This window comes from Oncorhynchus nerka, linkage group LG25 (assembly GCF_034236695.1).
Source record: "Oncorhynchus nerka isolate Pitt River linkage group LG25, Oner_Uvic_2.0, whole genome shotgun sequence".
Lineage (NCBI taxonomy): Eukaryota > Metazoa > Chordata > Actinopteri > Salmoniformes > Salmonidae > Oncorhynchus > Oncorhynchus nerka.
This window is the reverse complement of record NC_088420.1, coordinates 51,484,215-51,619,934: the sequence shown is the minus strand read 5'-3', so window position 1 is coordinate 51,619,934 and position 135,720 is coordinate 51,484,215. Positions and strand designations below refer to the sequence as shown.

Genomic DNA, 135,720 nt, shown 5'->3' with positions numbered 1-135,720 from the left:
TTGTTGAATTTCTTTTTGGGTCTGTGTGATATGTGGGAAATATGTTTCTCTAATGTGATCATACATTTGGCAGCAAGTTAGGAAGTGTAGCTCAGTTTCCATCTAATTTTCTGGGCAGTGGGCACATAGCCTGTCTTTCCTTGAGAGCCAGGCCTGCCTCTCAATAGCCAGGTCTGCCTCTCAATAGCAAGGCTATGCTCAGAGTCTCTACATAGTCAAGGATTTGGGGCCTGTCACAGTGGTCAGTTATTCTGCCAATGTGTACTCTCTGTTGAGGGCCAAATAGCATTCCAATGTGCTCTGTTCTTTTGGGTTGATTCTTTCCAGTGTGTCAAATAGTTATCCTTTTGCTTTATCATCATTTGGTTGGGTCTAAATGTGTTTGTGTCCTGTGGCGTCTGTTTGTGCTTGTGAACAGATCCCCAGAACCAGCTGGCTGAGGGGACACTTCTCGAGGTTCATCTTTCTGTAGGTGAGGGCTTTGTGGTGGAATGTGTGGGCATCGCATCCTTTTAGGTGGTTGTAGAATTTAACAGATCTTTTCGGGATATTGATAACTAGCAGGTATAGTCCCAATTCTGCTCTGCATGCATTGTTTGGGTTTTGCATTATACACCAAGCATATTTTTGCAGAATTCTGAATGCAGAGTCTCGATTGGGTGTTAATTCCATGTTGTGAATTCTTGGTTGGTGGGTAGATCCCAGACCTCACAACCATAGAGGGCAATTGGTTCGATAACTGATTTAAGTATTTTTAGCCAAATCCTATTTGGGATGTTGAGCTTTAGAAGGCCCTTCTTGCCTTGTCTCTTTGATCGTTCACAGCCTTGTCGAAGTTACCTGTGGTGTTGATGTTTAGGCCAAGGTAGGTATAATTCTTTGTTTGCTCGAGGAAAACAGTGTCTAGATAGAATTTGTATTTGTTTTCTTGGACCTTTTTTGGAACACCATTATTTCTGTCTTACTGAGATTCACTGTCAGGGCCCAAATCTGACAGAATCTGTGCAGAAGATCTAGGTGCTGCTGTAGGCCCTCCCCGGTTGGGGACAGAAGCACCAGATCATCTGCCAACAGTAGACATTTGATTTGACATTTGAGTCCAACAGAGTGAGGCAGTGTGCTGCAGACTGTTCTAGTGCCCTCGCCAGTTCATTGACGTATACACCACATGACCAAAAGTATGTGGACATGTGTTCGTGGAACATTTCATTCCAACATCATGGGGATTACAATGGAGTTGGTCCCCCCTTTGCTGCCACAACAGCCTCCACTCTTCTGGGAAGGCTTTCCAGTAGATGTTGGAACATTGCTGTGGGGACCTGCTTCTATTCAGCCACAAGAGCATTAGTGAGGTTGGGCACTGATGCCCCAGACCATTATTCCTCTTCCACCAAACTTTACAATTGGCACCATACATTCAGGCAGGTAGCGTGTGTGGCTGAAATAGCCGAATACACTAATTTGAAGGGGTGTCCACATACTTTTGTATATATAGTGTACACTACCGGTCAAACGTTTTAGAACACCTACTCATTCAAGGGTTTTTCTTTATTTTTTACTATTTCCTACATTGTAGAATAATAGTGAAGACATCAAAACTATGAAATAACACATATGGAATCATGTAGTAACCAAATCTAAATATATTTTGTATTTGAGATTCCTCAAATAGCCAGCCTTTGCCTTGATGACAGCTTTGCACACGCTTGGTATTCTCTCAACCAGCTTCACTTGCTTTTCCAACACTCTTAAAGGAGTTCCCACATATGCTGAGCACTTGTTGGTTGCCTTTCCTTCACTCTGCGGTCCAACTAATCCCAAACCATCTCAATTTGGTTGAGGTCGGGGGATAGTGGAGGCCAGGTCATCTGATGCAGCACTCCATCACTCTCCTTCTTGGTAAAATAGCCCTTACAAAGCCTGGAGGTGTGTTTTGGGTCATTGTCCTGTTGAAAAACAAATGATAGTCCCACTATGCCCAAACCAGATGGGATGGCGTATCGCTGCAGAATGCTGTGGTAGCCATGCTGGTTAAGTGTGCCTTGAATTACAAATATATCACAGACAGTGTCACCAGCAAACCACGCCCACACCATAACACCTCCTCCTCCCCCATGCTTTACGGTGGGAAATGCAGAGATCATCCATTCACCCCCACCGTGTCTCACAAAGACATGGTGGTTGGAACCAAAAATCGCAAATTTGGACTCATCAAATCAAAGAACAAATTTCCACAGGTCTAATGTCCGTTACTCGTGTTTCTTGGCCCAAGCAAGTCTCTTCTTATTATTGGTGTCCTTTAGTAGTTGTTTCTTTGAAGCAATTCAACCATGAAGGCCTGATTCACGCAGTCTCCTCTGAACAGTTGATGTTGAGATTTGTCTGTTACTTGAACTCTGAAGCATTTATTTGGACTGCAATTTCTGAGGCTGGTAAACTCTAATGAACTTATCCCCTGCAGCAGAGGTAACTCTGGGTCTTCCATTCCTGTCGCAGTCCTCATGAGAGCCAGATTCATCATAGCGCTTGATGGTTTTTGCGACTGCACTTGAAGAAACTTTCAAAGTTCTTGAAATGTTCCGTATTGACTGATCTTCATGTTTTAAAGTAATGATGGACTGTCATTTCTCTTTGCTTATTTGAGCTGTTCTTGTCATAATATGGACTTGGTCTTTTACCAAATAGGACTGACTATCTTCTGTATACCAACCCTACCTCGTCACAACATAACTGATTGGCTCAAACGAATTAAAAGGGAAAGAAATTCCACAAATGAACTTTTAAGAAGGCACACGTGTTAATAGAAATGCATTCCAGGTGACTACCTCATGAAGCAGGTTGAGAGAATGCAAGAGTGTGCAAAGCTGTGATCAAGGCAAAAGGTGGCTATTTGAACAATCTCAAATATAAATAATATTTTGATTTGTTTAACACTTTTTTTGGTTACTACATGATTCCATATGTGTTATTTCATAGTGTTGATGTCTTCACTATTATTTTACAATGTAGAAAATAAAAATAAAGAAAAACCCTTGAATGAGTAGGTATTCTAAAACTTTTGACCGGTAGTGTATGTTGAAAAGGGTGCGGCTCAAGCTGCATCCCTGTTTATTGCCAATTTTAACTGCACACTTGTTGTGTGCAGTTTGACATTTGCTCAGGACATTGTTTTCACTGAGGAAATTATGGAGTCTGCTGTTGATGACAATGCAGAGTATTTTCCAGAGATTGCTGCTGACGCAAATTCCACTGTAATTATTGGGGTCAAATTTGTCTCCACTGTTGTGGATTGGGGGTGATTAGACCTTAGTTCCAAATATTAGGGAAGATGCCAGAGCTGATGATAATGTTGAAGAGTTTAAGAATAGCCTATTTGAATGTGTGGTCTGTATATTTTAACATGTTGTTTAGTACACCATCAACACCAGAGGCCTTTTTGGGTTGCAGGATTTGTATTTTGTCCTGTAGCTCATCCAACGTAATTTGAGAATCCAGTCTGTTCTGGTAGTCTTTAATAGCTGATTATAAGTTTAGTAAATTATCCTCTATATGTTTTTGCCCTTGGTTCTTTGTTATATGGCCGAAAATGTTGGAGAAGTGGTTTATCCATACATCTCCATTTTGAATAGATAGTTCTTCATGTTGTTGTTTGTTTAGTGTGTTCCAATTATCCCAGAAGGGACGTGATTCTTCAATCACAATGAGTTGTTTTCGGTCACGCTGTTCCTTCTTTTTTCTTAGTGTATTTCTTTATTGTATTAGTGTTTCACGCTAGTGAAGGTATAGGCTCAGGTTTTCTGGTTCTCTGTGTTTTTGGTTGGATAGGATTCTCAATTTCTTTCTTAGGTTTTTGCTTTCTTCATCAAACCATTTCTCATTGTTGTTAGTTATCCTAGGTTGATATGTTAGCTGATAGATCAAATACATTGTTCAGGCTTCCTACTGCTAAGTTTACACCGTCACTATTGCAGGAAAACATTTTGTCCAGGAAGTTGTCTAGGAGGGATTGGATTTGTGAGAGAAAGAGCTGCAGGAGTTGTGAACAGTTTTTGTTGGTTATGTTGTTCTAGTTGTGTCTAGGTGGGCATATGACGTAGGGAATGCTAACTCCAGGTAGGTGTTTGTCCCCCCCCTGTGTGCTGAGGGTGTCAGGTTCTTGTCCAGTTCTGGCATTTAGGTCACCACATAATAGTACATGTCCTGGGAATGATTGATCTCCCCCTCGAGGATGGAGAAGCGGTCTTCATTAAAGTATGTGGATTCTAGTGGGGGGGATATTGGTAGCACACAGGAGGACATTTTTATCTGCTGATATCATTTAATTAATAATTTTAGCCAAATGTAAAAATGTTCCTGTTTTAATTAATTTAATAGAGTTAAGGTCTGCTCTACACCGTATTAGCATACCCCCTGAGTCCCTTCCATGTTTCACACCCGGTAGTTTGATGGATGGGACTACCAACTCTCTGTAAGCTCTGTAACCTATGAGGGCAACCACTGAGTCCATCTCCTCTAAACCATGTTTCTGGAGGATGACAATGTCTGTATTTTTGTATAATTTCTTTGGTGAAGTCCAGGTTCCTGCTCTTTAGGCCAAATGCAGATTACCTCAGGCCTGGGATAATTCCAGGATGAGATGGTGAAGGTTCTGTGTTCCATAAAGTGTCCAATGTTGTTAGTCGTGTGGTTTGGCCTCAGACCAGTAAGTGTGAGCTGACCCTGACCCTACCCACTCGTGAGCTGGGGAAAGTGGAAGATGTGTTTTCAATCTCTCTCGCTCTCTGAGTTGAAAGACCTACAGACTAACCTCTTGCTGAGCCAGGTCATATACTTGACATTGTTCCAAATATAAGAACATTCACCACATACTTTTGGTTGTTGGTGTGTGTGTGCATTTACTTGTAAAGACAAACGCTGTTCTGTACGTGCTGCTGCATAAGTACTTGTCCATAATAAAGTGATCTCTAAGATGAAAAAGGACAGATGGGGGGGGGGAAAGGCAGGAACTAAGGGATTTTCATAGGAAATGCTATGGATTCCTGACATGCATACAATGTAGCAAAATGAATGGTTAACTGAAGGTTGAAGGCAAAGGGGGTCTTTGCTAGGGACCGGAGGGACCATGACTGCCCCATGCCTCTCTGTCAACGCTACAAGCCTGCAAGCAGAATGATTTTATCAGTCAGTCCTAAGGCCTGCTTCTCACATTTCACCCTCAGCAGCACCAATGCGATGTTCCTCCAGCGCACATTAAATCCTTTTTTGGATGTACAGGAGTTTACCTGACGCAAACATTACGCCATGAAGTTTAAGATTGAAGAATGACGTTCTTTCAGTTCAGACCTGTATTCTTGGTATAGCCTATGACGTACAATGTTTGGTCTCCTAACGTTGCACATTCCAACTTTACATGTAAGGCGGTGCATGAAGCAGACAGCCTGTCACAGATAGTGATTCTTTATCTAAAGGAACTGAACGAGGTACAAACAAGAGGCACTCCAGGCTCCGTCCCTCTAAGTCAGATTGTATCCCTGTACTGTACTGGCTCATTGCGTTGGCTTTTGTTTTTTTTGTGTGCGTGATATTACAATTAAAGAATGTTCTGGGTTTATGTGTTTTAGACCTGAGACTATTTGAAAGACAGCGTGAAAGGAGATTAACGGAAGTTTGAGAAGTTCTGAAGTTCCCTTTTGAAGATTTGAGAAGTGTGTAAGGTCATAACTGTTCAGGGAGGAAGGAGTTAACGCTGACACGGTTGTACTGTTGTAGCATGCCGTGCATCATGACACCCTTGCTAATGTCAGAGGGGCTTCTTCCACATTTTTTTTTAAGCTGCGAAATGTTAAGGACTACACTCAGACACTGTGCACATTGTCAGGTCAGGTCAGGGATCACATCTGGGCTTGCAAAGTCACAATGCTGCATGGTTTATCCAATAACCTATGGATAAAAAAATATTTAAAAATTCCACATTTCATGAACAGTGTTGAATTTCAGATCACAAATCCTCAATCAAGACTGGTTTTAGGTTGTTAGCACATGGTGTGGTACCCCAATGTTCACCTAATGTTCCCTTCAGCCCTACTGTATCAAATCAGGAAGTATGATGACTTTTACAATGTGTGGAATGGACTGCTAAAGAGCCCAGTTGCATGGCCGTACTACCACATCTAGGGCCTATGGCATCTACCTCCAGGGCCTATGGCATCTACCTCCAGGGCCTATGGCATCTACCTCCAGGGCCTATGGCATCTACCTCCAGGGCCTATGGCATCTACCTCCAGGGCCTATGGCATCTACCTCCAGGGCCTATGGCATCTACCTCCAGGGCCTATGGCATCTACATCTAGGGCCTATGGCATCTACCTCCAGGGCCTATGGCATCTACCTCCAGGGCCTATGGCATCTACCTCCAGGGCCTATGGCATCTACCTCCAGGGCCTATGGCATCTACCTCCAGGGCCTATGGCATCTACCTCCAGGGCCCCACACTGAAATGTTATTATTATTATTTTGTGGGAAACTTTTTTTGTGTGGGAAAACTTCCGGCAATTCTACACATTTTGCGATGGCGCAGGGAGATAACTGTTCGGTTTTATAGCTCATTTCCTGCAGTTCTACATATTTTGCGATGGCGCAGGGAGGTAACTGTTCGGTTTTATAGCTCATTTCCTGCAATTCTACATATTTTGCCATGGCATTTCCAGTTTTATTGCTAATTTCATGCAATTCTATACATTTTGACATTGCATATGAGCATGTCATAAGCCATCCGGGGGGGCCCCAACCGTATGTTCATATCAAATCCAATCAAATGTTTGGTAATCCGGCCCTGCCCAGTTGTGATGTGGGGCTATCCCAAATGTCATACGAACACACTGCCACTGTAACACACCGCCTCTGTTCTGCTTTCTCCTCCCAACAGAGATCTGAGCATTAACAACCTCACCCTGCTGCCCAACGGGGCCTTCTCCAACCTATACGTCCTCCAAGAGCTGTGAGTAATGGTTTAGTACGGCACCCTTCTTCAAACAATGAGACTGATTATACCTGCGGTTGCTCTTACATTCGTTTTGATACCGAATTGACCCCAACCCTGGTGGTTAGCAATCAGTTTGACTGAGGTCCATAAACAGTCTGCAATGAAGCCCGAAGTAAAAACCCCAGGGATAGCATCTGATCAGTGCTGACTGTTCAAAAAACCCTCAAGTCTACATGTACTATTAGCCAGCCATTAAAATACGTATTAAGGAAAACTCCAAGCCAGGAGAGGCAAACACAAAACAGAAAGATCATTGTGGCTTAATAGATGAAGTAACAGAATGGGCCGGGAGCACTAAGCATGTTAAAAGTAGACCCTTCTCTTTACTTTCCCCTCACTGAAACAGACAGTGTAGCCTTTTGTGTGAGCTGTTAAAAGGGAGTAAGGATATTGATATTCAGTAACAACAGGCTCAGGTTTCAGTTTATGAGGCAGAGTTGCAAAGAAAAAGCCATATCTCAGACTGGCCAATAAAAATAAAAGATTAAGACGGGCAAAAGAACACAAACGCTGGACAGAGGAACTCTGCCTAGAGGGCCAGCATCCCGGAGTCGCCTCTTCACTGTTGACGTTGAGACTGGTGTTTTGCGGGTACTCTTTTGCGGGTAGGTTTCTTCTATTTAATGAAGCTGACAGTTGAGGACTTGTGAGGCGTCTCTTTCTCAAACTAGACACTAATTCACTTGTCCTCTTGCTCAGTTATGCACCGAGGCCTCCCACTCTTAATCAAATCAAATGTATTTATATAGCCCTTCGTACATCAGCTGATATCTCAAAGTGCTGTACAGAAACCCAGCCTAAAACCCAAAAACAGCAAGCAATGCAGGTGTTGAAGCACGTTGGCTAGGAAAAACTCCCTAGAAAGGCCAAAACAGGAAGAAACCTAGAGAGGAACCAGGCTATGAGGGGTGGCCAGTCCTCTTCTGGCTGTGCCGGGTGGAGATTATAACAGAACATGGCCAAGATGATCAAATGTTCATAAAAGACCAGCATGGTCAAATAATAGGTCTGGGACAGGTAGCACGTCCGGTGAACAGGTCAGGATTCCATAGCCGCAGGCAGAACAGTTGAAACTGGAGCAGCAGCACGGCCAGGTGGACTGGGGACAGCAAGGAGTCATCATGCCAGGTAGTCCTGAGGCCTGGTCCTAGGGCTCAGGTCCTCCAAGAGAGAGAAAGAAAGAGAGAATTAGAGAGAGCATACTTACATTCACACAGGACACCGGACAAGACAGGAGAAGTACTCCAGATATAACAAACTGAACCTAGCCCCCCGACACATAAACTACTGCAGCATAAATACTGGAGTTTGAGAGAGGAGGGGTCAGGAGACACTGTGGCCCCATCCGAGGATACCCCCGGACAGGGCCAAACAGGAAGGATACAACCTCACCCACTTTGCCAAAGCACAGCCCCCACACCACTAGAGGGATATCTTCAACCACCAACTTACCATCCTAAGACAAGGCCGAGTATAGCCCACAAAGATCTCCGCCACGGCACAACCCAAGGGGGGGACGCCAACCCAGACAGGAAGATCACATCAGTGACTCAACCCACTCAAGTGACGCAGCCCTCCTAGGGACGGCATGAAAGACACCAGTACTCTTCTGGTTAGAGCCAGTTTGCGCTGTTCTGTGAAGGGAGTAGTACACAGCATTGTACGAGATCTTCAGTTTCTTGGCAATTTCTCGCATGGAATAGCCTTCATTTCTCAGAACAACAATAGACTGATGAGTTTCAGAAGAAAGGTCTTTGTTCCTGGCCATTTTGAGCCTGTAATTGAACCCAAAAATGCTGATGCTCCAGATACTCAACTAGTCTAAAGAAGGACCGTTTTATTGCTTCTTTATTCAGAACAACAGTTTTCAGCTGTGCTAACATAATTGCAAAAGGCTTTCTAACTAGCCTTTCAAAATGATAAACTTGGATTAGCTAACACAACGTGCTATTGGAACACAGGAGTGAGGGTTGTTGATAATGGGCCTCTGTACGTAGGTGGCTAGACGTCCCGCTAGCGGAACTACTTCCGGTGAAACTGGAGGGCGCGCAATTCAAATAAATAATCATCAAAATTGTGGATATTAAACATCTAGGTACATACAAGTGTCTTATAATGGTTGAAAGCTTAAATTCTTGTTAATCCACCTGCACTGTCTGATATACAGTAGCTATTACAGTGAAAGCATACCATGAAATTGTTTGAGGACGGTGCCCCACATCAAAATATTTTTCCACCGGCACAGGTTTCATAAATTCATAAATAGCGATTAAATATTCACTTTTTGAAAATGTCTCTAATATGTCATGGTCTCAATGGTCTCAAATGGTCTCAGCTATACCATATAGTGTCGTTTTGTTAAGATTAAATGCTTCTTTAAATCCCAAAAAGTCTGTTTAGTTGGCGCCATCGATTTGAGTAATCCACTCGTTCAACATGCAGAAAAAGGAATCCGAATATCTTCCCCTAAACTTTGTTTCAACAAGTCAAAATACATTTCTATTTACTCCTCAGATACCCTCAAATGTAATCAAACTATAATATTTATTACAGAAAGAAGTATGTTCAATAGGAAACTGATTTTAGCAGGTGTGTCTTGTCTTCCTGGTGTGCACAAACACAAATTTCCAAGACGGTGTCCCTGTACTAAAACTGATATTTATTATTTGAAGTTACAAGCCTGAAACCCTTGAACAGACTGCTGATAACTTGTGGAAGAATTGCATTCTGGGAGTTGTAATTGAGTATGCCCTTATACTTGACATTGTAAGAGCATGGTCTCTATAAAAAAAAATCTGGTTGGTTTATCCTTGGATTTTCTCCTACCATATCTATTGTGTTACATTCTCCTACATTATTTTAACATTTCTACAAACTTCAAAGTGTTTTCTTGTGTTATTTACAATATTTATTTTCATTTACAACATTAACAATGTCTACACTGTACTTCTGATCAATTTGATGTAATTTTAAATGGACAAAAATGTGCTTTTCTTTCAAAAACGAGGACATTTCTAGGTGACACCAAACTTTTGAACGGTAGTGCCACAGTGTGTTATATGTGCAAAAGTGTTATCTCACAACTCAATGAAACCTTCACTCTTGCGTGGACATTTTAAAAAACGTAACATCCCAATTTGAAAAATAAGCCACAGGAGAATTAAGACAATGAGCGAGAATTAAGACAACGTTCGAGTAGTGAGACATGTATAAAAGCAACAGATACCATTAATAAGAAGGGGCTAGAAGTGTCGTATATGGTGAACTACCGAGTGGCTAGGAGAGGCAAGCCCCATACTATTGTGGAGGACTTAATTATTCCTGCTGCCGCGGATATGGCTGGGACAATGCTGGGTGAAAAGCACAAAAAAATGATGCAGACAATGCCTTCATCAAACCACACTGTTTGTGTGTTATTAGTTTAAGCAGACTGTTTGTCTGTTGTTGTGACTTAAATGAAGGTCCAATCTAATTTTATGAGCAATTTATGCAGAAATCCAGATAATTCCAAAGGGTTAACATACTTTTTCTTGCCACTGTATGTGAGAGGGGATTCTCGCACCTCACTAACATGACAACTAAATACAGGCACAGATTGTGTGTGGAAAATGATTTAAGACTGAGACTCTCCAATACAACCCAACATTGCAGAGATATGTGCATCCTTTCAAACACACCATTCTCATTAACCTGTGTGGTGGTTCATTTCTTTACTATCAAATGAGGAGAGACAAACTTATCACACAAGTCAGAGTTATACTTAAACTTAATCTTTAATCACTTATTAATGAGGGAGCAGTTCAATACAACACACACACAAAGTGAATCGATTTGAGTGCTCTACGATAATGATGGCTGGTCGACAATTCACCCTCAGATGATTTGTTGAGAGCCCCGAGACAAAAGGTACAAAGGTCTTTTATTGCCAAGATACAACCCCTTCATTCTGCATGACAAACAACAGATGTATAGAATGGGTCACAAGGTTAAGATTTGTATGAAAGACACTTCTGGGTCCGCGGTAAAATGACCTCATCACTGTCAAACGCTCACTAAAACACTTCAGCGAGCAGGCCTTTCTAATCGACCTGGCCCGGGTATCCTGGAAGGGTATTGACCTCATTCCATCAGTCGAGGATGCTGGTTGCTCTTTAAAAGTGATTTCCTCACCATCTTAAATAAGCTTGCGTCATTCAAAATGTTGAACTAAGCACAGATATAGCCCTTGGTTCACCCCAGACTTGACTGCCTTTGACCAGCACAAAAACATCCTGTGGCATTCTGCATTAGCGTTGAATAGCCCCCGCGATATGCACATTTTCAGGGAAGTCAGGAACCAATTTACTCATTCAGTTAAGAAAGCTAAGGCTAGCTTTTTCAAACAGAAATTTGCATCCTGTAGCACAAATTACAAAAAGTTTTGGGACACTGTAAAGTCCATGGAGAATAAGAGCACCTCCTCCCAGCTGCCCACTGCACTGAGGAAAGGAATCACTGTCACCACTGATAAATCTACAATCACTTCTATAAGCATTTTTCTAAGGCTGGCCATGCATTCCACCTGGTTACCCATACCCCGGCCAACATCTCAGCACCCCTGCAGCAACTTGCCCAAGCCCCCCCCCCTGCTTCTCCTTCACCCTGCTTCTCCTTCACCCAAAGCTGATGTTCTGAAAGAGCTGCAAAATCTGGACCCCTACAAATCAGCAATCTGGACCCTCTCTTTCTAAAATTATCCGCTGAAATTTTTGCAAACCCATTACTAGCCTATTCAACCTCTCTTTCGTATCGTCTCAGATCCCCCCAACGATTGGAAAGCTTCCGTGGTCATCCCCCTCTTCAAAGTGGGAGACCCAAACTGCTACAGTATATCCATCCTGCCCTGCCTTTCTAAAATCTTCAAAAGCCAAGTTAACAAACAGATCACCGACCATTTTGAATCCCACCGTACCTTCTCCACTATGCAATCTGGTTTCCGAGCTGGTCATGGGTGCACCTCAGCCACGCTCAAGGTCCTAAACGATATCATAACCGCCATCGATAAAAGACAGTACTGTGCAGCCGTCTTCATCAACCTGGCCAAGGCTTTTGACTCTGTCAATCACCGCATTCTTATCGGCAGATTCAATAGCCTTGGCTTCTCAAATGATTGCCTCGCCTGGTTCACCAACTACTTCTCAGATAGAGTTCAGTGTGTCGAATCGGAGGGCCTGTTGTCTGGACCTCTGGCAATCTCTATGGGGGTGCCACTGGGTTCAAAACTCGGGGCGACTCTTTTCTCTGTATATATCAATGATGTCGCTCTTGCTGCTGGTGATTCTGTGATCCGCCTCTATGCAGACGACACCATTCTGTATACATCTGGACCTTCTTTGGACACTGTGCTAACAAACCTCCAAACGAGCTTCAATGCCATACAACACTCCTTCCGTGGCCTCCAACTGCTCTTAAATGTAAGTAAAAACTAAGTGCATGCTCTTCAACCGATTGCTGCCCGCACCCTCCCGCCTGACTAGTATCACTACTCTGAACGGTTCTGACTTAGAATATGTGGACAACTACAAATACCTAGGTGTCTGGCTAGACTGTAAACTCTCCTTCCAGACTCACATTAAGCATCTCCAATCCAAAATTAAATCTAGAATCGGCTTCCTATTTCGCAGCAAAGCATCCATCACTCATGCTGCCAAACGTACCCTAGTAAAACTGACTATCCTACAGATCCTTGACTTTGGCGATGTCATTTACAAAATAGCCTCCAACACTCTACTCAGCAAACTGGATGTAATCTATCACAGTGCCATCTGTTTTGTCACCAAAGCCCCATATACTACCCACCACTGCGACCTGTTTGCTCTCGTTGGCTGGCCCTCACTACATATTCGTCGCCAAACCCACTGGCTCCAGGTCATCTATAAGTCTTTGCTAGATAAAGCCCTGCCTTATCTCAGATCACTGGTCACCATAGCAACACCCACCCGTAGCACGCGCTCTAGAAGGTATATTTCACTGGTCATTCCCAAAGCCTCTCTGCTGACAATGACTGGAACGAATTGCAAAAATCACAGAAGCTGGAGTCTTATATCTCCCTCTCTAACTTTAAGCATCAGCTGTCAGAGCAGCTTACTGATCACTGTACACAGCCCATCTGTAAATAGAACACCCAACTACCGCATCCCCACATTGTTACTTATCCTCTTGCTCTTCTGCACCACAGTATCTCTACTTGCACATCATCATCTGCACATCTATCACTCCAGTGTTAATTCTAAATTGTAATTATTTCGCCTCTATGGCCTATTTTCTATTGTGCGCTGACCCTGGTGACAGAGGGGGTACACGCAGCTGGAGGTTGAATGTTTTAAGGGGTACGGGACTCATCAACATCTGGGAGACCGAGAACATCAGTAAAGTCCTCGTCACTGGAAAGGAAATACACATCGTAGTCAACCAAGGTGGAAACATTACTTGAAAAAAACATCCCTAAAATATGATTCTGTTTGGGTTTGTGTATTAAGTGAAAATAATGATTACTTACCATTTGCTTATATAGGACGATAGAGACCAGGAGAACTTCCTTGTGGAGAGTGAGGCAGATGCCAGACCCCAGCACTCTGTCCCGTGTTCCCCAGCTACAGGTAAACAAATAAATACAATTAAATGGGAAGATTGATTGGTTGAATAAGCCGGGAACAAAAGCCTGCAAACTCTGTACCTCTATAGGATCAAGGTAGATGCCTTGCCAATACAGAACTCATTTGACACGGTTTAAATCTAATACTCTGGTTGTTGACCAACATTTCTGTTTGTCCCCAGGTCCCTTCCCGCCATGTCAAAGCCTTTTTTGGGAGCTGCCCGGTACGACTAGGTGTGTGTATCATCGTCATCCTCTCCTTTGCCTGTAACTCATTGGTCTTAGTCTCCCATCCTCAGCGACCCACTACTCCTCTACCCAGCACTTACTGGCTGTCCTGGCATGGGTCGACCTCACTGGCCTCTCTAGCACCGCCCAGGCTGTACTGGACGCCATTACTTTTGACCACCTTTCTGATTATGGTGCGTGGTGTGAGGGTGGACCAGGTTGCAGGGTCTTTGACTTCCTGTCTGTCTTCTTCTCGGAGTCCAGTGTCTTCCTGTTGACGGCAGTTGTCGTAGAGCATGGATGTACTCTCCGTGGTGCAGAATGATCCCCTGCTCGACATTCTCCATTTGTTTTTTGTATGCTATTTTAATGAGATTTAACCAATGATATCAGGCCACACCTGGCCATGATTACAGACACCGGTCTTTTCACTATATAAATGAGTCATCCCACAGTGTTTGTCATTGTACCCTGATGAAGACAGCTTCTGTCGAAACATTGGACATAAATATTTTTGCATCTGAGCTCCTTTATTTTAAGTGTTCTGCTCCACTAGCCAGCACATCGCCTAAATAGCTGTGCTTTTCTTTCGCCTTGAAATACATCCACAGGTACACCTCCAATTCACTCAAATGATGTCAATTAGCATATCAGAAGCTTCTAAAGCCATGACATCATATTCTGGAATTTTCCAAGCTGTTTAAAGGCACAGTCAACTTAGTGTATGTAAACTTCTGACCCACTTGAACTGTGATTCAGTGAATTATAAGTGAAATAATCTTGTTGGAAAAATTACTTGTGTCATGCACAAAGTAGATGTCTTAACCGACTTGCCAAAACTATAGTTTCTTAACAAAAAATGTGTAGAGTGGTTGAAAAACGAGTTTTAATGACTCCAAACTAAGTGTATGTAAACATCAACTGTTTTCACCCCACTTGACAAGCTACCTCTGACCAAACCCAATAAAAGTTGACATAGTAAATAAAAGACAGGACATAATTTCATTAGATAATAATTTAATATAAACATTCAAATTCAACATACAAAAACGGTTGAAACACTCATCCTTGGCTCCTCTCAAATAGTCTAATCATTGTAATATATTTTTGACAAAAACAAAATTGCACATGAGAACATTTAAACTAGATGTTTGACTATCCTCGCCTGGTGATGTGTTTAAAGGGTCTTCCCCGCTGATCGACTGTCTGGCAGAGAGGATATCACAGCATTCAGCAGTCTCAAAAATACATGGGACAATGATGAGGGGCCAAATAAATACTTTTGCAGGCAGCCATTTTGACGTCACCATGGCCAGCCCTTTAATTTTCATGCGATTGTTAATGTGTTTTTTTTTATCACTTCTTAAAACAAATAGTGAAATAAACAGGTAATTTGATCTCTTCCCTTGGGAGACACTGGAACAAAAAGTTACATACTGTAGAAGGCAGCAGCGAGCGTCACTATTTGGGGAAAACCTCCTTTAAAAACACTCAAGACAGACGCACATCAACATCCCAGTTAGGATGCCATAGTCAGTCAAAAGTCTTCAACCCCGTACGTAAAGGTAAAAGGTCAAAAATTAAATTAAGTGACATGAGAAAAAAAAGGAACATGTAAATTAAAAAGGGAAAAACAAAGACGTGTCACTTAATTAGCAGGTCTATACTTACGTACATGATGTAAGGTGATATAACCCTGAGTGCGTGGCCCAGAGTTTGGACAGGGAGGGAGGGAGTTCATTGGCTTCGGTGATGAGCGAGCAACCGTCCTGCCCACAGACGTCTCCCGGCTGGAGACAGTCCTACTGCGGGAGTGTCTGCCTCTAGAGTCTGCCCCCTCTCTCTGGCTAACCTAGGCAGTGGTCTGGTCTGATTGGACTTAGACTTAACTTTTTTTTTTTTTTTTTTTGAGGGGGTGGGGGTGGTTATCCTCAGTGATCCTCTCCCTCCATTTTGCTCCAGACTAAATTTAGGGGCTCACTTAGACTCACTCCCACCTCTTGACATTTGTCAACAAGTTTCCTCAGTTTATCAGTTTTACCTCCCTCCGCAGCTTCAAACAGCAGGCGCTGGAAAGGGAGAGAGGAGGGGGTAGGGGGGGGGGGGGTAGGTGAACATGCGTGCATTATCTCCCAGGTGGAACAAAAAACTAACTTTTTTTGTTGAGAAGTGTGTGTGTGTTTCAGAGAGATAGTAACTGAGAGGGAAATTACATCTTTCCATAGGGTGGCACACAGTGGAAGCTTTTGCAGGGCTTGCTGATAAAGAAGCCGGACCTACAAAAAAACAAAACAAAATACCAAACGCAGGATCCACATGTCAGTTTAGCGGAGGACAAGGACAAAACAGGAGAAGGGGCGCGGAATGAGGTCAGTGGTTTTAGCAACTAGTTTAGTTTGTCTCTAATAGACCAAACTGTTACCGAGCAACAAAATCCAAACATTCCATTTTGTCCCCAACGTCAGTTGTAAGCCTTTTAACTGTCATACATTACATTGTGGCGAACACTGACAATAGCCTGTAGGGAAGAAATAGATTACAACAAAATGAAGGGAAGATTATGGGACAGCTGGGTCAAGGTAAATATGCAAAGCGAAACACTGACAAGAGGTTGGGACAGCAGCAGAGTCATCAACATGTTAACAGAGCAACATACATGATATACTGTACATCCAAACCACCCCCTGCTAACTTACTGTCTCATCTCCCTCCGTGTCTTATCCCTCTCCCTAAACTTTAACCTTCACCCATCCACTCCTTTACCGCAGGGCTCTACAGTGAATCCATTTTACTCGCGTATGCACCAAAATATTTTGCTGTGCGACGAGCACCAGTTGTTGCAATGATTATTTCACTGTACCGCAGCCCATGGAAAATACACTGAGTGCAGATTCATGACCATCATGCCTTGCACCATTACTACAAAGAAAACAGCTTGTAACATCAAATGTTTTTCATTGTGGTCCTACATTTGTGTGCTCCTAAATTTCTCAACTTTAGTGCTCCTTTAAAAAAAGGTCAGCATAGAGCCTTGACCAATCTTTCGCGCTTCTATTTTTGCCCAACTAGTCTTTTCCTTGTTTCACTGCCCCTACCCACTTCGCTCATTGCACCCTGCCCACCCAACCCTACCCCCCCCCCCCCTAACTCACCTCGGAGCGCTCCTTGAGTTCCCTCTCCACAGCGATCGCTCTGCCGAGAAACACAGCACAAGAGCCTGTCAGCTATTCCCGCAATTCAAGTGCAGCGGCTTTTCAAAGCTGCGATTGAAGCAGGACAGAAGCGGCATTTTGTATGTGAAAAAGGGCATTTGAAAAGGGCATCAGAACAGTGAGAAACCATCTAGAAAGAGAGTCACCTTATAATAAATAATTTGCAGCGCAGGAGAAAGTTTGGACTTACATTTTCCAGTTGGCCAGATAGTTTGGAATGCTACTGCTCAACATTCTGGCCTGGAATTTCAGATGTTCTATATTTCCATCCTGCCACTCTTGATGCAGCAACCTATACAACAACAACAGCAACAAAAATCTAACCTAATCGTCTGGAGAGTACAGCCTAGACAACAAAATAAGACCGGAGCCGCAGTTATAACACTAACCTAGATAATAATAGATTCCACAACCAGTAACTAACAGAGATTAAACAACAATAACAAGGCTCTAAAACAGTTCCAACTTCTATCACCCTCTGTCCATGTCAAAATGACTAGTTTTACAACAGGTTTAGGCCGGTAGTGTCGTGAGGTGGTGTCGGGTGCTTTGGGTACCTCAGGGCCAGTTCAGCGTTGGTGGGCATGGTGTACTTTAGTCTCTCCAGGATATGGGGGTGCTGGGACTGGGGCAGACAGCGCAAGTAGTGGAACATAACCTGAGTGTGGAGAAGTTTGCAATTGCACATTTCAAATACCACAAATGCTAACAAAAGGATTCAACTTCATAGACCCTTTCTGATCAACACTGGCTCTTTGGATGTTTTTGTTGTCACTGGGGCTCATCTGATCACTCGTCAGAGTAAAGACAAGTCCAGTCGCGGTTCCATTACCTTGTTGTGAAATCTGAAGCAGCTCCAGTACTGGGCCGAGCTGAACGGAACCTCCAGCCTGGAAGGGACAGTTACTAGGCAACGCTGGACCAGGTCTGATAACATCCGGAGCTCTCTGCCGTTGGAGGGGCTCCCAGCTACCTTACTGCTGGTAAAAAGGAGATAACTGGAGAGAACAGTAAAAAGGTTAGTTAGGTTAGGTCTCTGGGCCCACCCCCACCTGGACGTTTGCTAATGCTAAGGCAGCCCCTGTCAGAAGCTGAGTGGAGGAAAGCCGCCAACCACGCTGTGGTTGGTTAGTTGGTAAGGCCTTCTGATTGGATGCAAAGTCATCCCGATGAAAGCCTGTGCTCCCAATTGAGAACCCTTTTATTGTATGTGTCTGTTTATCATCGCTATAAAAGGAGCATTAGATCTGGCTCGACTCTCATCAGATGTGGCCCCTTCATCCCATGGGAGGAGTTGCTGTAAGACATTGTAAGACTTGACTCACTCCATCCATAGCTTTTGAAGGACATTTAGCTGCATTACGGCTCCCAGGGCTCTTTCGAAAGCATCCATCGCCTCCCCAACACTACCGTGCACCCACTGCCACAGACTGCAAGACAAGACACCAGAAAACACCGTCTCGGACTGTATGAAATGACTTATCAGGAAGTCCAACTGTCATGTTTTATTGTATTGATGAATGAATGAATAACCCAATTCTAAAAACCTTTATGAAAAGGTAACCTTATTATAAACTGTTACCGGTAAAAGTTAACGATGGTGCATTGAACTGCCATATATGACTAAGAACTGGGCTTATGTGTCAGCCCGGCTTATCACAGCACAATACTTACCAGTGGACGAGGTTCAGGTAAGGCTTTTGGTGACTAAGCTGCTCTTGAAGTTGCTTTTTGATAACTGGGCCTCTTAGGATGTCCTCTGTTGGAATACCAAGGATGGACCTTGAAAAGAAATTGAGATTGTTCAATGAATTAATGCATTTAACCATATACCCCCTATACAAAAAAGGAAGCAACTTGCGTTTAAAAATGTAAAAAAGACTTTGTAAGTTAAGACACTCATTCCTGCTTAAGTTCTGGGAGGAAATTTCCTACCGTAGCACATCCACAGGTTTCTGTTCACTTCTCTCCCCATCACAGAAAGACAGGACAAACTCCCGGAACAGAGGAGTGATGCAACTTGACTTCTCCTGTTCAGAGACACATACAGGGCCTTCAGAAAGTATTCACACCCTTGACTGTTTCCACATTTTATTGTGTAACAGCCTGGATTTAAAATGGATTCAATTGAGATTTTGCCACTAGCCTACACACAATACCCATAATGTCAAAGTGGAATTATGTTTAGACATTTTTACAAATGAATTCAAAATGAAAAGCTGAAATGTCTTGATTCAAGTATTCAACCCCTTCATTGACAAGGCTAAACAAATTCAGGAGAAGAAGAAAATGCTTAACCAGCCACATAATAAGTTGCATGGACTCACTGTGTGCAATAATAATAATAATAATAATAATAATAATAAAGGCCGAAAATATACTTGAGTTGCTTACCAAGACGCAATTGAATGTTCCTGAATGGCCTTGTTAATTTTGACTTAAACTGTCTGGAAAATCTATGGCAAGACTTGAAATTGGCTGTCTAGAAATGTTCAACCAACTTGACAGAGCTTGAAGAATTTTAAAAAGAACAAAAATGTGCAAATATTGTACAATCCAGGTGTGAAAAGCTTTTAGAGACTTACCCAGAAAGACTCTGTAATTGCTGCCAAAGTTGATTCTAACATGTATTGACTCGGGGGTGTGAAAATGTATGTAAATGAGATATTTCTGTATTGAAATTTAAATACATTTGCAAGATTTCCTAAAAACATGTTTTCACTTTGTCAATATGGGCTACTGTGTATAGATGGGTAAGAATGCGTTATATTTAATCCATTTTGAATTCGGGCTGTAACAAAATATGGAATAAGTCAAGGGGTATGAATACTTTCTGAAGGCACTGTAGGTTAGCTAGGTCATGAAGAATCTTAGTGCAAAAAAACACAAAAATGATGTCACTACATGTAAATTGATAATGCCCTTCTTAATTGACTCTAAAGGGATATATAACATTTGAAATGACCAGGAGTGCCACCCAACCCACAAAACAGACAGACTGACCTGTGCCATAAAGAACTTGCAGGTGTGGTAGAAGACCTCTGCATTGCGTGGACACTGGGACAGAGCCCGTAGCCACACGCAGACACCCTGCTCACAGTCCCCCTTCCCCACGTAGAGCCCTGACAGTGCATCTAACAGGACACATGACTGCGGGCACAGCGCCAACAGGGACTCACACAGCTCCAGGCCCGCATCGTACCTACGGGGGTGCAAGTCAGTTTTAAGTTAAGACTAGCAAGTAGATATTAGTAGAACGTTTAATGACACACACACAGCCACCAAACCACATACGCACGCACACACATTAAGACCTTTCTTGTCCAAACACAAAAGTAAGGCTGGGCGATAAGACCAAAATGTCATGATATTTTAATAACTTATTTGACAATATTTTATGTTTTTTTAATAAAAGTTAAATATTTATGAGTAGTTAATGAACCTAGGGTGGCAAACACTATCTACAGTACCAGTCGAAGGTTTGGAGACCTAGTCATTCAAGTGTTTTTCTTTATTTTTACTATTTTCTACATTGTAGAATAATAGTGAAGACATTAAAACTATGAAATAACACATATGGAATCATGTAGTAACCAACAAACAAAAAAAAGTGCTCAACAAATCAAAATATATTTTATATATTTGGGATTCTTCAAAGTAGCCACCCATTTGCCTTGACAGCTTTGCACACTCTTGGCATTCTCTCAACCAGCTTTATGACGTAGTCACCTGGAATGCATTTCAAATAAACAGGTGTGCCTTGGTAAAAGTTAATCTGTGGAATTTTTTGCTCTTATGCGTTTGAGCCAATCAGTTGTTGTGACAAGGTATGGGTGGTATACAGAAGATGGTGTTTTACCAAATAGGACTAAGTTTATATTATGGCAAGAACAGCTCAAATAAGCAAAGAAAAAACAACAGTCCATCATTACATTAAGACATGAAGGTCAGTCATTCAGGAAAATTAAGAACTTTGAAAGTTTCTTCAAGTGCAGTTGCAAAAACCATCAAGTGCTATGAAACTGGCTCTCATGAGGACCACCACAGGAAAGGAAGACCTAGAATGACCTATGCTGCAGAGGTTAAGTTCATTAGAGTTACCAGGCTCAGAAATTGCAGCCCAAATAAATGCTTCAGAGTTAGACACATCAACATCAACTGTTCATAGTATACTGCATGAAATCAGGCCTTCATGGTCAAATTGCTGAAAAGAAACCACTACTAAAGGACACCAATAAAAAGAAGAGACTTGCTTAGGCCAAGAAACACAAGCAATGGACATTAGATCGGTGGCAATCTGTCCTTTTGGTCTGTTGAGTCCAAATTTGGGATTTTTGGATCCAACCGCCGTGTCTTTGTGAGACGCAGAATAGGTGAACAGATTATTTCTGCATGTGGTGTGATGGTGTGGGGGTACTTTGCTGGTGACACTGTTGCCTATGTATTTAGAATTCAAGGCACACGTAACCAGTATGGCTACCACAGCATTCTGCAGCGACACGCCACCCCATCTGGTTTGCGCTTAGTGGGACTATCATTTGTGTTTCAACAGGACAATGATCCAACACACCTCCAGGTGGTGTGAGGGCTATTTGACCAAGGAGAGTGATGGCGTAGAAAATAGTAAAATTAAAAGAAAAACCCTACTGAAAGTCAGGCTTAAATCGACTAACATCAGTGCCTGACCTCACTAATTCTCGTGACTGAATGGAATTAAGTCCCCACAGCAATGTTCCAACATCTAGTGGAAAGCCTTCCCAGAAGAGTAGAGGTTGTTATAGCAGCAAAGTGGGGACCAACTCCATATTAATTCCCATGGTTTTGGAATAAGATGTTCGATGAGCAGGTGTCCACATATAATGTACACTAGATGACAAAGTAAGTGATTTCAAAATGGGGCTCTCTCCATTCTGATCGTTTTCTACTTTTCAACTTAAACCAAGTGCTCGAGCAATTCTACTCTTCTTGACTGACACGGGGAAGTGGCATGCAGAAGGAGAGAGACAACCCAAGTAGCAAACGCATACACTACACTGAACAAAAATATAACGACACATGTGAAGTGTTGGTCCCATGTTTCATGAGCTGGAATAAAAAGGTCCCAGAAATGTTCAATACGCACAAAAAGCTTATTCCTCTCCTTTTGTGCACAAATGTATATAAATCCCTTTTAGTAAGCATTTCTCCTTTGCCAAGATAATCCACCTGACAGGTGTGGCATATCAAGAAGCCCGATTAAACGGCACAATCATTACACAGGTGCACCTTGTGCTGGGGACAAAAGGCCACTCTAAAATGTGCAGTTTTGTCACAATGCAACAGATGTCGGAAGTTTCGAGGGAGCGTGCAATTGGCATGCTGATGGCAGGAATGTCTACCAGACAATTTAACGTTCATTTCGCTACCATAAAGGCAGCCCAGGACCTAGCCAAACAGATAGCTGATGAAACGGACGAGTAACTCATTCTGATTGGCTGGGCCTGGATCCCCAGTGGGTGGGCCTGTGCCCTCCCAGACACACCCATCGCTGCGTCCCTGCCCAGTCATGTGGAATCCATAGATTAGGGGCTAGTTCCTTTATTTCAATTGACTGATATAACTGACATCCTTATATGAACTGTAACTCGTTGAAATTGTCGCGTTTATATTTTTGCTCAGTATGTAAAAACAAAACCATTACACGTGTCGGAAGTTGCGTATCACATTTATCATACCAAACACTGAAATACCATTATAGAAGGTAAGGTATAAACCCAAACCGGTCTGTGCATCAATACCTGTATATAGTAAAATATGGTATACCGCCCAGCACTACACACAAGACAGATTTTATTGGGGGCCACCCCCCCCCCCCAGCTAGCAAAATGTTAATGTTGAGCTTACTTTCCCAGCAGGCTGTAGCAGGCGATGAGGTTTGTGTATAGAGGCAGACAGGCCAGAGTTCTCTCACTAGGAGGCAGAGTCTGGTCTGTGCACTGACGTACTGCATCTAGCGTTGAAAAAACAAGAATGAAATCAATGCCCCTCTCAGCTGTAAACAACATTTTACATCAATGTGGCAGTAATTGTAGAAAAATGTAATAAGTAACTGAGTGGGAAATAGTCGAACTGGAAGCGTAACATTTTTATGCTTGCGAGCAAACTACATTTACCATGAGTAACGGTGGACAAAGTAACCATTTATAGACTGGGTGAAAAAGCTAAGTAGGAGACAGTTTCCATGCGAGTCGTTGAACCGTGACTCACCTTCGAACACAGCGATAAGTGTGTCAGGCTCGGTGCGGACGTCGAGCGGCTTTCTCCAGGGGAGGGCGAAGGACTCTGTGCTTACCACCCGGGAAGGGTTGGAGTTGGCCGGGTCATACAAGCTGGCCGGCAGGCGGTCAAACTCTGTCAGGTGGATGAAGGACAGCCAGACTAGGCAGCGGTCACTCGCGGTCAGGTGGTCAGCAATGCACTGCTCAGTGACCGACTTCAAGGCATTCTGGAATGAACAGGGACGCCAGAGAGGTGATTGTTTGTCCTTGAGCATCTTGTGCATTTTGAGCATTTTGTGCAGCAGTAGCTAATCCAAGAGGTATTAAATAGGTTTGGCCTGATGGTGGGAAAAAAAGATGCCATACAACTTGGAATTGATGTGTGCAGCTAGATTGTTGGGGCTCTCGGGTTATTTCTTCGCAGCTGCTTACCTGTAGGATGGCCAGGGCATTCTGTAGCCGGCCGGTGAACACGCTGAGTTGGACCCTGTAGAGTAGAGACTCCAGCAACTGGAAGGAGAGCCTCTCAGAGAAACCACTAGTCCAAGAACAGTCTAGTAGGTACTGCAGCAGACGACCACACACATAGTCCTTCCCCTCAAACGAGCTCTCCATGGTTAGGTACTGTGGAGGGGGGGGGGGGTAGTTTAGGCCTAATCCACTATAACAGCATATTGGCTACATGCCTGGCCTGCCAATATTATTAATCTCAGACCAGTTTATATTTCACAACTCAAGCTTTGATAACTAAATAGATCAGTTGGTGTAGCACTTGCGAAGCACAGCGGAGCGTAAATTGACATTTTTATTTTACTGGATATGATGGTCATGGTGCTTTCAAGACAACTGGGAACTCTGGGAAAAAAAACAAGGTCAAATCCTGACATCAGTGATCTTCAGGTTGGAAAGTTCTAAGCTCTAGAAACATGCCCGAGTTGGATGACCATTCAAAACCATTTTTCCCCAGTCGGAATCTCATTATTTTCAGAGTTCCCAGTTGTTTGGAACGCACAGACATCAGAGATGTTCCAAGTTCTCCAGTTGTTTTGAACACGGCATTAGTCTCAGCGGAGGGAGGGACAACGGCAGAGGGTCCCGCTCTGTCACGGTCCCTGCTCTTTCCTCCGGTGAAACCGACCAAAGAGGGGACCCGTCTTCCACCTGATGGCGAAACTCGAGTCGCACTGCATCTGTCTCGTGCACAAATTCATGTTGTTCCTATGACCAGAGAAAGTGAAATAGGCCTACTCCTCAATATTAAAATAGATGACGAGCTGCTAAGAATGATTTTTAAAAATGTAAATGCTGGACTATCGATACACTTGGCTACTCATTCATTGCAGCTGCAGTGGAAGTCGTTAGAAGCACGTTATGTAATAGTGTTGACTAAAAACAGTGCTGACGACTGAAAAAATGTACACATGAACTCGCTCATTGCTCCAGAGTGGTGCAGTGGTCTAAAGCGCTGCATCTCAGTGCTAGAGGGTTCATTACAGAACCTGGTTTGATCCCCGGCTGTATCACAACTGGGCCGTGATCGGGAGTCCCACAGGGCGGCTCAGAATTGGCCCAGCACTGTCCGGGTTAGGTCGTCATTGTAAAATAAGAACTTGTTCTTAACGGACTTGCCTAATTAAATAAAGAAAAAGGTACATCTTGTTTTTAAACAGCAGCCCTTTGTTGTATTCTTTGACCGTCTCTGGTCATGGTTCTAAAAGTAATGAAATCTCACGTAGACTAGTGTTAAACTTTGCTGTGGCCGGGGTTGTGGAAGCTGTAGGTAGGTGCATCGATTTGAACCATCTGATTGGCCAGCGCAGTAGGCGCACTCGATTGAGCCACAGACCTCCAGGTCTGCCGGGTAGTCGGAGTTGGACTTTTCAGACAAATTAGATGGTTCAAAATGCCAACACTTTGCCTACCCGGTGCGCAGAGCTTCTGAATCAAGTGCACCTACCGCCTTCATGCTTTTATCGTTGGCTTTTCTACAGAAATGCTTAGTGATCGACAAGGAATGCCTTGAAGATCGACTGAGGACTTACACTCCACCAGACTTGGTAGTCGGGGGCGTGCTCAACAGCCATCTCACACATCTCCTGCACCTCGTCCCTCGTCCCCCGGCGGGAGAACAGAGACAGGTAGTGGCACCAAATCTCGGGGTTGTCCCGGTTGTCCTCCAGGGCACGAGACAGCGTGTTCAACGCAGCATCCAGGCACTCCGCCACGGAGCTACAGGGAAGCAACATAATACAATACTTATATCATATCACGTTACATTACAAAACATACAGTACCAGCCAAAAGTTCGGACACACCTACTCATTCAAGGGTTTCTTTACTGAAAACTAGGAAATAACACACATGGAATCATGTAGTAACCAAAAAAAAGTGTTAAAAGAAATCTAAATATATTTGACATTTGAGATAGTTTAAAAGTAGCCACCCTTTGCCTCGATTACAGCTTTTCACACGCTTGGCATTCTCTCAACCAGCGTCACCTGGAATGCTTTTCCAACAGTCTTGAAGGAGTTCCCACATATGCTGAGCACTTGTTGGCTGCTTTTCCTTCACCGGGGGATCCAAATAATCCACAACCATCTCAATTGGGTTGAGGTCGGGTGATTGTGGAGGCCAGGTCATCTGATGCAGCACTCCATCACTCTCCTCCTTGGTCAAATAGCCCTTACACAGCTTGAAGTTGTGTTGGGTCATTGTCCTGTTAAAAACAAATTATAGTCCCACTAAGTGCAAACCAGATGGGATGGAGTATCGCTGAAGAATGTTGTGGTAGCCATGCTGGTTAAGTGTGCCTTGATTTCCAAATAAACTCACTGACAGTGTCACCAGCAAAGCACCCCCACACCACCTCCTCCATGCTTCACGGTGGGAACCACACATGTTGAAAACGTCGGTTCACCTACTCTGCGTTTCACAAAAAGACAGCGGTTGGAACCAAAAATCTCAAGTTTGGACTCTGACCAAAGCACAGATTTCCATCAGTCTAATGTCCATTGCTTCGGTTTCTTGGCCCAAGCAAGTCTCTTCTTATTAGTGTCCTTTAGTAGTGTTTTTTTTGCAGCAATTTAAACATGAAGGCCTGGTTCATGCAGTATCCTATGAACAGTTGATGTTGAGATGTGTCTGTTTATTTGGGCTGCAATTTCTGAGGCTGATATGATAACTAATGAACTTATCCTCTGCAGCAGAAGTGACTCCGGATCTTCCTTTCCTGTGGCGGTCCTCATGAACCAGTTTCATCATAGCGCTTGATGGTTTTTGCAACTGCACTTGAAGAAACTTACAAAGTACTTGAAATGTTCCGGATTGACTGACCTTCATGTCTTAAAGTAATGGTGGACTGCCGTTTCTCTTTGCTTATTTGAGCTGTTCTTGCCATAATATGGACTTGGTCTTTTACCAAATAGGGGTATTTTCTGTATACCAACCCTCCCTTGTCACAACACAATTTATTGGGTCAAATGCATTAAGTAAAGAAATTCCACAAATTAACTTTTAACAAGGCAGACCTGTTAATTGAAATCCATTGCAGGTGACTACCTCATGAAGCTGGTTGAGAGAATGCCAAGCGTGTGAAAAGCTGTCAAGGCTAATATGAAGAATCTTAAATATAAAATATATTTTGATACGTTTAACACTTTTTGGTTACTACATGATTACATGTGTTATTTCATCGTTTTTATTTTACATCTTCACTATTATTCTACAATGTAGAACACAGTAAAAAATAAAGAAAAACACTTGAATGAGTAGGTGCGTCCAAACATTTGGACTGGTACTGTATAATACATATCTAATCCGATACACATTCATCACCCAAGAAAACAACAACTATTTAACACACCAGATCCAGATTTGAGTATGACTTGAGTCGAGGGTACATACATACACAGACACACGAGAGGGTTCACTTACGTCTCTTTCTGGCTGAGGTATTTGAAGGCCAGTTTGATCCACAGCTGTGCATCGCGGGGGCTCTCCAGGACACTGGTCTCCAGGTTAGATATGTCGTCAGTCTCACTAATGAAGTAACGCTTGTCGTCTGGGGTCACACACACATCCATGGCAGCAGACAAACTCCTCTTGGAAAAACCGTCTATGACAAGGATAAAATGTTTTAAAAAATAAAACGACAAACAGCAAAAGGATAAAGGTTAAAACTCTCCGGGAGAAAAACTGAAACGGTTGTGTTCTGCGCAATTGAAGCGGAGCAATTGCTGTGTTCGTGCCGCCTCCACCATTTACACTGCGCTTCAGATCAGTTGTAATTCTGCTCGTCTGTTGTGGTTTGTTGTTGGGAGATGAACCTAATGACCGAGACTCACCGTATTTGACCGGACCAGGGTTGGCGTCTGCACACTCGTCCCCGCTGTCGTCCCCAGCGCTTGGGCTGGCCTGGCGGGCGGGCTGAGGCCTCCACCTCCGGAGATCCTTACACGTGGTGAAGGGAGGGACTAGACACAACACGAGTTAGACTAGAGTCAGAATGCTTCTATGGTGGAGAAGGTTCCTTAAACTCACAAGATATTGTTGAGTGAAGAGGAGATGAAACAAAAGGAAGGATAACTCACCATGTCTTTTGCTTTCATTTACTTTGCTCAATAGTAGGACGGCCTTCTGGTCCATTCCCATGCGATCCTTGTTTGTCCCAAAGAGCTTTTTTAAATACTTTTCTGAAAATAGGGACACAAGCAACATTGGCACAACTACCCTTGTCAGTGAAAGCCTCAAACATGTATTTATCACAGAGTAAGAGCTTCAAGATTTTTTTATTTTTATAACTTTCATTATTTATAATCGCCAAATCCTTAAATTCTAAACACAATGGCATTTTAATATTGCCAGATGCAGTGTGGTTCGGTTACCTGTGGCAACACTGATGTCATCAGTAGTACTGCTCTCCGAGCAGCCAATCAAGGCCAGGTTGTACGACAGGATATCATGGAAAAGCTGGTTTCCACCGAAAGTGCAATTTCTCATATGCTGCCTAGAAACAGACCAAGAAAAACCCCCAACATCAGATCACCCAAATGAGGCGGGGTGATTACAATGAAACAGAAATGAATACACTCACATGCATGTTTACACACACACTCAGAAGACCGACTTACCACTTGCAGTCATCGTCATTGCATGTGCCTGTGAGGTCGAAGCGACAGAAACACTTTTTGGGCACTACAACGTTGCTGTAAGACACAGAGCTGAGTGATAACTTCTCCTTGGTCCGAAAGTACGGACTGAACCTGAAGAAAGGCGAAAAAAACAAGAAGAGGAAAAGGCGAGAGGTTCTTATTGAAAGCAGGATGCGGTCATTCTTAGCACTACCACTAGTAATGTGTAATTAATTGGAAGACAACCTAGCAGTGAAGTAGCCACCTACCTGTATGACTTGAAGACCAGGAGAGGGCTGCGATATTGTCCGAACGGGACAGGCTTCAGCTCAGCACGGCTTGACTGGGCAGCCATTATGTCCACATCCACCTCTATCACCTGAACATTAAAACATGTCAGTCTTACCACGGAGAATGAATGGAACACAGTTCTGGACAGGACGTGTGTGTTGTATGCAAGTCCAGAAACTGTACAGTAAAAAACTAAGTAGCATTTAAAATCACAACAAAAGGTCATTTGAATTCAGTGCGAGTAGGTTCCTGTGATATTATGCTTTACCTTCCCAGCTGGAGGTTTCTCTACAGTGCCACCTAGCGCCTGTAGTTCCCCGAGCAGCAGCTCTCCTAGGTTGGCCTGCTGCTTGTCCATCGTCTGCAGGGCCTCCACCTCCAGCCCTAAGAACAGCTCCCCAGGCCCAGGGGCCTTCACCTTGGCTGACTTGGCTGGACAATCCTTGACCAGTCCAGTCCCACCGGGCTCCAGTTTAGGCTTGGTGAAGGCGCCCGTCTCTCTGAAAGAGCGCCTGCGAACACTCTGGATGGAGGCGGAGGGCACCGCTGCAGTGGCGGGTTCCATGTCACCGTCTTCAGTCTCAGTGATATCCTCACTGCTGACCAGGGTGAGTTTATCCTGCGTGAGGTCATGTAGGGATGGCTGGGGCAAAGGGAAGGGGCTGGTGGGAGGGGCACTGGGCTGGCGAGCCCTGGGGATTGGGGTGGAGGTGGCCTGGGGTGGCGGGGGTTCGGGACGGCTCCTCGGTTGTGGAGGGCCTGGGCCTCCTTCAGCTTCTGGATCTTTAGGGCGTACTCCGACTCGAGCAGCTGCAGACGCTGCTTCTGGGCCAGGAGGTCGGCGAAGTGTCGCTCAGTCCCGCGGGGGGCGACAGAGACTTCCACCCGCAGACGCTTCACAGGCTGTAGAATGGAGTCAGGGCAGAGAGACCGTTTAGAGAACACGGGCTTAAACTTATGGATGGGTCGTGTGCAGTTGAAAGGAAAAATGGGAGAAGACTTTTGAAACAGAGATGGTGTTACAAGTCCAACAACACACATTTTCCACTTCAAAGCAATTCACGATGTTGTGCCCCACTGGACAAGGCCTTGAACACATTTCTATGATTTATTAAACAACCAGTAAGGGCTCCGGTGTGGGTGGGTACGTTGTGATGCTCACCGAGGGGTGGCTGACGTCCGTGTGTCGTTTCTGAACCCCTGGCTCTCTGCCTGCGGCGGCCTGGGCTTGGACCATCTCTTTCTGCAGCTTCAAGCTGTGGCTCTTCTTCACTGACACGCGGAGCTGAACACGATGAACCTATAGGGCGGGAACATACGCGACAGACGTTAAAGGGTGGAAACAAAACATTAAGAGCACCTGCTCATTCCGTGACAGACTGACCAGTTGAATCCAGGTGAAAGCTATGATCCCTTATTGACGTCACTTGTTAAAATCCACTTCAAATCAGTGTAGATGAGAAGGATTTTGAAAGCCTTGACACAATTGAGACACGGATTGTGTGTGTGTGTGCCATTCAGAGGGTGAATGGGCAAGATATTTAAGTGCCTTTGAACGGGGTACGGTAGGTGAGACACACCGGTTCTTGACACGCACCGGTTCAAGTGCGTCAAGAACTGCAACGCTGCTGGGTTTTTCCACACTCAACAGTTTCCCGTGTGTATCAAGAATGGTCCACCACCCCAAAGGACATCCTGCCAACTTGACACAACTGTTGGAAGCATTGGAGTCAACATGGGCCAGCATCCCTGTGGAACGCTTTAGACACCTTGTAGAGTCCACGCCACAACGAATTAAGACTGTTCTGAGGGCAAAATGGGGGGTGCAACTCAATATTAGGAAGGTGTTCCCAATGTTTGGTCAACTCCGTGTAAATGACAGATGAGAGCTAAAACATAACACAACCAGTATGATAACGCATCAGAACCTTAATCAGGTGTTGAGAGTGAAAGACAGCACACCCAGTAGCCCGCCAAGGAGAAGGCATGACCACACCTGCTATATACACGCAAAGGAGAATTGAATGAAATGCGCCGTATCCTTCAGAGACATTCCTTTGTAGCTTGGCATCTTCCCAACATTCCCAGTAGAAACCATTCCTACTCCACTGTTCACCTTCCACTGACTAAAACCTTCAGCCATCCGACTCATTGCTCTCAGCTAGGAGTTTACTTCAAACTTCATTCCCTTTCAGTTTCACTTCCCCTGGGTTTCTCCCTGACACACCTGTTCCTGGAGCCTGTTGAGGAGGGTCTTGTTGGCGCTGACGATCTTCTCCGAGGCCAGGAGCTGTTCTTTGAGCTTGGCCACCTTGGCCTCAGCTGCCTTCAACGCCTCCTTCTTCTTCTGCTCCTGCTGCAAGAGCTGCCTCAGGACGCCGTCGTCCTTCAGGAGCAGGTTTCTGGGAGGAGGGAGAAGCCATAAGTCAGAGTAATTTCCTAATGTGAGACAACTACTGAAAATACCAATGTGTTTTGGGGGGCCTCACCTGTGTTTGGTCAGATTGGTCTCTGCCTCGGTCAGCTGTAGCTTGGCCGCTGCCTTGGCAGCAAAGTCCACATCGGGATCGGAGCCTGCAGGAGAGGACACAGCTCGGGGACTGTGGTCCATCAGAACCTTCTGTTTCTCCCTACTGCAGTCAGAAAACAAATAAAACAGTGAGACAATTTTTGTCAGTGTTTTTCATTTTAACCTCGATTTGAACCAGGCTAGTCAATTAAGAACAAATTCTTATTCACAATGACGGCCTGGCAAAAGGCCTCCTGTGAAGACGAGGGCCAGGATAAATAAATAAATACATACTAAGATAAAAAAAAACAGACAACACAGACAGAAGACGCTGGCAACAGCACAAATACAACAGCAAACAAACAGCGGGTGTGTGTGTGTGTGTGCAGGAATGTGTGTGAAGTAAAACATGCTTCCTTACGTAAGGCAACGCAAACTAGTGGCAACGACACGTCGCAACAACCTGTTCATCTATTTGTCCTTTGAACTCCTCCAGAGACACCAGGTCGTGTTTTAGGTTGGCTCGGGAAGGAATTCCAAGACCACGGGTATAATGAATGAAAGGACCATTTGTAGTCCATAGCGTGCCACCATTCGCATTCTAAAGGAATATCCTTCCTCACCTCGGTGCCTTTAATATAGCTAGGCGTGTTAATGAATGGTTGTATCCATCGATAGTTTTTCAACCCAGGCGCAATGTCACTATGTAAGGCCATCTTCTGGGAAAACCATACCTGGCTATTTCTCCTTTCAGCAGACGATACTCAGCCTTCTTGGCATCGGATAGAGCCTCCGGAGTTCTGACTGGTTCGTTCTCCTCAGACCCTGACGTCGGTTTGGCTTTTGCTGCCTAGACGTTCAGAGAGAGAGAGCGAGAGAAGAAAAAAAAAAAGCATCAACTTCCCGTCCCTCTCAGATCATATACAATTAGCACTTATCAAGCATCTCAAATTAGAATTCTGCCATTCACATATACATTGGGCGGAGGTCACGGAGGCTAAACTGTTGGGCCACACACACGTACCTCTGCAGACCTGCGGGCCTCCTTAATCATGAACTCCAGGCCTCCAAAGACAAACTGTGTCCGTGTAGAGCTGCCGCAGGTCTCCATGTCCGAGTCACTGTCGTCTGAACCGTTGAGCTGGACTACCACCGCCTTGTGCCGCGGGAGCTGGGGGGGGGGAACAATAACAAGTATGAATTTAAAAAATGGGTCATCGTGAGGAACGGGCGCGGACTTCACGGCTCCAAATCGATTCATCGCAAAGCGGGAGTGTCAATTTCCGATCAGATCCCCCTCGTCTTATTCATTGCGATCTGAAATGCAAAACTGATCCTATGTCAGCCGTCCTACTCTTGACGCTCAGTGAATACGAGCCCTGGGATGCAGTCGAAGATGAGCTTACTGTTCAGCTTATTGTTCAACTTATTGTTCACAGGCTCTGGGAACACAAGTGAGGACGGGCGTCATTGGGAAGACATGTCCTGCTGAAGGGACCCAAGAGTGTTTCCTATAGCAGTCAACAGCGCGAGTTCTAAGCCATTAGTCTTAGAAAACATCACATGGCGTTACTGAGGACAAAGATACCTGTGGCTTCCAAAGTCCTGTTTTACACAACTTAGCTGCAAAAAAAAAAAAGCAGAATATGTAGTTCTTGAACAAAAATATGGCACATGAACAAAAATATGAATATTTTCAGCACGTGCAAGATGATCAGAGAAGAAACTCATTTGCGAATCTACTGACTTGTTGCTTCAACATACTTCCATGGCTGTGTTTATAAATGTAGGTGAACTGGATGAATGCCATCCGGAATATTGTGGTTGAAAGTGTCACCGTTCAGGGCATTGTGGGTTTTAAGAAATGTACATTTTAGTCATTCAGCAGACGCTATTATTCAGAGAGACTTACAGGAGCGATTAGGGTTAAGTGCCTTGCTCAAAGGCACATCAACAGAATTTTCACCTAGTCACCTCGGGGAGTCGAACCGGCGACCTTTCTGTTACTGACCCAACGCTGGATTTCCTTCAAATGTTTAGGTTTGGTTGGAAAGCCAACAGGAACTAAAAATGACTATAAAGTTGAGATGAACATGTTAACTGGTTAATTTAGTAACAACTATGTTTTAGCCTGTAGTATATTATCTCCATTGTGTTATTATCCTTACCACCAGTGGGAGCCTGGGGTGGTGATGCCCCCGGCTGAACTTCTTGTTTCGTGGTTGGGGTGCTGTGTTGAGGCTGACCACACTCCGGTTGCTCATGGGCACCGGCTGAACCAGACTGACCAGGGGGGAGGGAGAGGGGGGGCCGCTGTCAAGTGTAATCTCCTAAGGGGGAGGAAGACATTGTTAAAGCCACTCACCAAGCCCACTGTTCAAAGACAATTATTTGCTGTAGTATTGGAAAATATAATGATTGAGTTGCCCATCTCATATAGCAGGGTAACGAGATAAATTAGCATTGTTCAACACCTGTCAATTAACAAGAGAGAAAAATATGCATCCTTCTGTTGAACTGAATTCTCTTTGTAGAGTATGACCTACTCCTAAAACAACACAGATAACACGGGCATGTCACTTTACGCTCCTGTGGCGCCATCTAGTGTTGTACCGCAGGAAGTACCACCTTCTTGTTGGCCATGGACATGAGGCAGGTCTCTCTGAGCAGCATCTCCTCCTCCTCTTCCTCGTCAGCGAACGGCGGCTTGGGGGGCGGCTCTAGCTCATCCGGGGGTGGGGGCATTGGGGGTAAGGGTGGAGGGGGCGCGGACGGAATGACGGACAGGAAACGCGGCTGACCCAAATCCTGGAAAGAAAGAGGAAGCTGTTGAGTTTCACTTGTAAGAGCAGCATGGTTTAGAGTTTAGAGTGGAACGTACAATTCTGTATTGAGGGGAGTCCATGGGGAAAGGCATGGGCATGTGAGTGAAACATCCTTGGACCTCGAATGGATCATGTACTGGAGAAGACGCTGGAAAGAGACAAGAACAGAATTTTAGCCAATCAGTTTCTGACAGAAATAAGACTGTCAAACATCACAAAAGCGGCATGGATTGATGACCATGTCCCAACATACAATCTATCCACGATGTAGGATGGGTTCTATATAACACCTTCAGAAAGGTTGAAACGTGCTGTGAGTGCATTCGCAGGTGAGCTGATTGCTCACCCGGAGAATTGGTCTCACTGTCAGTATCCATGGCAACCTCGTCGTAGTTGTCATACTGGTAAAGGTTCCCTGAGGTGTCCAATCCCTGTTTACCAGAAGACTTCCTAGTGTGGTCGCTGTCTCTGGACTGAGAGGGACAAATAGACATTTTAACTTCAACATTTTCTCAGTCTCTCTCTTATCTGGGAAAGTGAACATTTCTGACACAGATCCCCATCTCTGGCCCCTGCCTCATAACCACTTTTTGTAGATCTGTAACGATTGGATAGCTATAAGCAATATGGTGATGGCAAGGTAGAGCCACCTCCATATTACATACTCATATCCAATCCTTTCGAAGCTACTTGATGTGCCTAGGGAGTAGGGGCGAGGGCATTCTGGACTGCAAGTGGTTTGAGTAAAAAATAAAATAAACATTTTTAAACATTAAAATGACTAAAAACCAAATCGAAACGGTAAAAATGATAATGAACCAACATTTAGTCTCTTTACTCTGTCCTGATTGCTAACAGTCATCAAAACCAAAGCTAGATAGCCAGGAAACATAAAACAATTCAAAGCGATGGATAGAGGATTTATATTTTGACAGCAAGGAAATATAATACACTTTAAGTGCGGCCCTCCGGACCTCGTTGAAGACCGAATGCAGCCCGTGGGTCAAAGTGAGTTCGACGCCCCTGGGCTAGGGTCTAGGATGGGTTTCTGGACAGGAACTCTCGCTCTCTCCCTCTTACCTTGCTCGGATTGCGCGCCAGTGGTGGCTTGGAGCCCCCGACCAGCTTCATGAAGCGGTTGTACTGCTCGTCCTGATTGGACAGATCCCGGATCTTGCGGATCTCTTCCTCTCTCCTGCGGCGTTCCTCCTCTTCCTGTCTCCGCAGCTCGTCCTGGTCTCTCTGCTGTTGGAGCTTCCAGGTCCTCAACTGCTGCTTCCGGAACGCCTGCTTGGCCACCGAGCCTGGGGTACAGGAATCAAAAGGGGGGACATTTTTGGGGGAAAAGCCTAAGCAATACATAAGCAGTTTTGTAAACTCAAGTTTGAGCTTTAGAAATCTAATGAACTCCATGTTGGTACCAAATGTTCCAAGACTAGAATGTCAGTTTCATGGAACGTTTGGTGCCAACATTGAGGACAGTTTGTATCTGACTAAGCAGAAAGGCCCTACTCACCTGGGCTGACCATCTTCCTCCCTGGATAGCCCTTGACCGGAGCTTTGCTCTTCTCCACTGGAGACTTAGCCCCAGCCTTGGCCTTCTCCTGGGGCTTGTTGGCCAGAGCTTTGGCCTTCTCCGAGGCAGCAGAGGAGGCAGACCTGGTGGTGACTCTGCCTCTTTCAGCTGGGTTGGGTGCACTGGATGTAAAGCTGGATGTCTTCTCCTGGGAAGGCTTGGCGTTGGGGATCTTCTCCTGGGAAGGCTTGGCGTTGGGGATCTTCTCCTGGGAAGGCTTGGCGTTGGTGATCTTCTCCTTGCTCGCATTCATTACCTGCTGTTCTTTCTGGTGCCACTTCCTGCTGGCTGACTGCAAGGCCAAGAGACGCAGCTGCAGCTCAGACAGCTCCTCGTCTTCATTGCTCCCCTTCACTTTAGGCTGCAGGGGGGAGGTAATTATAATGGGATTTTAAATTGGAATGGCCTAAGGGCCAGATGACCTGGATCCTAACTAGACAACAATACAACTCAACGTTCGCAAGTGTGCATTGTGTCAATGGACATTTCCACATCTCAAGTCAACATTTGTGACTAAACCACTTTAAACTAGATGCCTAATGCCTTGACATAAACCATTTTAACTAGGGCTGCCAAACCATTAAAATAGTGAATTGAGTTAATGACAACAACAAAAAAATCACAACTTTAGAATTTGCTCAGTTTGCCCTAAAGAAAGATCTTTCCATTTAAGAATCAGCATGTTGAGTTAGACATACTATGTTTTGATTGTAAGGGATGGAAACACAAAATGAGCTACATCAGAATGTTTGAATAGCACTTTCACCATAAACACAAAACTCACCGTAATATGCAGCTAGCTGCTAATGCTCACAACGTTTATGTAGTCCTACTCCCTCTTATCAATGTTAAAGTTTAACACTTGCTCACAACACACACAGTCCCCAAATCCAGAACAAATTCAAGAAAGCGTACCGTATTACATAGAGACAGTATTGCATGGCACACCGTTCCAGCTCATATTGCTCAAATAAAGAGCAAACCTGTTTTTTGTTTTTTTTAAACCCATAAAGCAACACCTCACGGCCCAACCCTTCTCCCCTGTTCGACCTAGATATGTAGCTCTGTCCTTGAGGTGTTCTTGTCTATTAATGTTCTGTATTATGTCATTTGTAATTTGTTGTGTGTTGACCCCAGGAAGAGCAGCTGCTGCTTTTCAACAGCGAATAGGGATCCTAATAAAATACCACGTACAAAAGCTTCAGGCATACTAAATGAGTGGGACTATAGGGAGAAAAACTGTCTCTACAGATACAAAGAGCTTAAAATCTTGTCCAACAATGTTATGAAAACACTGTAACCATCTGTAGTGTTCAGATAGCTTTACACACATAGGCCTACACTCTCCCACCCTCCCACACACTCTCTCACATACTCCCACACACCCCACTCTTGAAGAATCTCTGAGTAGCCTATTCCTTTTCAATTTTTCCTGTGCCATCCAAATGTGTGCATAGACTAACCAGTGGTCAAAGTTATCAGGTCGCTAGCTAGGTAACATGACTAACTAGCTAAACAATGTTCACAGGTAGTTTAAAAAAACGGCCTGCGACATTCGCAAACAAACAGAGGCAGAAAAAACAACAACATAGCTCTGGTAATACTGGGCATAACTTTACGTGATTTGGGCTAGAGGCACATGGTCTTCAGCGGCGTAAAGGCCCAAGCATCGCCTGTAGATGTGTTTCGTGTGGTGTTCGGGCCTAAAAAAAAAGGCCCGTGCGGAAACACGCACGCTTAAAATGGTTATGTGAGGTGTAGAAATGTGCGCCGATAGCATGCTAATAACGCGTGACACGTTTAACTTTGACGGCCCTAATTTTAACAGATGCCAACCTTGACAGGGGATGGAGTGGAGTCCTCTGATGATTCGCTGCAGCACACACAACCGACTTTCGAATACTTCGTCTCCCCCTCTTCCTCCGGGTCCTCAGATTTGCTGCGGCAGCACACACAGGCTGTCGTGTCCTTCTCCCCTGTCTTGTTCGCCTCTTTCTTCAACCCATCTTTCGCCTCTTCTCCTAAATAGTCAGTAGACAAGACAAACAGGGTCTTAACATTGTGGCTGAGAAAAATAATACATCATTAATTATGGTCAAGTCTGTTTCACAATGTTTCCTTAGTTTGTTACCACCACTGTCGCCATCGCTGCAGACTTGTGTTGCAGCGTGGCTTTGGTACACACCTTTGGGAATAGGAAAAGGGGTAGCAACTGGTTCAACTGGACCTCTTTTGCTCTCCGTGTCACCGTCCTCTTTCTCTGGATCTTTCTTTTCCGTTTTCGCTTTGAGCGCATCAATTTCTGCCGGAGTGAGGAGTTTCTGTCGTAGAGGTTTGAGGTTGAACGCCTGAAATACCTTCTTCTCCTCCGCAGCGCTGTCATTGGGAATACTGTTAGTGTCGGGTAACGGCTCGGTCTGGGGATTACTGGCAGAAACCTCAGGCTCGTTCAGAGCCGGGAGGTCTTCTTCGGGCTTCAGAACCATGTTCTCTTCTTTTCTAATACATTCCAGCTCCAGCTGAATCTGTTTGTACTTGGTGAGCAGATCCTCAAAGCTCTCGTTGACACCATTCTCGGTTTTGGCAGCGTTGTGGTGCATCATCTGCTTGTTTCTTACCTGATTCCTCCCCATCATTACCTTCTCTGAATTCATGAAGTGAAGGAAATGCACAACTCATGAGTTTGATTACGACACACAAAGACTGACACTAATAGCAACATGTATTTAGATCCAAAATCCATTTCCAGGTTAACAACACAAAATGTTTTTTTTTTAACTCAAAATGCTACCAATCAATTGAGCTTTGATGGCAGGGAGGAGAATATTGTGTAAAATCAACTGTTACAAAATGGCAGATATATTGTTAGCTAGAGGCGATATGGTAACTACAATCAAGGCTATTACAACAGCCAAACAGAGAATATGTTATGTGTGGTTACATTTGTTAGGCTTTTACCTTCAGCAACATGGCATCACACACTTTACAATCATACAGATGCCATGAGATGAATGCCAAAGGATACGTTTGTTTCTCGAGGGAGATTCTTTCTTGTTACTGTGATTCTCTCCGGGCCCATAACGGCCGGGGGGAACCCAACCAGTCTCTCTCCCTCCACCACATCCGTCTCCCCAGCCTCCTCGTCCCCAATCCCCGCGAACGTCATCTTCTGGTTTCCACCGGTGCCTAAATCGACCCAGGGCTGTGTGACTTCGTTCCCAGAAGCTGGAACGTGGGCTCTGGTCACAGTGAGGCCCCAGTGGCGGCGGCCGATCGGGTCCGCTTTGCGGTCTGTGGTTCGGGGGGAAGGGACTGTGCGAATGAGGTCCGCGGTTGTATGGCATTAAGAGTCGAAAATCTGTAGGCTGGTTACCCATAAGAGGTGGTAAACTTCGCGCCGATGGTTTCGATTTCCGTGTATTTCGTGATGAGTTGTTGTTCGTACTACTAGGCCTCATTGTATCCTGCTGTATAAGCACCTTTTCGTCAGTGTCATCATCGCAGATCTCCCCGTCTTCCAGCTCCCCTTCGTCCGTCCGATTGCTTGACTTTGAATCCATTTTGTAGAGTAATGAGGTATTACCTTAGTTAGACTAGTACTTAAACGTACAACATATGTTGGATGTATTATTGTGTTGTTACGCCAACGTTAAAGAATATAACGCTAACTACGCTATTTCGCTCCCTTCTTCTGCTTGAAGCCTGGGGAAGTTCCACCGCAGAAGTTGAGGGGGGGGCCGATGTTAATTTGTGACGCTATGCAACACGTCAAATGCCTCGCTTGGGTGGAGCTCCAAAGGCACGTATGCGGACTTCTTCTTCTTCGATGAGGTTTAACCGCGGTTGGCATCCAATAAATGTTGCATTACCGCCACCTACCGCCACCTACTACTATGCTTGAAAGAGTAAATAAATCAAACAAATACCCTACCATCTAGCAAAACACTCACTTTTTTGTTTTGTTTTAATAACAATATTAGTAATAATATATATACAATACTCCAGTATTTAAATCTATTTAGTCCTACTTCAGGATGGGACACCACCACTCATGCCATGGCCCCATGGCATTTCTCTTATATATATTTCACTGTGAACTGCTGCTGCTTACTATCAGGCAGTGAGGCAGGCTGTTGCTGAGGGAGTGGTTGGCCTTGGGAGGGGGTGTGTGTGTGTTGAGAGAGCCCTGCAGCAGGCAGTATGTATGCTTCCCTGAAGAAACAGTTTGGACGAGTTTGTGCATATATTATGACAACATTTTGTGATGTTTTTGTTCGTTTTGGACCTCCGTTAGGGTTTCTTTGGCTGTTCAAGCACGCTATATCTTTTCTGGAGGCAAGCCGAAATATGCCCCTTCTTCGGTGATTGGTCAACAGTATGGATTCTTCAATAAAGTCTTTGTTGTCATTCAACGAGAGACGACTGATTTTACTGAACCAAACATCTTACTGTACTTAGATGTGAAATTAATAAAAGATTTCTTGAGGTATCTTAGATTAATTCAGCCTAGTTTGAGGAGGTGTATACTGTCTACTGTGTCTCAAAATTGACTTCAGCTTGCCTTGAGAAAAAATGGTGTGCCCGAACAGCCGCAAAAACGTCACAATGTCGTCATAACATATTTACGAACTGTTCGGCTGGGGAGACAGGCATGACAGTACCCCTCCCCTCTAGGGGTGTCACCCGGCATCCCACCTGGGCGAGCCTGACGCGCCGGCCGAGGCATGGGCGCTGGACAAGCCGGCTGGGGCATAGAAGCCAGACAAACCGGCAGAGGCGTGTGAACCTGGCGAGTCGGCTGAGGCATGACAGCCTGACGATCCTGCTGAGGCATGGGAGCCCGACGAACCGGCTGAGGCATGGCAGCCTGATGGCCGTCTGAAGCATGATGTGGGGTGGGCTCCTGCCGAGCCCACCGAGGCAAGAAGACCTGACGAGCCAGCTAAAGTCGGGCGACGGACCCAAAGGCACCAACCAAAACAAAAACAAAAAAAACCTCCCTGATGCTTCTTTAATGGTATCAGCATTTATTTATTTATTTTTTTATTTCACCTTTATTTAACCAGGTAGGCTAGTTGAGAACAAGTTCTCATTTGCAACTGCGACCTGGCCAAGATAAAGCATAGCATTGTGAGCAGACAACACAGAGTTACACATGGAGTAAACAATTAACAAGTCAATAACACAATAGGAAGAAAAAAAAGGGGAGTCTATATACATTGTGTGCAAAAGGCATGAGGAGGTAGGCGAATAATTACAATTTTGCAGATTAACACTGGAGTGATAAATGATCAGATGGTCATGTACAGGCAGATATTGGTGTGCAAAAGAGCAGAAAAGTAAATAAATAAAAACAGTATGGGGATGAGGTAGGTAAAAATGGGTGGGCTATTTGCCGTAGACTATGTACAGCTGCAGCGATCGGTTAGCTGCTCAGATAGCAGATGTTTGAAGTTGGTGAGGGAGATAAAAGTCTCCAACTTCAGCAATTTTTGCAATTCGTTCCAGTCACAGGCAGCAGAGAACTGGAACGAAAGGCGGCCAAATGAGGTGTTGGCTTTAGGGATGATCAGTCTGTAAAGATCGATGCGGGGGATGAGAAGCAGGTACAGGGAGTGAATATTTAATGAATAACGGACATGAAACATAATACGGACAGCGTCTGGACAGGGGAAACGACAACAATGCTGATACAGGGAACACATGGGGAAGCAGACAGAAATAGGGAAGGCAATACACAAATTAAAGCAGTCCAGGTGAGTCCAATGATGTGCTGCTGCGCGTGATGGTGACTGGTGATGAAGCGCAGGTGCACGTAACATGGTGACAGGTGTGCGTAATGAAGGCAATCTGTCGCCCTGGAGCACCAGAGAGGGAGAGCGGCAGCATGCGTGACAACTAGTGTGCTTTTATTTCCCCTTGCTTTAGCTACTGTCATGGAGTTCGCTAAATATTTTCATAAAGAAACTGATAAAACACACCGGTGCTAAATCAAGGTGACTTACAAAGATGAGGACCAAGAGAGGGAGTGTGGTGATGTGGTGTCTGTCCACAACTAAAAGAATCAATGTGGAATCTGACATGTATCCCGAAAGCATGATGGTGTACTTACTATGTGCACATGCTAAAAGAAAGAAACAAGGTGGGTAGATAACTAAGTGTGTCATTGAAGCAAAGTATTTATGAACTATGTGGAATAAATTAATATTTATTACATACTATACTGTTTAATTAGACATACTTTACTGTTTTTTACTTAAATAATTGTCCATTGTTATATGCTAGTATTTTTTACTGATACAAACTTGTCTTGTGTGACTTAGTCATAAATCTGAGCTAAAAGATTTATGAGGCGCTTGGGTGCGACTGCAGTATGTGACCTCCTGTGTTTACGATCGGCAGGAATTTAGCTATGTGGGAATTGCAGGGAGGAACAGAGAATGGTGGCGATACAACTGTTCACAGGGCCTGTTCTGCACATCTGATAACTGTCATACAGATTAGAGGATGTACTTCCTATAAAAGGAGAGAGACAGCTCTGTTCGTTGGCCTTTCAACATTGAACTATTTGAGTGACTGTTGTCTGCATCATTTTTGCAAATCTTATAATAAAGTTGCTGTTTGAAAGAATCTGCAGTCTCTCTTCCTATAGAATTTATACCACAATTTGGTGATGAGGATGGGATGGCTAACTCCGCTTACTGATTGTTCCCGGGGAGACCGAGGTTAACTGTATATCTTTAATAAAAGGGGAAATTCTAGGGCAAATTCTCTGTTGGAGCAGGGTGACCCTGTTGAAGCAGGGACATCTCTGATTGGGATCTTTTTGTTGAAGCAGAATTATCCTGGTCAGAGACAGGGGCTGTGGTTCTCTGTTGAAGCAGAGAAGTGGCCATGGGATGACATGACATGGTTATGAGTTATGTGATCCCAGGGCGCAATCCTGAGATAGTAAGAAAATATTCCTGCAAGTTAGAAAAAATTGTACTTTTATTTTTTTAATTAGTGGACTGGTAAAACAGTTGATTACGATTGGGAAACAGGCTATAAATGTAAACCCTACACGTACATTTGCATAGGAGGAACAACCCTGTGGGTAGAACATTTAAAAAATACAATGTTAGTGTTCTATCAAGAGAACCAAAAATGATCAAATCAAAATTAGTAGATGTACTCAGCTTAACAAACCGTATGGGCCAGAGCTCAGAATAATAGTTGAATTTACAAATGCTGAACACCCGTTGAATATGGCCGACGTCAGTAACCGTAGAAAATAAAATGTTATAAAATTGTTGCCTGCAGCGCAGTTAGTCACCAACCCTCTGGATAACATGAAAAAAGTCTAACCAAGTGACTTGTTCACTCATTTATGTCTTGAAGTAGCTAACAAGCTAGCCAACTTTAGCCAGTTAGCTTGGGTGCTTGACTGCCGTTGTGAGGTCAGAACACTCGGATCAACCCTGCTCCTCCGCCAGAGCAGGCAGTGTGCTCTCTGAACAGTCTGGCTTTACGAACACACCCGAAGTCATAAGATGTCTAACGTAGACTCACCCCATTCCGTACAAATGTGCGCAACCGCAACATTCAAACGAGGCTACAAAGAAAACGAATGGATGACGTCAAAGTCGGGGGTGTGAACAAGGTTTCTATTCAAGCGTTGATCAACATGGTAATGGCTCTATAGTATTGGAGAAAAGTTGAAAAAACTGACCCTCCGTTACATCTTGACGTGTCATGTCGTAATGTACAGCATGCATAAAGCAACTATTTCTGTCTTACAATCTCTCTCCACCAGGTGTAGCACTTCTATCATCCTTTAAAAACAATAAATGGACAGTGACAGGGGTAAGGGGGATACCTAGTCATTTTTTTCATCATCATTGCATGCGATCATCATTCTCAAAGCCGATGTTTACTTCTAAGATCACTTTAGCACCGCCTTAAAAACCCGATTCAAATTCGACACAAACCTTCAAATAGATATGTAATGACACATTATATAAACTCTTTATAGTGTTTTATTTACATTTTAGAGGCGATAAGTTGGATAGATCGAGTTGAAAAAAAGCAATTTTCCCACACATCTCTCCTTCTCACTATCACGCATTAGTTTCGCTTCCCCACCCGCCATTTTTTAAAAGACCCGACGGGGCTCATTGCCTGCTTGAATTATGCAGAAACTGGCAGCGTTTAGGTCATGTAATTGATGGTATTGACATTACAGTTGATCTGGAAGTATTACGTTTTTGGGGTGCTAAAATAAGGGCAATTGTACAGACCAAAGCGATGTACGAGTTTACGTGAGTTTACGTTAGCTAGTAATTTGTTATGCTAACAAGCTAGCAAGAGGCTGCATTGCAACAACATCAACTTGCAGTAGACAGGCGAAGCTCAACTGAAAGGTTACTGTTCGTTTACAGTATACTAAAATTAACTAATAGTATGTAGTATATACTCATTAAGTATTGTAATGAAACAGCAGGGAGCAGGTCTCGAACCCTCGACCTTTGAACCCAAGGTCCTGCGCACTATTGACTGTGCCGCAAAAGCATGCTCGAACGGCAGAGTCGATTTCCACGCTTATAAACCCAGGGTCGTTACAGGTATGTAGTATACAGTATGTTAGTATGGGTATTCAAACACAGCTTGGGTATGTGAGTATGTTGATAAAATGTGTACATATGCTTTAGGGTGATGGTGCCGGAGGGGATAGCTGCCGTTTTACGGGCTCCTAACCAACTGTGCTATTTTTTTATTTAATTTTCTTTGGTAACTAATTTTGTACATAATGTTGCTGCTTCCGTCTCTTTTTGGTCTTATGACCGAAAAGACCATCTGTACACCAGGACAGCTATTACTCACCTCAAACTGGACAATTACTTTTTCTTTAATGAGTCCGACGCAAAGGTTATACTGCGGATATGAGGCCCAAATCCCTGTCATTTGTGTGAAGAAATGACGGAAATACAGGGGGCAAAGGTCTGGGTGCCTTGTGTGAATTTGTCGGCGAGTGAGTAAACCACCACTACCCTCTGTATTATTGGCCAAAGTGCAATCATTGGAAAACAAACTGGATGGTATGTGATTAGACTATCCTACCAATGGGACATTAAAAACTGCAATATCTTATGTTTCACTGAGACTTGGCTGAACAACAACACGTATAATATAGAGTTGGCTGGCTCCTCCGTGCATCGGCAGGACAGAGCAGCTATGTCTGGTAAGACGAGGGCCGGGGGTATGTGTCTATTTTCTGGTGTGCGATGTCTAATATTAAAGAAGTCTTGAGGTATTGCTCGCCTGAGGTAGAATACCTCATGATAAGCTGTATACCACACCATCTACCAAGAGAGTTCACATCTATATTATTCGTAGCCGTCTATTTACCACCACAAACTGATGCTGGCACTAAGACTACACTCAATGAGATGTATAAGGCCATAAGCAAACAAGAAAATGCTCATCCAGAAGTGGCGCTCCAAGTGGCCGGGGACTTTACTGCAGACATGCTTAAATCCATTTGACCTCATTTCTACCAGCATGTGTTAGTATAATTTAATTATGACAATGTGCTTTTATCAATTGAAAGCCCTTAATCTATTTTATGAGAATTTGTAAGATTTCTTGTTTGCATAAAATAGACGCAGACCAGTCTTTAAATAATAGGTAATAGAATTTATTCTCGGAGCGCGCTACCACTCAAAACACATGCATCAGTTTAAATACAGATCATGACGTCATTTCACTGTCTTAACCGAACCCCCTGGGACAAAGTAAGGTGAAAAGTTCATTCTAACTTACTAACACACTCCCAGATAACTTTTGACCCCTCAACATTATCGATCACCACTGAACTGACAGTTTTAATGAACAGAAACCCTAGGAATGCACTCACTGCCTAATCTAAAAACCCCAGAGCTAAGTTTCAGGTTGGGTCAACCATAGGCTAACGAGCTTATGTGTTTACACAGTCCACAACCCATTTGTTCCTGCCCAGTAGAAATGGTGTTCATTAACATTCTATTCCTCCTTGTCCTGTCACACAATTTCTTCTTATGAACTCATATTGTTAATCAAACATACAGAGTATAAGTTTACCTAGACACAATTCTATTTAAAATGGGGATATTGTTTATTCATTTATCCATAATAAATCCATAATAAATTCAACACATGTCAAATGTGCAACCAGAGAAAAACAACTCTAGACCACCTTTACTCCACAGACAGAGATGCATACAAAGCTCTACCTCGCCCTCCATTTGGCAAATCTGACCATAATTCTATCATCCTGATTCCTGCTTACAAGCAAAAACTAAAGCAGGAAGTACCAGTGACTCACTCAATACAGAACTGGTCAGATGATGCAAATGCTACGCTACAGGACTGTTTTGCTAGCACAGACTGGAATATGTTCAGGGATTCATCCGATGGCAGGGATTCATCCGATGGCACCAAGTCGGTATACCACCACAGTCACCGACAATAAGTGCATCAACGAGGTCGTCCCCACAGTGACCTGATGTATAGTGGGGAGAACAAGTATTTGATACACTGCCGATTTTGCAGGTTTTCCTACTTACCAAGCATGTAGAGGTCTGTATTTTTTTTTATCATAGGTACACTTCAACTGTGAGAGACGGAATCTAAAACAAAAATCCAGAAAATCACATTGTATGATTTTTAAGTAATTAATTTGCATTTTATTGCATGACACAAGTATTTGATCACCGCCCCCAGGTGGTAAGGGTGGACAACAACACATTAGCACATCTGCCAAGCTGATCTTCAACACTGGGGCCCCTCGGGGATGTGTGCTTAGTCCCCTCCTGTACTCCCTGCTCACCCACGACTGTGTGGCCAAGCACGACTCCAACACCATCATTAAGTTTGCTTACGACACAACTATGGTAGGCCTGATCACCGAAAACGATGAGGCGGCCTATAGGGAGGAGTTCAGAGACCTGGCAGTGTGGTGCCAGGACAACAACCACTCTCTCAGTGTGAGCAAGACCAAGGGGCTGATCGTGGACTACAGGAAAAGGAGAGCTGAACAGGCCCCCATTAATATTGACGGCGCAGAAGTGGAGCAAGTCCAGAGTTTCAAGTTCCTTGGTGACCACATCACCAACAAACTATCATGGTCCAAACACACACAAACAGTTGTGAAGAGGGCACGACAACACCTTTTCCCCCTCAGGAGACTGAAAAGATTTGGCATGGGTCCCCATATCCTCAAAAGTTCTACAGCTGCACCATCGAGAGAATCCTAAACAGTTGCATTACCGCCTGGTATAGCAACTGCCTGGCATCTGACCATAAAGCGCTACAGTGGGTAGTGCGTAAAGGAGTGGTTCTGCAGGTGGTGACCACAGACCACTTCTCAGTTCCTATGCTTCCTGGCTGATGTTTTGGTCACTTTTGAATGCTGGCGGTGCTTTCACTCTAGTGGTAGCATGAGACGGAGTCTACAACCCACACAAGTGGCTCAGGTAGTGCAGCTCATCCAGGATGGACCATCATTGCGAGCTGTGGCAAGAAGGTTTGCTGTGTCTGTCAGCGTAGTGTCCAGAGCATGGAGGTGCTACCAGGAGACAGGCCAGTACATCAGGAGACGTGGAGGAGGCCGTAGGAGGGCAACAGCCCAGCAGCAGGACCGCTACCTCCGCCTTTGTGCAAGGAGGAGCAAGAGGAGCACTGCCAGAGCCCTGCAAAATGACCTCCAGCAGGCCACAAATGTGCATGTGCCTGCTCAAATGGTCAGAAACAGACTCCATGAGGGTGGTATGAGGGCCCGACGTCCACAGGTGGGGGTTGTACTTACAGCCCAACACCGTGCAGGACGTTTGGCGTTTGCCAGAGAACACCAAGATTGGCAAATTTGCCACTGGCGCCCTGTGCTCTTCACAGATGAAAGCAGGTTCACACTGAGCACATGTGACAGACATGAAACAGTCTGGAGACGCCGTGGAGAACGTTCTGCTGCCTGCAACATCCTCCAGCATGACCAGTTTGGCGGTGGGTCAGTCATGGTGTGGGGTGGCATTTCTTTGGGGGACCGCACAGCCCTCCATGTGCTCGCCAGAGGTAGCCTGACTGCCATTAGGTACCGAGGTGAGATCCTCAGACCCCTTGTGAGACCATATGCTGGTGCGGTTGGCCCTGGGTTCCTAATGCAAGACAATGCTAGACTTCATGTGGCTGGAGTGTGTCAGCAGTTCCTGCAAGAGGAAGGCATTGATGCTATGGACTGGCCCGCCCGTTCCCCAGACCTGAATCCAATTGAGCACATCTGGGACATCATGTCTCGCTCCATCCACCAACGCCACGTTGCACCACAGACTGTCCAGGAGTTGGCGGATGCTTTAGTCCAGGTCTGGGAGGAGATCTCTCAGGAGACCATCCGCCACCTCATCAGGAGCATGCCCAGGCGTTGTAGGGAGGTCATACAGGCACGTGGAGGCCACACACACTACTGAGCCTAATTTTGACTTGTTTTAAGGACATTACATCAAAGTTGGATCAGCCTGTAGTGTGGTTTTCCACTTTAATTTTGAGTGTGACTCCAAATCCAGACCTCCATGGGTTGATAAATTTGATTTACATTGATAATTTTTGTGGGATTTTGTTGTCAGCACATTCAACTATGTAAAGAAAAAAGTATTTAATAAGAATATTTCATTCATTCAGATCTAGGATGTGTTATTTTAGTGTTCCCTTTATTTTTTTTAGCAGTGTAGTACCCGCAAAACAGCAGTCTCAACATCAAACGTGAAGATGCGACTCTGGGATGCTGGTATTCTAGGCAGAGTTCAAAGAAAAAGCCATATCTCAGACTGGCCGATAAAAATAAAAGATTAAGATGGGCAAAAGAACACAGACACTGGACAGATGAAGATTGGGAAAAAAGTGTTATGGACAGACAAATCTAAGTTTGAGGTGTTTAGATCACAAAGAAGAACATTCATGAGATGCAGAAAAAATTAAAAGATGCTAGAGTGCTTGATGCCATTTGTCAAGCATGGTGGAGGCAATGTGATGGTCTGGGGGTGCTTTGGTGGTGGTAAAGTGGGAGATCTGTACAGGGTAAAAGGGATCTTGAAGAAGGAAGGCTATCCCTCCATTTTGCAATGCCACGCCATACCCTGTGGACTGCGCTTAATTGGAGCCAATTTCCTCCTACAACAGGACAATGACCCAAAGCACAGCTCCAAACTATGCAAGAACTATTTAGGGAAGAAGCAGTCAGCTGGTATTCTGTATATAATGGAATGGCCAGCACAGTCACCAGATCTCAACCCTAAACTGTTGTGGGAGCAGCTTGACCGTATGGTATGTAAGAAGTGCCCATCAAGCCAATCCAATTTGTGGGAGTGCTTCGGGAAGCATGGGGTGAAAACTCTTCAGATTACCTCGACAAATTGACAACTAGAATGCCAAAGGTCTGCAAGGATGTAATTGCTGCAAATTGAGGATTCTTTGAAGAAAGCAAAGTTTGACGGACACAATTATTATTTCATTAAAAATCATTTTTTATAATCTTGTCAACGTCTTGACTATATTTCCGATTCATTTTGCAACTGATTTAATGTATGTTTTCATGGAAAATAAGGACATTTCTAAATGACCCCCAACTTTTGTAAGTGGACAACTTTGAGAAAAAACACTTTATATCTGGATAAGAGCGTCTGCTAAATGACTTAAATGTAAATGTAAATATCGGAGTTGTCCCTAGCCATAACTAGTTGCCACAAAGTCATAAACCACTTCTATTTCTACAATTTCTCTTCTTAAATTTGTTTTATTTGAAATCTAACCGTAATCTAACCGCTAATCTTATGCGTTAACCTAAATTAAAACCCTCAAGTTAATTTTTGTGTTCGTGAATTTTTATGATTTCGTCCATTTGGACTTTGTGGCTGTGGTAACTAGTGATAACCGTTGTTCCTTTTGTTCAAGCCCATATTTGATTTGTCCTCTCTTGCCTCCTCCCGACTGCCTACCATCTTTGAATACATTTATTTTCATTGTTAGGAGCAGTATCTGGTGAATATAAACGAAAGGTTTCAAGATCGAATCCCCAAGCTGACAAGGTAAAAAAAAATCTGTCGTTCTGCCCCTGGACATTGTTCCTAGGCTGTCATTGAAAATAAGAATTGGTTCTTAACTTACTTTCCTAGAAAAATACAAATATTGGGACGCTTCTCAATTCCCCAAGGAGGGACCATCTGCAAAGTGCATGTTTTTTTTCTAGATTTAGGAAGAGAGGCAGGTGCATTCATTGCCAAAAGCCACAGACTATCCATTACTAGGCCAACAATCTAACGACTTGGCTACCTGCCGCCCCAAATAGTAACCAGAGTATGGGCGAGTGGTTGTGTCAAAATAAAGGTAGTGAGAGTGTAACCGAAAGGTGTGTAGATAGCGCTCTGCTTTTGGTTAGACGGTTTTAATTTAGCTGTTTTTTCCCCTTCCCGTACGTACAACTACCGTAGCGGGAGCGTTTGGACTTCTGTTTTCAAGCCAAATAGTTGTACATTTTCAGTTATAAAACTGCCTATTCTTTATTTTTATTTGTTTGTATTGATGATGGGTGTATTGTTGCTTCATGCGTTGTATGCGTGTGCTTACTGTGATGGTCACCTTGATATTGGCTAGGTAGCTACTTTCCACGCTGTTGCCGGGGACAGTAGTGCTTGTCAAGCCGGGGCGAAGAGCCCTGTGTCCCAGTATTCTTGACGGTCATGTGTTAGTAATTAGATATGTAGAAGGGTGAGCCGGTCAAGGATCGATTCAGACAAAGTGGTAAATTGTATGACAAGCGACAGTTTATTCAGAGTGAAGATATCTGGTACAGCGTAATTAAGGCTCTTCCGTTAGCTCGCATAGAACAGCAGGCAAGAGACCGTTAACATTCAGCACAGTCCTTATATGTGGAACAGAAAGTAGGTTGATTCTAGAAGATCGGATCTTTGGATTGGTTCAGGCTGGGGTGTAGTCTGTAGTCTTCCGCCATTGGCTCAGTTGTCTGTCCGTCATCGTGGAATCCTCTTCGGGCCTGTCTGTTCTTGGTCACACAATGTTCGGCTAGAAAGGAGATTATGTGTGTGCGCTGGTTTGGCAGTTAGTGTGTAATGTGGGAGCTATCCTGTAGGGGACCCAACAGGCTTTACTGTGAAAATACGTTGCTATGTGTTGTCTCAGTTATAACAATGCAATAGCAATGTAATAGCAGTATGCTGGTCACCTGCATAAGAAATAGCATTTCTTTACACATGCCATCCCCATTTAATAGTAGACTCAGTGGCAACCCATCATTCAGGGGAAGTGGGGCAGAGCCCCACCTGTTTAAAGCCCCACATTTTTAGCTAAAAATAAACGAAAACAAAAAAATGATAAATATTTTCGATTTCTTTATCATCAGAGTCAAATAAACATAAGATTTCACATTTAGAAACATTCAGTTTTAATCCTAATGCAATCGAAAATGCAGTTATAGCATTAAGGGCATGGGCGACCTGGTCTCTGTCTCTTAAGAAAAGAGTAGTATCATCAGCCAGTTGGGAAATTTAGATTTCTTTGTTTAAAATGGTTAAGCCATACAAATTTGCATTATTCAGAATATCTAGAGATAGAAGTTCCACAACCAAAATGAATAAAAATGGCGAAATTGGGCATCCCTGTCATACACTTCTGTTGATACTGAATCTTTTGGAAGTATTAAGGTTTAGTAACACAGAACTATTTATATCTTTGTAAAACATGCACATTACTTTGATAAAATGTTCAACAAATCCCAAAAGTTTAAGAGATTTTTTTTGATTGAATTGAACTATTTTATTAAAACATTAACTCTAGTGAACAATAGCAATAATAACATTTTCCTAAATCATTACAAAAATATTTTTTCAGAGTGATTATATTTGCACTAGAATTGTTTATTTATTATTTTTATTTTTTTGGTTTGTTCCAGTATTTTCTCGTTAATACCTGCGTTCTGTTTTGTATGATGTTAGAATGTAAATGGTTGATCTGTATTTTGAAGAAAAAAAGGGTAGACACAAATTTTCAGCCCTTTGGGTCCTGCCATAGAGTTATATTAGAGGTGCCCTTCCAAGAAGTCCCAAGGTCATTGGTCACAGATAAAATGACGTCAAATCAAATTATATGTACAGTAGCTTTGATTGGACTGATCAAGTCGACAAAATACTGGCAAATCATTTTGAATCCTTGTCATATGAAGATAAATAATGAAGAGAAATTATAGATAAAGCGTATCGGTGCTCATCGGCCATTGGACATAAAGATTACACAACATGTTGGAAATCGCAAATTCAACAATGAGTGGTTTGTAAGGAATCAGTGGCTAACTGCAAACATCGCAAAGCCACCACTAAGGTTAGCCTGCTATTCAATGGAGTGGCTGTGTTTTTTCTCTGAGTTCCCACCATAAATCCAGAGAATGCCATACTTTAATGACAACATTTGCACACGAAGACTTCACAAGGTGAGTCCAAAAATGTATTGTATGCTGCTGCATAAATGATGTAATATGCCAGGGAGATATGTATACTGTAGCTAAGAAAGTATATTGTGTAATAAACTGTTAGTAGCCCATGTGCCTCACGCTAATAATTTTGGTCTATTTTCACCAACGCGGTAATTGTAAACCCATCGTTCGTGGCCGGTGCGTGCTTGTTTGCAAACTTTTTTTGTACAGCTTTGACAGTGCTACTGATAGTAGTGGTGGCACATGGCTTGCACGTGCAAATTCAGCACACAGAACATTCTATAATAGTTATTTGACGTGTAAAAATATATATACAGTACCAGTCAAACGTTTGGACTCACCCACTGTAGAATAATATTGTAGAATAATAGGGAAGACATCAAAACTATTAAATTTATTTTACTAGGCAAGTCAGTTAAGAACAAATTCTTATTTTCAATGACGGCCTAGGAACAGTGGGTTAACTGCCTGTTCAGGGGCAGAACGACAGATTTGTACCTTGTCAGCTCGGGGATTTGAACTTGCAACCTTTCGGTTACTAGTCAAACGCTCTAACTACTAGGCTACCCATGGAATCATGTATATAGCCCCAAAAAAGTTTTAAACAAATCAAAATATATGTCAAACTTGTATGCATTTTGCTACCAAAATATCGTTTCACATCAGTCCAGGGGCCTGTTGCACAAAAGTAGAATTAAGACATCCGGGATAAATGACTCAGCTGAGCTCAATGAAGCCAAAACATGTGCGTCCAGGCTTAATTGGTTGCACAAAGACCAAGCCAGGATGAGCAGACACGGATTCATTAAGCCAGGTGAAACCAATCCTGGATAGGTGCGCGCTCACGGCTCACTCAAATAGACCCCGCCACAGATCACAGATTAACTGATTTACCATGGCAACTAGAGCCGCGTACTTTTCCCCGTCGGAAGCACAAATCCTCATGGAGGCATACGAGGAGGTAAAAGATATAATTAAGAAGAAAGGCAACACCGCCACAGTGATAAAGCAAAGAGAAAAAGCGTGGCAAAGTATTGCAGACCGCCTGAATGCGTAAGTAGTGCACAATTACACACTCACCGCTCCGCTGAAACATCACAATTACAATTCAAATATTTAATTCACATCTCCAAAAATGCAGTTGTACTGTAATTATGAAACGGTTAAATTTTTAATTGAAATGCACTGCAGATATGAGTGAAATTGTGTAAAGTAACTCCATCACACTGTTTAAAGCTATGATACATTCTTTGATATTTTTACTGAAAACAAGACAAAAATACCAAGTAATTTTTTGCAGTGTGACTCCATTAAATGTGTGTGTGTGTGTGTGTGTGTGTGTGTGTGTGTGTGTGTGTGTGTGTAGATTAAACATGAACGGGCCAAAACGGACATGGCAGCAGGTCAAAATCAAATACAAGAACATTCTGCAGAATGGTATGGTCCCTGACTAATATTTAACAAAGCACAAGCATATATTGTACCCAGAAGGTGCCTGCTCACACATTGTCTGTACTGTTTTAGCAGTGAAAAAGAATACCCACAGACAAGGCACGGGTGGTGGGTCACCAAAGGCTGACCTTACCCCAGCAGAGGACATGGCCTTGGAGCTAAATAAAGGCAGGCCCGTCTTAGAGGGGATCCCTGGGGGAAAGAGACGAGCATAGGTTCCTCCCAAGATGCCACCCGCTTCATTCAAGGTATGTCCTTCCATCTCTACATGGGATACAACCACATTCATATTGAATCAATTTGGACTGTCTGACTTTGGTTTACCTATTGCCTTGCAGTGCCTGGCAGCACTGTGTTCCTGTTAGAGCCACCAGCACAAGCACCAGACGATGCTGATCCAGTGAGTACTCCATCAAAGGCATACTGTAGGCCTGGCATGTCTTGTCTACTAGCTTCAATATGAATCCGATTAAATGTGATAGGGTGAAGGCCCCAGTGCAGCAGCAACAGCACATGATGGAGACGATGATGAGGAGGAGACCATCTCTCTGGATTCCAGAAGGCATGAGGTATCATGTTAAGACTGTGAAAGTACTATTTACTCTACAATGGTGAGGAGTCCTCATCAAAATCAAAAAATCTAATTTCTTTTACAGGACCCAGATGCTATACAGTGGGAAAACCAGCCTGGCAACATAGTGCGTATTAATAAAAGGACACCACATCCTGCCAAATTCCAGCTGCGCTAATTGTATTGTGTTCACAGAGCTCACAAGCTATCAGAAAGTTGTATGGCAACCACCTCCGGTGCCAAATAGAACTGGCAGACATAGACATTCAGTACAAGAAGAAAAAGATAGAAAATCTTGCACTGGAGTCCGAAATAAAAAAGAGGACAATTAGGAAACTGGACCTTGAAATAAAAAAACTTGCGAGGGAGGTGAGATATGCCTTCAATGTACACTGTATGCTAACTGTAACACAAATGTATTAATCATTATTTTTATTTCCTCCCCCAGCTCCAAGAAGATGACACAGCTCAAAATAAAAATTAGGTATATTCTCGTAAAGTCAAGTGAGCCATGACATATGAGCTCTTATTGTGAGCACACAGGACGGTGGCATCTTTCTAAGGTTTTTTTTTATTTTCCCAGCAATCAGTACAACCAAGTCATCGTTATAAGGCATCGCCCTCTTTTGCCCACCCCCCCAGCACCAGGTGTGGCCACTAGCCTATATGAAGGCCCAAAATTGTGTGTTCCTTTCTGCTCTGACAATGGCATGCCCATTCGTGCGAGATGTGGTGGATGAAGAAGCACTTGTGCTGAGGAGAGCCTTCAGGCGAGAAAGGGTCTTCAGGGACCGGTTGGACCCACTGGCCTTCCCTGATGACCATCTATATGAAAGATACAGGTTTTCTGCAGATGGCATCAGGTATCTATGCAGACTACTGGGTCCCAGGATTAAGCACCGCACTGCACGGAGCCATGCACTGAGTGTGGAGCAAATGGTTTGTGTGGCCTTGCGCTTTTTTGCTAGTGGAGCCTTCCTGTACTCAGTGGGGGATGCAGAACAGCTGAACAAGGCCACAATTTGCCGCACAATAAGGAGTGTGTGTCTGGCTATCAAAGCATTAGCAGATGTCTTCATCTCCTTCCCTGGCCACAGAAGACTCTGTGACATCAAAGAGGAGTTCTATAGGATTGCAGGTAAGAGGATCTACAAATTACAGGACAACTGTTAACACATAGTAGGATACTCATTACTTTGTGTGACAGGTTTCCCCAATGTCATTGGTGCAGTGGACTGCACACACATAAGGATAAAAGCCCCTCAGGTGCCCATGAGGCCGATTTTGTGAATAGGAAATCCTTTCACAGCATTAATGTTCAGGTGAACATAACTTTTTGATATTGTCCATTGACGAACACTCTGCATTGCCAGTGATGTGCATTGATTGGTGTAATATTCCTCATCTTATGATTTCAGATGGTCTGCAATGCTGACTGTGTGATCAGCAATGTTGTGGCAAAATGGCCTGGCTCAGTCCATGACTCCAGAATCTTTCGGGCCTCTGAAATCTATCAGTGCCTATCACAAGGTAAGCCACACAACCCCTATTTATAACCATCATGGCTGTGTCAAGAATATCACTGTGTTTATGAGGTAGTAATGATGAGATTTTGTGTTGACAGGTGAATTCTCTGGTGTGTTGCTGGGAGACAGGGGGTATGGCTGCCAGCCTTTTCTCCTGACACCTTTCACAGACCCCCAGGAAGCACAGCAGGCCTACAACCATGCCCATGCCAGGACCAGGGCCAGAGTTGAAATGACCTTTGGCCTCCTGAAGGCACGCTTTCACTGCCTTCACAAATTAAGGGTCAGCCCTGTTAGGGCATGTGATATTACTGTGGCTTGTGCTGTCCTCCACAATGTGGCCTGCCTGAGGAAGGAGAGGGCCCCCAGAGTGCCACCAGCCATGGACTGGGACAATCCGGCAATCTTCCCTGATGACGACAGTGGTCGAATGCTGAGGGACCAATATGTGTTGAATTATTTTAGTTAGTATGTGTGCTTTCAATTTTGGTTAAATATGTCCTGCGGTGGCAGAGGAATTTGGGTTTTTTTGGGTTCGTTTTTTGACGAATTTGGCCTCTTATGATGTTTGTGCGGTATACTGTGTGTAATACAAGGCTGCAGGAGGCTACTGCATCCATTCATTTGTCTGTTCAGTTGATGTGTATGGATTTGTCCTGCATTTATTTTAGTGTGCAGACATGCAGGGTGTGTTATATACAGACCTTTGAATGTGTATGTATCATTTTGTATAATATGCTTGGATTCTGTGCTTTCCATCTTGTAGAGTCACTGTGACTTCAGTTTCGAAAGGAGCTGATGGTTTACCTGCTTTGTTTTGTCCTTATTCAATAAAGGAACATAATGTTACACATTGTGTTTTTATATTCATATGGAATGTGTATTTGTTTATATGACAGAGTACTAGGGCCACACTGAAGATAAAGTCATACATTTATGAGGCTGGTTCTTTCTGCAGAAAAGCTACATATTGTTTTTACAGTTTTGATACTTATGACAATGTGATACTTAATATTCTGGCACATCAGCATGTCTTTGTTTATGAAACCATACTGAAGTACAATTTCACGAAATGCCCCACATCTGTCATTTTAACAACTGTCCTCCTTTAAAACAACTGGTTACAATATTATGACTTGTTTTTTTCCCCTCTGTGGCCCTAATATTCTATCATTTTATATATAGCCTTATAGTCTATGGGAAACTGTAAATTATCTAATGATAGCAACATCATCTAAAAATAATTTTTTATCCAAAATCATTGAAATTAATGATCACAAACGTTTAAATAATAACAGTGGGTCTAGTTATGTGATAACAATGTATAGTGAGCAGTGAAATAACTATTGGTTTCCATTTGTGGTGACTGCTGACTGACATTAGGGATGAGATTAAATAGATCCTGGAATTTAGCCTGGTCTGGAGCAGGCTAGCTCCACAGAATAAATCTCCATGGTAATTTATACCATAACATATCCTCCTGCCCCTTATCCATCTTTAGTGCAACCGGATTACGGATCAATTGAGCCAGGATCACCAAGATATCCTGGCTTAATCCCTTATCCTAGTTTTGTGCAACAGGCCCCTGAACACCTCGTTATGTAAACAATTGCAAAATAAGTGTTCAGATTCAGTTTGTAGTTCACAAAAACTGCATTCACTGGCAATATCGAGTATATACAGTATTTAGAAATCAAGCTATTATACAGGTAGACTCTGGATAATCTTAAATTTATGGTCACCATAAATTTATGTTGGGAGAGCCAAGCATGTTACCATCAAACGATGAAGGCCAACAAAATATAGCAGAAGGAATAGAATTCCCTTAGAAAATATCCCTTAATAACCGATTGTTGAATTTCTTATCTAGTAAACCTATGCCATTCACCGGGATATCGCTTACAATAGGAGATTTTCCAGAACATGCTTTATTCTGTAGTAAAGATTTTATCCCACTAGGTATAGCTGTTTCTTTCAATTAATGCTCTCTGTGTTAACATATTCCCAATAATACTAACTACTTGGCTGACTAGGATAATGTTTTGGTATCGCCCCATTCTCCCATATAACACATTTATGAGGTGAAAAAGTGTTTGTACCACAAAGCCCAACACATTAAAAGACTGCTTGTGAAAAAACGCCAATTTCACAGGACCACAGTTGCTGCAATTAACCATCAGCAGCTACACGTCTGCGTGGTAACGCCTGAGCTAACTGCGCCTGCGCTGCCCGGAAATGCGGAAGATGACTTGTCACTGTTGTTGAAGCTGTCAGGCACGTGAGCTGCACTGTGCAACGTCGTCTTGAGTGCAAGCAGGCGATATGGCGGCTGATACTCCTCCCAAGGTACTGAAAATGCACAACTTTTGGAATATCGTCTTTGCGCCTTTATTCTCCGTTTTTTTTCGTAATTACATGCATCTATCACTAAATGCGAATATAACCGTGGGAAAGGAGATTCTATTGATACAAACGCTTGAGCTGATCCACTTTGTGGTGGTGTCCATCAGCTGTTTTTCCTTGCTAAACTAGCTAGGGAGCCAGCTAACTATCTTCCAGCTCACAACTATGCCACGAACGCATATAAGTACATCTCGGTAGTTGAATTTCATGAACCTGTGTGTGTGTTGTAAATAACTACCTGATACTATCAGTTTCCTCTGGCAGTTTGAAAAAACAACCATACATCGGCCAAGTGACTGCTCAGTTAGCATCTAACGTTAGCTCGTTGCAGGTCTAGTTGCTACCTCACTTGCTCACCCGCTAGCTGACAAGTTAGTTAAATTCTCTGGATTCCCTAGCTAGCTGTCTGGTGGTCTCTCTTTTTTTGTGGCCAGGACTCATGGATTTAACGTTACTATACAACTAAATACTGTTGGCGAATGTATTGAGAGAGATTATTAGGTAGAATGTAAAATAAATTCACCCGTTGGTACCATAGCTGATTTTCCTGCTGTATTGTGTTTTCAGGTTTTATTTGAACATGAAGGTGTTTTCATACACTCGAACGAAGACTGCGAAGAGCCAGATCTCCTTGTTTCTGGGTTCCTACGGCTCATTGATAAGGTTGATATCTGTTCATGAGTTGTTGTTGACTGCATTTCAGTTATTGAATTCCAGGACCTTGTCTGTATGCTTATTGTGTTTTTAATGATTACCAGGATGGTGAAACTATCGTGGAATACAAACCTTTGGAGGACACTGTTGATCCATCCAACATGTTGTGTGCTGGCAAGGTTTGACATTTCTTTTGTAATGTTTAATTCACCAAAATGCCAACCAATTGTTCAGTAACTTTGTGCATTATATTGCTATGTAAATTGCAAAGAAAACTGGTAATGCATTTAACTAAGGATATTATCAGACAGAACTTTACTGAAGATTTGTGTGTATTTGTCAAAATTGTGAACCGTGGCAGATTGGGATAGTCTCTTCAAACAGCCGCCTTCCAATAACTCTTCCATGAACCAACATTCCATAAACATTCTATATGATTCAGCTAATTCAAGAATTCCAATATTTAGCAACACCATTCACACATCTGTTTTAAGCTTTTAGAATTTGAATGATGATGATGATGATGATGGGTAAAGACCTAATTTCATCATGTTATTTACGAGGTGAATCCATTCCATTCCCCCAGGATTCCAGCTCGGTGATGGAGTGGGCCCAGTGTCCCGGGGAGGAGAGGTCGACTCCTCAGCAGGCGGTGGTAGAGCAGCAGCAGAGCTACGAGACTGAGTGGGACATGATCAACGCAGTCTCCTTTCCTAAGAGGAAACCCTGCTCCAACGGAGAGGGTGGGTGGACAATTGGGTGGATTTGTTGTAAAATAATGCCCCTTACATGTATCATGAGCTTTGTTCAGATGGGTTCCCTTAACACACAAGTTCACTTACAGCAGAAGTTTACTAAATTGTGTGACGTGGGTTTTAAATGAGAATCTCTTGCCAAGGTTTGGGCTTTCCTTCTGTAAATCTCCACTATGGTTTATTAAGGACTGAACATAGTTTGAATTGTACGTTGAGGTCAGAATGAAATTGAATTAATTTCTTTGCTTTCTTCCAGGTGCATTGAACCACACGCATGAGAAAAGCAAGTGGGCCTTCACCTTCAGTGTGTGGGACCTGAGGTCTATCACAGTGAAGAAGGAGGGCTCGTCCCGCCTGATGTTCAGTCTGAAGGAGCCCCCCACCTCCCTGCCAGTTCTCCACTTCCACCAAGGGGGTAGTGAAGACTTCCTGGACTGCTTGAGGAGATATGCGTTGATCACTGAGTGAGTGCTTCAGCATTCTGGTCTGCTAAACTTGTCCAACTGGTTCTGGGGAAAAAATCGTTATTTAATGATTGATCAATCAATCCAATTGATTTATGAAGCCCTTTTTACATCTGCAGTGGTCAAGTGCTTTACAGTAGAAACCAAAGAGCCAGCAGAAGTTTTCAGGAAAAAGTGGCTAGTAAAAAACTTAGAGGAACCAGGATCAGACATTAATATATTCTGATTCCATTCGATACCATGGTTATTGCATGATTACATTTAGTTTCTAAGTGCAATCGTGGACGCCAAACGACCTCTGACGATGTTATGTAGGCCTGGTAATGTGACTGTAGTGAGCACAGTGTGGTGAATCACCAGCAGAGGGATCCTCTGAGCCCATTTGAATCACAGGAGGATTACTACTGTATGTTCTTCCAAAGGCCAGTGAATGGTGCAACAGTGGACAATGACTCAGAATGTAAAACACTGAGTGTGTATACAGCTTGACATTAACTTCTTTTGGGCTCTTGTCTTTCGGACAAGTAGTACAGTTTAAAATAATGTTTTACTTCCGAAAGCTCAAACCACTTGTCCAAAAATAAAAAGGTCTAACACCATTTTTACATCACTGTATGATGCAAGAAACCACCTGACAAAATAAAATGCATTACTATCTTTTTTTATCATAGAGAATCAGACACAAATGTAGGCTGCACTCTGCCCTTTGGCTTGAATAGGCAAAGAAGCCATTCTCAAAATAAGACACAGCTCCTTTAACGCTTTCGTGGCGGAAGGTGGGCCACCCTTAGTAACCTGTAAAATCTATTGAAACGTTACAACCAAAAACTTTTTTGTCTGTATAAAATATTTCCCTCCAGGGCTCAATTAAAGGCCTCTCTGGGACAATAATAAAAAATTAAAAAGATGCATAAGACAGGTCTGGGACGACAGATCCAAAATTCATTAAATCACTGCACATCAAACATTTTTTAAAAAGCAATGAGGCTGATGCAACAGATTGGACTTTTTAGCTTAAGATGTTGATAAAGATTTTATTTCATCATATTTTTAGTTTAGCAATGCGCACATGGCTTTAGGCTACATGCGATGTTCCATAATGCATTTAACGGGATAACACCATTCTCAAAAGCACACCGCATGTGCGATTGGTGCCCGAGATTAAAATATTAGTTATGGGAGATATAAAGATGCATGAACTACTAGCATGGCTTACTGATATGACCACGATTGTGCCTGGACAATAAAGCTGGACAATAAAATAATGTTGATTTGAAAACCAATAGAACATAAGAGAAATGCTGGTTTCAATGGAATATGAAGTGTTTAAAATTCCCTCAACATTTCTATGGTGGTATTTTGGCTAGGTTAAGCTTCTTTAAAACAAGGTAAGACATGCTTCATAAAATGTCCATGTCTTAAACTATTAAGTTTGGTTATATAGTTTCAAAATGCTGACCACCACCTCTCAGATTCAAGGTGGTTGATGTGTGGTCGCAAAATGCACTGTCCTTCACTCTCTGGCCTTGTGACCATTTGATCTAATGTCAAGCCCTGGTGTATGTTTGTTTACAGACATGCAGTTACTCAGTAGCTATACAATCCTATTTGTGTAGGATAAATGTCAAAATGACCTGTTGTAGCTATACCCACCATTAGACCAGAGGGGTATACTACGTACCGTGTTTGAGGAGAGAGCGAGGCAACTTTGGTCAACTCTGAGTTCAAGTGGCTCACCTTTTTTAGGTAGGTACATTTCTATGGCAACAAATTCTTCTGGACTAACCTGCTCCGGTGCAGGCTAACTCCATTTGTCCTAAATGAAGTCTCTGAGCCAGGAGATGAGGACCAATGGATTCAGATACAATCTTTGTGAGAGGGAGGGTGTTATCATCCCCTTCATTTGAGAAAGACGACTGATTTAAATAATTTATTAGTGAATGTTTGTGTGTAATTTTGTAATTTGCGACAGAAAACTGACAGCCGCAACCAACCATCAATATATAATCCATAGATGGCAGTTCCCATTCAAGTCATGACTGGCAGCCATGGCTAGTGTATCCATGAGTTTAACAATCAAATTGACAGATTTAGAGGTTCCAGAAACCTTCTATGGATTATGTCTATGGCCACAGTGCAACAAGCTGTTCCACAGATAGAAGGGGCGATAGGAGTTGGGGGGGGGAGGTGATTGTGCATTGATAAGTACTCCAAAGATGGCATTAAAGATAAGTTATAAAGACTGCACTTCTAAAAGCCTATTTCCTGCCATAGCCCACCATAGCCTGCTGAATTTTGCAAGATAAGTTTCTCTCATTTTGATTTAGTCACAAATGGAAATGTGGCACTGACTTACCCACTCCACACTGCCCTTTCCCACCTGGACAAAAGGAACACCTATGTAAGATTCCTGTTCATTGACAACAGCTCAGTGTTCAACACCATAGTGCCCACAAAGCTCATCACTAAGATAAGGACCCTGGGACTGAACACCTCCCTCTGCAACTGGATCCTAGACTTCCTGACAGGCTGTCCCCAGGTGGTAAGGGTATGCAACAAAAAAATCTGTTACGCTGATCCTCAACACTGCGGCCCCTCAGGTGTGTGTGCTTAGTCCCCTCCTTTATTAGCTTTTCACCCACGACTCCAACACCATCAAGTTTGCTGATGACACAAGTGGTAGGCCTGATCACTGACAATGATGAGACAGCTTATAGGGAGGAGGTCAGGACCTGGCATTGTGGTGCCAGGACAACAACCTCCCTCAATGTGAGCAAGACAAAGGAGCTGATCGTGGACTACAGGAAAAGGAGGGTCAAACAGGCCCCCCTTAATATTGACGGAGCTGTAGTGGAGCGGGTCGAGAGTTTCAAGTTCCTTGGTGTCCACATCCCCAACAAACTATCATGGTCCAAACACACCAAGACAGTTGTGAAGAGGGCACAACAACATATTTCCCCCCTCAGGAGACTGAAAAGATTTGGCATGGGTCCCCAGATCCTCAAGTTCTACAGCTGCATCATTGAGAGCATCCTGACCGGTTGCATCACCGCCTGGTATGGCAACTGCTCGGCATCTGACCGGAAGACGCTACAGAGGTTAGTGTGTACGGCCCAGTACATCACTGGAGCTAAGCTTCCTTCCATCCTGGAACTCTATACCAGGCGGTGTCAGAGGAAGGCCCAAAAAATGGTCAAATACTCTCTATTCATAGACTCTTCTCTCTGCTACAGCAAGCAGTACCGGAGTGCCAAGTCCAAAAGGCTCCTTAACAGCTTCTACCCCAAGCCATAAGACTGCTGAACAATGAATCAAATGGCCCCCCCGGACTATTTACATTGACTTTGTTTTTACACTGCTGCTACTCGCTGTTTATCTTTAGCCCCTACCTACATCGACAAATGACCTCTGCTAACCTTTACCCCCGCTGATTGACTTGGTACTCTTACCCCCTGTATATAGCCTTGTTATTTTTTATTTTTTTCTTAACTCTATTTCTTGAACTGCATTGTTGGTTAAGGGCTTGTAAGTAAGCATTTCACAGTAAGTTCTACACCTGTTGTATTCACCACATGTGACAAATAACATTTGTTTTGATGTTTCAGCATTGTCTCACAGAAGAATTTGGTGTTCGACTAGCCATGTGTGACATGCACCCACCGTTACAAGCCTGCTAGAGTTAGCAGCAGGCGGATACTGTCTGAGCAATATCCACTGTTATAGTACGGATAACGTCTGACCTGGGATGTGAAGCTGACTAGATTTATAAAAGCCTGAGTAGATCTAGTATGCTTTGTTGTATACCACTCTGGAATTAATTGGTAGATAGAAGATGGGTAGTTAAGGAATTCTATGTTTTGGCTCAATAGAGGGGGTTTTCACCACCTGAAACACTTGGCTTTTTCATGGGGTTTCTTATCTAATATGCTAGTGATTTGCATAAAGTTTACTAACCGGTGCTCCCCCACATCGACTCTGTACTGGTACCCCCTGTATATAGCCTCGCTATTGTTATTTTACTGCTGCTTTTTAATTATTTGTTACTTTTATTTTGATTGTATTTTTTTATATATATAGGTATATTCTTAACTGCTTTGTTGGTTAAGGGCTTTTAAGTAAGCGTTTCACTGTAAGGTCTACACCTATTTTATTCGGTGCATGTGACAAATAAAATTAGATTTGATTTATAGCAAATGCTTGGTTTGCCTCTCCCTGTCCCCTCTTCTGTTTGACTGGTTAGTGGGCAGTTTCTCCTCCATGATAGAGCCGGGCTTTCTGTTTGAGCCAAATATCACATCATATAATTCCCCCTATAGAGGCACTGTGCTCCTCTTTCTGTCAGCGCATATAGCTGTTGAAATTCTTATCACGGCCTTTCAAAATGACTATTTTCAATTAAAGCTGCAATATGTAACTTTTTAGGCAACCCAATAAAATTCACACAGAAATGATAGTTATGATCTGTCCTGACTGAAAGCAAGTTGGTAGATCTGCTCTGTATGTACTATTTCTATGCTTCCCATTCTTAAGTTCTGTTTTTGCGTCTTTTACTTTCAATTTTGTACACCAGCTGAAAATACAATATTTTTGCTTATGGAAAATATATTAAACAGCGATTTTAGATGGTAAAATGATTATCTACACTATACATTGTTTTGTCACAAACTGAAATCAGGCGAATTATTCTAATTTTTGCAACCAGGAAATGGCGGAGCGATTTCTGCATAGTACACACCCACCTTTAAGTGCCGGCCGGTAATTTTCAGCCAGGCATCTGGTTAGAACAGAGAATTGGTAATGAATTATATCTCGCCCTGTACCATGTCTTCCAATAAATATTGTATTTTTGTGACTAACTGTTAACCCTTTAAAAAATATGAATGCGTTTGGATATTGAGGCTATCAGGGTGCTTTACCTGCTTTGCATGAAGGATAGAGCACACTTGAATGTTTCTGAGGATTATGCATTGTCTTGTTGCGTCTCTTCCTCTCATACAGCCTTGATATGAACACCTTTGTCTAAAATGCATGCTCACTCGTAGGTTCCGGATCTATGTCGAGAATGGATATACATTATTTCCTTGTATGTTTTCAGGGCCCCGGATGATGAAACCTGCCTGCTGGTCAGCACTCCCAACAGAGCTCTGTCTCAGTCCTTCGAGAACCTTCTGGATGACAACAACTACGGCCTTGTTACTGTAAGAGGCTACTATTGTCATGCAAATAGTTGTCGTAGTCAAACATACGGCACTTACCTAGCCTGGTTAACCAGAATGACTGCAGTGCTTACCATGACGTGAAACTAGCACGTACATCTACAAGGGAGGAAAAAAGCATATTTTTCCCTTACAGAAGCTCAAGAATGATCCTTACGTGACGACCCTGGGGGGCTTCTCCAAGGTCACCAACTACATCTTCGATGCGTTCCGTGGCCCAGAGCTGGAGCAGCAGCAGCGTCCCCCGGAGGAGATGGCTGACCTGGACATCCTGGGACTGGGAGAGGTCATCCCTGGCCTGGAGATCAACCAGCAGGAGGAGCCGGGCTTCGAGGTCATCACCAGGGTGAGTAGATGGAGAGTGTGACATAACAGCACCTCTGGCCATGAGCCCTGGCACACCAAGATGCTGTGGGGGTCTGAAAGGGAAGAAACGGGCCAACTGTTCAACATGGACAGCTACTGAGTGTGCAGGCTTTGTTCCAGATGTAGTACAGTAGGGTTGTTATTGTGAGGTGTGTTAGAGTAGCCTGGGACAAAATGCTATTTTTCTGATAACTAGTTCATTGCATCTGCCATGGAGCCCAGTTTCATAATATTACCATATGTCCCAGTTGCTTGCTGTAGTTTTTAAGTTGTTGTGCATAAACTGTCCTTTATTTTAGGGCATTTTTCACCCTGCCAGCTCCTATTAGTTCTATTTAGCACGGTGTCACCAACTCGCCTACGGTGAAGCATGGTGGTGCCAGCATCATGCTGTGAGGATATTTTTCAGCGACAGGGACTGGGAGACTTGTCAGGATTGAGAGAAAGCTGAACGGAGCAAAGTACAGAGATCCTTAATGAAAACCTGCTCAGGACCTCAGACTGCGGTGAAGGTTTACCTTCTAACAGGACAACAACCCTAAACACACAGCCAAGACAAAGCAGGAGTGGCTTTGGCACAAGTCTCTGAATGTCCTTGAGTGGCCCGGACTTGAACTCGATCGAACATCTCTGGAGAGACCTGAAAATAACTGTGCAGCAATGTTCCCCATCCAACGTGACAGAGATTGAGAGGATCTGCAGATAAGAATGGGATCAACTCCCCAAAACCAGATGTGCCAAGATTGTAGCGTTATACCCAAGAAGACTCGATGCTGTAATCGCTGCCAAAGGTGCTTCATCAAAGTACTGAGTAGAGGGTCTGAATACTTATGTAAATGTGATTACATGTTTTTATTGTTAGCTAAATTAAATTAAGTTTGAATTAAATTACCAAAAATGTCTAAACCTGTTTTTTCTTTGTCATTATGGGGTATTGTGTGTAGATAGTTTTGTTCAATCATCAATTTTAGAATAAGGCGGTAGCGTAACAAAATGTGGGGAAAGACATAAGCACACTTGACACTATCAATGAGCGGATGTTTACTTCCTACATGAGTTATTTTTCAGTTATGTCCTAAAAACAGATTGTAGTGGTAAAATAAAAAGGTTAAAATGTTTGTCACTCCAGTCAGAAGGGGCTCAGTGACAGTTCCTTTCAAATCATTTGCTATGGCATTGCGCTAGTGTTCTTTCTAGCCTATGTTTGTCACTCCAGCCAATGTTATTTTTTCAGCCTTGGGTGAATTTTGACTCGTTCTATTGTCCAGCCTAGTTAGAGCAGAGTTAAATCAAGTCTGGACACCCAGTAACTCTTCAGGAGGAGGCTAGGCCAACCCTGGTCCAGTGCCTATGAATGGATTCTTTGGCAGTGGTATCGGTTCTGTCTGTCTTCAGCTGGAGTTTGTCTTTGAACATCCTTACAGTGCAGAAGAGTGCATGATCTTATTGTTTAGGGATTTGTTTGTCTCAGATTGACCTGGGAGCAAGGCCAGAGGTGACGAGGAGGCAGCCACTGTCTGCAGAGGACTGGGCTGAGCACCAGGAGAAGGGGGGAAGGATGAAAAATGTCCCTCACCTCAAGAAAATAATATTCAAAGGGGTATGTTGAATTTATGGGGAGATTAAAAGCACCTTCTCCAGTGAAACTCTCTGGTCTGGTTTCCCCGACAGAGATTAAGCCTAGTTCTGGACGAAAATGACCTTTCAATGGAGAATCTCTATTGAGCTGACATGCTTTTTAGTCCCGGACTAGGCTTCATATCATCTGTGTCTTGGAAACTGGCCCTCTGTATATTCGGTTGTGGTAACTATCAATTCTGGGTAAAAAAAAAAAAAAAAAGTAATTCTTATAAATTATGTCTCGATCTTGCAGGGCTTGTGCCATGCGGTGAGGAAAGAGGCCTGGAAGTTTCTGCTGGGGTATTACCCCTGGGACAGCACCTACGAGGAGAGGAAAGGTCTACAGAGGAGGAAAACGTATGTGTGCTTTACCAAGACAGACAGACATATTTGAAACAGCGGTTTTATTATAACAAATGTATTATCACCACTAATCAAAGTGGCCAATGTGGTCTTACAGTGATGATCAGCCTTTGTTGACATTTTCCTTTGTTGACCAGCATAAGCTATGTGAGTGAAATGAGTCAAGTGTCCAAGTGAGGTGTTTCCTTTTTGTTTTCTCCCTGGTGAATAAGGGATGAGTACTTCAGGATGAAGCTCCAGTGGAAGTCAGTGAGTGAGGAGCAGGAGAGGAGGAACTCCAGGCTGAGAGACTTCAGGAGCCTGATAGGTAAATGTTGATCCCATTCACCCTGCTGTCTTATCAGGCTGTTCCAGCTGGAGACAACAGTACATACATTACCAAATTGGTTGCACTTGACTAAACATTTTTTGCTGTGTGACCAGTACTTTTATTTTGGTAGCACCGTACCACAAAATAATGATCTAATAAAAAAAACTCTATTCATAACAATATTTCGCCACAATTCTCTTCTCTTCACTGCTCAAACAAGACAGGCTGATACATTGTTTACAAATCATGACCAATCATAATGCTACAAATTCTTAAAACGTAGCTAATTAAACCAATCACAAGCCAGGCACAACCAATCCTTTTTTACGCAAACTTTCCCTCTTGAACTGTGCCGCCCCCTTTTGTCAGCTAAATAATGGCATTGGCTAGCAAGCTTTGCAACAACAATGAAACGCAGTGGAATTTTAAGCTTTCTCTAACAAAAAAACAAATTATGAAAATTACCAACTGGAAGAAGATGATGCTATAGGAGATGCTGCTACCGATCGACCTCTGAAAAAGATCTACACTGAACAAAAATCTAAATGCAACCATTTCAAGTTGTTACAGTTCATGTAAGGAAATCAGTCAATTTAAATAAATTCATTAGGCCCTAATCTATGGAATTCACATGACTGGGAATACAGATATGAATCTGTTGGTCACATAACTTATTAAATAAAAAGTAGGGGCGTGGATCAGAAAACCAGTCACTATCTGGTGTGACCACCATTTGCCTCATGCCATGCGACAAATCTCCTTAGCATAGAGTTGATCAGGATATTGATTGTGGCCTGTGGAATGTTGTCGCACTCTTCAATGGCTGTGCAAAAATGCTGGATATATATGAGTATGCAGGCAATGGAAGAACTGGGACATTTTCAGCATCCAGGAATTGTGTACAGATCCTTGTGACATGGGGCTCTGCATTATCATGCAGAAACATGAGGTGATGTCAGCAGATTAATGGTACAACAATGGGCCTCAGGATCTCGCCACGGTATCTCTGTGCATTCAAATTGCCATCGATAAAATGCAATTGTGTTCATTGTCCGTAGCTTATGCCTGCCCATACCAATACCCAACCGCCTCCTTGGGGCACTCTGTTTGACATCAGCAAACCGCTCGCCCACACGACGCCATACACGCTGTCTGCCATCTGCCCGCTACTGTTGAAACCGGGATTAATCCATGAAGAGCACAAGTGGCTATCCGTGAAGAGTGTGCATGTGGCAATCAAAGATGAGCATTTGCCCATTGAACTCAGCTGTGACACCAAACTGCAGTCTGGTCAAGACCCTCGTGAGGACGATGAGCACACCGATGCTTTCTGACAGTTTGTGCATAACTTTTCAGTTGTGCAAACCAACAGTTTCATCGGCTGTCTGGGTGACTGGTCTCAGACGATCCCGCAGGTGAAGAAGCCGGATGTGGAGGTCCTGTGCTGGTGTGGTTGCACATGGTTTGCAGTTGATGCCGGGTTGGACTTACTGCAAAATACTATAAAATAACATGAAGCGGCTTATGTTAGAGAAATTAACATTCAATTTTCTGTTAACAGCTGTGGTGGACATTCCTGAAGTCAGCATGCCAATTGCACACTCCCTCAACTTGTGACATCTGTGGCATTGTGTTGTAACACAACTGCACATTTTAGTGGCCTTTTATTGTCCCCAGCACAAGGTGAACTTGTGTAATGATCATGCTGTTTAATCAGCTTTTTCATATGCCACACTTGTCAGGTGGATGGATTGTCTTAGAAAAAGAGAAATGCTCACTAACAGGGATGTAAACAAATTTGTGCACAAAATTGGGGAGAGCGTTTTTAGGTATATTTATTTCAGCTCATGAAATAACACTTTATGTAAGTGGTCACCAACCAATCCACTGGTCGATCTTGTCCATCACCAAACATTTACAGTACCAGTCAAAGGTTTCGATACATCAACTCATTCTGGGTTTTTATTGATGTTTTAATATTTTCTACATTGTAGAATAATACTGTAGACATCAACACTGAAATAACACATATGGAATCATGTAGTAACCAAAAAAGTGTTTAAACAATTCAAGATATATTCTTCAAAGTAGTCAACCTTTGCCTTGACAGCTTTGCACACTCTTGGCATTCTCTCAACCAGCTTCACATGGAATGATTTTCCAACAGTCTTGAAGGAGTTCCCACATTTGCTGAGCACCTGTTGGCTGCTTTTCCTTCACTCTGCGGTCCAAACCATCTCAATTGGGTTTGGGTCGGATAATTGTGGAGGCCAGATCTGATTTTGCACTCCTTCTTGGTCAAATAGCCCTTACACAGCCTGGAGGTGTGTTGGGTCATTGTCCTGTTGAAATACAAATGATACTCCCACTAAGCAGAGAACCAGATGGTATGGCATATTGCTGCGGAATGCTGTGGTAGCCATGCTGGATAAATGCGCCTTGAATTTGAAATACATCAGTGTCATTAGCTAAGCACCATCACACCACCTCCTCGCTTCACGGTGGGAACCAGGCATGCGGAGATCATCCGTTCACCCACTCTGCGTCTCACAAAGACACCAAATATCTCATTTGGATTCGTCAAACCAAAGGACAGATTTCCTCTGGTCTAATATCCATTTCTCGTGTTTCTTGGCCCAAGCAAGTCTCTTATTATTGGTGTCCTTTAGTAGTGGTTTCTTTGCAGCAATTTCATGTAGATTGTGAAAATAAAGAAAAAACATTGAATGAGTAGGTGTCCTAACTTTTGACTGTAAAAAAATACATTTCTTTTCAACCCACACAACACACGGTGAAGTTGAAACTGTGAGATTGCAAAACTTTTAAAACCATAACTAGACTCAACGACTACAGCAAAAAGCTTCCGTTTTTTTGTGCAAGTTCATGTTTAAGTGGTAATTCACAACTGTCAACACTTTGTTCCACACCTTCATAAGCCATATTAGCAACCAGCACTGCAGCTGCAATGAATGAATATAGCAAAGTGTTCCGATAAGTTTGAGTTATTATTAGCGGCTTGTCTTTTTTTCATAATATCTCACTTTCTCAGGTCATAGGAGTAACAACATTAATTAGTGCATGAGGCAGAAATAATGCAGTGCGACTTGAGTTTCTCCATAAGCTGGAAGACTGTACGTTTTTCTCAGCGGAGGGTGAGTCACGGTTAGTCTGATGAGGGACAGCCTCACTGCTGCTCCCTCCCCCCAGACTGACCATCGGATGCAGGACATCGGTCCAGTAAAAAAAATATTATGCTCACTTAGCTGTGCCTCAAGTAATACAGCAAAGTATCTGTTACCAGTGTGATCAGAAACCTACATGTTAAATATAAATTCAAATTTATCTGAGGAGCTACATTGGCACGGCAATATAAGCAACGCCAATATGCAGTGATGATGTATTGGGCCTGTAGCCTACTGCAAAAACCTCATTGCTACAGAATGGTTTTTAATTAGTTAATGTTGCGTAGGCTTATATTTTGTATAGTTAAGTAAAAAAAATCATCTGAGCGATGGATCTCGGCTTGCATTTAGACTCAAAGTGATCTTGACTCAGGTTACATGTTGCATTTATATTGTTTGTTCAGTGTTCATGTTTGAGGGGGTCTTCACGATTTCAAGTGATTTTATGGAGAACTAGCAGCAAAATGTTCTGAGTACTGTCGAAAGTGTGGAGTAATAGCAGCTGGGAAGACTTCTTTTGCTCCTGGATCCACCAGCCTAAAACACGAGTTGTTGCTGAAAAATACAAGCCAAAAGCACATCAATTGCCGGGATAAGGGCATCATGGCAGGAGCAACATCACTACGTCTACTAGCATGTTTTTACCAAATCCAGACCCATGCTTCGTATCCAGAAAAATAATGGATTACAAATCAACCTGACATATGGAAACAGTGTCCTGCGCAATCATTATTGGCACTATTGCAGAAGCTATCCGGAGTTCCTACCCTAAACCCTATCAGCAAGTTGATTTTATTAGCTAGATTCTAGAGCAAAGAAATTGACTAGATATTGTGAGAGGAGACTAAACATTTATTTAAATATCCAAGTTCATAGTCAGCATGTTGCCTTGTTAAAACATTATTACCTACATAATAAAATAAAAACTATCTGTTAGCTGAATACTGTAATGGATAACAGTTTAGTTTGCAGCTGCACTTTTAAATACAATGAAGGTTGTTGATCACTTGTTTGGTGTTGCATTTTTGAATACAACACATTTTCTGTTTTGTATATTACATTTGTTTGTCCAAAACTAATCACCTACAATTCAATCGGAAAGCATTCAGACCCCTTGACTTTTTCCCACATTTTGTTACATTACAGGCTTATTTTAAAATAGATTAAACTTTTTTTTCTCATCAATCTACACACAATGCCCCATAATAACAAAGCAAAAACAGGTTTTTAGACATTTTAGTAAATTACGGAATATTACATTTACATAATTATTCAGACCCTTTACTCAGCACTTTGTTGAAGCACCTGGCAGCAATTACAGCTTTGAGTCTTTTTGGGTATGACACTAGAAGCTTGGCACACCTGGTTTTGGGGATTTTCTCCCATTCTTCTCTGCAGATCATCTCAAGCTCTGTCAGGTTGGATGGTGAGCGTCGCTACATAGCTATTTACAAGTCTCTCCAGAGATGTTCGATCGGGTTCAAGTCCGGGCTCTGGCTGGGCAGAGGACATTCAGAGACTTGTGCCAAAGCCACTCCTGCTTTGTCTTGGCTCTGTGTGCTTAGGGTTGTTGTCCTGTTGGAAGGTGAACCTTCACCCCAGTCTGAGGTCCTGAGCGCTCTGGAGCAGGTTTTCATAAAGGATCTCTTTGTACTTTGCTCTGTTCATCATTCCCTCGATCCTGACGGTTCTCACAGTCCCTGCTGCTGAGAAACATCTTCACAGCATAATGCCTTGACACAATCCTGTCTCAGAGCTCTGAGAACAATTCCTTGAACCTCATTGCTTGGTTTTTGCTCTGACTAGAGCTCTGAGAACAATTCCTTGAACCTCATTGCTTGGTTTTTGCTCTGACATACACTGTCATCTGTGGGACCTTATATAGACGTGTGTGCCTTTCCAATCATGTCTAATCAATTGAATTGACCACAGGTGGATTACAATCAATTTGTAGAAACATCTCAAGGATGACCAATGAAAATGGGATGCACCTGAGCGCAATTATGAGTCTCATAGCAAACGGTCTGAATGCTTATGTAAATAAGGTATTTCTGTTTATTTATTAATACATTTTCAAAAATGTCTAAACCTGTTTTCGCTTTGTCATTATAGGGTATTGTGTAGATTGGTGAGACAAAAAAATGTAATTGTATTGATTTTTAGAATAAGACTGTAACGTAACAAAATGTGGTAAAAGGGAAGGGGTCTGAATACTTTCCGAATGCACTGTATGTAAATGTTTGCAGTTGCACTTTGAATACAATTTTTAAAAGTTGTTTTATTCTAATGTCTTGCCCACTCTCTAGTGATGCATTCTACATCATCAAGATAACTGATGACAATAGCGGAACCCCTTGCCAACAGCCAGTGAAATTGCAGGGCGCCAAATTCAAACAGAAATCTCATAAATCAAATTTCTTCATGTTACACAATACATGTATGTTTTGTTAGATAAAATTCATATTTATGTCCAAAAATCGCATTTTACATTGGCGTGTTATGTTGAGTAGTTCCAAAACATGCGGTGATTATGAAGAGGGCCACAACAATTTACAGAAATGCACATAATAAACATTGATAATAGATACAACTATTATACATGGAACTTTAGATAAACCTCTCCTTAATGCAACCGCTGTGTCAGATTTCAATAAAACTTAATAAAAAAAGCCAACCATGCAATAATCTGAGTACGGCGCTCAGAGACCTAAGCAGCCAAAAAGATATCCACCATATTGTGTAGTCAGCATTAGTCAGAAATAGCATTTATAAATATTCACTTTTGATGATCTTCATCAGAATGCACTCCCAGGAATCCCAGTTCCACAATAAATGTTTGAGTTGTTCGATAAAGTTGATCATTTATGTCCATTTACCTCCTTTTGTTAGGGCGTTTGGTAAACAAATCCAAACGCGCGTGCAAGTCCAGCGGAAAGGTCAGATGAAAATTCCAAAAGTTATATTACTGGTCGTAGAAACATATCCAACGAAGTATAGAATCAATCTTTTGGATGTTTTTTATCAGAAATCTTCTAATGTCTGTAGAAAAACAATGGAACCGCGTGTCATGAGCTAGTGGTACTCTGCCAGACCACTGACTCAAACCGCCCTTATGAGCCCCTCCTTTACAGTAGAAGCCTCAAACAAGTTTCTAAAGATGGTTGACATCTAGTGGAAGCCTTAGTGGGATATTGGTCATATCTTCAATGGGGGCTGAGTTGAAAAACGACAAACCTCAGATTTCCCACTTCCTGGTTGGATTTTATTTGCCTGCCATATGAGTTCTGTTATACTCAGACATCATTCAAACAGTTTTAGAAACTTCAGAGTGTTTTCTATCCAATAGTACTAATAATAATATGCATATATTAGCATCTGGGACTGAGTAACAGGCAGTTTACTCTGGGCACGCTTTTCATCCGAAAGGTAAAATGCTGCCCCTTATCCCAATGAAGTTAATGCTAGGACAGTAATTTACAGTAAAAGATGGAGAGAAAAAAATTGGGTCATCCTTTAAGATCTGAGCACATGTGCTACCAATGAAAATGGTTCATTTAGAACCCTGATTACATGTTAATCCTGTTTTAACAATAATGGTGATTTATGTATTGCCGTATGTTTGTTTTAACTCTTACTGCATTGGATTTACTGTAGTATGATTTGAGAATTCCACTTTGAAGAAGCATCTGAAATGCCTCCGTTAGTATGGTGTATCCTTTCTGAACTAGGCTATATATGGTTGTTTATTTATCATCTATGAATGTGCTTGTCTTCTCAGAGAAGGATGTGAACAGAACAGACCGAACCAACAGGTTCTATGAGGGCATAGACAACCCAGGCCTGGTGTTACTCCATGACATCCTGATGACGTATTGCATGTATGATTTTGATCTGGGTAAGTGATAGCATTATTGCCAAGTCGTACAGGAGATATCCTCATTTATATCTGATTGGCATAGATTCTATTGAAGTTTCTTATTGATGATGATAATTAATAAATTGTTGCTGTTCACCCGTAGTAACATAGCTAATTCAGCAATCACGGCTGAAAACTGCATATCATTGGGATTTGTAATGTTCACCTTTAATTCATGTTATGGGAATTGTACTCGTCTCCAGGGTATGTCCAGGGAATGAGTGACCTCCTCTCCCCGATCCTCTATGTGATGGAGAATGAGGTGGATGCCTTCTGGTGTTTTGTCTCCTTCATGGATCATATGGTAACAAATGTAGCATTGTTTTGTCTAGTGCTGTTTTTGTGTGTTTTGACTTGTTTACTTTGATATGCCCGAGTGTGCTGTTTTTTATGACCCAACTTGTGCGTCTGTCTCCGTGTGTCTGTGGTGTTTTGCGCGTGTGCAGCACCAGAACTTTGAGGAGCAGATGCAGGGCATGAAGACACAACTGATCCAGCTCAGTACTCTGTTGAGGCTGCTGGACCTGGCCTTCTGGAACTACCTTGGTATGCAACACTACCTGCCTTCCCTCTATCATTCACCTCTTCATGTTCAGCTTCGAAAAAGCATACTTTTCCCCCCATCAATATCATTTGCGTACTAAGCTGTAAAGATTGAGGCAAGTCCTGAGAAGTAAATGAAATGTCATGTTAAACAGATTATCAATCAGTACAGCAGTCTTGCATATACAGTGCCTTCAGAAAGTATTCATACCCCTTTTTCCACAATTTGTTACAGCCTGAATTCAAAATAGATTCACTGCATCTCAGTGTTGCGGCATCGCTACAGCCTTGGGCTCGATCCCAAGCTGTGTCATTACCGGCCGTGACCGGGAGTCCCATAGGGCGGAACATAATTGGCCCAGCGGGTTAGGGGAAGGTTTGGCCTTGGGGGGCTTTACTTGGCTCTTGCGACTCCTTGTGGCGGGCCGGGCACCAGCAGGAGGACTTCGGTCATCAGTTGAACGGTGTTTCCTTGGACACATTGGTTCGGCTGGCTTCCGGGTTAAGCGAGCAGGTGATAAGATGCATGGTTTTGCGGGTCATGTTTCAGAGGATGCATGACTCGACCTTCGCCTCTCCCGAGCATGTTGGGAGAGATGAGACAAGATCGTAATCACAAAAAAGGGGGCAAATAAAATATATAGATATATAATATGAAATACAGAAATCTAATTTACGTAACTATTCCCACCCCTGAGTCAGTAGATTTAAGTCAAAAATGTAACTCGGCCACTCAGGAACATTCACTCTTCTTGTTAAGAAACTCCAATGTAGGTTTGGCCTTGTGAAAGGTTGTCCTGCTGAAAGTTGAATTCATCTCCCAGTGTCTGATGGATAGCAGACTGAACCAGGTTCTCTAGGATTGTGCTTGTGCTTAGCTCCCTTTTTCTTTTTATCTTTTTATCCGAAACTCTCCAGTACTTGACAATTGTGGAGAGTGGTACTTAGTAATGTGTTGTATTGGATTTACCCCAAACATAACACTGTATTCAGGACCAAAAGTGAATTGCTTTGCCACATTTTTTGCAGTATTACTTTAGTGCTTTGTTGCAAAGGGTCTAAAATTAACACCTGTCACCTGCCAAATGCGGGTCGATTTTGGCATTGATGGGTAAGATGTCTATTTCACCAGCCACGTTGGTGGATGGTCAGGACTCCACAGTGTGAGCATTTCACTCGCATTTGTGACTATAAATAGTCAAGTATGAGCACATTTTATAGTCAAATAAATGTTGCTCTGGATGTTTTCAAAGTATTTCTGCTGTTTTGGTTTCCTAGCTGTAAAAATATTTGCACAAAGTCAAAAGAACTACAATTCCTATATAGCCTATCCCATCTCGTGCTGCCTGGCTGGGGGCCGTGCGCACGTGAAGAGCTGAGTGAAAGATTCATTGTTAGAAGTGCTGCACACAGGCATAAAAGTTGGTCTAATTAACTTGAAACTAAAGTCTACTGAAGTTAGACTTTTTTATTGTGTTTCTCTGCTATTTATTTTGTTTTGTTCACAAGCTAGGTTGTTTTCAATGTTTGAGTTTCAACTGCTATGGAAGAGAAGTCCGACTCAATCTCACAGGCACAACATGACTAAAGTCATGTTACCACGGCAACATCCCACCCTTAAAGGGGCAGGAGAAAATGTGTATCTGTGATATTTTGGTTAAAAGACTTGGGTCACAAAAATGTCTAATTAAACAATATAACATATATTACTGCTTACGAGTAATACATGTATTGTTTTAGAAACATTATACAAAGCATGCTGATCTGTTTTTTATTTTATTTTAGTGAGATATTTTGGCTGGTAAAATTCTGCGTGGATGATGGATTTTGTAATCTACCTGCCACAGTGGCTGATAAATCAAAGTCCATTTTTGGCGCTGAACAGGATGCATGTTTTGGAGTATTTGTATTCTGTACAGGCTTCCTTTTCACTCTGTCAATTAGGTTAGTATTGTGGAGTAACTACAATGTTGTTGATCCATCCTCAGTTTTCTCCTATCACAGCCATTAAACTCTGTAACTATTTTAAAGTCACCATTGGCCTCATGGTGAAATCCCTGAGTGGTTTCCTTCCTAACCGGCAACTGAGCTAGGAAGAATACCTGTATCTTTGTAGTGACTGGGTGTTCAAAGGGATATTCAATGTCTGCTTTTCTTTTACAAATCTACCAATAGGTGGCCTTCTTTGCGAGGAATTAGAAAACCTCCCTGGTCTTTGTGGTTTCATCTGTGTTTGAAATCCACAGCTCAACTGAGGGACCTTACAGATAATTTTGTGTGGGGTACAGAGATGAGGTAGTCATTCCGAATTATGTTAAACATTATTGTACAGTGAGTCTATGCAACTTATGTGACTTGTTAAGCACATTTTTACTTCTGAACTTATTTAGGCTTGCCATAAAAAAGGGGTTGAATACTTATTGACTCAAAACATTTCAGCTTTTCACTTTTAATGAATTTGTAAAAATGTTGATGAACATAATTCCACTTTGACATTGTTTAGGCCTGTGTCAAAAAAAAATCTAAATTTATTCCATTTTAAATTCAGGCTGTAACACAAAATGTGAAAAAATCAAGGCATGTGAATACTTTCTGAAGGCACTGTAAATTCAAGTTCAACAATGTTCCTTTCATCCTTGGTTTCCTCTGAATTCTCCTCGTGTGTTTTGGTTCCTCCAGAGTCGCAGGATTCAGGTTACATGTATTTCTGTTTCCGGTGGTTACTGATCCGCTTCAAGAGGGAGCTCAGTTATCCAGATGTTCTTCGTATGTGGGAGGTGAGTTCTGTTCTCTCCATAAACCATTGACCTGTTAGCGTAAGTGTCTCATCATTTAGGGGGAAATCAATGTCAGCCTTTCGCCTATGAGATTTGATTAATGATTCAAGTTGATGATTTTATCACTTTTTCTTTTTGAGTTCATGATTTGTCTTTGTATTCTGATAGGTCTTGTTAATAAGACTTCCTGGTTCTGCTTAGGTCATGTGGACTGGCTTGCCCTGCCAAAACTTCCATTTGCTGGTGTGCTGTGCCATCCTAGACTCAGAGAAACGGAAAATCATGGAGGAAAACTTTGGCTTCAATGAGATACTCAAGGTAACAGCAGCTATTTGCAGATGGACTGATTTGTCAGTTGAAAAATGTTCAAGAACGGTTGTTGGTAGTGTTTTCCAGGTGAATTTGTTTTAAATGTCATTGTTTTGTATGTTAATCCAGCACATCAATGAACTCTCAATGAAACTGGACATTGAAGAAATCCTTCACAAATCAGAGGCTATTTGTATGCAGATCAGAAGTTGTAAGGTATGGTCAAGGATGTAATTTGTACATTCAATTGAAAGTCCATAAGAGTCAATTGAAATAAACTATGCAGGTCCAGATTTACATATTGGTTACGTCTTGGCTGTATATAATCTACATATTTCTTTATTTTCTTTCCTTTTAGGATTTGCCTCATTCAATAATTGAGATCCTGGGATTCAACACAGAAAGCGAACTTCCCAGATTAGAAGGGCGGGAGTTTGGGACTCTTGATTCTCCTCAGTCCCCCAGACCCACACAGAGACAGGAGGTCTTCTCTAATGGTCACAATGGACATTACAGAGAACCCCTTCAAAACGGCTGCAAGGTCACTTTCATATCATAGTGAACAATATCATTCACACAGAGACTTTGCAATGTCCACATACCAGAATGAGTATTTTGGATTCAGTTATTGGATAATTTGTTAACTGAAGCAAGCTTATCAAAGCCCTTATATGAAGAGAAAATAATGTAAAAAGGATTTAAAGTTATTATTTTTGTAATTTCTTGTACCATATTGTCTTTCATTTAAATAAGTCATTCCTCCTTGCTAAGGTTTTTTTTGTAAAGACTGGCAAGGTGAGTTTAATTTGTAAAGTAATAATATGCTGTTTTTATTTCAGCTATAACCTTTTCCTGAATCACGGACACAAGTATTAATTGTTTGTTTGATTGATTTACGTTTTAAAAACAAACAATTACTTTTATCAAGATCAAGCCAGATGTCAATTTGGTAGTAAAATACAAAAGTGCTGTAAAATGTTTTGTCTTAATGCTCTGTCACAATAATACCCTTTTCAAATTGAAAATGTGAAAAAGAAAGCTCAAACATCTCCCTGAATAAAAAATAAAGCCTTTAATGATGTACTCTGGACTGGAGTGTAATGTGTAACTTTTACTCATGCACTGTCGTGTAACACTTCCTTTCACCGTTTTGGCAAAAACAAAATGTCAATTATTTTTCCTCAAATATCAATGATATTTCAATTTGGGTGACTGTTTATTTAATACAATATTTTGCTTGCTTTCCAACATATTGAATTGTGCACGGTCTATCTGGCCCAGGAAGGAAACTATACAGTGAGTTGCAGCCCATTTAGTGAAATGGCCACTTTCGGAAATCAACTCTTTCACTCATCCGGTCTTGTATATGGTTTACACTGTTACATGTGTTGTCATTTCGCAACAGTATTTATACTGTTGTTTTCATTATGATGTAAAACAACAGTTGAAATACATATATTTTTTTCATTTGGATACACCTTCCCATTTCATTGTTTGAAAATGCAACCTTGGATTAAGAATACATCACCATCTTTCCTTTTGCAGTTGCTTGGAAATGACTAGTTTAATTGGAAGAAAGTAGAGTTGTGTTCAGGCAGTGATATGTTTTCTATACCCTTTCTATTTACAAGACCTGTTTCATGTCACTTCAGACATTAGTCCCCTGTCCTAATTCACATGGGGACATAGCTGTTGTGTTGGTGTGTTGCCAGAATACCTCAACCTATTGGATTTCATACCTCAACCTATTGGATTCCATAATGTCAACAACCTGCATTGGTCTTTGTCTCCAATGTTTACATGGTAAACACCCTTTGGTCTTCAAATTACTCCCCCCAATCATTAAGTTGTCCAGAAATGTCACACATTTTGTTATTTCACTGCTGTGTGAAGTATTAAAGCCAATTTTGCTTGCTCTGGCAGTGTGATCTTGAGGCTCCGTATGGAGGGTTGGAAGCAATTGCGGAGGCTCTTGCGGAGGCAAAATCGAGCTCTGTACTGCATCGCCGTACACCTCCCAAATGTTGTAACAATGCGGAGCTATGGGTGTGTGAAGGGCTGCATGGAATGGGATCTACTGTCCTCTGCAATAGATGGGTTGGGTGGTTGATTGATTGGTTAATTCAAGCCATCTGTGATACATGGATGACTTGATGGATGGGTTCATTGATTGTGGTGAGTTGATTTAGCTTTGAGGCTCTCTTGATAACCGCATGAGCTACACGTTCCATTTAGACTATGTTGCTATGGTCTTTTCCGAGTGATGCACACTTAAACCTCCAGCTTTGGGCTGGATGTGTCAATGTGTAGTTCATAAATGCATAATCTATGATCAGAATTATTCTTACCTCAATTAGCCATGAAATCCTTAGTTTGAAACGCTATTACAAAAATATGAAGTTATGAAAACTAGATGTTTTGCAAATGTTGAATTTACAATATGGCTACTAATACTGGAAGAGTTGACTCAAAGTCCAAGTATACAGATTTTCTTGTACCTGGGTGACTTCACACTAAATGTCATGTAGCTTGCTCATTCTTCAAGTTATCTGTCAAACTTTGCACCTACACTGCAGGCATTCCATCAGGCATTCCCTTGGCAACAAGAGCCTCTCTGTGGATGCTGTAGTGTACCCAAGAGGCGTCGGGAGTATCTGCTTGCACGTGCGTTGCCACTCCACTAAGTCTCCCTGCCATGGCTTTTGCACCATCAGTGGTGATACCAACATGAGCAGCAGCTACATATGGACTGTTAGGGGAATTCCCGCGAGAGAGTAACGATTAATGTGATTGGATGTTAATTATTTGACAAGGCTACCTGTATTTGACATTGTGTTATTTCGCTGAACATTAGAATGTTTGTTTTTATTTGCCAGTGAAACGAGGCCAATCAGGGGAGAGAAAAAAAACAAAAGTATAGCCCCGTTGGAAAAAATAAGTGGACTGTTTGAAAATGTGAAGAAGGAAAAAAATATTGTTTAAAATATATTGTATATGTGTATGTATAAGTGAAGCACATTTTTATTTGGTGTACCCCCCCCCCCCCCCCACACGACATTGTGCATACCGCAGTTTAGGAATACCTGGTCTGATGAGTCCAAATGTTAGATTTTTGGTTCCGACCGCCGTGTCTTTGTGAGACGCAGACTACGTGAATGGATGATCTCCGCATTTGTGGTTCCCACCGTGAAGCATGGAGGAGAAGTTGTGGGGGTGCTTTGCTGTTGACACTCAGTGATTTATTTGGAATTCTGCAGCGATACGCCATCCCATCTGGTTTGTACCTTAGTGGGACTATTATTTGTTTTTCAACAGGACAATGACCCAACACACCTCCAGGCTATCTCAGGGCTATTTGACCAAGAAGGAGTGTGATGGAGTGCTGCGTCAGATGACCTAGCCTCGACAATCACCCAACCTCAACCCAATTGAGATGGTTTGGGATGAGTTGGACCGCAGAGTGAAGGAAAAGCAGCCAACAACTGCTCAGCATATGCATAAGTCCTTCAAGACTGTTGGAAAAGCATTCCAGGTGAAGCTGGTTGAGAGAATGCCAAGAGTGTGCAAAGCTGTCAAGGCAAAGGATGGCTACTGTGAAAAATCTAGTCTAAAATACACCGCTACCTCCGCCTTTGTGCAAGGAGGAGCAGGAGGAGCACTGCCAGAGCCCTGCAAAATTACCTCCAGCAGGCCACAAATGTGCATGTGTCTGCTCAAACGGTCAGAAACAGACTCCATGAGGGTGGTATGAGGGCCCGACGTCCACAGGTGGGGGTTGTGCTTACAGCCCAACACCGTGCAGGACGTTTGGCATTTGCCAGAGAACACCAAGATTGACAAATTCGCCACTGGCGCCCTGGGCTCTTCACAGATGAAAGCAGGTTCACACTGAGCACGTGACAGACGTGACAGAGTCTGGAGACACCGTGGAGAACGTTCTGCTGCCTGCAACATCCTCCAGCATGACCGGTTTGGCGGTGGGTCAGTCATGGTGTGGGGTGGCATTTCTTTGGGGGGCCGCACAGCCCTCCATGTGCTCGCCAAAGGTAGCCTGACTGCCATTAGGTACCGAGATGAGCTCCTCAGACACCTTGTGAGACCATATGCTGGTGCGGTTGGCCCTGGATTCCTCCTAATGCAAGACAATGCTAGACCTCATGTGGCTGGAGTGTGTCAGCAGTTCCTGCAAGAGGAAGGCATTGATGCTATGGACTGGCCCGCCCGTTCCCCAGACCTGAATCCAATTGAGCACATCTGGGACATCATGTCTCGCTCCATCCACTAACGCCACGTTGCACCACAGACTGTCCAGGAGTTGGCGGATGCTTTAGTCCAGGTCTGGGAGGAGATCCCTCAGGAGACCATCCGCCACCTCATCAGGAGCATGCCCAGGCGTTGGAGGGAGGTCATACAGGCACGTGGAGGCCACACACACTACTGAGCCTCATTTTGACTTGTCGGAGGAGGACATTACATCAAAGTTGGATCAGCCTGTAGTGTGGTTTTCCACTTTAATTTTGAGTGTGACTCCAAATCCAGACCTCAATGAGTTGATAAATTTGATTTACATTGATAATTTTTGTGTGATTTTGTTGTCAGCACATTCAACTATGTAAAGAAAAAAAGTATTTAATAAGAATATTTCATTCATTCAGATCTAGGATGTGTTATTTAAGTGTTCCCTTTATTTTTTTTTGAGCAGTGTATATATTGATTAGATTAACACTTTTTGGGGGGTTATTATACGATTCCATGTGTTATTTCATAGTTTTGATGTTTTCACTATTCTACAATTGAAAAAAATGAAAAAAATAAAGAAAAACCCTTGAATGAGTAGGTGTATCCAAACTTATAACTGGTACTGTATATCCAGTTGAAAGCTATAATTCCTTATTTGTGTCACCTGTTAAATCCACTTCAATCAGTGTAAATGGGGAGGAGACAGGTTAAAGAATGATTTTTAAGCCTTGACACGATTGAGACATTGATTGTGTATGTGTGCTATACAGAGGGTGAAAGGGCAAGACAATAGATGTAAGTGCCTTTGAACAGGGTTTGGTAGTAGGTGCCAGGCGCACCATCAATAACTGCAATGCTACTGGGCTTTTCACGCTTAATTAAGGATTAGCTCCTTTTTATAAATTTTCACACAAAATGACACATCCAAATCTAGCTGCCCATTTGAAAGGAAACACTGAAGTTCATGGAAATGTCAAAGGAATGTAGTAGAATATAACACAATATATCTGGTAAAAGATAATAACAAAGCAAAAAACAACTTATTTTTTTGTGCCATCTTTGAAATGAAACAGAAAGGCCATAATGTATTATTCCAGCCCAGGTGCAATTTAGATTTTGGCCACTAGATGGCATCAGTGTATGTGCAAAGTTTTAGACTGATCCAATGACCCATTGCATTCTGTTCAACATTTTGTATCAAGACTGCCCAAATGTGCCTAATTTGTGTATTAATAACTTCATGTTCAATATTGTGCACTCTCCTCAAACAATAACATGGTATTATTTTACTGTAATAGTTACTGTACATTGGACAGTGCAGTTAGATTAACAAGAATTTAAGCTTTCTGCCAATATCAGATATATCTATTTGCTGGTAAATGTTCTTGTTACTTACAACCTCATGCAAATCGCATTAGCCTATGCTAGCTCAACCGTCCTGTGGAAGGGACACCGATCCCAAAGAAGTTTAACAGTTTCCTTTGTGTATCAAGAATGGTCCACCATCCAAAGGACATCCAGCCAATTTGACACAACTGTGGGAAGCATTGGAGTCAACATGGGCCTGCATCCCTGTGAGAATGCTTTCGACACCTTGTAGTCCATGTCCTGATGAATGAAGACTGTTCTGAGGGCAAAAGGGGGTGCAACTCGATATTAGGAAGGTGTTTCTAATGTTTTGTACACTCAGCATATATGTCAAGTAGTATGCCATTTTCAGGAATCATTTTTTGCTTGTGTGCAACTTTCAGAATTACTAGCTAAAAAGTATAGACAATTACCGCAGAATCTCTTTAAAGAGTTTTCTAGGCTTCCATATCTTAGTAGCCATCACTCAAAACGGGCCAGGAAATCCTAATTTTATTATCTGGTGTAATCTGATCGCTCTGGTCATGTGAAAGCAAAGAAGGCGAGTTGAAGTAGAACTGATTGTTTGAGGCATTGGATGAGACCTGTAAGGATTTTAAAAAAATATGTTTTATATGTAGGCTTTGGAAAGAGGTTAATACTGAATATGGCATGGTAAATCAAGAAAAATGAGTAACCTTGTCTTAGACCTCAAGGGTTGTGTTATCACTTGTCACAAAGTCAATTTGGCTTACCTCTAGACATCTGTACACTACTGAAGGTTTGTGTTGAGAACCTGACTGAAAAAAAAGTGATCAGGGAGTCAGGGACAACTGCTGTTGTTTTCTCTCTGAATTAAGTGATGGGCTGCCCGGGCAAAGCCCTACGGCTCTTTCAGGTGGGTATTAATCTCTTGTCTAGGTGAGTATGCTTACATGCACACTAATAATAGGATATTAAACTGATTGTGGCAGTAGGCCGAGTATAGAAATAGTCTGGTAAGCACCTTACTATGCTTATCTTAATCTCTGGTAGGCCTGAAACAACTGACTCCAAACTTTTATTTTTAAATTTTAAAAATTTTATTTAACTAGGCAAGTCAGTTAAGAACAAATTCTTATTTTAGACTAAATTAGAAGGGTGAGGCACATGGGCTACTAGCATCTTACTACACAACATACACTTAGTATTACTTTCTTAGCTATAGTATACATATCTCCCTGGCATATTACATCATTTATGCAGCAGCATACGTTTTTGGACTCACTTTGTGCTGTGCTCACTTGAACAGGAAGGTGGCACAGTGTTCCCTCGTGGGCAAATTTTGTCATCAAAGTATGGCATTCTCTTGATTTATGGTGCTTTCAAAACAACTGGGAACTCAGAAAGAAGACAAGGTTCAATCATGATGACGTCATTTATCTTCGGCTTGTAGCTCTAGAAAGAGGCCCTATTTACAATTTTGAGTTGGATGAACATTCAAAGTGTATTCCAGACTTCCCAGTTGTCTTGAACTCAGTGAAGTCAAGTTTTCGCAGTTCCGAGTACAGTTATTTTGAACGCAGCACAAATCATGCTTCATTGACAGCATGGCCAATGGTGAATGTTTATAATTTTAAACTTGTAAAAGAGCCCCTTAATCCCAGATTTGGGACCACACACCCACTGTCACTGACTCCTTCCAAACCACTCATTGTTGAATTTCCAACTTGTTTTGTAATGTCCAGTGGCCGATGAGCACCAATAAGTTTTATCTATAATTTCTCTTCATTATTTCTCTTCATATGACAAAGATTAAAAGGATTTGCCAGTAGATTGTCGACTTGATTCATGATGATGACTGCTAGCTAAGATTTTGAAAGTATGATGTTGACATGATTAATTTGTAAGTCGCTCTGGATAAGATGATCAGTCCAATCAAAGCTACTGTACATATGATTTGACGTCATTTTATGTGTGGCCAATGACCTTGAGCCTTCTTAGATGGGCACTTCTAATCTAACTCTATGGCAGCACCCAAAGGGCTAGAACTTTTGAGGTCTTCCCGTAGAATTGGCGGTGATGTAGTGTCCCCATGAGTGACAGAACACTGAGCCAATCACGGCGCAACACTCCATATTTTCTGCTGGCTTGCCCCACTACCACAGAAAGCACCAAGCTAGGCTCAAACACACCTGCATTTTGAAACTGCCTTACTCAAGAAAACAAAAAAATGAGACCATGTTTGTATGCAGCTTTATTAATGCAATGATATATATATTTTTTTAATTGTTTCCAAACTCAAATGTGACACGTATTAATGCCAAAATAACGTGCAAAACAGGCAAGCACCCCCCCCACACACACAAAATGTGGGGCTCAAAACAAATGACCTGAATGACTGGCCGCCATTGCAACCAGTATTCAGACCCCTTGACTTTATCCACAACCAGTTACAGCCTTATTCTAAAATGGATGAAATATTGTTCATCAATCTACACAAAATACCCCATAATGGCAAAGCGAAAACAGGTTTTGCAAATGTATGAAAAGTACAAAACAGAAACACAAAAGTGTTCAGACCATTTGCTATGAGACTTGAAATTGAGCTCAGGTGCATCCTGTTTCCATTGATCATCCTTGAGGTGTTTCTACATCTTGTCCACAAGAGTCCACCTGTGGTCAATTACATTGATTGGACATGATTTGGAAAGGCACACACCTGTCTATATAAGGTCCCACAGTTGACAGTGCATGTTAGAGCAAAAACCAAGCCATGAGGTTGAAGGAAATGTCCAGAGACAGGATTGTGTCGAGGCACAGATCTGGGGAAGGGTACCAATAAATGTCTGCATTATTGAAGGTCCCCAAGAACACAGTGGCCTTCATCATTCTTAAATGAAAGAAGTTTGGAACCACCAAGACTCTTCCTAGAGCTGGCCGCCCGGCCAAACTGAGAAATCAGTGGAGAAGGGCCTTGGTCAGGGAGGTCACTCTGGAGATCTGGGAGAACCTTCCAGAAGGACAACCATCTCTACAGCACTCCACCAATCAGGCCTTTATTGTAGAGTGGCCAGATGGAAGCCACTCCTCAGTAAAAGGCACATGACAGCCAGTTGGACATAAAGACTCTCCGACCATGAGAAACAAGATTGATGAAACCAAGATCAAACTCTTTGGCCTGAATGACAACCATCACTTCTTGAGGAAACCTGGCACCATCCCTATGGTGAAGCATGGTGGTGGCAGCATCATGCTGTGGGGAGGTTTTTCAGATGAAGGGATTTGGAGACTAGTCAGGATAGAGGGAAAGATGAATGGAGCATAATACAGAGAGATTCTTGATGAAAACCTGCTCTAGAGCGCTCAAGACCTCAGACTGGGGCGACGGTTTCCCTTCCAACAGGACAATGACCCTAAGCACAGAACTCAGGAGTGGCTTCGGGACAAGTCTCAATGTCCTTGAGTGGCCCAGTCAGAGCCTGGACCTGAACCTGATCGAACATCTGAGCCTGCCGGGAGCATATGTGGCAACATTATAATAGGAAGACTTGGGAGAATGATGATCTGCAACAGACGGTGCATTCAGTATCAGAAGTAAAAATACAGACTGGCCTGCTACTGTGCCTTTCTGGACCTTATAAACTGTTGAGAGTGGATCCACAACTGATCCAATCGAATTAAACATTCAAATCACAGGGCTTTTGCGCCATCATTCAAATGACATTTTCACTGCAGCCTGGGATAGAATGTTGTACTCACTTGAAAACAATAATGAAATTACTAATTTCATTGTAGTGTTGTAGGCTCCTCTAGGCCTTAAAATTCCATTGTCCCTAAACAAAATCAATGGGGGAGATTTCTGAGCTGTGTCTCATGTCTTCACTGTTCTTTCATGTGATGTGATTTCATAATGATGCACATGGCCTCTACGCTGCCTATCCTATTTGTTCTTGTTGATTCATATAAAAAAATGTATGCAGTTTTGCATTTTTGTGTGTTATGATTGCTAGTTAGCCTGCTGCTGATCTGGACAAATTATTCACCTACCCACCTGTCACTATGAATGGTGGATAGAGGGCAGGATAGACCATTAGACTGGTAGACTACACTGACTTGTGGTATAGTATAAGTTAGCACAAGGAAAAGTGCAGAGCATAAGGGAAGTAGCAAAACACCTTTATATTGAGGAAATGCATTCAAGCAGATGAGGAAATGTGGCTAGGATGGAAAATATTATATAGTAATGATGTGTCAGAATAATAGTAGAGAGAATTATATATTTTCTCCTTGCTCGCACATGCTTTTTCAAATTTTCTATAGGCTGAAGTCAGTGCTTTGTGATGGCCACTCCAATACCTTGACTTTGTTGTCCTTACATTTTGCAACAACTTTGGAAGTATGCTTGGGGTTATTGTCCATTTGGAAGACCCATTTGTGACCAAGCTTTAACTTCCTCATGATGTTTTCCTCATGATGCCATCTATTTTGTGAAGTGCACCAGTCCCTCTTGCAGCAAAGCACCCGCACAACATGATGCTGCCACCCCCGTGCTTCACGGTTGGGATGGTGTTCTTCGGCTTGCAAGCGTCCCCCTTTTTCCTCCAAACATAACAATGGCCAAACAGTTCTATTTTTGTTTCATCAGACCAGAGGACATTTCTCCAAAAAGTACGATCTTTGTCCCCATGTGCAGTTGCAAACCGTAGTCAGGCTTTCTTATGGTGGTTTCGGAGCAGTGGCTTCTTCCTTGCTGAGCGGCCTTTCAGGTTATGTCGATATAGGACTCGTTTTACTCTGGATATAGATACTTTTGTACCGGTTTCCTCTAGCATCTTCACAAGATCCTTTTCTGTTATTCTGGGATTGATTTGCAGTTTTCGCACCAAAGTACGTTCATCTCTAGGAGACAGAACGCGTCTCCTTCCTGAGCGGTATGATGGCTGTGTGGTCCCATTGTGTTTATACTTGCATACAATTGTTTGTTTGTACAGATGAACGTGGTACCTCCAGGCGTTTGGAAATTGCTCCCAAGGATGAACCAGACTTGTGGCGGTCTACACATTTTTTTCTGAGGTCTTGGCTGATTTCTTTTGATTTTCCCATGATGTCAAGGGAAGAGGCACTGAGTTTGAAGGTAGGCCTTGAAATACATCGACAGGTACACCTCCAATTGACTCAAATGATGTCAATTAGCCTATCAGAAGCTTCTAAAGCCATGACATAATTTTCGGGAATTTTCCACGCTGTTTAAAGGCACAGTCAACTTAGTTTATGTAAACTTCTGACCCACTGGAATTGTGGTACAGTGAATTATAAGTCAAATAATCTGTCTTTAAACAATTGTTGGAAAAATGACTTGTGTCATGCACAAAATAGATGTCCTAACCGACTTGCCAAAACTATAGTTTGTTAACAAGAAATTTGTGGAGTGGTTGAAAAACAGGTTTTAATGACTCCATCCTAAGTGTATGTAAACTTCCGACTACAACTGTATATAAAGTAGTCAATGCCAGTATTTGGTCCCATATTCCTAGTACGCAATGCCTACAACAAGCTTCTGACTTTCCAAACTTGTTGGATGCATTTGCAGTTTGTTTTGGCTGTGTTTCAGATTATTTTGTGCCCTATAGAAATGAATGGTAAATAATGTAGTGTGTAATTTTGTAGTCACTTTTATTATAAATGAGAATATCATGTTTCTAAACACTAAACAATGATCATACCCTCAAGACATGCTAACCTCTCACCATTACCAATAACATGAGCAGGGGTGTTGTGCTGCTAGAGTGCGGAGGAGCGGCGCTCCCTCACTTAATTCAATTTGAGAACACAGAGCTGGTTAAACTATTTTTGGAAAATGTATTGTGATAGATTCTAAATAGATTATATTTAATTACCACTATAATTCCAAGAAAAAACAATAGAATGACAAACCAAATAAATATGTATAGCAGCCTAGAGGAAGGTAAATGGTGGTTTCTTCCCTGTCTTCTTTCTGACATTGGCAAGAATGATGAAGAACTATAGGCAGTAAGGCAGTGTAGGTATGTCTTGCCGTACATACCTACACGTACGCTACGGTCACAAGACGCAGGCCTCCTAATTGTCCCTAGAATTTCTAAGCAAACAGCTGGAGGCAGGGCTTTCTCCTATAGAGCTCCATTTTTATGGAACGGTCTGCCTACCCATGTCAGAGGCGCAAACTCGGTCTCAACCTTTAAGTCTTTACTGAAGACTCATCTCTTCAGTGGGTCATATGATTGAGTGTAGTCTGGCCCAGGAGTGGGAAGGTGAACGGAAAGGCTCTGGAGCAATGAACCACCCTTGCTGTCTCTGCCTGGCCGGTTCCCCTCTTTCCACTGGGATTCTCTGCCTCTAACCCTATTACAGGGGCTGAGTCACTGGCGTACTGGGGCTCTCTCATACCGTCCCTGGGAGGGGTGCGTCACCTGAGTGGGTTGAGTCACTGATGTGATCATCCTGTCTGGGTTGCCCCCCCCCCCCCCCATTGGGTTGTGCCGTGGCGGAGATCTTTGTGGGCTATACTCAGCCTTGTCTCAGGATGGTAAGTTGGTGGTTGAAGATATCCCTCTAGTGGTGTGGGGGCTGTGCTTTGGCAAAGTGGGTGGGGTTATATCCTTCCTGTTTGGCCCTGTCCGGGGGTGTCCTTGGATGGGGCCACAGTGTCTCCTGACCCCTCCTGTCTTAGCCTCCAGTATTTATGCTGCAGTAGTTTATGTGTCGGGGGGCTAGGGTCAGTTTGTTATATCTGGAGTACTTCTCCTGTCCTATTCGGTGTCCTGTGTGAATTTAAGTGTGCTCTCTCTAATTCTCTCTTTCTCTCTTTCTTTCTCTCTCTCGGAGGACCTGAGCCCTAGGACCATGCCTCAGGACTACATGACTCAGGACATGATGACTCCTTGCTGTCACCAGTCCACCTGGCCGTGCTGCTGCTCCAGTTTCAACTGTTCTGCCTTATTATTATTGGACCATGCTGGTCATTTATGAACATTTGAACATCTTGGCCATGTTCTGTTATAATCTCCACCCGGCACAGCCAGAAGAGGACTGGCCACCCCACATAGCCTGGTTCCTCTCTAGGTTTCTTCCTAGGTTTTGGCCTTTCTAGGGAGTTTTTCCTAGCCACCGTGCTTCTACACCTGCATTGCTTGCTGTTTGGGGTTTTAGGCTGAGTTTCTGTACAGCACTTTGAGATATCAGCTGATGTACAAAGGGCTATATAAATACATTTGATTTGATTTGATTTGAGTAAGTGTGTGCACTGCAGAGGCCCGTCGGAGGCTTGACCACTTTGGCCAATCAGAGTGTTGATTTTTTATTTTTTATTTACCATGTGTCTGGCTTAATGTTCATACAACTCCACGGACCCCCTCTTGCGCAATGGAACCCAGAATGATATTATACCACTTGGTTACAGCGACACCGTTCTGTCGAGGAAACCCAAACCAGAGGAGCCTGACCCTCTCTGGAAGTTGCTGTTGCCCTGCTTGGTATATTTAGCCTACACTGGCTATTGGTTGAGACGCACGGCCCGTTCTAGCTTGGTATTTTATGGTGGGCAATTGGAAATGTGAATTGGGCCAAATTGGATGTGATAATGCATTTAGGTTATAGTTTCTTGAGATGCATGAATACACCATACCAAAAGCTTGATTTTTATGGCTGTTTTAAAGTGAATTTCCTGCAATTCTAAGTAGTAATGATTTATGTTCACTACTTGGTCAATTTACTTGATAACCTGTTTAATCTATGCAAACAAAGTATATGAATTGATAGTTCACCTCTGTTTTATTTTATTCTGTAATAGGGTATATTGTAACCATGTGTTCAAGCTAATTAAATCAAAGTGTATTTATTGATGTAGGCTACACAATACAATGAAATGCCTACTCGCAATAAACCTCTCCTCACGAACCGTGCAATGATACTAAGCAATATGTTTTTCTATTTACATTAGGCTACAGCCTACAAATAGCTATTCCACATAGTCGTAGGCCTATTAGGTTATAGGCCTACTGCAATTTAATGTTTGTTTGTTCCTGATCTGGCTGAATTGCAGAGCTATCTTTCAGCACCACAGGTTGGTTCAACTTCTTAATCATTGTGTGATCCTGGCACTTTTCTTTCAGCACCACGAAGGGCGCTCCAATCACTTAAAAGTATATCTGTTGCCTATGCCAAATATTCATACATCCAGGAAGTACTATTATTTTGAAAGGCTGTTTTTCCATTGAAAGCCTATCCACCATACAAAGACTTAGGACCCAGTTCACGATCTCTATGGCTTCTTCTCCATGTGGCCAGTCTTTAGGCATTGTTTCAGACTTTAACTCTGAAAATGAGGGAGCTACAGCACTTTCAATGAGTGGACAGTGGAAATTTCCCGACATGAGTCCAGCGTGTGATCGGGAGCGCGCATTTCTTGTTTCTCCTTTTCTATTGACGAAGCTTTTGTCCGGTTGAAATATTATTGATTATTTATGACAAAAACAACCTGAGGATTGATTTGAAACATCGTTTGACATGTTTCTACAAACTTTTATTGTATTTTTTTGACTTTTCGTCTGGATGTTGAGAGCGTGCTTTGTGCCTTTGGATTACTGAACTAAACGCACCAACAAAACGGAGGTTCTTGGACATAAAAAGGAACATTATCGAACAAAACAAACATTTATTGTCTAACATGGAGACCTGAGAGTGCCACTAGATGAAGATCATCAAAGGTGAGTGATTCATGTAATCGCTATTTCTGACTTTTGTGAGCCCTCTCCTTGGCTGGAAAATGGCTGTATGGTTTTCTGTGACTAGGCACTAACCTAATATAATCGCATGATGTGCTTTCGCCGTAGAAAGCCTTTTTGAAATCGGACACTGTGGTTGGATTTACAAGAAGTTTCTTTAAAATGGTGTATAATACGTTATGTTTGTAGAATTTTAATTATGAAATTATGAAATTTCTGTTGTTTTGAATTTGGCGCCCTGCAATTTCACTGGCTGTTGTCGAGGTGGGACGCTACCGTCCCACTGGTACACAAGTTACGCCCCTCCCAGTGCATAATTTGTAAATTGGGAGGTGCCGAAACAATAAGTGAGCGCTAGAGGGAGGTGACCTGGGGAGATCTGAGGTCCCGGAATGCGTGAGAAAAAAAACACCTTTAAAATAGAAAATTGCATGCATATCATCGCATTTGCGGTGGCATAGAGCAGTAGAGTAGAGCCACATACAGAAGTTGCACACATGGGTAACATTTTTAGTAGCCTAGGATCTGGGAATTTTGGCCTTTTATAAACACATTTAATTTAATTCTATGTCATTTTAGATGACTGGAGACTTAGGCAGAATCTTTTTTAATACAGCACCAATGATTTAAATGGCAGGCTGCTTTGACACTTAGAAACGATAAAAACGACGTTGTCTTGAATCCATCAATATCCTAGGCCTAGCTGGGTGTGTGGGGAGACATATTGTAGGCTACAATATGAGGAGGAAATTATAGTCCTAAAAATGCTTTCCCGTTTCACTGGCTCACTCAATGATGCACAGCTCACTCGCTGGTGATTGTCGATGCGCTCTTGCCCGAAAGCCTCTCTCTTTTGTCAAACAATATTTTGAAGTTGATCAAATGTTTTAGTTGCCTACAGCATAGCCTTCTCTTTATAGCAGGAGCCATTGTTTTCCAACCTGTGTTTTCTCTTGATTGTATTTCAAGTATTGTGAAAGGCCTGTTTTGTCTGCCTACTGTTTTTTCACTGACAGTCAGGAACATGTGGTAAATTTATTCCTTGTTATTGGGGTACAACCAAAGCTAGGCTATTTAAAAAAAAAGAAGCTATTTATCCTCTGTGGCTAAATTAGTGTAGTAGGCTATTCTGAATGATTTCATTTATCTCTGAACAGACAGCAGTAATTCTATGACTTTGGCAAATGTATTTCAATTTATCAGGGGTGCTGCAGTTCTTCCAGAACCCTTTGTGCAGCTATGATTCTATAAAGAAACAAATGAAGTGCAACGCTGGCGAGATGAGAGTTGCAGGCTCATGTCTATCAGAGCAGACAGAGCGAGAGAATCATAGAAAGTGAATTTCATTCTAGTTATGTTAGAGATACTGGCATGCTTCGCACACAGCCACGCATTGGACTCAAACATCGGTTACAATGTTGCGCAAACCATAAACCAGGGCCAGCCCAAATCAGCTTTTTTTAAATCTACTTTTTCACATGACAAGTTTTTGTTGGAGCAGGAGAATTAACGAAGAGGCAACTCAAATTGACTTTGTTCACTTTTATTCTAATTTGTACATTTAGTAGGTGTGTCCACACTTTTGACTGGTACTGTACATTATCAAGCATTTCACATGTTATCCAGATACCGACTGTTAGCACTTGTTGTTCTATAGTCTGTCCTATATTTGATTTATTTTTCATCTCAGCCCCCATCCCCGCAGGAGGCCTTTTGCCTTTTGGTAGGCCGTCATTGTAAATAAGAATTTGATCTTAACGGACTTGCCTCGTTAAAGGTTAAATAAAAATACAATATAGCAGCTCCCCACAAGAATGGGCTATAGGTGAGGCAGATGAACCTGTAGCGATATTACTTCAATTTAACATGAGATCCTCTAATTTTTACAGGAATGCGTTTCTGAAAATAAACAGCAACACCTCCACCACGCGCATTTCTGTATTTTCTGTAAATGTTATAACCTTCTATTGCTACCACTGTATCAAAGGTATTGTTTAAGTGAGTTTCAGAGATAGAATATGAATGTAATCTCTTACTAGTTAATTTCCTGAACTTTGTTTCTTAAGCTACATATGTTCATGTGGGATATTTTGTGCACTTTTCTGGGATGCTTGCTTGTTTTCATTGCTTTACTGGGAAGCTTATCCGAAGTAGATATTCTCATGTTATTTATGTTAGTGCAGGGTGACCTGCACACAGTGGACTTCCTACTAGGACACACCACCTCAGTGCTAACAGCATACATCTGGTTCATAGACACATGATGACTGCATACAATAGCTGTAGGATCAGCTGAGGCATTCAGGGCAGTTAGAGGGACATACATTAGGTTACTTACATTGTGTCTACCAATGCCCTTGGTATAATGTACATTTGCTAAAGCATTATGACTCAGCGATCCAATGGTAGGGATTAACTGAGTTGGGTTTATGTCATTGTTTCAATGCAGCCTTATAATGCTGTGAAAGGATCCCAAAGGATTTGGGTGGATCCCATCCTCATGTTGTATTTCCAAAAAGGTATTGAAATTGTCAACAAAAGTTACACCCATTCAGCTGCAATAATCATGTAGCCAGTTGTGAAGATCCCCATGCCTATTGGATGTGCTGCCTATGCCGACAACATGAAAGTACTCTCCCATATGCCATAACTCAAACCACATCGTTGTTATGCCTCGAAGGTCTAGAGATTTTTGTATTGCAAAAACCGTTTGAATGGTCCTTTGGCTCCCAGAGGCAAGATTTTGCAAGACAGAGTACAATGGCATCCCTTGAGAGAGCAAGAACGGAGATATATGATAGAAGAATATTATCACAAGGAGACATTGTTACAACCTGGCTCAAGATTGTAACAAACAATGGGAAACCACACACTGAGTAAAGGAATAATACAATTAATTGATTCCAGAAATAAAGTAAACAACAATAATCAGATGAGGCATGAAGGTCAGTAAATTAGGTGTCAATTGCCAAAGCCACAACAAAACAACCATGGAGAGAGGAATATCTTGCTGAATGGGGAAACAGTGGCTTTAGGCCACAGCTGAGCTTTCACAGGTGTGCCCCATCAGCAGTGACGACCCTCCCAGCTCCGCCCACCAATCTCATGTAGGAAGTAAGCAAAGCAAAACCCAGTAGACAGAGCAGGGAGGGCCTGTCACAACATATACTTGGAATATGGAGGAGGGGTGGAGGGAAAAAGAGGCAGAGGAGGTCAATGAGAGAGAGGGAGGAAGAGGGTGAGCTTGAGTGGTGTAAAGCAGCATACCGCCCTCATTCCCACTGCTGCCTTTCTTCTGAAGCTAAGCAGGGTTGGTCCTGGATGTGAGCACAGATGCTGCTGGAAGTGGTGTTGGAGGTCTAGTAGGAGGCACCCTTTCCTCTGGTTTAAAATAAATATCCCAATGCACCAGGGTAGTGATTGGGGACATTGCCCTGTGTAGGGCGCCGTCTTTCGGATGGGAGGTTAAACGGGTGTCCTGACTGTCTGTGGTCACTATAGATCCCATGGCACTTATTGTAAGAGTAGGGGTGTTTACCCTGGTGTCCTGGCTAAATTCCCAATCTGTCCCTCATACCATCACAGTCACCTAATCATCCCCAACTTACAATGTGTTCATTCATCTGCACTATAACTATTCCCCAGGTTGTTGCTGTAAATGAGAATGTGTTCTCAGTCAACTTACCTGGTTAAATAAAAAATGGTTGAAAAAAGGGAGATGGTTCGTCAAAGAAGAATGGTAGAAAGTGTAAGCAGAGCGAATTGCATGCTGTATCAAGGTTTGGAGGAGAACCGGAAGTGAGTGAGGGTGAATTATCAGAGGTGGCAGGTTTGGGGAAATCCTTGGAGCACGAGGCTTACACCGATGGTCAGGATAAAGATGTGATGGTGGGAGTAAAATGTTTGGAGAAGGTGGACCCCTGCCTTTTGGCTGATCCATTTGTTTCAGGGTGGGTGAAAACGGAGTTGGGTGCTGTGGAATCGGTGAAGGTAACCCGAAGTGGTCTTGTGATAATGGTTTGTGTTTCTGCTGGTCAGAGGGAGCAGGCGCTTCGCGCCAAATGAATTGGCAGAGGAGATGTGACTTGTTTTGCTCTCAAGAAAAGGGCACCATTGAAAGGAGTGATTACTGGGGTAGCGGAAAATGTGAACGTGGACCAACTGAAGGGAAAGATTCTTTGTCTGTTCTTTTGAGTTTTGATGTTGAGTCTCTGCCCGACAAAGTGGTGTTAGGATATTTCAGTTATCCCGTACGAGCTTGTATGCCAAACACATTACGTTGTTAAATGTGTCAAGTTTATGGGCATGTGGCAGCAGTGTGTAGAAGGGAGTTTTCCTAGGTGTGAGAAGTGGGCAGAAGGGCATTAGACAAAGGAATGTGTAGCATTGGGGAATGAAGTGGTATGTGTTTATTTTAGGGGTGCCTGTAGGGCTGGGGATCAGAAGTGTCTGGTGTGAGAGAGGCAGGTTGTGCTTACCAGGATTAGAGTCGAGCAGAGGCGGTTGTATGCTGAGGCAGTGAAGAAAGTTGAGGAAGATGGGGGGAGGGATCCTGAGAGGATCTGTGTGAGTCGTTGATCTGTATCAGTACAGGGATAGGCAAAAATATATGCTTTAGTAAGATTGGCTTTTTGCCGTTCATAGCAATGGTTATCAACTGTACTGCAGGGATGGAATGTAAGGCTCAGAAAATAGAGGTTGTGGTGGCAGCTGCAGAGAAGTATTTTGATGTATGAGATTTGACATCAAATCAAATCAAATTTTATTTGTCACATACACATGGTTAGCAGATGTTAATGCGAGTGTAGCGAAATGCTTGTGCTTCTAGTTCCGACAATGCAGTGATAACCAACAAGTAATCTAACTAACAATTCTAAAACTACTGTCTTATACACAGTGTTAGGGGATAAAGAATATGTACATAAGGATATATGAGTGAGTGATGGTACAGAGCAGCATACAGTAGATGGTATCGAGTACAGTATATACATATGAGATGAGTATGTAGACAAAGTAAACAAAGTGGCATAGTTAAAGTGGCTAGTGATACATGTATTACATAAGGATGCAGTCGATGATGTAGAGTACAGTATATACGTATGCATATGAGATGAATAATGTAGGGTAAGTAACATTATATAAGGTAGCATTGTTTAAAGTGGCTAGTGATATATTTACATCATTTCCCATCAATTCCCATTATTAAAGTGGCTGGAGTTGGGTCAGTGTCAATGACAGTGTGTTGGCAGCAGCCACTCAATGGTGGCTGTTTAACAGTCTGATAGCCTTGAGATAGAAGCTGTTTTTCAGTCTCTCTGTCCCAGCTTTGATGCACCTGTACTGACCTCGCCTTCTGGATGATAGCGGGGTGAACAGGCAGTGGTTCGGGTGGTTGATGTCCTTGATGATCTTTATGGCCTTCCTGTAACATCGGGTGGTGTAGGTGTCCTGGAGGGCAGGTAGTTTGCCCCCGGTGATGCGTTGTGCAGACCTCACTACCCTCTGGAGAGCCTTACGGTTGAGGGCGGAGCAGTTGCCGTACCAGGCGGTGATACAGCCCGCCAGGATGCTCTCGATTGTGCATCTGTAGAAGTTCGTGAGTGCTTTTGGTGACAAGCCGAATTTCTTCAGCCTCCTGAGGTTGAAGAGGCGCTGCTGCGCCTTCTTCACGACGCTGTCAGTGTGAGTGGACCAATTCAGTTTGTCTGTGATGTGTATGCCGAGGAACTTAAAACTTGCTACCCTCTCCACTACTGTTCCATCGATGTGGATAGGGGGTGTTCCCTCTGCTGTTTCCTGAAGTCCACAATCATCTCCTTAGTTTTGTTGACGTTGAGTGTGAGGTTATTTTCCTGACACCACACTCCGAGGGCCCTCACCTCCTCCCTGTAGGCCGTCTCGTCGTTGTTGGTAATCAAGCCTACCACTGTTGTGTCGTCCGCAAACTTGATGATTGAGTTGGAGGCGTGCGTGGCCACGCAGTCGTGGGTGAACAGGGAGTACAGGAGAGGGCTCAGAACGCACCCTTGTGGGGCCCCGTGTTGAGGATCAGCGGGGAGGAGATGTTGTTGCCTACCCTCACCACCTGGGGCGGCCCGTCAGGAAGTCCAGTACCCAGTTGCACAGGGCGGGGTCGAGACCCAGGGTCTCGAGCTTGATGACGAGCTTGGAGGGTACTATGGTGTTGAATGCCGAGCTGTAGTCGATGAACAGCATTCTCACATAGGTATTCCTCTTGTCCAGGTGGGTTAGGGCAGTGTGCAGTGTGGTTGAGATTGCATCGTCTGTGGACCTATTTGGGCGGTAAGCAAATTGGAGTGGGTCTAGGGTGTCAGGTAGGGTGGAGGTGATATGGTCCTTGACTAGTCTCTCAAAGCACTTCATGATGACGGAAGTGAGTGCTACGGGCGGTAGTCGTTTAGCTCAGTTACCTTAGCTTTCTTGGGATCAGGAACAATGGTGGCCCTCTTGAAGCATGTGGGAACAGCAGACTGGTATAGGGATTGATTGAATATGTCCGTAAACACACCGGCCAGCTGGTCTGCGCATGCTCTGAGGGCGCGGCTGGGGATGCCGTCTGGGCCTGCAGCCTTGCGAGGGTTAACACGTTTAAATGTCTTACTCACCTCGGCTGCAGTGAAGGAGAGACCGCATGTTTTCGTTGCAGGCCGTGTCAGTGGCACTGTATTGTCCTCAAAGCGGGCAAAAAGTTATTTAGTCTGCCTGGGAGCAAGACATCCTGGTCCGTGACTGGGCTGGGTTTCTTCTTGTAGTCCGTGATTGACTGTAGACCCTGCCACATGCCTCTTGTGTCTGAGCCATTGAATTGAGATTCCACTTTGTCCCTGTACTGACGCTTAGCTTGTTTAATAGCCTTGCGGAGGGAATAGCTGCATTGTTTATATTCGGTCATGTTACCAGACACCTTGCCCTGATTAAAAGCAGTGGTTCGCGCTTTCAGTTTCACGCGAATGCTGCCATCAATCCACGGTTTCTGGTTTGGGAATGTTTTTATCGTTGCTATGGGGGAACGACATCTTCGACGCACGTTCTAATGAACTCGCACACCGAATCAGCGTATTCGTCAATATTTTCATCTGACGCAATACGAAACATGTCCCAGTCCACGTGATGGAAGCAGTCTTGGAGTGTGGAGTCAGCTTGGTCTGACCAGCGTTGGACAGACCTCAGCGTGGGAGCCTCTTGTTTAAGTTTCTGCCTGTAGGCAGGGATCAACAAAATGGAGTCGTGGTCAGCTTTTCCGAAAGGGGGCGGGGCAGGGCCTTATATGCGTGGCGGAAGTTAGAGTAACAATGATCCAAGGTTTTACCACCCCTGGTTGCGCAATCGATATGCTGATAAAATTTAGGGAGTCTTGTTTTCAGATTAGCTTTGTTAAAATCCCCAGCTACAATGAATGCAGCCTCCGGATAAATGGTTTCCAGTTTGCAAAGAGTTAAATAAAGTTCGTTCAGAGCCATCGATGTGTCTGCTTGGGGGGATATATACGGCTGTGATTATAATCGAAGAGAATTCTCTTGGAAGATAATGCGGTCTACATTTGATTGTGAGGAATTCTAAATCAGGTGAACAGAAGGATTTGAGTTCCTGTATGTTTCCTTCATCACACCATGTCTTGTTAGTCATGAGGCATACGCCCCCGCCGCTCTTCTTACCAGAAAGATGTTTGTTTCTGTCGGCGCGATGCGTGGAGAAACCCGTTGGCTGCACCGCATCGGATAGCGTCTTCCCAGTAAGCCATGTTTCCGTGAAGCAGAGAACATTGCAGTCTCTGATGTCCCTCTGGAATGCTACCCTTGCTCGGATTTCATCAACCTTGTTGTCAAGAGACTGGACATTGGCAAGAAGAATGCTCGGGAGTGGTGCGTGATGTGCCCTTGTCCGGAGTCTGACCAGAAGACCGCTACGTTTCCCTCTTTTTCGGAGTCGTTTTCTTGGGTCGCTGCATGCGATCCATTCCGTTGTCCTGTTTGTAAGGCAGAACACAGGATGTGTTCAGTGGTGGTGTCCCATCCTTTCAGGCTGTTGGCCTGAGGTAGGACTAGATAGGTTTTTAATGAGTGTAGAGTTAGATGGTAGGGTATTTGTTGATTTTTTTCTTCTTTTTTCAAGCAAAGTATAAGGGAGTTATGCTCCAGTCTAGTTGGTGGCTGTAATCCAACATTTACTGGATGCCAACCCCCATTAAACCTTATTGAAGTAGAGGCAAGATTTTAATGGGATGTTACATTTCAAGAACCCTCCTCCCCACACACCTGTAAAAGGGTTGCTGTTGCTGTTATGAGTGTCACTGTTTTCCTTCCTGGTAGTTGTTGCCTATGCTAGTTTCAAGTACTAGTTATTAAGTGTGACCGACAGTCTGCGATTTCTATTTATTGAAATTGAAAGTGGATTACAATGGTGAAGTCAAACGTCACAACACGTTCTAAACCGCTCCGGTGCCAAACACACTTTTAAAAACTTTTCTCCTTTCGGCCTCTGGCTGCGCTTTGCTACAGTACAAAATATCTTGAAGATTGCCTAGGCAGGTAACTTTGGGGGAGGACAGAGAGATTATGTGCAGGGTTCTGTTTCAGTCCCGCAATAACACTCCTGATTCAATTGATCAAATCTAATGAGTGTGCTATTGATGGGATGGAGTAGAAGTCTGCTCACCCAGTAGATCAGGGATCAGTGGAGCACTTCGCAATGATCTATTGTTGTTTAGACTAATCTAATCTTTACATACGAGTTATATTATTTGTACATTTTGAAGGGATGAAGTGTTGATTCTTTGAGGTGTTTAAACTTGTTTTAATTGTTCAACTATTATTCAAATTGAACTAGTGCCAGTGTTGATTAATTACGTGTCATTATCCTTTAATAAAGAGGGGAAGGGGGATCAGGGTCTGTTTCTGTGTTGTATTCTCAAATGAACATTTCCCTTTTGTGTAGTTGTAAGTTCTCCAATATGTTTTGTTTGATTGTCTTTCTCTCTCTCTCAGTATATCAGCTATTTGAATCCATTTTTGCAGCCTATCATATGGCATGTGTTGCCAATGACGCCTTCTGGGCGTCTGTCATCTGAAGCACAGAATAGCTGAAGTCACAAATTGTTTAAATGTTGAGCTATATGTTCTTAATTTAAAATGATACCAGTAGACAATGTGAATGAGGAAAACCAAATACCTGATTGTGTACAGTCCTTTTAAGTGCTGACATATACAAATGTTTAGTGCAAATCCAACCCTTGTAATTTAGGTACAGTATGAAAATAAGGAGACAATTAGACTACAGGAGATGAGCATTACATGTAACATTTCATGGGGTTCATTTTATTTAATTCATTTTAGCAATGTTGCTTGCAAAATGATTTCAGCTGTTTCCATAGATAGAGCAACCATGTACTGTCTATGTATTACTGACCCTGTATAAGCTAGCGACTGGTCTTACACAGCTAACCTTTAAGGTCAATAATATGCCGTTTTTATAAAAATGTTGTTGGCTTTATAATTGTGAGGAAAAGGTAGTAGCTAGCTAGTTAGTTATCTGACTTCTCAAAATGAACCTCCTTGTGGCTAGTTACTTCTTGTCCCTCATGCTAGCCTTTACTGCCAAATATCACTTCAGAAACATCACAATAAAAAATATTGATTTGGCTTGCATTGTACACCATTTATCCCCTCTTGCTGCAGCTTTATCTCATCTAGAATAACAGAAATGCTTCTAAATTGTTTTGTCACCAGTGCTTGTTTTGTTGTTATTTTTTGTCCTCACGCACTGTTGACTACACTGTTGACTACAGCACTAATCTGGTGAGTACCTTTTGGAGCTCTGTCCAAGCAAGACATTTGATTAGTTTGATGTGTTGCGAAGCATCGTTGATTTACTTTACAGCCCCACTTTACAGACAACACACCATCCAACGATTGTGATCTGAGGAGTAATGCGCTTGGCTCTAACCACTGCTCCAAAATAGCTGGCTGTCAACTTCCCTCTCCTCATGGTGTGCCAGTTAGGGTTGGTGCGCTGTCCGACTGTTGCCTGCCGTGTAGCTTCCTGCTACTCCACCGACAGTGCCAGCCAGGATGCCTGCATGCCCCAGGTGCCCTTGTTTTTTAATAAAATACAGACGGATGACAGACGTTTTTTTAATAAAATACAGACGGATGACAGGAAGGGTAGCGCTTGTTCTCGCTCAGGTTCAAGGAGCCATGCCATTCCTCTGAACCTTGCCAGGAGACGGTTCCTTAGCCACTGAAGATCCTTCTCTGTGAGCTCTCGGGACAGAGGGTTGTAGTCTTCTGCCAGGTATAGGTCCTCCACTGACTGCACCTGGTTGGGCATGGCTGGCTTTCTCCACTCGCATTCCACATCCGTACAGCAGATATTGTGAACTGCACAAATAGCACTTATGAGCTCCACAGAGGCATTTGCATGCGATAGAGAGAATCCCCTGGTCACCTGCCAAGAGGAAGGATGTTAAGTGCCACATGCCTTTCAATGCATGACTTTGAACACCTTGAAATGCATTTGTTGTAAGAAATGTGCAATATAAATCAAGTTTAATTTGATTGATGACATACAGCTGTATAATATTGAATAAACTGTAATTCTCACATGAGGACGTGCAGTTTATCCATAAACTTTTAATTGATAACTTGGAATTTTATTACTTGAGATATCAATCATACAGTGGGAAGGATCATATAAATCAAAACTGTGTGAATGCATGTACCACTCTGAATAAATAAATACTGTGCCTTTGGAGATTTGTCTCTGGTCATGAAAATACAGACTGGATGTCTAAGCAAAGTCAGTCCTGAATGTCAATGGATTTTTTGGATTCATTCTCATCAATATCAACATTCTAGAACGGAGTTATCGCTCATCTAAGTCAGGTATTTGGGGTCATCTGGTTAATGATTGCACAATTGATTACATGTCTCTTGTAGAATGTTGACAGCTGTATAGAACACATTGTATTGCTAAGATGCTGAAACTTAACTTACTAGCTACACTCGCCGACACAGGATAAACTTTATCCCTCATGATGACCTTGACCAAACCGGTAAGTTGCCCTTCACGATAGCTGCACTTCTCCACATGGCCAGACTTATAGTTGTCTTCTCCCCTTTTAATGCTCTTATGCTCATCCTTGAAAAATGCCATAAGGTCTGAAATAGACACCAACGTCGACACACTGTACAAACAATTATCTAGGCAAAGTGATTTTTAATACAAAATCATTTTTTTGATCTACTGCTCTGCTAACTAGCTAGCTAAAGTGTAGTCGGTGGCTAGCTAAGACAGAGAAAGCGGTTGGAAGAAGTTCAACACTTTATTCAATTCATTTCAATACAGCCCATGGATTCATCATGGATTGATGTGCAGGAGCTTCCGGCAGGAATTTGCTACGGTCTTGCTACGGTCTTCTCTGTTGCTAATTAGCACTTCACATTTTTGAGTAAATTGAGGCGAATATATTGATTAAACTCACCTTGTCCGAGAGAGAATTCTGTGGTTATCAAAACGTCATGCCAAGGTAAGCCTACACCAAACACATACTTATTTTGGAGTGTTTGTCAAATTCACTATGTAAAAAAACAAATGTTGAAAAAATGATTGGAGCCTAGTTTTATATTTTTGGTCTTGAGCTAGGGTATGGCGAGTGCCGCTTTTAAAATGTTGGGGATAGTTTTTACTGAACTAGGGTATAGCGACTGCCATTTTAAAACTTTGGTTTTAGTTTTTTTCTGAGAAAGTGGAAAGAGTAGCCTACAGGAAAGAGTCAGGTAAAGGCTGTCAATTCAACTTGACATTCAATGATTGCAGCCTTAGGCCTAATGCTGGATAATAAAGTTATACTCTATTATTTTATATGCTGACACTTGCATCAAATGCTTTGATAAAAAACAAACCATTTATAGGTTTAATTGGAGGTTGTTTACTTGACAGTAGGCCTTAGGTCAGATGTTCCCCAACATTGGAGGCAGATCAGAAAAAAATGGACTACTGCCCAGTTCTTGTCAAGCCCATCATCATCAACAGTACTCTTCTGATATGCCCTCCATCCACCGGGGTACAGGTGGCAGGTGCTGCATGAAATCAAGTAGCAGAGAGAACACAGGCTCCCTATGCTTCGGGAAGTCGGTCCCCCTCCAACTGGCCTCCACGTCTTCATCCCTCCCAGGTTTGACCCGGGACAGAACCCACACGTAGCGCTTCCCTTTGAACTCCACAGATATCTGCTCGTTACCATCACTATGATTGCTGGTAGGTGTGGAGCTCGGGAGGTTTGGTGATGACCCTGACCCATGAATCAAGGACATGATGGCTGACGCCCAACTCAGACTCCAAGGGGACGGAAAGGAGTCCAGAGATTCAGATGGACAAGTGTAAAAAAAATCATCTGAACCGCTGCACAGACAGTGCTCATCACTGCCTCTCAAATCATGTATAACGACACAGGGTGAGACCCAGATGCAGACACAGGAGGCAGATGGTTGGAGTCTCTGATATTTATTAAAATACAAGGGGCAGGCAATAGGCAGGTTGAGGACAGGCAGAAGTTCATTAATCAGGTCAGAGTCTGAAAGGTACAGGGGGGGCAGGCAGGCTCAAGGTCAGGGCAGGGCAGGCTGAATGGTCAGGCAGGCGGGCTCAGTGTCAGGGCAGGCAGAACAGGTCAGAACCGGGATAGCTAGAAAACAGACTAGGAAAAACAGGAGCACGGAAAAACACACTTGTAGGCTTGACAAGACGAACTGGCAACAGACAAACAGAGAACACAGGTATAACTACACTGGGGATAATGGGGAAGATGGCCGACACCTGGAGGGGGGTGGAGACAAGCACAAAGACAGGTGAAACACATCAGGGTGTGATATCATGAGTGTACAGAGAAGACAAACGGTCACACTCCGGTAAGAGGGAGTCGGAGACAATCCCCGCAGGTGGATAGTCTTCTGCTGAGCCTTGTACCTCTCCCAAATAAAAGCAGCCCATTGGAGGCGCGAGGGACACCCTGCTGTCTTCGTCTGGTTTGTCAGCAGGTTGTACACCAGTAAATGGCCATAGTGAAACAGGCCTAAATTTTCGAGTGTTGTGTTGAGTTTTGTGTGGGACGTTGAAAGAAAGCGGTGTAAGAGGGACTTGCAGGCAGATATTTTTGTCTGGTGAGAGGAAAAGGGGTTGCTATTACTGTATGTGATAAGAACCAATTCTAATGTGTGTTTTAATCAAGCTCATAGTTCAGCCTGCAACAAGACCCCCACATGCTCTTGCATCAAATCTGCAGAACCATCCTTTGAATCAAGCATTGTTGTGTAGCTTAATGTCATCAAACACCTATCTGTGCAGGGCATTGAAGAATCAATTTTACAGTAAGTGTGGCAGAAGACCATGCCCTACGACCTTTACGCCCTTTGCACGTAAATACCCAATCAAAATGAATAGAATGTATGGGGATGGGGACTTGGTCAGCGGTCAGGTGTCCCAAGAGGACAAGTAGTATGTTTCCAAAGTTCCAAATAAGAATTCAGTCCATGATAGCCAAAACTGACATCATAGAGGCAATTCCCTCCACTGTTTCATTTCAGAACTGACAGGCTAGCCTACGCTGTATAAAGGGTTGCTGTGAATTTGTCAGTAACTTACAGGCAGCTCAGTGGAAAGTAAAATTATCTATTTCATATTACAGTACACCTATTGTTATAGAAATATGGTTTCAAAGCAAGTACTGTGCAATGACACAAGGTACAATATTGTAAAATGAACTATACTATTCTGTGAAAAAGTTATGAATTAATGGATGAATTAGTGATATTCGTTGAGGGGAGGGGTTTGTATTTCACAGCATTTTACTGTAAATTACAAGGGATTGGCCTGTCTGATCTCACGTGATATGAGACTGTAATCCATTACCAGGAGTACAAAAGGCTAGGGGAGGGGACTAACAAATCAATCCCCCCCTAAAAAAAACTAGAAATGGCAGAAGGCCAGCATCCCCATCCCATAAAAACATTGATAAAAAGCAAAAAAAATCATTGTAACAGAAAATGACGATGCACGTGGAAAAGCGCAAGGAGACTATGCATTCAGATCTTCTTACCCCTAGGCGATCTACCGACATTCAATGTCAGAGCCATGTTTGCATGGAGGAAAGACAGCAGTGATCTAGGGCTGTGTGCAACAAGATGGCTCCAGGCAGGGGAAACTAAACTGGCCAGCGGAGAGTCCATATTGTACTCCGGACACCCAGAAGACACATCATCACATACAGAGGGAGTAGGTTTCATGTTATCCAAAAAAGGACAGAGGGCCCTCATCAGCTGGGAATCCATCAACTCTAGAATCATAACAGTAACGTTCCATACCACATAAAGAAATAAACCTTCAATTAGTACAATGCTATACCCCACCAAGGGATGAAGAAACCGTGGACAAGTTTTTACAACCAACCAACAACATATTGTATACTCCAGTCCAAAAAAGAAAAAGACGTCATGATTGCAGTGGTCTGTACAGACTACAACTTGATCATAGGAGGATTGGTTTTCTCACACAAATACATGCACAATGCAACATGGGTGTCACCCAACCACACAACAAATCTGCATTAACCAAAAGTTTAGACACTCACTGCCAGAGTGACGAGGACCCTGGATCAGACCACCACCTCATTTAAAAAAAACTTTATTTAACTAGGTAAGTCAGTTATTATTATTTTCAATTACAGCCTAGGAACAGTGGGCTTTCTGCCTTGTTCAGGGGCAGAGCGACAGATTTTTTTTTTAACCTTGTCAGCTCAGGGATTTGATCTTGCAACCTTTGGGTTACAAGTCCAACGCTCTAACCACTAGGCTACCTGCCACCCCTAATGACAGCAAGGATCCAGCATAAACTGAATCACTTCAAGAATACTAGTTTCAGGTATAGGAACATCATAACAATACCAAAGCACTCTACACAAAATGTTTTTTTTTAAAGTCAAGGGGTATGAATACTTTCTGAAGGCCTAACTAGATAGTGTGACAACTGTGGATTGAGGGACTGAGGAAGATGCCAAAGCGAGACTTTTGGTAAAGCAAGAATAGCATTCAACACCCTAAATAACATCAAGAACATCTCACTTAAGACAAAACTTAAAATCTTCAATTCAAATGTGAAATCCATTCTCCTGTACGGATCTGAAACATGGAGAACCACCACTAACATACTGAACAAATTACAAACATTCACCAACCACTGTCTCAGACGGCTTCGGAGAGTCCATTCTCGCCCACGGGTGCAAGGCACGCCTCAAAATATGTTCATGAGCCAGAAACAACCTTACTATGCACCCACCACTTTTGGTGCTCCAAAGATACGGTACGGATCTGTGGGGTGCAGTTACGTTGACAGCATAAAAAAAAAATCATATTACAGATACCTTTGAAAACCTACATGATTACATTTTCCCACAATGCACAATAATTTACAGTATGCTGCAGTAAAACGTTCCAGAGTATTTTACTGTCTATAATACAAAACCTTACCGTTGAAATTACAGTTTTCCGTTACAGTGTAGGGTTGGGCTATTCACATGTAAACTGCATGCATGTCAGAATTTAGTAAGTGTGAATGAATGTCAACATAGTGAAAAACAACTTGCCTACAGCAGAACCAAGGTTCAGGCCAACATTATGATGGGTAATAATGGGCCATCATCAGCTAACAAACCATCTCTTGTGTTTGTCTATGGTCTACACTTCCATAGACAAACATAAGGGATTGTCACGGCAGATTTCCTCCTCTTCCTCTGAAGAGGTGAAACAAGGATCGGACCAATACGCAGCGTGGTAGGTGTCCATGGTTTTTAATAAGAAAAACGAAACATGAACACAAATACAAAAATAATAAAGTGAACTGACAACGAAACAGTCCCATGTGGCACAAACACTGACGCAGAAAACAATCACCCACAAAATACCCAAAGAATATGGCTGCCTAAATATGGTTCCCAATCAGAGACAACGATAAACACCTGCCTCTGATTGAGAACCAATCTAGGCAACCATAGACTTACATAAACACCTAGAATGAACACAACCCCATAAATCTACAAAAAAACCCAGACAAGATAAAACACATAAATCCCAAATGTCCTAACCGAAATAATAAAGAAAACAAAGATAACTAAGGCCAGGGCTTGACAGGGATGTTGATCAATACAATATCCAGCATCCCTTTGTATTCTGTGGTATTATGCTGGTCCCCTTGCAGTTACAACAGAATATTATGATAGAAGCCACAAGGCAGATAAAGTAAGGTGAAGGAAGAACAACGAGAGTTGTTTAGAAATGCTCTTCTTGGTATGAAATGACCAACAAACAGCATGTTTGTATAGCTTTTCGGGAATATTTGCATGTTGTAGTTTTAGTCGGCCTCAGAACACAAAACAGAAGGGAAGGAAAGTCCTATACCTGCCCTGGCCCATCCTGGGTCTATAGCACCTTCCCAGTCCCACTGGACCATCGCAGGTACATGCAAACTCATGAATCTCTCTCTCTCCCTTGTTATCATTATCCATCCATCTCTCTCTCGCTCTACCCCCCCCCACCCCCCACCCTCTCTGACAAATGTATAGGGCGAGGAGGGGTAGAAACAGACTAACACTGTAGCTACATCTCAGAGTCATCATCGTCCTCCACACCTTCCTCTGTCTGTCTGATCAGGTTGGTTCACTTTCAGCTTTCATTTGTCTACCGCTGAGTTTATACTGAGTTATACTGCTTTTATACTGTTCATTTCAATTACAAGATAAGATAGTACTTTATTAATCCCCAAAGGGGGAAGGAAGTTGTATGGATTAGCTGGTGCAAACAAATGGGATACATAAAGTACTAATTTCTATGACCTTATTTTGTAATTGTGATGCAAAGAGATTACTACTTTGACATCAAGAAGACAAGAACCTTGGATTTATATTGGTAAATGGCTTGAAGGTTGCCCTTGAAATGAGATGGTTAAGAGTTTAGTTCCAAAATGCTATTTCCACAAATGTTTCACATTTTTTTAGAATAAATTATTGCTTACGGTACCTTCATGTGTGTGTAAAATATTACTGTTCTAAGATTTTTTTATTAGTAGATTTTAGATGTGTATTAAAATGGGTTTGTTGAAATACGCTATACTCTATATCTATTGTTTAGCTGCAATGGAATATTTGTATCCTCTATATTTGTCTGTGATATGTGGTTGTATTTATTTTGTCAAAATGATTGATGAGTAGACCTTACAGATTCATATCTTCAGATTCAGTGATTTTGAAGCTAGTTCAATGATAAACCATTGTACAGGTGTATCCCCCATTCACTTTGAATGGTTGGTGATACTTTGCCTGATATATATTCAGCATATGTAAATAGGGATTTGCTTTGTCCCCTACAGGGTATTCTGATCATTCTCCTCAGAAGAAACACCATGGTCAACAATAGCACTTGGTCCTCCGGTGGGGGTACAGCATGCAACAACTCTTCCTTTTGCTGGGGCCAAAACACCAATGGCACCAATAGTTGGGGCATGTTACCATTTGGCGAGTTTTTCTGGTCATTCCTCAGCATGAACATGGACGAGGTGATGCACCAGTGTCGCATACTTGGCAATTCCACTGTCTGGTTGAGCATCAAGATCTTCATTCTGCTTACGGGTCTTCCAGCCAACCTGGGCCTGCTGTGGATGTTGATGAGCAGCAAGAAGGCCCTATCAGCCTCTGAGGTCCTGGTCCTCAACTTATCCATCCTGGACATCCTGTACTGCCTCTGCCTGCCCGTGGACATCTACACTGCCATGCACCACGACACGTCCAAACAGATGCTCTCAGCGGCCAGAGCCCTCTCGGCCCTCAACATCTTCGGCTGTCCTCTCCTGCTGGCCTGCATGTGTGTGGAGCACTATCTAGTGGCAGCGCGGCCCGTGGCCTACATGCAACTGGGGAAGTGGAAGTACCACGCTGGGGTGTGCGCCCTGGCCTGGCTCCTCACCCTGGTGGTGATGCTGCTGGCCTACTTCCAGGGGGTGTTCTCCATAGCTCTGTACTTTGCCGTCACCATTTCAGTCCTGTTCCTGATCATGCTGCTGTGTCTGGTGGGCATCATGTGGTCGTTGTGCCAGAGTGGGACTGGGGAAGGCTCTGGGGAGGGGTCGGGGGGCAGCATGAACCTTTTGAGGAGATCTCTGAAGAACATCTTGCTCATCCTGGTGCCTTCGGCGGTGGCCTACACTCCTCTAGTGGCCCTGGTGCCCTTCATGTCTGTGTGGCACCCAGAGAAGGAGGACCAAGTGGCTAACCGCATACACTGCTGCATCCTCCAGTTGCTCCTGGCCGTCCCCAACTTCGGCCTGTACATTGGGCCCTTGTTCTACATGTCCCGCTTCAGACTGCTGCTCCCCTGCTGCAGGAAGGGGGATAATAAAGTGCTAGCAGACTCCAAGACGCAGGCAGAATAGGCTCTCTTTCAGGTGTATTTAGATATACAGGAAATAGTTCAATCTCCCTGTGATCCGGTATGAAATGTATATTTATGACAGTTACCAAGTTAAATATGTTTGAATCGTATTTATATTTTTCTAGCCTGGGCAACACCAACTAGGCACAAATGGGTTGAATCAACATTCTTTCAACGTCATTTGTTAATATATTGTGATGTGGAATCTACGTGGAAAATACATTGGATTTGAAAAAAGTAATCAATGTGAACTGTTGTTTCGAGGGTGAAATGTTATCCACATGTTTATGTCATCATGGTAACCACATTTCAACAAAGTAGAATATTGTATAAAATATGTTGAATTTGTATCTTCAATGTTATATCCACTATCAGAAAAAAAACTATAAGCTGGGCAGAAACTCCTACAGGAGAATGTATATATCTACAGCTACTCTTTGGTCTCCCATTCAGGGTATAAACCAAGCCCAGCTATGATATTTGTCACTGATTATTACCAATGTGATATTGTGAGAATGATAGTTGCGAGATCTTACTAAATAGATTCACTGTTGCTATCGAAGTCATTCCAAAGTGTAGGTTTAATAGAGTAAATGAAATGTGACCGTACTTCATAAGTCATATATCATCAGTGATGCTACAGCATTTAGGCCTATATAACATTTACAAAGTCATCAACAACTACTGTTTAAATTCAACCCAGAATAGACAACCAAATATCAACATTTGAAGGAGATGGTTCTTCTGCTTGTATAGCTCCATCTGTGCCACTGACTTAGTCTGGATAATGACTATTTTGGATTCACATCTCCATCTCAACCAAAAATCTAAATGGAAGAATAGGACAAAATCAAATCAAACATTATTTAAAGTACATTTGTTTTGATTTAGGCCTATTCTTTAACTTTTTGGTTGAGATGGAGACATGAATCCAACATGTCAATTATTCATTTGTAGACGAACTGGAATTAAAGTCAGTGGCACAGATGGAACTATCCAAGCAGAAGATACATCTCCTTCAAATGTTGATATTTGCATGCATTGACAACCAAACACAATTCAATATCACTTTTAAAATACAATAAATACCTTTGTAACTTGTTAACAAATTATACATTATGTTGAATTTACGTCTCCATCTCAACCCAAAATCAAAGTTAAAGAATGAGATTAAGCCAGTGGCTCAGATGAAACTATCCAAGCACTAGATACATCTCCTTTAAATGTTGATATTTGGTTACTTTGTCAATCAAACACAATTTAATATTACTTTTGTAATACAGTAAATAGCCCAAAGTTAAGGCTCTCTTACAAACTAATGCAACGTTTAACCTTAAAATGAGTAACACATCCATGGCCACATTTTGAGGATACTGTAAATAGAAATGTATTCTAATGTAGTCATATAATGTTCAAGATAGCATGCATACAGTACGTCTTCGCAGGTCTGTGGAGATCTTCACAATTGCTGTAATAATATGTGCAGAATCTCAAACGTCATTGATCATTGTACTTTGTACATCATGTACTTTTAATGGAATCTCAACTGCAATCCATGTCATTTGGTTCTGCAATCCAGGTCATTTGGTTCTGCAATCCAGGTCATTTGGTTCTGCAATCCAGGTCATTTGGTTCCGCAATTGAGGTCATTTGGTTCTGCAATCCAGGTCATTTGGTATTTCCATATAAAACATTGCTGTGATTTTAAATGGCTTAAAACGCAGTGATAGACATTTGGTTGATAACTAAACCAAAAACCAGACGTTGCTTTTCCATTGGAATTTGGTTGTGCTTTTAGATGGTTGAAAGCATAGAGATAGCCCATTTCAAAATGTTTTGATTGGGTGAATATAGGTTGTAATTTCATTGATCCATGTCCCAACCAAATATGACTGATTTATCCACATTGAAATGACGTGGTATGCCCATGGGCAGTGTGTTTGTGCTATCATGCCCCTCCTCATCATGCCAACATGACGAGGAGTTGACATGATAGCTAAAACAGAACTGGGAGCAGGCTAATATATTTGTCAGTTTAATGATATGAGATTTGACATGGTATGGAATGTTCTATTTAGCGATGTCATCCAATTAATTAAAAAGAGATGATGAAAACAGATATTGTGGTTTTGTTGCCTCTCTTTTTTCTTATTTTCTTTTGGTTTTGCTGCCTCTCACAAGCTCTCTCTCTCCACTTCCTATTGGCTCTCACCCCACAGAGTCAACAGAGGTAACAGACCATGGAAATGTTTGCATAGTCTTTTCTTGTGACGCACCGAGGAGCTCTCATTCTTATCGTTTTCCATTCAGTGTGAAACTGAACCATGCAAATATCCTAGGAAAGATAAATATTTGGGTCTGCCATTTCACTATCAACTCATGAAAAAAAAGAACTAATTTGCCTGCCTTATAACTACTGCCGTAGCAGAGTGTTTTTAAAAATCTGTATAGTACCTCCGTAGAGTTAACTCCACATGTACAATTTTGTACCAAGATAACTTTATCTCACACAATAGGCCTATCTGTATGAATCATCATTAGATGTTAACCCAGAGGAAATCAATTTCTTATTGTGGGAACAAGTTGCTGGCTCTTCAAATCTTCCCAGGGCATCAGTGTTACTACCTGATCCGATTGAATTGTAATGATTACAAAGCCCACACAACAGAAGGGAATTCAGTTTAATATTTCAAAATAGAGTTTTTGTTTAACACACATATTGTGGATAAGGGATGGGAGGACAGCCAGACGCACAGTCACTTTGGGTATGGGCCTCACCTGAGCTCTCTGCTGTTTCAGACTTGATGTCTATGGCTAAAAAACGGAGATAAACGTTTCTAGGACTTCCACACGACCGTCTTTGTGGACCACCTCCTCAAGCTTTGGTCTGTCCAGTGTGAGCCACAGTCTCTCCTTTAAGTTTATGCCTTCGGGGTGACTATCTGATGACAATGTACTAGCAGTGCTTGCGAATGGCTCCACCACTGTATTGTAGATGGCCCGGTACTCATTAACACTCAGGCCATGGATGAGCAGAGGCCGGATGGTTGGCTTGGTTGGGAGGGTTGGCTTGGTTGGCTTAGTGTTGTGCCTTTTACGCACTTCGAATAGCAGAAGAGGTCTGCATGTCCTTTGGGATCCAGGGGTATATGCTTTATACTGCTTTAATGGCATTAAATATACCCCTCTTTTCATCTTTCGTGGTTTGCATCTTTCCTTCTTACACTTCTGTACAAACAAAAAAGCAGACAGAATATGAACAGACGATGGTGGAATAGAGCAGATTACTATTCCGTTTGTCAGTCAGGACAAAAGAAGGTTGACTGCAATCCCTCTAGAACAGATGAACTAAGAATTTCCATCAGTTGCAAAGTTGGAACCAGGCTAGTACAGTAGTTTGCATCATGAAATGCCTTTATTTTGATTGGGTTTATAGCAGTGCTAGCCTAGTCTCAGATCTCTTTGTGCTCTCTTGCCAACTTCGGCATGACAATGGTCATAGGAGTTCACAAGACAGCTGGGAAATATCTGAGACCAAGCTATAGCAGTGTAGTGTAGCTTACCTTTTTCTGGGGATGGGTGGCAGCCTGGTCTCCAGCCTCCTCTGGTCTCCTAGTGCTTGGATTCAGAGCCAGGCTTGACTGGGCACCAACACTGGCCCCCAGCCCCGACTGCTCACCCCTGGCCTGGGTGTCAGTGCCTTTTTTGACCTGGGTGCCATTTGAACCCGGGCTTAACCTCAGCGACTGCTTCTGTTTAAGAGATGGTGATAAGACATACAGTATGATTATGATATCCATAGGGCTTTATAAACCATTATGGATTTTTTAGTTTTTTTTGTGCCTGGTCCTACAAGTGTAGGCCAATTAAGCATGATTTAAATCTGTCCAATACCAATAGATGTTAAAGGTAAATAATCTGATCACTTGCATTTGACTTGGAATGAGAAATGCATTTAACTACAATAACACGCTAGTAAGAGGCTTTTATTGCAGCATCCCCCCCCCTCCATTTCTTTCTTAAATACAGTATATCAATATAAACCATACCAATCAAAACTGTTTCAAATGCACAGCAGCAAATTACACTTATTTGAGACTAATTGCTTTCAAAACACCAATCCAAATAGAACTGTTTGTTTTCCTACCTCATCCATTTGAAATACGTTTCTGTGAAAAGTGCTTTGACTGTTTGACAGTGTCATTGTCAGTCACTTGTTTTTTCTCAATTAACAAACAAAAACACATTCAAATGCTTGCATGTTCTAGAATGTATGGGGGTGACATAGAGGAATTCTAGTGTTGTGCAATGCAGTACAGCATCATGTCAAACAAAATGCATCTGTCTCATCCTAAAATCACATAAGAATGAGGAATAAGCGGCCTATAAAACCATAGTGCATATAATTCAGAGAGACAGAACTTTTGTGTAATTTCCTCAAACAGAGTAGACTATGAAAAGCAAAAACAGCCAAATGACCCTACAGCTCAATCAATATGTGCCACCACAGAGCTGCACACTATCTATCAAATCAAATCCAATTGCATTTGTCACATGCTTTGTAAACAACAGGTGTAGACTAACACTGAAATGCTTACTTACGGGCCATTCACAACAATGCAGAGAGAAAAAAAATTGAAAAATGATAACACGAGGAATAAATACACAATGAGTAACGATAACTTGGCTATATGCACAGGGTTCCAGTACTGAGATGATGTGCAGGGGTACGAGGTAATTACATACATATAGGTAGGGTAAAGTGACTAGGCAACAGGATAGATAATAAACAGTAACAGCAGCGTATGTGATGAGTCAAAAGAGTTTGGTTTGCAATTTGGTTAACTATTTAGTAGTCTTATGGCTAGAAAATATTCAGGGTCCTGTTGGTTCCAGACTTGGTGCATCAGTACCTCTTGCCATGCGGTAGCAGAGCGAACAGTCTGTGACTAGGGTGGCTGGAGTTTTAGGGCCTTCCTCTGACACCGCCTGGTATAGAGGTCCTGGATGGCAGGGAGCTCGGCCCCAGTGATGTACTGGGTTGTACGCACTACCCTCTGTAGCGCCTTGCGGTCGGATGCCAAGCAGTTGCCATATCAAGCAGGGATGGAGTCAGTCAAGATGCTCTCAATGGTGCAGCTGTAGAACCTTTTGAGGATCTGAAGGCCCATGGCAAATATTTTCAGCCTCCTGAAGGGGAAGAGGATTTGTCAGGCCCTCTTCACGACTGTGTTGGTATGTGTGGACGATGTTAATTCCTTAGTGATGTGGATGGTGGCGTGCTCAGCCCTCTGTTTCCTGTAGTCAACGATCAGCTCTTTAGTCTTGCTGATGTTGAGGGAGAGGTTGTAGTCCTGGCACCACAGTGCCAGGTCACTGACCTTTTTATAGGCTGTCTCATCGTCGCCAGTGATCAGGCCTACCACCTTCGTGTTGTCAGCAAGTGTAATAATGGTGTTGAGAGTCGTGCACGGCCACACAGTCGTGGGTGAACAGGGAATACAGTAGGGGACTGAGCACGCACCCCTGAGGGGCCCCCGTGTTGAGGGTCAGCGTGGCGGATGTGTTGTTGCCAACCCTCTCCACCTGGGGGCAGGCCGACAGGAAGTCCTGGATCCAGTTGCAGAGGGAGGAGTTCAGTCCAGTGGTGTTAAGTACTTAAGTCAAAATATTTTTAAGTCCTACTTAAGTAGTTCTTCTGTACTTTACTATTTAAATTTTGCAAGCTTTTACTTTTACTTCGCTACACTCCTAAAGAAAATAATGTGCTTTTCACTCCTTTCCCTGACACCCAAACGTACTCTTTACATTTTGACAGGAAAATGGTTGAATTCACACACTTATCAAGAGAACATCGCTGGTCATCCCTACTGCCTCTGATCTGGCACTCACTAAACACAAGTGCTTTGTTTGTAAATTATGTTTGAGTGTGCCCAAGTGTGCACAAGCACAAGGAAAACGCAACAAGTACAGATGCAATAACTGAACAAGTCCAGTCCTAGGCTCCCAATGAATGGCATGATTATTTATTTACAAGTTCATTGCAATTTGCTCTTTAGCTTCATCTGTTCAGTACCTGACAGAGCACACCGAGTAGACCTGGGTGTTCATTTCGATGCCTTAGGAAGGTCCAAAATAGTCCTCCTAAAAGATAGACTAGATCCTATATGCAAAACGTAGCTCAACGAAAGTGCAAGTGTCTGCTGTCATCATTCTTGCTGACTTCAAGTTCAGTAGCCATAGGGTACTATGGGGCGAGACGCCCCCTGGGGTAAGCCACCCCCCTGTAATCCTCACAAACACCACAAGTTGTCACTGTCACTTTTTGAAAGTTTTTTTCTGGCTGCCACTAGTCTTGATCAACTACAAATGTCCTCTGTTTCATCAACATTTTTGAAGTCACTCCATCAAAATGATTTTGAGGTAAATGTATCTATTTTTTTTTGCATTTAGAAAAAGTTGTGGATATAATCCGATGTAGCTAGATCCATAATTGTTTAAATAAATATATATATCTTAAGATACATTATCCACCTGTTTGGAGATAATATTTTTCGATTGTTTTTGAGTAAAGTAGTAATATGTTAGGTTGGTATGTTTGGGGCACAGCCACAGCCATTTTGGTGGCTTAACAGTTTCCACTGGCTCTTTCGAATGTGACCTGGTGTGTCATATCCCAAAAATTATGAGATGTTGGAAAACTTACCTTTGACCTGGCGGAGAGGATGGGAATCCAAAACACATTTAATAAAGAAAGGCGGTTGGATGGCATAGACTGGTTATAAGGCTTTATGAAGCGTCACCCAGAATTATCCATCTGTATGGCACAGCGGTCTAAAGCACTGCATCTCAGTGCAAGATGCGTTACTACAGACACCCTAGTTTGAATCTAGGCTGTATCACCAACGGCCGTGATTGGGAGTCCCATAGGGCGGTGCAAAATTGGCCCAGCGTCGTCCGATTGTGCCCGGTGTAGGCAGACATTGTAAATAAAAATTGTTCTTAATTAACTGACTTGCCTAGTTAAATAAAGGTTTCAAAAATATATATAAAATAACAAATACAAATAGAACAGTCTGGCTTGAGCTGCTTCACACCCACAATGACCTCTATGCCTGCCACTACCTCCGCCACTACCTCCACTCCACATCCTTCCCAGCACCCACAGTGACCTTGCTCTGAATGTTGGTAGGAAACAGAAACTAAGAGACAAGGAAATAAACAAAGGGAGAAAGAAACCTGTGGCACTGAATGAAGCTGTGGCGCCACAGAAAAAGGTTGTTCCAGTTTCCAAAACCACAACAAACACCCTAAAAGGAGGGGATGAAGAATGCTTCTCCTGTAACGAGCTCTTCTCTTTTACCGGTGGGGACTGGACACGGTGCGAGATGTATACGAGTTGGGCCCACGAGCTATGCTCAAGTTTAACTGGCGTGGGATTCATTGGCGACCTCTGTGTCAATAAAACATTATGGGAAAATGCCTTTGTGTTAAGTTATTGTTATTGTTATGAAACCCCTAGAGTTGATGTCCGCGCACCTACGGAAATCGGATTAGCATAATACATACTTCTGCCAACTTCTGTCTGTAGCGTCAAAACAGTTTGGGTTACACACAAATATGACCCCTCTGTGGAAAGGTGAGACTCCCACGAACACGTACATTGTTTTGCACTAGGAAGCCCACAGGCTTCACAAGACTTGTCTGAAGGTCCCCCGCAACCAGTTGAAAAAATGAATGTATATACAGTACCAGTCAAAAATTGGGAAACACCTACTCATTCAAGGGTTTTTCTTTATTTTTACTATTTTCTACATTGTAGAAGAATAGTTAAGATATCAAAACTATGAAATAACACATATGGAATCATATAGTAAGCAAAAAAAGTGTTGAACATATTTTAGATTTTAGATTCTTCAAGGTAGCCTCCTTTGCCTTGATGACAGCTTTGCACACTCTTGGCATTCTCTCAACCAGCTTCATGAGGTGGTCACCTGGAATGCATTTCAATTAACAGGTGTGTCTTGTTAAAAGTTCATTTGTGGAATTTCTTTCCTTCTTAATTGAGCCAATAAATTGTGTTGTGACAAGGTAGGGGTGGTATACAGAAGATGGCCCTATTTGGTAAAATAACAAGTCCATATTATGGCAAGAACATCTGAAATAAGCAAAGAGAAATGACAGTCTGTCATTACTTTATGACATGAAGGTCAGTCAATCCGGAAAATTTAAAGAACTTTGAAAGTTTCTTCAAGTGCAGTCGCAAAAACCATCAAGAGCTGTGATGAAACTGGCTCTCATGAGGACCGTCACAGGAAAAGAAGACCTAGAGTTTACTCTGCTGCAGAGGATAAGTGCATTAGAGTTAACTGCACCTCCGATTGCAGCCCAAATAAATGCTTCACAGAGTTCAAGTAACAGACACATCTGAACATCAACTGTTCAGACGAGACTGCGTGAATCAGGCCATCATCGTTGAATTGCTGCAAAGAAACTACTACTTAAGGACACCAATAAGAGGAAGAGACTTGATTTGACCTAGAAACACGAGCAATGGACATTAAACCAGTGGAAATCCGTCCTTTGTTTTGATGAGTCCAAATGTGAGATTTTTGGTTCCAACCACCGTGGTTCCAAACACCTGGTTCCAACCGCCGTGTCTTTGTGAGACGTAGAGTAGGTGAATGGATGATCCCTACATGTGTGGTTCCTACTGCAAAGCATGGAGGAGGAGGTGTGATGGTGTGGGAGTGCTTTGCTGTTGACACTGTCTGTGATTTGTTTAGAATTCAAGGCACACTTAACCAGCATGGCTACCACAGCATTCTGCAGCAATACGCCATCCCATCTGGTTTGCGCTTAGTGGGACTATCATTTGTTTTCCAACAGGACAATGACCCAATGACCTGTTCCTTGTGATTGTCTCCACCCCCTCCAGGTGTCGCTTATTTTCCCCAGTGTATTTATCCCTGTGTTTCCTGTCTCTCTGTGCCAGTTCGTCTTGTATTTTCAAGTCAACCAGCGTGTTTTCCCGTGCTCCTGTTTTTTCTATTCTCTTTTTGCTAGTCCTCCCAGTTGTTATCCTTGCCTGTTTCTGGACCCTGTACTCACCTGCCTGACCATTCTGCCTGCCTGCCACACTGTACCTCCTGGACTCTTAACTGGTTTTGACATTTTGCCTGTCCACGACCATTCTCTTGCCTACCCTTTTGGATTATAATAAATATCAAAGACTCAAACCATCTACCTCCTGTGTCTGCGTATGGGTCTCACCTTGTGCCCTTATAGTAAGGGCTATTTGACCAAGTGATGGAGTGCTGCATCAGATGACCTGGACTCCACAATCACCTGACCTCAACCCAATTGAGATGGTTTGGGATGAGTTGGACCACAGTGAAGGAAAAACAGCCAACAGGTGCTCAGCATATGTGGGAACTCCTTCAAGAAAAGCATTCTAAGTGAAGCTGGTTGAGAGAATGCCAAGAGTGTGCAAAGCTGTCTATATCTATATTTAGATTGGTTTAACATTTATTTTGGTTACTACATGATTCCATATATGTTATTTCATAGTTTTAATGTCCACAATTATTCCATAGAAAAAATAGCTAAACTAAAGAAAAACCCTTCAATGAGTAGGTGTGTCTAAACTTTTGACTGGTAGTGTATATATGGAGACTGTTAAGTGCAAAAAACAAGCGATTAAATATATGTAAAAATATATATATATTGTTTCCTGATCTTTCTTATATAGTATCCCTCAGATCTAGGACAGACACTTCAGAACAAACTTCCTTTTGATTTTTGGAGGGAGTATCTGTTTTTCCATGTAATAAATTGTTATTCAATGCGTTTGTATTGGCCACTAGCAGTAAGGCCAAATAATAAACTATTGAACTCTTACCCGGGTAGCTGGGCAAAAAGCCCCTTTCATAAAAAATACATGAGATTAAATAACAAAGAATCTGTCAACTGTAGCCATTTCTTTTCCTTTGTAGTTACTTACCCTAATAGAGGCTTCATGCAGAAGTGCCGATTGTGTTCACAATTAAAGAGCGTAGGCTATAGCCTTTGCATGGGCAAAGAGAAACGGGCAGTTTATCTGTCCAAGGGAATTTACTCCCTAAATATGGTTTGGCTAGTTTACTACGTGGCCTACAAATACATATTGATCACCATGTGTCTCTGTTCCCTGTTCCTGAACATCGAGAAAGTGCAAGTGTCTCTAACTCTTCTCTCTTTAAACTAAGACTAGTAATACCGATAGCCTAATATAATGGGCCACTCTGGTAATTTAACACATTTATTAGGTTATGTTTTGCATTTTGATATTGCCCATAGGGCGCAAAATTGCTGGGACCATGGCTGGCAAGTGAGCTGCGTCACATACGCCTAAAATAACATTGCTGGACTGTGATTGGGTTCGGGACTGGACCAGTTCTTGCTGTAGCGGGTGGGAGTCGGACAGAAAGCCAGCGGGTGCGGTATCAAATGCAGTCCCGCGCAGACCTCTACCTCCACGGACAAAGGCTATCTACAAACTGTCAGTGAGTGTAGGCTTGTGTACTGTAGGCTCAAAATGTACCCAACTAAACCAGCAGAGGGTGATCAAATACGGTATGTTGTCTGTGTCAATCTCTGTAACGGTGTGTTTGTCACTAATAAAATCAAATCAAATATTATTAGTCACATGCGCCGACTACAACAGGTGTAAGACCTTACAGTGAAATGCTTACTTACGAGCCCCTAACCAACAAAGCAGTTTTAAAAAACGGGATAAGAATAAGAAATAAAGTAACCAGAAATAAATTAAAGCTATTCAGAAGCCTCTTGGACCTAGACTTGGCGCTCCGGTACTGCTTGCTATGCGGTAGCAGAGAGAACAGTCTATGACTAGGGTGGCTGGAGTCTTTGACAATTCTTTGGGCCTTTCTTTGACACCGCCTGGTATAGAGGTCCTGGATGGCGTTAAGCTTGGCCCCAGTGATGTACTGGGTTGTTCCATTACCCTCTGTAGTGCCTTGTGGTTGGAGGCCGAGCAGTTGCCATACCAGGCAGTGATGCAACCAACCAGGATGCTCTCGATGGTGCAGCTGTAGAACCTTTTGAGGATCTGAGGACCCATGCCAAATCTTTTCAGTCTCCTGAGGGGGAATAGGTTTTGTTGTGCCCTCTTCACGCACAGTAGCTCTATGACATTTACTTGGTGTTGTCCGCGTGGTCTGTTTCGACACAAAATGCTATTTTATTTAAGCAAGGTGTTCATCTCCCTCTTCATCTTGTAAATAAAAGGGATGACAGACAGGTTTAAAAAAAAAAGCTTTATCTCAAGCAAAGGACACAGCACTCATTCGCACAAGACAGTTTTATTTTTTTGGCCATTCCAAAGAAAAGTGAAGGTTCAACAATGAAATGTTCTAGTTTCTTATTTTACTGTACTTTCCACAATACATTTTTATATGATAGACTCAAAAATATATATAGCCTATTTGAAAGGATTATGCGCCTATAAAATGTACACTTGATGCATTCGTCATGGACCGCCTGCTACATTAAGACAGCAGGTAGATATCAGATGGAAAAAAAATCGAATCATGTGGATTCGCCGCGTGTGCGGGCTATTATTGTAGCGGTTGCTTGGCAGTGCCGGCTGTATCAGCGGCATAGCTTTCCCACGGGACTACCAGGGACGCAGAGAGCAAAAAAATAGCAGCAAGGAGATGCGGGCAACGAGCGCTGCGCGCCACTCACACATTTGGCAAAATGCCCTTGTAGTCTACTTCTCTCACCCTCGAGCTACTCTGCAGCCCTCACTAGCACTAATAATTGAATTCAGCAGACACAACCAAAAAGGTGACTGAGTTACTGGAAGGTATGGCGAGAAGCAATGAGGTACATTTGGTGAAAATGGTATTTGCAAACATATGCGAAATCTGAGTTTTCGGTCGTGATGCTAAATCAACAACCTCGAGCGGGAGGAAATTGACTCTACAGACACGCGCGAGCTCTTCTCAGCGTCCAAGCCTGATGGTGATTGCAACCGAGGTGAGTTGGGAAATAACACCTTATTACCACGTTATTACTATGTTATATACAATGTTATAGGCCATCACCTATGTATGCTGAAATGGTCCGTGTATATTTTTCGGTAACTACTGTATGTGAAAACCAGGCTATCTGAATGAGAAAAGAATGAGCTTTTATTTTGTATTGTTTTGGATTTCGAAATAATTTCAACAAAAGAGGAAATTATATGTTTTGCATGCATACCAAACACTGCATTGTGTAACGGCTTCTATAGGATAAAACTACTTGTAGGCTGCTTTATTTGTTCACATTTTCCTAATTTTTCATTTGACATTTCACTGTGGAATGGCATTGTGCATAAGTTCTCTGGAGATATGGGAGATATGTTAAATAAATACCTTCATTGAAATTAATTTGAAAGACTTCCTGATAGTCAGTCAGTCAGTCAGTCCCCATGTTACGCAAACACCCAGTTCATATGTGAACCTAGCAAGCTGAAGGATATACAGCCATGTCAAGTTTCATTCATTGCCATAGGTTTAGATTAAGAAATCATATCATGATTGTTTGCCAGGCATTGGCTGTGCGGCACTATTCAGAGGAAGAAGACATCAATATCTCCAAAGTGTCTCTCTTTGACAGCTCACAGAAGGGACTGGGGATTGAGCCATAAAGAATCTAACACATATCATATCCCCTCTGTCATGAATGAAGAGTAGTGGTGGAGAGAGAGAGAGAAAGAGAGAGGACCTATCCCCACTGTCATGAATAAAGACTGAGAGAGAGTGGTAGAGAGAGAGAGGAAAGGGGATAGTCGTCTTTCACCCGTCTCCTCTGTGAAAGTACACTTGAATGACCTGTCCTGAATGGAGAGTAGTGGTAGAGAAAGGAGACCGAGGGGATACAAACAGATATCATCCCTGTCGTGAATGGAGAGTAGTGGTAGAGAGGGAACGAAAGGAGAGGGGATATACATCCTTTCACTTCTTCCTGTCTCCTCTGTCAAAAGAAGACGTGAATGACCTGCGCTCTGATCACACTGAATTATTTCTCTCCTCCTGGCTATAAATAGTCTCATCCTCTCTGTGCTGTGGGCACCTCATGGCCCCTGGCCTGGGAATCTGTGTACTCCGGTCAGGGCTGTGCATCTGTGGAATCTGCACAAACACAAACAAACACACACACACACACACACACACACACACACACACACACACACACACACACACACACACACACACACACACACACTGCAGTTGGTACACTGTAAGAGCAGTGAACTATGCCGGTCTGTACAGTGATGACCGATCTTAACAATTACACAGAAAACGTTATATATCATGACAGTATTAGCCAATTCGTCATGAGCTGATATATGTTATGGTACCTTAACATCCTAATAACATCTACTGGCAAGTATTTTAGAGACTACTGATAGCATATAGCTTCCTAAATGGCATTTCATTAACTATAGCACCACAACATGAGCTGGAAATACCAAGCTTAATTTCAAACCCACTTTCTTTGAAGTGTGCTGTTCACTAAATCTGTATTAGGATTCAGTTATCATAAATACCTTTAAAAGGTTAGTGTATTACGCCCCCTCTCACAGAGGAAAATGTATACTTCCATCTTCCTCTAATGAGGAAAGCGTCACGACTTGATTGTTCGTCTGGGATGTGAGATAATCCCCCCAAAGAACTGAGATCCGTTAATGATACATTGTAAAAGATCCCCTTATGTCAGACGCAGAAAGAAAGGTGACGCACCTGCTTGTTTTGTTGTCTCTCCAAGTCAACATAACCTGGCCCAGAGAGTAGCAGCAGCGTCAACCCACAAAGACCTTTACTGTCACTAGATTGTGGTTGCACCACGTCAAACGTGGTGCAATCGACCCTAGTCAAAAGTTGTGCAATATATAGGGAATAGGGTGCCATTTGGGATGCAGCATCTTGGTTAGGAATGTGAGGTGTTCAATGGCTTCTTTCCATTTGGAGGAATCAAGACTCTCCAGGGATCCCTGATGCATATTTTAGCACTATCCTAATAGATGCTAAGCGTCCTCAGAGAGCTGTGATGTTTTAGAACAAGTAATTTTTAGTGCTTTAATGTGAAGTGGAGTTACTTCAGCTCCTCTCCTCTCAAGTTGTCTGTGTTTGTTTTGGTTGACTATGTTCCTATGAATTCCTTTGAAGGGTTCCAAGCTCTCCGGAAATCAAAAGGAATGATATTTTAGAGACTAAGGAAGAAGCTGATTTACAGTGCCTCCAGAAAGTATTCATGCCCATCGACTTATTCCACATTTTGTTGTCTTACAGCCTGAATTCAAAATGGATAAAAAAATATATATATTCTCACCCATCTACACACAATACGGACAAAGTGAAAACATGGTTTTAGAATTTTTACATAAGTATTCACAACCCTGAGTCAATACATGTTAGAATCACCTTTGGCAGCGATTACAGCTGTGTCTCTAAGAGCTTTTACACACCTGGATTGTACAACATTTGCACATTATTATTTAAAAAATTACTCTAGCTCTGTCAAGTTGGTTGTTGATCATTGCTAGACAGCCATTTTCAAGCCTTGCCATAGATTTTGAAGCAGATTTAAGTACAAACTGTAACTAGGCCACCCATTTAATTTCATCTTGGTAAGCAACTCCAGTGTATATTTGGCCTTATGTTTTAGGTTGTTGTCCTGCTGAAAGGTGAATTCATCTCCCAGTGTCTGTTGGAAAGCAGATTGAACCAGGTGTTCCTCTAGGATTATGCTTGTGCTTAGCTCCATTCCGTTTATTACGTCCTTAATGATTACAAGCATACCCATAACATGATGCAGCCACCACTATGCTTGAAAATATGAACAGTGTGTCACGTGTGCTCCCTCCCCGGCCTCTAGGTTACCAGGCTGCTCGTTATGGTGCACACCTGTCACCATCATTACGCGCACCTGTGCGTCATCAGACTCACTTGGACTCCATCACCTCCTTGATTACCTGCCCTATATCTGTCACTCCCTTTGGTTCCTTCCCCAGGCGTCATTGTTTCTGTTTCCGTCTGTTTCCGTTTAATGTCTGTGCATTGTTCATGTTTCTTGTTTTGTTTATTAAATTATGCACTCCCTGAACTTGCTTCCCGACTCCCAGCGCACACGTTACACAGTGGTATACAGTGGTAGTAATGTGTTGTATTGGATTTGCCCCAAACATAACATTTTGTATTCAAGATAAATAGTTAATTGTTTTGCCATATTTTTTGCACTATTACTTTAGTTCCTTGTTTCAAACAGGATACATGTTTTGGAACATTTTTATTCTGTTCATTCTTTCTTCTTTTCACTCTGTCAGTTAGGTTAGTATTGTGGAGTAACTAAAATGTTATTTATCCATTCTCAGTTTTCTCCTATCACAGCCATTAAACTCTGACTGTTTTAAAGTCATCATTGGCCTCATGGTGCAATCCTTGAGTAATTTTCTTCCTCTCCAGCAACTAAGTTAGGAAGGACACTTGTATCTTTGTAGTGATTGGGTGTATTGATACACCATCCAAAGTGTATTTAATAACTTCACCATGCTCAAAGGGATATTCAATGTCTGCTTTTTTTTTTTTTTTTACCCATCTACCAACAGGTGCCCATCTTTGCGAGGCTTTGGAAAACCTACCTGGTATTTGTGAATGCGTCTGTTTCAAATTCACTGTTCAACTGAGGGACCTTACAGAAACTATATTTATTTATACAAAAGTATATGGAAACCCCTTCAAATGAGTGGATTTGGCTATTTCTGCCACACCTGTCGCTGACAGGTGTATAAAATCAAGCACACCGTCATGCAATCTCCATAGACAAACATTGGAAGTAGAATGGCCTTACTGAAAATCTCAGTGACTTTTCAACGTGGCACTGTCATAGTTTGGCAGATGCCAGGAGAACGCTTCCTGCCCAACTGCATAGTACCAACTGTAAGGTTTGGTGAAGGAGGAATAATGGCCTGTGGTTGTTTCTCATGGTTAGGACTCCTTAGTTACAGTGAAGGGAAATCTTAACGCTACAACATACAATGACATTCAAGATGATTCTGTGCTTCCAACTTTATGGCAACAGTTTGGGGAGGGCCCTTTCCTGTTTGAGCATGACAATGCCCCCCCATGCACAAAGTGAGGTCCATACAGAAATAGTTTGTTACGATCCGCGTGTAAGAACTTGACTAGCCCTGACCTCAACCCCTTCAGACACCTTTGGGATGAATTGGAACACCGACTGCGAGCCAGGCCTTATCGCCCAACATCAGTGCCCGACCTCACTAATGCTCTTGTGGCTGAATGGAAGCCAGTCCCTGCAGAAATGTTCCAACATCTAGTAGAAATCCTCCCCAGAACAGTGGAGGCTGTTATAGCAGCAAAGGGGGGACCAACTTCATATTAATGCCCATGGTTTTGGAATGAGACGTTTGACAAGCAGGTGTCCACATACTTTTGGTAATGTAGTGTAATTGTATGTGTGGGGTACAGAAATTAGGTAGTCATTAAAAAATCATGCAACTTATTATGTGACTTGTTAAGCACATTTTTACTCCTGAACTTATTTTGGCTTGCCATACAAAAGGGGTTACATACTTATTGATTCAAGACATTTCAGCTTGACCTTTAAAAAAAATTCATTTGTAAACATTCTTAAAACAGAATTCCACTTTGACATCATGGGATATTGTGTGTAGGCCAGTGACACAACAAAATGTGGAAAAAGTCAAGGGGTGTGAATACTTTCTGAAGGCACTGTATGTGTAGTTCTATGCTTTGTGTAATTTCAGTTAGAACAGTATACATGTGACTGATAGTAAATATGCATAGGTGGGGATATCATAGTGAGGCCGTGTTGTGTAATCACTTGGGTTCCATTTCAGGCATGGACACACTTTATTGATTGACAGCGTCAATTGCTTTTCATCTGAGAATCCATCTGACAAATACCACTGAGTATGAGCTGACATTTTTCTGTTGATACAAGACCATTATTACATTTTTCTCAAGGCTGAATCCTAACTCTGTCGTTCAACTCTATTGTTAATGGAAGATTGCCTCGTTGCTAGAATCATTTGACTCTATTCAGTAGCTCATAGTTGGACGTGAGGATGAATCTGTGAAATGACATTAGCAGTTTTCTAATCACGGACCTTTGTCTGACCCTGACACATTTACAGCAATATCCCCATGATTAGGAAGAGCTGTGGTGCTTTGTGATAAAAGAAACAGCATCCAGTCTTTCTCTTCTCCTCTCTTCCATAAAGGGCTTTCATATGGTGGCAACAAAGCAATAAAGCCCAAACTACAGGAAAAGGTATCATATTGACTCATACTGGAATACACTATATATCTTATAAAGGAAAATAGCTTGGTTGAAATGATAAATTTTTCAGAGTTCACGAAAGGGTACAAGCTGGGTACAAGGGTTCAAGTGCAACTTGTTTCAGATCAGGACGCTATACCATGTATGGAACTTGAGTGCAAGAAAAAGTGATGTTAAAATAGTATTTTCCAAAGCAATTTGATAACTGTGCCGCTTTCAATTTCCGCGCTCCCTTGGGAGCATGACATGACGTTAATTCACACTAACCTAATGTAGCCAGGCGTACAAGAAACGCCTAAAACTAGATCCCCGACATTCTGGTCTTGACGAGAAGAGAGAAAAAAACTGTCAGGGGAGGTTCTCTTCTGAACTGTTGAGCCAATCCATTAAATGTGAAGGAGGAGTTAAGACGGAATGTAGCCTTCGAAACAGGCACCCTTCCATCCTGAAAACTGGAACTTACAGTTGTTGGCAACTCCGCTAAGGCTAATTCACAGTGATTTATTTCCCTTTTTCATTCCCCAACCTTATTTAGCATGGCTAAATGTTATTCAAAATCACATGTAATGGCAAAAATGATATGAGAGCTCATAGAAAGAATAATACAGCTGCAAGCAGCATTGAACGGGGTGCTGGCTGATGGGCAAGCTGATGTCACGACTTCCGCCGAAGTCGGCCCCTCCCCTTGTTCGGGCGGTGTTCGGCGCTCGACATCACCGACCTTCTAGCCATCGCTGATCCATTTTTCATTTTCCATTGGTTTTGTCTTGTCTTGTCTTGGAACCTGGTTCCAATCCCATCAATTACATGTTGTGTATTTAACAATCTGTTTCCCCTCATCAAATCAAATCAAATTGATTTATATAGCCCTTCGTACATCAGCTGATATCTCAAAGCGCTGTACAGAAACCCAGCCTAAAACCCCAAACAGCAAGCAATGCAGGTGTAGAAGCACGGTGGCTAGGAAAAACTCCCTAGAAAGGCCAAAACCTAGGAAGAAACCTAGAGAGGAACCAGGCTATGTGGGGTGGCCAGTCCTCTTCTGGCTGTGCCGGGTGGAGATTATAACAGAACATGGCCAAGATGTTAAAATGTTCATAAATGACCAGCATGGTCGAATAATAATAAGGCAGAACAGTTGAAACTGGAGCAGCAGCACGGCCAGGTGGACTGGGGACAGCAAGGAGTCATCATGTCAGGTAGTTCTGGGGCATGGTCCTAGGGCTCAGGTCCTCCGAGAGAGAGAAAGAAAGAGAGAAGGAGAGAATTAGAGAATGCACACTTAGATTCACACAGGACACCGAATAGGACAGGAGAAGTACTCCAGATATAACAAACTGACCCTAGCCCCCCGACACATAAACTACTGCAGCATAAATACTGGAGGCTGCGACAGGAGGGGTCAGGAGACACTGTGGCCCCATCCCAGGACACCCCCGGACAGGGCCAAACAGGTGTCCTTGTCGGTGATTGTTTGATTGTATGTTATGTGCAAGTTATGTTCTGGTGTGCGATGGGTTTTGCACCCACTTTTATTATTTTGTATATTTTGGTTTTCTGAGTTTTGTGAGCACTTATTAACTTCTTATGGTATAGGGGACGCTTGCGTCCCACTTGGCCAAAAGCCGGGAAAATGCAGCACGGCAAATTCAAATAAAATTATATAAAAATCAAACTTTCATTAAATCACACATGTAAGATACTAAATTAAAGCTACACTCGTGAATCCAGCCAACATGTCAGATTTTAAAAAGGCTTTTCGGCGAAAGCATAAGAAGCTATTATCTGATGATAGCACAACAGTAAACAAAGAGAGTAGCATATTTCAACCCTGCAGGCGCTACACAAAATGCAGAAATAAAATATAAAACATGCCTTACCTTTGACGACCTTCTTTTGTTGGCACTCCAATATGTCCCATAAACATCACAATTGGTCCTTTTGTTAGATTAATTTTGTCCATATGTACAGTGGGGCAAAAAAGTATTTAGTCAGCCACCAATTGTGCAAGTTCTCCCACTTAAAAAGATGAGAGAGGCCTGTAATTTTCATCATAGGTACACTTCAACTATGACAGACAAAATGAGAAAAAAATACAGAAAATCACATTGTAGGATTTTTAATGAATTTATTTGCAAATTATGTACCCCTGCGTCAGGGTCCTCCGCATTCGGTCCTCCACTTCACCTGCCTCCTCGAGTTTCTTTTCTGTGAAGAAGAAGGAGGGAGGTTTGCGCCCGTCTATTGACTATCGGGGTCTGAATCAGATCACTGTGAGGTATACTTACCCGCTACCGCTAATAGCCACAGCGATAGAGTCAATCACCAAATTAGATCTCAGGAGCGCTTACAACCTGGTGCGTATCCGAGAGGGAGACGAGTGGAAGACGGCTTTCAGTACCACCTCTGGGCACTATGAGTACCTTGTCATGCCGTACGGGTTGATGAATGTGCCATCAGTCTTCCAAGCCTTTGTAGACGAGATTTTCAGGGACCTGCAAATGTAGTGGTGTATATTGATGCGGCGGACAGGTCTTTTAGTCACCAGAGGGCTCTGTTTACCTCGGCTCCCGTGTTGGCCCTTCCGGATCCTTCTTTGGCGTTCAGAGTGGAGGTGGACGCGTCTGAGGCTGGGATAGGACCTGTGCTCTCTCAGCGCTCAGGTACGCCACCGATTCTCCGCCCCTGTGCCTTCTTCTCGAAGTTTGGCTCCGCCGGGCTGAGCATCTATGATGTGGGGGACCGGGAGCTGTTGGCTGTCTTCAAGGCCTTGAAGGCGTGGAGACATTGGCTTGAGGGGGCTAGACACCCTTTTCTCATCTGGACTGACCACCGCAATCTGGAGTACATCCGGGCGGTGAGGAGACTGAACCCTCGCCAGGCAAGGTGGGCCATGTTTTTCACCCGTTTTGTGTTTACCCTTTCCTACAGACCAGGCTCCCAGAACATTAAGGCAGACGCATTGTCCCGGCTGTATGACACAGAGCAGCAGCCCATGGACCCTACTCCAGTACTCCACGCCTCTTGCCTGGTGGTGCCGGTAGGGTGGGAGCTGGACGCAGACATTGAGCAGGCGTTACGCGCAGAGCCCGCTCCCTCCAGTGTCCAGCTGGGCGTCTGTACGTGCCATCTGCTGTCCGCGACCGGCTGATCTATTGGACCCACACGTCACCCTCCTCTGGTCATCCTGGGATCGGTCGGACGGTGCACTGTCTTAGTGGGAAGTACTGGTGGCCCACTTTGGCTAAGGATGTGAGGGTTTATGTTTCCTCCTGCTCGGTGTGCGCCCAGTGTAAGGCTCCTAGGCACCTGTACAGAGGTAAGTTACAACCCTTACCCGTTCCACAACGGCCGTGGTCGCACCTGTCAGTAGATTTCCTGACCGATCTTCCTCCTTCATAGGGTAACACCACGATCCTGGTCGTTGTGGATCGTCCCGTCGTGTCCTCCCTTTGCCCGGTCTCCCTACGGCCCTACAGACTGCGGAGGCCCTGTTTACACACGTCTTCCGGCGCTACGGGGTGCCTGAGTATATAGTGTCTGATAGGGGTCCCCAGTTCACGTCGAGGGTCTGGAGGGCGTTCATGGAATGTCTGGGGGTCTCGGTCAGTCTTACCTCAGGTTTTCACCCCGAGAGTAACGGGCAGGTGGAGAGAGTTAACCTCTCAAAAGCCAGTGAAAATGCAGAGCGCCAAATTCAAATAAATTACTATAAAATCTAACTTTCATTAAATCACACATCAAGATAGCAAATTAAAGCTACACTTGTTGTGAATCCAGCCAACATGTCAGATTTCAAAAAGGCTTTTTTGGCGAAAGCAAATGATGCTATTATCTGAGGATAGCACCATAGTGAAACAAAGAGAGAGAAGCATATTTCGACCCTGCAGGCACGACACAAAATGCAGAAATAAATATATAATTCATGCCTTACCTTTGACGAGCTTCTTTTGTTGGCACTCCAATATGTCCCATAAACATCACAAATGGTTATTTTGTTTGATTAATTCCATTGATATATATCCAAAATGTCCATCTATTTGGCGCGTTTGATCCAGAAAAACACTGGTTCCAACTTGCGCAACGTGACTACAAAATATCTCAAAAGTTACCTGAAAACTTTGCCAAAACATTTCAAACTACTTTTGTAATACAACTTTAGGTATTTTTTAACGTAAATAATCGATCAAATTGAAGACGGGATGATCTGTGTTCAGAACAGGAGGAAAACAAACTGTAGCTAGCTTGCTAGTCACGCGTCTCTATCTAACAGTACACTTCAAGTTACCCTTGTTAAAGATGGCTGTACTTCTTCATTACACAAAGGAAAAACCTCAATCAATTTCTAAAGACTGTTGACATCCAGTGGAAGCGATAGGAACTGCAAGAAGGTCCCTTAGAAATCTGGATTCCCAATGAAAACCCATTGAAAAGAGAATAACCTAAAAAAAAACATATGAATGGTTTGTCCTCAGGGTTTCGCCTGCTAAATAAGTTCTGTTATACTCACAGACATGATTCAAACAGTTTTAGAAACTTCAGAGTTTCTATCCAAATCTACTAATAATATGCACATCTTATCTTCTGGGGATGAGAAGCAGGCAGTTGAATTTGGGCATGCATTTTATCCGGACGTGAAAATACTGCCCCCTGTCACCAAGAAGTTAACCAGGATGTGGGTAGTTTTCTGAGGTCTTATTGCCAGCACCAGCCGGGGGAGTGGGCAGCGTTCGTGCCCTGGGCAGAGATGGCCCAGAACTCGCTCCGCCACTCCTCCACTAATCTATCTCCCTTCCAGTGTGTACTGGGGTATCAGCCCATTCTGGCTCCTTGGCATCAGAGTCAGACCGAGGCTCCTGCGGTGGACGACTGGTTCCGGCGCACGGAGGAAACATGGGACGCCGCCCATGTCCACCTTCAGCGTGCCGTGCTGCGCCAGAAAGTTGGAGCAGACCATCACCGTAGTGAGGCCCCTGTGTTTGCACCGGGGGACCGGGTCTGGCTCTCGACCCGAAACCTGCCACTCCGCCTGCCCTGCCGGAGGCTGGGTCCGCAGTGTGTGGGGCCATTTAAAGTTCAGAGGAGAGTGAACGAGGTTTGTACAGGTTACAGCTTCCGCCCGATTACCGCATTAACCCTCGTTCCATGTGTCTCTCCTCAGGCCGGTGGTGGCTGACCCGCTCCAGGAGTCTGAGGTGCGGGAGGTCCCGCCGCCCCCGGCGTACGAGGGGGCCCCGGTGTACTCCCTTCGTTCCATACTGGATTCGAGACATCTGGCAAGGGGCCTTCAGTACCTTGTGGACTGGGAGGGGTATGGTCCGGAGGAGAGATGCTGGGTTCCGGGGGAGGACGTGTTGGATCCTTCCATGCTGCGACAGTTCCACCGTCTCCATCCGGATCACCCTGCGCCTCGCCCTCTGGGTTGTCACCAAGGTCGGTGTCGATGCACAGCTGGAGGGGGGGGGGGGGGGGGGGTACTGTCACGAAGTCGGTCCCTCTCATTGTTCGGGCAGTGTTCGGCGGTCGACGTCAACAACCTTCTAGCCATCGCTGATCCATTTTTCATTTTCCATTGGTCTTGTCTTCCTTCACACCTGGTTCCAATCCCATCAATTACATGTTGTGTATTTAACCCTCTGTTTCTCCTCATGTCCTTGTCAGTGATTGTTTGATTGTATGTTATGTTCTGGAGTGCGACGGGTTTTGTACCCACTTTTATTATTTTGTATATTTTGGTTTTCGGAGTTTTGTGAGCACTTATTAAACGATTCCGTTTATACCAAATTCGTTCTCCTGCGCCTGACTTCCCTGCCACCAATACGCACCCATTACAGATGAAAGAGACAGTTGCATGGAAGCATTGAACATCCTCCCTCATATAAATCTAACAATTGAAACACTAATGTGCAAGTATCAAGTTGTTAGAGCAAATATAATTTGAGCTATTAGGGTTTAATTGAGGACGCACATATATATATATTTTTTTACAAAGACTCGGTAGTGTCGGTAGTGCATTGATTCTCGAAGAATATAATTTATAAAAGCCTCATGAGCTTAGTTCAACTGTCACACTCCTTGAGAACCCAAAATATGAGCTTGTTTTTCTCCAATGTTTGTAAACATTGTAAATGTAAACAAACACTGTATAGCCTCATAACATGGTTAAAACAATACTTTTGATATCATGGATGGACAGTCCTTGCATCCATAGCTCTATTAATCTGAGAGTGGTTACATTTCTCCAGCAGTTTTCAGTAGCGATCAATGCATGCCATTCCATTTATTTTTCAACTCGAATCAATGAGCCCAATTAGTGACAACAAAACCCAAACTTAGTAGTATATATTAGTATATATATTATATATTAGTATATATATATAAATATATATATATTTACAAGTATAAAAAAAATGGATGTAGCAACTACAGATTGCCCCTTTAAATCTATCAAAAGGGTGTGAGTTTGAGCATGTGTCCATTAGGCCTATGGATTTTTAAAATTTTATTAGCATGAATTAGATTGAGCAATAAACCCCCCACTTTTAATCCATTGGCTGGGATCTGCACAATGCAGCTGTTGCAATAGCGCATTTTCACTTGCTGTCCTCTGGTTTCAAAAACAATGATTGATTGGCAGTTTAATCTTCTTAAATTAAACCATTATTGGTTTCAAATACACATTTAGATTGGTGAACAGCCACCCACCACAACCACAATCCGCATGTGATTCACATCAATGCGCTAAGTAGATATCAATAATAAGTGATATCCATATCGCCATAGGCTACGCCACTGCTGTCGTCCTTACCTCCAAGCGTTTATTCAAATTGGATAATCTTTGGACCCCGACAGCAGTTGCACCATTGCAAGACATAGCCTACAAAAG

At 42.8% G+C, this 135,720-nt stretch overlaps 3 protein-coding genes across 7 annotated transcripts; 2 read left to right on the top strand and 1 right to left on the bottom strand.

Moving 5' to 3' along the window:
• Positions 1–14,904: 14,904 nt before the first annotated feature.
• On the bottom strand, positions 14,905–39,450 carry LOC115109652 (zinc finger C3H1 domain-containing protein-like). Its single transcript, XM_029634846.2, is given in 36 exon segments — positions 14,905–15,973; positions 16,118–16,180; positions 17,057–17,096; positions 17,307–17,408; positions 17,674–17,774; positions 17,949–18,114; positions 18,442–18,546; positions 18,791–18,898; positions 19,052–19,146; positions 20,120–20,318; positions 23,000–23,105; positions 23,363–23,600; positions 23,806–23,997; positions 25,416–25,602; positions 27,307–27,487; positions 27,717–27,845; positions 27,963–28,064; positions 28,257–28,378; positions 28,503–28,634; positions 28,772–28,881; positions 29,062–29,526; positions 29,529–29,696; positions 29,956–30,093; positions 31,021–31,195; positions 31,283–31,426; positions 32,037–32,152; positions 32,327–32,473; positions 33,471–33,632; positions 33,931–34,110; positions 34,184–34,275; positions 34,474–34,600; positions 35,208–35,431; positions 35,644–36,064; positions 37,540–37,724; positions 37,889–38,347; positions 38,729–39,450. Coding segments are annotated over 36 exon segments (6,354 nt in total). The 5' UTR covers positions 39,264–39,450; the 3' UTR covers positions 14,905–15,835.
• A 12,481-nt stretch (positions 39,451–51,931) lies between these two features.
• LOC135564550 (putative nuclease HARBI1) lies at positions 51,932–56,632 on the top strand. Of its 5 annotated transcripts, XM_065009862.1 has the most exons (10): positions 52,218–53,266; positions 53,580–53,650; positions 53,738–53,913; positions 54,004–54,065; positions 54,148–54,234; positions 54,322–54,605; positions 54,685–54,720; positions 54,820–55,374; positions 55,655–55,766; positions 55,861–56,632. In XM_065009862.1, exons 8-10 carry the CDS (start codon positions 55,306–55,308, stop codon positions 56,229–56,231), a joined length of 552 nt encoding a protein of 183 aa, XP_064865934.1. In that variant the 5' UTR covers positions 52,218–53,266; positions 53,580–53,650; positions 53,738–53,913; positions 54,004–54,065; positions 54,148–54,234; positions 54,322–54,605; positions 54,685–54,720; positions 54,820–55,305; the 3' UTR covers positions 56,232–56,632. The 5 variants fall into 5 exon arrangements, with proteins under 5 accessions (XP_064865932.1, XP_064865934.1, XP_064865931.1 ...); XM_065009859.1 differs by having other exon boundaries at positions 54,322–54,363; positions 54,432–55,374; XM_065009860.1 differs by lacking the exon at positions 52,218–53,266 and adding an exon at positions 51,932–52,210 and having other exon boundaries at positions 54,322–55,374.
• Positions 56,633–57,999: 1,367 nt separating this feature from the next.
• On the top strand, positions 58,000–79,723 carry LOC115109651 (TBC1 domain family member 15-like). Its single transcript, XM_029634845.2, has 17 exons — positions 58,000–58,108; positions 58,733–58,828; positions 58,924–58,998; positions 59,406–59,562; positions 59,831–60,038; positions 65,134–65,236; positions 65,391–65,600; positions 67,092–67,220; positions 67,494–67,597; positions 67,816–67,910; positions 74,874–74,990; positions 75,215–75,315; positions 75,458–75,557; positions 78,234–78,331; positions 78,533–78,649; positions 78,770–78,856; positions 78,999–79,723. Exons 1-17 carry the CDS (start codon positions 58,085–58,087, stop codon positions 79,197–79,199), a joined length of 2,022 nt encoding a protein of 673 aa, XP_029490705.1. The 5' UTR covers positions 58,000–58,084; the 3' UTR covers positions 79,200–79,723.
• The last annotated feature ends 55,997 nt before the right edge of the window (positions 79,724–135,720 follow it).

What these genes read in the sequence shown, in the direction of transcription:
- LOC115109651 (XM_029634845.2), top strand. Translation starts at nt 58,085, where the DNA reads ATGGCGGCTGATACTCCTCCCAAG. An exon ending in ACATGTTGTGTGCTGGCAAG is followed by an intron (nt 58,999 to 59,405) that starts GTTTGACATTTC and finishes CCATTCCCCCAG; the next exon opens with GATTCCAGCTCGGTGATGGA. An exon ending in AGACTTCAGGAGCCTGATAG is followed by an intron (nt 67,911 to 74,873) that starts GTAAATGTTGAT and finishes TTGTCTTCTCAG; the next exon opens with AGAAGGATGTGAACAGAACA.
- LOC135564550 (XM_065009860.1), top strand. Translation starts at nt 55,306, where the DNA reads ATGTCTTCATCTCCTTCCCTGGCCACAGAAGACTCTGTGACATCAAAG. An exon ending in GGAGTTCTATAGGATTGCAG is followed by an intron (nt 55,375 to 55,654) that starts GTAAGAGGATCT and finishes TTATGATTTCAG; the next exon opens with ATGGTCTGCAATGCTGACTG. An exon ending in CTATCAGTGCCTATCACAAG is followed by an intron (nt 55,767 to 55,860) that starts GTAAGCCACACA and finishes TTGTGTTGACAG; the next exon opens with GTGAATTCTCTGGTGTGTTG.